This window comes from Metopolophium dirhodum, chromosome 2, assembly GCF_019925205.1.
Source record: "Metopolophium dirhodum isolate CAU chromosome 2, ASM1992520v1, whole genome shotgun sequence".
Taxonomy (NCBI): Eukaryota; Metazoa; Arthropoda; class Insecta; order Hemiptera; family Aphididae; genus Metopolophium; species Metopolophium dirhodum.
In genome coordinates this window covers 7,552,129-7,696,307 of record NC_083561.1, presented here as the reverse complement: position 1 = coordinate 7,696,307, position 144,179 = coordinate 7,552,129, and the positions used below count along the sequence as shown (strand labels likewise).

The window sequence follows — 144,179 nt, the reverse complement described above, 5'->3', positions numbered from 1 at the left end:
CCAAATTTACCCCAAACTACTTTTGGTTTGACCCAGCCACCTGCCCAAAGTCCAATCAACACTAGTCAGTTCCCATCTAACTCACCTATGATGTCAAACATATCTCAAGCTTCGTTCGCTCAACCTCAATTTCCAAATCAATCGATGAATCAAATACCACAACAAATACATTTACAACAACAAGTTCAACAGCAACAACAACAACAACAACAACAACAACAAGTGCAACAGCAACAACAACAAGTACAGCAACAACAAGCACAACAACAACAGCTAGTTCAACAACAACAACAACAACACTTGAACAATCAAATGTTACAACCAAATAGACTTAATCAAATCAATATGGAAAAAATGGTTAATGGACCTAGTTTGATAGCCAATAATACTGTGCCATCAACTACAAGTGTACCATCAATGATGCCCAATAGTATGGGTAAAGGATATCCTAGATCAGAACCATCATCAATTAGTCATTCGAGTCAGATGAATGCTATTGCTTCTGCTTTAGCACAAGATGACTCTCCCAAGGATGTTAAAGGGGAAGTAAAAGATGAGTATGATGATAGTAATGACGGAAAAGGTGCTTATGGAAAAGGTAAAATGAATTCTGAAACACCGTCGGCATCTGTGAAGTCTGAGATTAAACAAGAACGCGACGATAATGGTTCAAGTTCAAAGAAAATGGAAGTTAAAATTAAAGATGAACCTATGAGTCCTAAGCCAAACATCACTACAGATATTAAACCATTTGAACCAACTACATCGGACAGTAAAACAGCCATAAAGAAATGTGTATTTAGGCCTGATGAACTTAGACAAGCCTTAATGCCTACTCTTGAAAAATTATACAAACAAGAACCTGAATCGGATCCTTTTAAACAGCCTGTTGATCCTCAAGCACTTAATATACCCGACTATTTTATAATCATAAAAAAGCCAATGGATTTATCAACAATTCGAGAAAAACTGAATACTGGTCAATTTTCTGACCCTTGGAGTTATGTTGATGATGTTTGGTTAATGTTTGAAAATGCTTGGCATTACAATAAGAAGTCTACAAAAGTATATAAATCTTGTACAAAACTTTCAGAAGTTTTTGAACAAGAAATTTACCCTGTTATGAGAAGTCTTGGTTATTGTTGTGGTCGTAAGTATACATTCAATCCGCAAGTACTTTGTTGTTTTGGAAAACAATTGTGTACTATTCCAAGAGATGCTAAATACTTCAGTTTTGAAAATAGATATATTTATTGTGTTAAATGTTTTAATGATATACCTGGTGATGCTGTAACATTGGGCGAAGACCCTACACAAGCCCAACAAGTAATTAAAAAAGAACAATTTATGGAAATGAAAAATGATCATCTAGAATTAGAACCATTCATATTATGTACTCATTGTGGAAGAAAACTCCATCAAATATGTGTGCTGCACAACGAGAATATTAATCCACTAGGATATGTTTGTGAAAACTGTCTGAAGAAGCGTGGTGAAAAACGAAAAGATCATAAATTCAATGCTAAAAAATTGGCCATAACAAAATTAGGTACCTACATTGAAACAAGAGTGAACAATTTCCTTAAGAAAAAAGAAGCAGGCGCTGGTGAAGTTGCTATACGTGTAGTGTCCAGTTCAGATAAAATAGTAGAAGTGAAACCTGGAATGCGTAATCGCTTTGTTGATAATGGAGAGATGATAGGCGAATTTCCTTACAGGGCAAAAGCACTTTATGCCTTTGAAGAAATTGATGGAACTGATGTTTGTTTCTTTGGTATGCATGTCCAAGAATATGGGTCTGAAGCTCCGTCACCTAATACAAGAAGAGTTTATATTGCATATTTAGATTCTGTTAACTTTTTCAGACCCAAACAGTACAGAACGTATGTTTATCATGAAATATTATTGGGTTACCTTGATTATGTAAAACAATTAGGATATACTATGGCTCACATTTGGGCATGTCCTCCATCTGAAGGTGACGATTACATATTTCATTGTCATCCACCTGAACAAAAAATACCAAAACCAAAACGATTACAAGAATGGTATAAGAAAATGCTAGATAAGGGTATAATAGAACGCATAATTCTGGACTATAAAGATATTTTAAAGCAAGCTATTGAAGATAAATTAAGTTCAGCAGCAGAATTACCTTACTTTGAAGGCGATTTTTGGCCAAATGCTCTAGAAGATAGCATTAAAGAACTTGACCAAGAAGAAGAACAGAAGCGTAAACTAGCCGAGGCTGAAGAATCTGTTGAAATGTGTGTAAGTGATGAAGTTGAAATTGGACCTGACGGAAAGAAAAAAGGTATGCAAAAGTCCAAAAAATCAAACAAATCTAAGTCCAGCCAGAGAAAGAGCAGTTCAAAGAAAACTATGTTACCTCAAACTAGCAGTGATCTTTCTGCTAAAATTTTTGACAACATGGATAAACATAAAGAAGTGTTTTTTGTAATTAGATTGCATAGTGTACAATCGGCTGCAGCATTAGGAGCAATACAAGACCCAGATCCTTTAATCAGCTGTGATTTAATGGACGGTAGAGATGCATTTTTGACCATGGCTCGAGAAAAACACTATGAATTTTCATCACTTAGGAGAGCAAAGTTTTCTTCAATGGCAATGTTGTATGAACTTCATAATCAAGGACAAGATAAATTTGTTTACACGTGTAATAGTTGTAAATCACATGTGGAAACCAGATACCACTGCACTGTTTGCGATGACTTTGATTTATGTATTACCTGTTACGATAAAGAAAAACATCCACATACCATGGAGAAATTGGGTCTTGATTTGGATGACGGATCATCTCCTGGTGACCAAAAACAAGCAGATCCTCAGGAAGCTAGAAAATTATCTATCCGCCGGTGTATATTATCACTTGTACATGCTTGCCAATGTAGGGATGCAAATTGTCGCTTGGCAAGTTGTCAACGTATGAAAAGGGTGGTACAACATGTTAAGCTATGTAAAGTCAAATCTAATGGCAATTGTCCGATTTGTAAACAATATATTGCACTTTGCTTCCATCATGCTAAGTATTGTACTGAAGCTAAGTGTCCAGTGTTGTTCTGTCCAAATATGAAACACAAGATCAAACAGCAACAACTTCAACAAAGACTGCAACAAGCACAACTATTAAGAAGACGTATGGCTATTATGAATACTGGTACTTTAGGGACGGAAAATACCGCTCCTGTTGTAGCAACACAACATATGTCTAATCAAACTAAAATGATACCTCATAAAGGACCAGTTATGGTCCCCGGGAAACAAACACCGCCTGCCAATGTTTTACAAGTAGTTAAGCAAGTACAAGAAGAAGCGGCACGACAACATGATAATGTAGGATATGGAAAAGGTGGTCCTCAACAACAGATGCAACGACCGCATATGCAGATCGCTCCCCCTGTTCCACAACAAGTCAATCAATGGGTTACTGAACCTAATTACAATCAAATGATGATGCAGCAGCAGCAACAGCAACAACAACAACAACAGCAGCAACAGCAACAACAACAACAACAACAACAACAACAGCAACAGCAGCAGCAGCAACAACAACAAGTTCAACAGCAGCAGCAAAGACAAATGAACATTCAACCTCAACAACAAATGATACTCAATAACCAACAAAATCCAATGCTTCAACAGCAACAAGTTATGACCTCCAGACCCCAAGGTTACCAACAAAATCCTAATCAACAAGTACCTAACCAATCGTTACAACAGTTACTAAATGCACTGCGCACCAACACTGACAGTCCACCTGAACAGCAACAACGCCTAAGAGAGATTCTGAGGAGCAACCCACAGCTGTTGGCCCAATTCATTAGGAACCAACGACAAAGGCAAATGTTCCAACAACAGCAACAGCAACAGGGCGGTGCCATCGCTCCTCCAATGTATCCTCAACAGATGCAAGGGCAACCACAGCCAGGACCGCAGGGTCCTAACCAGCCTCAATCAAATATGCAAAACCGAATGCACCTATAAAGTGAACATTTTTGAGCTTATTTAATATATTGGTATTGTTTCTGTTGTGTACATTTATGAATGTAAATATGGCAGCTTAAAGTACAAAATAATAATTTTGTATAGGAATTTGATCGGCCGTGTTGACTTATATGACTTGTGTATATTTGTTTTGCTATTCGTTGTTGTTATTTAGTTAGAGAAATGTAATTAAGGATGCCCTCCTTAACATTTAACCATAAGATCATTTATAATTTCCTACTTTAGTAAAATAATATTTGTTGATTTTTCCTTCTGTACAGGAATAATAATAATATTAATGTGTAATATTTTATTTACAATTTTTTACTCCTAGACATTCTGTTATTATATTATTATAATTATTATTATTATTATTATTATTATTATTATTATATAGAAATATTATTTTTAAGGGATATATTATATAATTTATAAAATGGGGAGTTGACAACTAGATGGTCTTATCCAACTTATTTATTCAATTTTTTTTATACACATAATAATTTAATCCTTAACAGCTTTTATAAGATAGCCGTGTAAGGCTTCTTGTTTGTCCTTAGTCTTTAAATAATGTAACTTAAGTTTTTTTTTTATTATATTATATAATGTAAGTTATACATTTAAAGACATTGAGGGACATTTGTGTCCAAATAAAAATTATAAATATATAGGTATATATTTATTTATGTACGAAATGTGTCTGCTTAGTCGGACTGCATATAATGTTTATTAATTTAGAATCGATACTGTAATAAATAAATGTAAGAAATTGATATAAATATGTTATACATAGTTGCATAAAAATGAAAAGAAAAACATATACATATATTATTGACTTTGTAAATAAATTGAAACCATAAAGTAAGACAATTATTATACAAATTGATTTTAATCCTTATTGTTTTTTCATTTCACCTGCCATACTTTTAACTCAATGTGACACTTAAAATGTTCACATGTAATGAATGAGCGTCAATGGTGTTGTTATTAAAACGATTCGAGTGTCGGTAGGCTGTTTTTGCAAATTCAACCTAATTGACCAGATAAGTTTTTGAAACACCATTGGAAAATTATTTTTTTAAATATGAACATGAAATGTTGGTTTATTGTTTATATATACATTATACAGGTTTTTTAAATACTATAAATATTCAGTATAGTAAAGAATACTTAAGAAAAGTAAATTTCAACTACTTTTCAAATAATTTTTATCGGTTGCATATTAATAAAAAGTTGCATGAATTTAGATTTTAAAAAAATGTGTTATAAGCACAAATAAGTTGTACCTAGCTTAAAGCCATAAAATGAAAATAAATGTTTTAAAATTGTCATTGTGTATATAAAATATAATAATACACGTAAAAGGTTCAAATCCCACAAATATTATTTTTGAATTAAAACAAAATACATATTCACCTCACTCAAAGGCTCACTTGGACCACGACAAGAAAAAACCATAACAAATTTCATCAAGATGGCCGACCTCACAACGAACATATAAGACAATGGATCAACGAAGCCACATTATAATTTATAACTATTAACATCTAAATCATATTTATAAATTATTAATGTAAAAACCAAATTTCCTTAAACTAAATGTTACCACCAGTCATGTAAACCTTTGAATTTGAAGCCTTAAATTAAATAGAAAAAAATATATATATTTATAATGCCCATCATGGCCGTACCTGGAAAAAATATCGGGGGGGGGACAAAATTGCCCCCCCCCAATTACGGCCTTGGTGCCCATTGCTCACCATTTACTATCTGACTTCAGATACAACCTGAGTAGTTTAAGGGAATGTTGCTCGGCTAATAGTCTCTATAAATGTTCTAAAAGCCACCAAATTTCATTTAACTATGTTTCAGTCTCCAATTATTATCTATAAATATACGACGAGAAAATATCGCAAACTAACAAAATCCGTTATTTAAAAATAATTTTTTTCCATTTAACGATAATATAATTTGACCAAATCGGCTTGGTCTCCATAACTAAACGGTCGTAAATACTCTTATGTAAAGTTTGTAAATACTATATAACTTAATAAATGGTTACATAAACTTGCCTGCATCATTAAAATTAATTGAGTTCCATTATGTCCATTAATTTAACTCAAGAACTAACCCAGGCTTCCATGTCCTTTTACTTCTAAAAATTTCGTTCCAGCAGTTCAATATGTCGCTTAACCAAGTCATGTAGGTAATCAATTAGATAATTTTGATTTTAATTATGATCTAATTTCTAAACTGAAATTGTACGTGTTAAAATAATTGTAAACATCTGCAGTGGCGGCTCGCGGCTATCCTATGGTCCAGCTATGTCCTATAGTTTATAGTCCAGGGGCTTCTTTCGAAACACTTATACACTTGTACAATCTGTTGGGTGATTAATAACTATTTGCTATACAATGTAACGTAAAATAATTTTTAAAAAATGTAATGACTAATGATTAATGAATAGGTAATGAATAATTTTATAATAAACAATTAATAATCACCCTACAGAACATAATTCGAAAAAAACACTAAAAAAATTCGAAATATTTTATGTCAGACGTCAATAGGTAGTAATTTCTATTATGAATATTAGATGGAAATATTTTTAAATCTATAATTGGATATTCCTTTTTAAGTTACAACTAAAAAAAAACAGGGTAAGTGGATGTCGCTCTGCTGTACAGTAGGTTACAAGTGGGTCACTGTAATGGATGGTGTTAAATTTGAATTCAATGATATAATATCATTGTATAAGAAAAACGATTCTGAGCGATAACGGTCAGTCAGCCTACGATATTACTAAGTATATTTGATTATATTATTGCGAGTAAAGTAATTTATATAGGACCTATTTACGTGGAACCTTGTTTTAAATTTTCAATCCTTAGCTATAAAATTTGAACATTTTATAAATTTTTAACTACAAAATAATTATTAAATTTTAAATTTGATACATACAATGAAGTTATAAAATGCAACGTTTCAAGCAAAATTTAATCACTTGAATAACTAGAATATAAATTCTTCAAACTCATTAAATTCCTAACTGAAACGCACCACATTAACAAATTGTAAATTGTATATAATAATTAACATCATCTAATTCCTGTTTAATTAAATAATATTATTTTTTATATTTAATTATTCTTTTCTTTTCTCTCTTATGATCTTATTATATTATTTTTTTTTTTTATTGATCTTGAGCCCGGCAGCTGAGGCCATTAGCTATTTTTTAGTCTTTACTGTAGGTTATTAAGACGGTGGGAGGACTGGAGGAGGAACACGTATGTGTTTAGTTTGGCAGAATTTTTTATTGGGCACCCGTAGTGGGGGATGGCGACACTTGTTCTCCGGACACCGTGACTTGTCCGAAGAAAAATACCGTCCATGGCCTAGGAATCGAACTCGGGTCGACTGCGTCACAGCCGACGCCTTAGTCCGCTCGGCCACTCCGTCCCCCTATTATATTAATACCTATAATATGTTCCTTCAATTTTTAGTATTATACGTAATGCATGAGTATTATAAAATGTAAAGTTACGTCCAATGGCCACAGATGCCGCGGATAGTATGTTCAATAAATAAAAAAATAAATAAATACAATTTCATCTAGTTAGCTATTTAAGTACCTATACTATATTATTATATGTATAGGATGATATAAGTATCATGTAAAAATGATATTGGCATTGAAAATAAAGCAATTATTGCAATTATTAATATTTTTTCTTAATTTATTACTATAATACCTACAGTATTAAAAAAAAATATTGTGCTAACCATTAACCAAAACCAAATAATATACATAAATTTACAAAATAAAAATGTATTATTTCCAATAAATTATTACTGAATGGTGATGGTTGATGTAGCTAAAAACTTAAATAACTAAATCAGTGACTGAATATTGTTTTAACATGATAATAACTTGGTTTTCATTTTGAGGAGGCTTTTTCTGAAAATGAACCGAACTGTAATGTTTTAAAATATTAAATGATGCTAAAATGTAAACATAATGCAGTATTTTGTCAAATTCAAACTTTCAACCCTTATAAAAAAAATTGTGACTATGTATTTTGTATATTTTTAACTGCTATTGTAACAATATATCAGGAGCCTTGCATTAAATTTTCACGCTTTTTTACCGTACAAATAAAATGTTATTGATATCCATAGAAAAAAAAAATTAAAAAAATTAAAACTGATAATGTCCGTAAACAGCTCAAAAAGAGTCAAAGTATTTTCAAAATTTTATAGTGTATAGCAAATGAAAATATAAACAACCAGTGAAAATTGCGTATATACGTTCATTTGTTTTAGATTTACACCAAAAACCAAAATCGATTTTGTAGTAAACCATTTTTTTGCGTAAAAATTCCCGTTTTTCCTTAATTTTTGTGTTGTTTTTCCCATTGCTTTTAAAAACTATAGGGAATTTTAAATTTTGGGAAAATGCACCAACAATATTCACTTTCCCATCGTACATCGAACAAGATATGGATGTTGAAAATCGAAGAATGTTTTTGACTACTTATTGTGTACAGACATAAGAAAAAAAAACAACACATCATTGTAAAATCAATACATTCATCGTTCCACTCAGAATCTAAAATAGAATTTGTCAAAAATTGGTTTCGCAAACTGTTTTATTGTTTTCTCTCTTTCTTTTAAAATGTAATGGAACATTCTTTTATTTGAACCCTAGATTTTCAACTTTAGATTCAATTTGCTACAAGTAGGTAACCACCCTCGAAATAGAAGTTCAAACATTTTTTCTACTTCCTAATGTCAAATAATTTTTTTAAAATTATAATTTGACATCAGCCAAAAACTATCCAAAAAATTGAAAATATATGTGACTCTCTGATGAAAATTGGCGATGTATTGATGTATTTTGTGGTTCCTAGGTTAGTTGAGTTCAGAGCCGTGCCAAGGGGGGGGGGGGGTCAAATGGAGTAAGTGCCCTAAGGAGGAAAATTTGTAATTGTGTATGTTTAATATGGGTGCCAATGACAAGGCAATGGTTGGGTTTTTCCTTGTGATGATATATGTTAGTGTGTCTTAGGGTCTTTGGAGTTGAAGGGGTATTTCTCCGACGTAATTTAAAATGCTGGCAATATTTTTTGTCAATTTGGCCCAATATCTTGAGATGTTGAGTTTAGCTGTATTGTATATGTGTGAACCATATTTGATTTTGAATAGAATTTGATTTGTATTTGTAATTATAGTTAATAGTTAATAAATTCAGTGGCGTACCCATCGGCCGTATTCTTTTGTCACTATTTCGTATGCGTATTACAATATAATATTTTTTTACCAACAATATCACGATTATTGATTATGTGATTAAAATTAATATAATAAATAAAAATAAATGAATGTATTGATTTTACAATGATGTGTTTTTTTTTTATTTTTGTGTATTGTGTGTACACGATAAGTAGTCGAAATAATCCTTCGATTTTCAACTTCAGTATCTTGTTCGATGGCAAAGTGAATCTAGTTGGTTCATTAGGTTAAATCCCATACTCCCATTAGTGTAGAAAACCGCCGAGAAAAAAAAAAAAAAAATAAGGAAAACCGGGAATTTTTACGCTAAATAGGTTTTTGACAAAATCGATTTTGGTTTTTGGTGTACCTACCTCTAAAACAAATGACCGTAGATTATTGAAATTTTCACTGGTTGTTTATATTATCATTTTCTATACACGATAAAATTTATTATAAATATTATTTGGATAATAAATATACAAATAAAAAATGTACAGATTAATACAAAATTAATTTTAAAAAGAAAAGGATTTACTCTTGTTGGTAATGCACAATATCCTATAAATTGACCAGTTACAGAAGTCAGAAGTAGTTAGTAGTGTAAAACGGTAAAGAGAATGGATACAGATCATGGACTGAAACTTGAAAGTATTGTGTTTTGAAATGTTTGGTAAATTATTATGGTTTTATAATGATTATTAAAGTATGAATGTTGAAAAGCTTAGTTTTTGGTTGCATTATTTTACTTTTGATATTCATATGATATACCAAATACAGCTCACTAGATACTGTCTACTAAAATGGTAAAATACATAAATACATAATAACACAACATTTGTAAATATTATGACTACGGGGGGTGTGGGGGGCAGAGCTCCCCACTATTGAATTCTACTTTCTAGTAAATTTTCAGAACCCACCCCATAGAAAATTCCTGGGAACGCCACAGTTAGTAATAGTAATACTTATAGTAGTGACTTGATTCACTCCCCATTTGTCATGTGTGGTGGCCGGTGGAATAGAACTTAAATTACTTACATTAATTATATTTCTGCAGGAGATTTTTAATTATTTTAAATTACATTTCTATTTGAGATAGTCATTGAAAATTATTCCTAGTATTTTTATGGTTTTACTATAAGGATTGATGTATTATTTAGGTATAGGTGTTGATTTATTTCGGGTTTGTAATTAAAAACGATACGTGGCTTTTGGTAGGGGAAAATTTAAAGCCAGTTTCATTGGACCAGATTTGAAGAGTACCTACCTGAGTACATATACCGTTTGTTGTTATTAAGAACATTGTGACACTTGTTATTTATTAATTATTAGTTAAGAGCTGACCCGGCAATGCTTTGCTATTGCTAGGTTGCATTATATATCTATATAGCTGAATTACCCAGCGTTGTCTTGAAGGCTTGAAAAAATTGTGATTGTTCAACTCTTTTTGGGTGTATAATACGCTACACGCTCTGGAAACAAATTCTTTTTAAGTGTAAATGATATTATATTTTAATTTATAGCCATCTCCACCGGCATTGTCTGTGAGATTCGCTTGTGATTATGCGAGCAGTATTTTATCAGGTAGGCGATTTACCTGAAAAGATCGCGGACCATGCGTGGTGCATATGTAATTGTAGAATTTAACTTTTTAAGTACATATTAAAAAATACAAACAATTACCTCACTAAAACCGTGGTTCGAACTCGATACATTCTGTACTAAAATACACAGGCTTATCGCATTAATAATAATTATAATAATTTATTATTAAAACCATTAGCAATCATTTATAAACAACAATTTCCATATCGTAAATTTCAAAATCCCTGTTTGAGAACCTCCACGGGTGGACCTCTTATTCACCTTTTTTCGTGACAAAATGTAGCCGATCTTCTTCCCCAACGTCTAATTCTATCTCTGTATCAAATTTAATCGCAATCGGATAACAGTTTAGGAATACAATAATACATAAAGGACATACCTAGGTAGCAGGTAGGTAGAAACAATTTTTGTGTTTTATAGATATAGATAGATTACTGATCCTTGTGGGGGATACCATTTTGAATATCATTTACAATAATATTTATATTAATATTGGTCATAAGTTCTTATATAACTTATAATATATTGTTCACCATTTAACATTTTATTGCAGGTATAACTTTAATAAATAAACATGGTCTATAGAGGTCAATAGGTCATTATTACACTTATACAACATCTCCCCTAGCCATAGGCTAAAGGCACACATAGTGTGGGGGGGGGGGGGGGTGCTAAGGAGTGTGTAGCACCCCCCAGGCTTCAAATAAGTATCCCCAGTTCCCATGTAATAACATTTTATAATATAATTATTTTTAAATATTTTGAATATACAATATATTATGTACAGTATAGTTGCCTAATAATTTATATAAATAAAGAGAATATCGATTATATTAACATTTATACAATTTTGTATTATAAGATAAGTGAGGGGAGGGGACAAAGACCCCACGGATCTGTGTACCATAAATTATTCCAGCACCCCCTACATTCACACCCAAGTGCGCCTATGCCCTTAGCTACGCTCTTGCAGTTGTTTTCAATTTTCAAACAAAACCAACAGAATTTTGAAAAAAAAAAACAATTAAATTTATTAAGAAAACAAATAAAGTACAATAGTACAGCGGGTACGATTATATTATTATAATGTTATTCTCCTACCTATATAAGTTACCTATAGCTATATATAACAAGTAACAACAGGCACCTATCTACAAATTATTTTCATTAATATCGAAAAATGCCATCACTTACGACATTTGCTGACGCATACACATATAATAATATTATATATCTAGAAATAGCTTGCAATATTAACTCTTTAACGTGGACATTAAAGTAATAATAATAATTTGTATTTAAATCGGTGTAGAACAATCGCAAAAAAAAATGTTTTTCGACGTAAATACCACGTGACCTAAAAATGAAACGAATATTAATAATAATAATAATATTATTCGGATGATCACGTGGGCTTATGGGCCCCCCTTCGCTGAGGCCGTGTCTTGTTGAATGTTCCACATCTCGGAATACTCGGACGCGCCGTTCTCCATTAGCCACTGGTGACTGCCTCGTTCAGCGACTTTCCCGTTGCGCAATATCAATATGTCGTCCGCATCTTTGATGGTCGACAGCCGATGGGCGATGCACACGCTCGTCTTATCCTTAGTAGCTCGCCGCAATGCCTTCAGTATGTTCTATTGATAAGAAACATTGTATTAACGATAAGATGTAATATAAATTATGATCGATTGATGTATAATAACTATAAACGAGACGAAACCACAAATAAAAACGAAAAAGCCACAGAAAATCAAAGCCCTGGCCCAATAATAAGTATACCTATCCGATTTTAATCGATATAGTTTATTCTATTTTACATGATTTTTATTAATACTTTTTTGAAAGGTATACTGGTCGCATGACTATTTTAGATTCTGAGCGGAGTGATGAATGTATTGGTTTTACAATGATGATGTGTGTTTTTTCTTAATTTATTAATTTGTGTCTGTCATCACTTTTTAGGACAATAAAAATACTTAGATTTTCTTCAACAGCACCTTTTCTAATAGGAAAGTGAATCTACTTGGTACTTTTGGGGGGGGGGGGGGGGTCAAAAGTATAAGTTTTCTAGTAGTTTCAAAAGCACCGAGAAAAATAAAATAAAAACAGGAATTTTTACGAAAAAATCGATTTTGGATTTTGGTGTAACTCTCAAACAAATAACCGTAGATATATTGACATTTTGACTAAATGTTTATAATATATAATAGCATTTTCTACACACACACCATAACATTTTAAAAATTATTTTGACTTGTTTTGAGCTGTTTACGGACATTTTCAGTTTTCAATTCTTTTAAGTTTTTTTTCCTATAAATATCAATAAAATTTTATTTGTAGGGTCAAAAAGCGTGAAAAGGCGTTAAATAGCGTCAATACAAACAAGCTCCTAACATATTGTTACAATAGCAGTTGAAAAATATTAAAAATACATAAACTCAATTTTTTTATAAGCATTTAAAGTTAAAATTTGACAAAATTTATCAAAATATCGTAATTAATCAACTATTGTAATAAAAAAATTATAAATGTGACTGAATAAAACGTAACTTTCAGATTGACAAAACGTACGGAAATTTACTGATTTCTAAAATATACAAAATCTATTTCAACTGTACGTTAGAATAAATTATAATATATGATTAGGAATACGTATAAAAGTACTGAATATGATTGCTATTTGGATATAGATACTATTGATGGAATCTCGTTTACAATATTAAATTCGGGTATTCACCACATTCCGCTGTGTCCGACATTTGACAGAATAGAACAGTGGACTCAGAGTAAAAAAAAATCTCTATACCCACTTATTACCTATATAATATTGTTAAAGATTTATAATAAGTGCGGCTTAATGATACGATTACCTATATAGATAATAATTGTATTAAAAATCTTTAACCCGGCGGCCAGCTTACATGCTTTGTTGTTTACAGTATACACTAGCAACACTATACACCATACCTGTTCGGTGATCGAGTCTAAAGACGACGTGGCCTCGTCGAATATTAAAATCGGACTGTCCTTAAGTATGGCCCTGGCAATGGACACCCGTTGCTTTTCACCGCCAGATATCATTAGGCCCCGTTCACCCACTTGCGTCGAATATCCGTTTGGTAGCTTTAACACAGAGTTATGAAGTTCCGCAAGTTTGGCCGCCTCGATGACTTCAGATTCGGACTTGCTCATGTCACCATAGTGGAGGTTATACATGATCGTGTCGTGGAATAAAACCGAATCCTATATGCAGATAAAACAAAAGAATATTAATATAATTTCTCACCCTAGAGATAATCTGCATAATTTTCTACTAGGTACATACCCACCCTGATACACAAATTAAGTAAATTTAAGTTGTATATTAAATAAATACCGCAACATAAAAATATGTAAAAATAAGCTTATTTAAAAAGACACTATACTGATCTTTACCTAATCCACGTTATATATGCCCGTATAGGATGTTATATATTGCAATAATTAACTATACCTGAGGAACTACTGCCATGCACTTCCGAAGACTATCCATATCAACGTCCTTGATGTTCTTGCCTCCGATGAGTATCTCCCCCGACGACGGTTCGAAAAATCTGAACAGCAATCTGATTATTGTGGATTTACTAAAAAGTCCATATATTGCACCGTTAAATATTTATTATTATTGTTAAGTTTTAATAACATAATAACATGATAAAATGCTATATTACTATGTATATATTATTATCACACGTATATAAAAAAATTAATATTTGTATCGTTAATCTTAAAGTAATATTGCAAAATGTAATAAATTATAAATATATACGCGGCACAGTATGCAAATTAATCTTAAATTTTTATTAAATGTATTATTAGATATTTAGATGTATTCTTATTTCTGTTAACAGGAAATTTTGCACTTTAAGAATTTAAAATGCACGTGTTCACATATTTTGTTCACTTTTAATTTTTAATACGTATTTAACATTTTTTTTATATATTATATTAAAATTCACAGGACTGATTATAATATATTTATTTATTTACTTAGGTATTATAATAAATTTGTTATTGAAGTAGACTGTTTGCACATTTCTGGGCCGCATAATATTTCATGAACGTTCATAGGCCCTAAGTGGCATTTTTCCAATTGGGAATATTTTAATTTTTAACTGTATGACATTGTTCAAAATATTATTTTTCAAACAACACAATTTTGGTGAAAATAGATTAAATAACAAAAAAGGCGGGCAAGTGGATGTAGTTCTGCTGTACAGTAGGCTACAAATGGGTCTCTGTATAAAATAGATGGTATTAAATTTGAATTCAATATTATAATAATATTATTATTATCACTGTATACAAAAAACGATTCTGAGCGGCGACGGTTTGTCAGTGTGGATATTTTATATTATGTTTATACCTAAAGTTATTACTAATTATTAATACGGTAGCCAGTAAATTAAATTATTATTATTAAAATTATACAACAAAATAACTAAAATCGTTATTCTTGGTTATTTAATATGTAATTTCGTCCAAACTTGAACACAAAATAACTATAATTTATAAATAAATATTTTTTAGATATTTTGGTTACAGAATAACCTACTTACTACTAACCTTGTTTTAAATTTTTGATCCTTAGCAATAAAAGTTGAACATTTTATAAATTAATAACTACAAAATCATTTTAAAATTTAAAAATTAATAAATGTTGTCAAAAATCGAACTTTAAATGCTTATAAAATAAATTTGTGCCTATGAATTTTTATATTTTTTAACTACTATTAGTAATTTTCCAAGCATTTATACCTTACAAAAAACATATTATTGACATTCATAGAAAAAAAACCTAAAAAAATGTAAAAATGTTCGTCAACAGCTCAAAACGAATCAAAAAATTTTCAAAACTTTTTGGTGTATAAAAAATGAAAATATAAACATTCAGTGAAATATTCATGTTTCTACAGTTTTACATTTTTGAATTACAACAAAATAAGAAAATCGCTACATGAAAAATCGAGTGAATATCCAATGTTGTAAAAACCTAACTTCAAACGCTTGGAAAAAATTTATTTTACTTTCTTCTAGACATTTTTTTTTTTTTTGATAAAGGGAGAAAATGTTATGAAGAATTTTGTGTTACATTTAAAATCTTAGATTCAAAAGAAAATTTTTATGAATTTCCAACATAAAATAATTTGCACATTTTCGTAATTTTACGTATTTTGTCAAGATTCAAACTTTAAATACTTAAAGAAAAAATTGTGACTGTATTTGAAATTTTTTTCAACTCCTATTGCAGAAACGTATTAAGAGTTTTGTATTAAATTTTCAAGCTTTTTGACTCAACGAATACAATTTTATAGACATTTATAGAAAATAAAATAAAAAAATTTGAAACTTAAAATGTTTGTAAACACTTTAAAACAAATCAAAATTTTTTGAATATTTTATTTGTTTAGAAAATGCTAATATAAACAACCAGTGAAAATTTCATGAATCTTCGGTCATTTGTTTTAGAGTGACACCAAAAACTAAAATCGATTTTGCGTAAAAAATCTTGTTTTTCCTTAATTTTTATTTTGTGTTTTCTTTCGCTTTTGAAAAATTATTAGGAGTTTTTTTTACTTTTGCCCCCTAAGAACCAATTAGATTCACTATCCTATCAGAAAAGATACTGTTGAAGAAAGTTTAAGCATTTTTACTGTCCTAAAAGATGATGACAGAAAAATTAAAATAAAAAAATTAAAAAAACACATCATTGTACATCAATAATCATCGCTCCGCTCAAAATCTAAAATCAAGTAGAGTACCAACGTCCTTATTTAAGGATGAGTACGAAAAACTAAGTTTTGTTTTTATACTCTAGTACAATTTAGAAACCATGTAATAGTATATTTTATGAAGACGCCCACGTTGTGAAGTACAGACAAGACTTCTGACGGAATTTGTCAGATTTGCTCACCCACTACCGGAACCTCCAACGATTGCGACTTTCTTTCCGGGTGGAACGACAAAGGACAGGTCATTCAAAATAGGTTTGCCATTCTGATATGCAAAGTTGACGTTTCGGAATTCGATGGAAGCGTTTTCTTTACTGATAGACAACGGGACGGCATCCGTTCGGTTCTGGTAGATTGACATAAAAAAAAAAATAAGAAACAAAACTTATATACGTGAATAGTTGAATGCAGTGACGACTGCCAGATAAACTACCGGTCAAATTGTGCATTGCACTGGGGTCATAATATAGTTTTGAAATAGTAGGGGCAATGGCATACTTAATTAGTAATCATAATAGCATAGTACTGCGTGCAGATGACTAGATAATGGAATATAGTAAATATGAATATTACTAAAGTAATATTATATGGATTATTCACATTTTAGACAGCTAACATTTATATAAAATGTTATATATTGCAATTAATAATAAAATAAATGTTTTTTTTAAATAAGTAAATATCTGAATGGTGGTTTTTTTTTAAGAGACCCCAAAATGTTCTTTTGCACTGGAGACCTTAGAGTTCAAGATTTGTCATTACTGAAAATCCAGTAGTAATATGTGATTTCGCACACCAATTAGTTATTCAGAAGTGATAAATATATAAATAATATACTGACTACAATGCTGCACTGATTATTTTACAGTGAAAACTAGATTGTTCAAATATTTTTGTGTTTTTAATAAAAATGTTAATAATTTATTTTAGGTTATTATTTCAAAACAATCTATACATTTATTAATGTAATCTTAAGCAGACCATTTTATTGAAAATGTCTGAAAAAAATATCAAATATTAGTAATTTTTTTTTTTAAATATTTAAATTATGGTATAAGGGACTGAAGTGTCAATAGATCATCCTCTATCTTTGTTCCAACTATTAACTACCAAAATAAAAACTGTCTAATTGTTAAATGCTCATTAATAAAAAAAAAAACTTATCATTCAAAATTCCATATTTGAGTTTAAATAAACATTTTTAAAATAGTATTATGCTTTAGCTTATACAATTACAACATAAGAAATTGTAAAAATGTGATTTATTTATTAAAAATTTAGTGTTAAGTATTTGAAACTATGTAAGTTTTATCTTTTTAAAAGCACAACAATTTTGTATAGATGGCAGATGCATACTTTAACAGACGGGTCACATGCCATTATCGCAAACATGGACTGCATGTCGAGCAACGCCTGTCGTACTTCACGGTAAACAGATCCCAGGAATCCGAGTGGCATGGCTAGCTGGAAAAGGAGACCATTCACCATTGCCAGATCACCAATTGTCATGTTACCTAATGGATTATTTACATTTAAATCTGGTTGCTTGATGTATTATTGTTTGATTATACATAAAATAAAACCAGTCAATAAAAATATAATCCAGTTATATTACCTTCAACTATTTGTTTTGCGGCTAATATCATTGCTGCGCTCATTGTTATGCTAAAAATGGCATTTTGACCAAAATTCAAAAGTGCCAGACTTGAGCTAGTTTTAAGCGAAGCCATCTCAAATTTTTGTAAGACACGGTCGTATCTGTTGGCCTCGTACAATTCGTTATTGAAATACTAAAATCCAAGAAAAAAAAATTATTTAATGTTTTTAGTTACTAAGGCTGAAACAAATTAAAGAGGGTAAAAGGTAGAACATAGGGATAAAATTACAATTTTACTATACTGAACCTTAGTATTAAACAAATTTAAAGTTAGATAAACTTTATGTGGAAATTAAAATGAAATGAATATATTATCTCTAGTAATTATTAGTTGTTAATTATAATATTTATTATAATTACACTACCAAAAAAAAAATAAAAAAAAATACTGGATGCAATATTGGTACATAGTACAAATTATTATCTGAAAGTAATTTATAGTTTGTCCTTAATTAGTTAGAATAATTAATAATTTTATCACATACAAAAATACCTTAACAGTTTCATAATTTATTAACGAGTCCATAGCTTTATTTCCAGCTTCGTTTTCGGCTTGATTCATAAAAATTCGGAATTTTGTCCTCCACTGGGTTATTAATAAAGTATAAGCTGTATAAATAGAGACACAGCCAAAGGATAATGCAGCAAATTGATAACCACAATTTAATCCCTAAACAATACTGAATAACTAAAAATGTGTTCAAGTTTATAGTTACAAAAACTTACCAAAATAGTGCTAACTAGTGTCAATTCAAATACAGTTGGTACAATATTAAATACCATAGCAGTAAGTACAAAGTTTATTCCCCGGCTTCCACGATCTATTACCTAGACAACCATAAATAAATAATTTAAAATAACTTATAATATAATAAGTGTATTATAAAATCTAATTGATATAATCACTATTAATAGATGTTTAGATGTTTAGGTTATTTCAAAATATTTCACATATAATTGAAGCCAAAATAGTAATACACTTTTGGATACATCTCACAGATGTCACACTTTAAAAAATACTACATTAACTTTTTAAAACAAAAATGAACATTAAAAGTGAAAATAAATAATAATACTAAAATATACTATTAAATACTGCATAAAATATTTTAATATTTTAATTTTAACTAATTTTACAATGAAAAAAAGTAACCCTTTAAAAATAGTTATTATTATGCCCACTTGATCAAGTTCTATAAGAAGTATGTAACCAAACCTTAGATAATGCACCAGTTTGTCTAGATAAATGGAAACTTAGATCTAAACTGTGAAGATGTAAAAAAACATTTCTGGCAATTTTTCTAATGGATTGTTGAGCCACACTAGCAAATACAGCATTACGTAGTTCATTCATACCAGCAGCAGCAGTTCTACAAACACCATCTGAAATTGTGACAGATCACTGTAAAGTTGTATTTTAGTGGTTTTACAATGATTTTTGTTATTTTTTTTTTATCCTGTAAACAACATTTCTACTAGAAAGAGTGCTTCGATTTCAACATAAAGTATCTTAACCTTTACCAAATTGGACCAAGATGGTACTTTGAAGAGGTAATTTTTCGATTTTCTCAATAGTTTTTAACGTCACAGAAAAACCACCAAAATTTATTTTTCTTACCTATTTTTTTTCCAACGCTTTTTATATCACCATAGAAACAAATAAAATTTAAAATTACCAAGTTCCACTAGGTATATTATTATAACAGTTACTTGTTAATACATTTTCTTTCGTCCGTTCAGAATTGTTTTTTTATCGAATGTAATCATTGCAATGAAATCAAATACTGTAATAATACACTATCCTGTCTGAAGACCGAAGGGACAATGGACAAACTTCCACCACCGCTGACCTATTCCATCCCGCTGCACTTACCCGCTTTTTTATATTATTAAATTGTAATTTATAATAGATAAGTTATGAAAACTATATATAACTGCTCTAAACTTAAATTATATAACAGAAAATTAACAAATTATTATGATTTATGTATTAATTTTATGATTTAATTGTATATTGGACTTATATATGTTAATTGTATATAAAAAAAAAAACAATCATTACATGTACATTTAAATGAAAATGATAATTATGGCTGCTATTTGAGTACTACTTCTGATCTTATTACTTCAAACTTACTCACACGATATCAACAGTGTCGCCGCAACAGTTAATACAGTTTCAGGTGCTGAATCCATAGTTAACAATGCATCCCCGGTAGAACCAAGTTTTTCGTTGAGATCATCCATGGCATATTTGAGCATGAATGGGACAGATACGTTCAACATTTTGGCGGCAGCCAATAGTCCGAGGGCCAATGTAACTCGTTTTCGAATAGTTACATCATCCTTTATATTCATTTAATTTTGTAACTGATATAGGAACTTTCATAAACTATTAATTAACATGAAAACCAACCTTTGGCCAAATGTACTGCATCATACCCAAGATCATATCTTTCCCTGTAATATTATTGGGTTCTAATACGGACAAGTTCTCTTTAACATGAGCCCCACCAATATGATAACATGTTGGAAGTGTTGCCAGTTTGTTTGGAATTCGCAGCTTCTTATGGCGATTGCAGAGGGCATTGTTTTGATGTATACTATAAGTAGAGATAGCCTGAAAAAATAATATAATATAATACTTTTGAAAAATATAAGAAAAAAATGAACATATTAGACATACAAACCTATATTAAAATTTAAAAAAAATTGAAAAATACTGCTAAAATATATTATATATTATATAGATAAATATAACAGTAATTGTTTATTATTTAGTAAATATTATGAATATATTTTAAATATTACATTTGCTTTTACTCACGTGACACATATTTTATTTATTGATTAATCATTTATACTAATATTATAGTAAAATAAATATTCTATATTTTCATATAATTATAATTTGTATAATGGGCTTTTTATTATATTTTAATTTTAACGCGAGTTATGAGTATTTTAAAATTGTAAATTTTTTATATATCTTAAAATACTCATAACTCGCTTTAAAATTAAAATATACTAAAAACTCAAGAGGTTGCCGAGATAATAATCTTAACTTTATAAGAAGCAATTCACTCTAGTTTTTAAATTAACGGAGCTACACGTGTTTTGCTGAGTGTAAAATTTGCTATGTTACGCACTTGTAAGACGGAGACAAAACATGCGGGTATAACGTCCTCTTAATACAAATGTATTGTATTCAACAAAAAAAAATGTCTCTGATTTTATTAACTATTTAAAATAGTTAGTTAATTATATTTTTATGCTATAAGAACTGAAAATGTATTTAAAAATATCCCCACAGAACTAGTTTATATTTTGACATATGTTATAATATGTTATAGCATTGTAACTTACAATAATATTTATATTAAGATGTGTGTACAAATAATTGTATTTAAGAGGACCTCGTACCCGCATGCATTGTCTCCGTCGTGTAAACGTATAGCATAGCAAATTGTACGTTCTGAATTCATTAAACGTTGTTAGGTATGTTTAATTTTAGAATAAATTGACTAATTATCAAATTTAGAAGTAAGAATATTATCTAGTTAATTATGTAGGTTTTTTTTTATATTTGAATTTTAAAAGAGTAGTGTTTGCACATTTTAAAATGCTCATACCTAGCTTTAAATTGAAATATAAAAAAAAACTAGTTAATATACTTACTTCTAAATTTGATAATAGGTTAATTAACTCTAAAATTAAACATGTCAGAGTTTAATGAACTATTCAGAACGAATAATTTGGTATGTTAAGCGTTTAAAAGATGGAGACAATGCATGTGGGTATGGTGTCCTCTTAACAGAAATATATTTAAAAAAGGAAAAATAATGAACTGTTAGATTTATTAATTACACTCATATAACACATACAAATTCACATTTCATTTGTCTTTAGATATCATATGAACTTCTTAGTAGTTTGTTTGTTTTATACAAATCATTATTAATAATTTGACTAAGATATATAAATTGAAGTTATATATTATAATGTACCTATATTTATTATACCCCTCTTAGTACCAAAATATAGGTATTCTCAAATGAACAATTTGTATTTGTTCAATGCAATAATCATTAATCAGCTATAATAATGACATATATTTTTAATGTAATTATTTGGTTATGACTTATGAGTAATGTTTAGTTATGTAACCTTTGTCTTTTTATAGGTACCTAGATACTGATATATGTTATATTAGGTACGTATTATGTTTATGAGATTTATTTTATTTTATTAAATGAACACTTAAATACTGATATTATTGTATTAAATAGACCAACAAGTTAGGCTATTATTTATTAATTAAAGAAACCAATTGGAAAAAAATCAACAAATTTACCTTAAAATATATTTATTCCCAACAGATTATGTTTTATAGATTATTATTTAACATTTAATGATTGCAAACATTTTTCAAGTAATCTCCGATTCTCCTTTACCAGCTCCGTAGCAACCACAAAACCAGTTGACTTCTCAGCCTGATTACTTTCTAATATGGTCAACATTTTTGATTCCCAGTGTTTTATTTCTTCCAGCTTTGTTTCAACGACCATAGTTCCAATTTTAGATACAGCTTCGACCTCACTTTGGTCAAATAAATTTGCAAACACCCGGTTTTTCAATTCTTCATCATTAAGTCGATCAGAATAAATTAATAGGTATGTTAAAATTTTTGTTGACCACGATAAGCCTTCTGATGTACAATAATGACCTTCTAATAAATCATAAGTTCTAAGTTTTTCCATTCGAATCTTATTTAAACCTTTGCCTGTTTTTGAAATGATTTCATTAGCTGACAAATGAACAGAATCTTGTGGATTTGATGGAACAATGAATCCATATTCTAAAAATAATTTAGTATTGGAATGTGGTCCATAGTTAATGAACACTTCAGAATGTTTTTTAAATAACTTTTCAGTTACAATAGTGTATGCACCATTTAAATTATTGACCGTGGCCCGAACACAAGCCAAAGGAGAGTGGTTAAACATATCTATATATGGTGCAAGTGCTAGATTGTTGACATCTGACAATTTTATTTTATTTTTTAAGCTACAGTCTGGACTCATATAAACAGCTCTAGTATTTACGATTGACCATGCCCATTTATAGACTTCAAATGTAAATATATTTCTGCAAGTGTCTGAACAGTGTGAGCAAACAACGGAAGACATTTCGTACATGATTTGATTAAAAGTTGTTGATATTGTGTTGTGATGGTCTTGTACTTTATTTGAAAGATCATTGGGTAAATGTTCAGCAGGGCAGTATGCTGAATTTGACAGGATTGTGGGCAATGAGACAATATAGTTATGCCAAAATGATTCAGATCCTTTGTGCCGCTCAAACATCAGGTATGTGGCTAATACTTGTTGTGTCTTGTATACAGTGGAAAAGTGTTTGCCAAATGGTGACATTGACACAGAGTCAACAGTGATCACCAAACAACCGGGTACAATGGCAAGTGGTTGTCCCGCGTCAATGTTTTGGGCAGCCATAAGGCCTCGTCCAGTGTCAGCAAAACTGGCTGGCACCAACCGGCAGGTAGGCTTCCATCCATGAGACTTCATCCATGTAGTCAGCGAGACGACTTCAAACTGATAGCCAGTGGAAGGGCGGTCAGAAGTGGGTTTGCTGCGGCGGCGGGCTGTGCGACCCATTGGTAGGTACGGAGAATCGGTAGACTTTAGTCGGGACTCACCTTGTAATGGTTTCTCAGCAAACAGAACGCAACGTGTCGGCTACACAATTTTGGCAGGCCAAAGACAATCGCCATGCCTTCGGATGTCGTGAGGTTCGAAAAACTGTATAAAATAATAAAGCGCACACTCACATTGAAATATTTAAAAACGATGACACTATTGTCATTACATTTGACACTTGATATTTTATCAAAATCGAATAATATTACATGATAGGTCAATAGAATAATCCGTTTAATCAGCGGTGTCGCTGAACTATTATCCTTTATCACATAAGTATTCTGTGATATTAGCATCACAAACTACTATATTATGTAGTATCCCGTGGACCATAGTTATTATCACGGACTAAAATATACACATAGATAATAACATTGAACAAAAATAAAGAATGAATATACAGGACTGGACCAACGATTTAAGATATCTTAAATCGTGACTGGACCACAGAATATAATATGGATGGGACATATTGGTCTTATCAGCGGTCTTCGAGGGGAACAATTGAGGCCAAATAAAGTATACCTATATCGAGTATAATATTAGAGATATTGATAATCACGGCTATGGATAAAGGAGCCTCAATTGCCTTCCCCTCCGGGAACGTATATGATGGGATGATGGGAAAGTGAATTTAGTTGGTAAATTGAGGTAAAAATTTAAAATTCTTAGTAGTTTTCAAAATCAACGGGAAAAACCAAAAAAAAAAAAATTAAAGAAAAATGGAAATTTTTACACAAAATCTGTTTTTGAAAAAATCGATTTTGGTTCTTGGTGTAACTCTAAAACAAATTAACGTGTCTACATGAAATTTTCACTGGTTATTTTTATTTGCATTTTCTATACACGATAAAATTTTTGATTTATTTTAAACTGTTTAGGAATATTTTCTGTTTCTAATTTTATTAGTCTTTTTGTCAATGAATGTCAATAAAACTTTATTTGTTGAGTAAAAAGCTTGAAAATTTAATACAAGACTCCTACTGACCTACTATATTACAATGATATTTGAAAAATATTAAATATCCTTAGTCACAGTATGATTATACGAAAATAGTATACGATGCATATTGCATATTGCATACTGTATATAATTAATCTAAAAATTCGCTAAACTAAACCGCTTTAAATTTCCCCTCAAAATGTAGTGGTTTAGTTTTCAGAAATTCGCTAAACTAAACCGATTTAAAATAAGAAGCACCGGTTTACTTTTTCTTAGACCACCACAACTAGGTGGTTTAAAAACACCGGTCCCGATTCGTCCCCTCCTAATTTTTAATAACTCCCCTTAATTATTCTATTATCACAGCTTTCTGGCTATCACTTAATAATTTATATTTTTATCATATTATATAGTATATAAATAGAATTATTTTTATATAATATATTAATATTTAATATTACCTATATAAGATAAAATAAATAATTTTTAAAAAGGTAACATTTATAAAATTCATTTATAAAATATGGCATCTGTTTGGAATTGGAATACTGAAATAAATATGTAAAACAAACAATAACAATGATAAATAGTATTATCTAAAATTCAAACCGTCCAAAATAAATGATTGTCACTTGTCAGTAACATCTTAAAATAATAAAGTTTGTTCATTTTATAATAAAAAGTTATAGAAAGTTAGAAAATGTAGGACTTCAACCTGAGGCCCCTAATACAACCTCGGTCTTGAGGCCCCGGTGCAATGCACCCCCGCTAAATCCGGCACTATTTCTCGATCTATGGGCATTATTCATGAACCTCATGAATCATGATAATCATGGTTTATAATAAACCCGGTTTAACAGCTCTCAATTTATTCACCCTGAGCGAAAGGAGAATTATGAGTGATATTAAACTTTTAAATGGTATATAGTTTCTGGTGTAGTAGACTCACCTTGCTTGTTATCTAGAATAGGTTTACGCATTCCAGGAATAACCCACTCACAAGACCATTATAATCATTATTACCTATTGCTCCAGTGACAAGAAATTATTTAGATGATGACGATGATGTCCCTCTGAGGAGAGCTAGGTATGTCTTTAGTTAATAGTCAAAATAGTTAAAGTATTTCTAGTTTAGGTTTTTGTTTCTGTTACATATAACTTTCTGAAGCTTACTGTGTTATAATGTATAAATATTAAATTAACACTCAATGTGTTAACATACATATAAATATGTTATTATGTTTATTATGTATTATTTTATGAAAAGCTGTATGGCGTTTGAAATAATAAATAAATAAATATTTATATTTATATTACCTAATTAATATAATATATGTTTTATCTTTAATTATAGATACGAAGTTCTTTGTAAGGTATATCCTATTTTTTTCTAATAATATTTTCTATACTCTGCTAACTTATAATAATAATTATTAACCAAAAACCCATATAACCCATTATAAACAAAATATTTTTCTAAATAATACCATTGAGTATACTATACTCAATGATAATACGAAAATTCAAAATTAAGAGGATGCTACCCATGCATTTGTCGTCTCCGTCTTACACACGTTACGACAGCAAATTTTCGTTCACTATAGTTTCAATAGTGTGCTGTTAGTTTTGATATTAAAGTGATTTGACCTATCATCAATTGTTTAGATAATAACATTATCTGTGCTTAAGCGTTGGCTTTTATGATGACAAATTATAATTATAATTTGTCATGGCTTTTATTCGATATTTTAATTTTTAAGCGAGATATGAGCATTTTTAATTTTTGATATTTCACATACCCATATCTTGTAAATTAAGTGTTTTGCCCTTTGAAGGTCTATCTTTGTATTGGACATCAGATCCCCTTTTCGACATCTGTTCTCTCTAGCGACATCGATGAAGGATATATTATCAATAAGAGTTGACCCCAGATGTGTCTGTTTTATGTTAGTGTTGTACATATTTCATATAGGGGATGACGGTTCCCTACAAACGACAAATGGGCTGTTCTTCACTTAATGATCTGTGACTTGTGAGTATATCGTATGTTATATAACACTATTATACTATTATTTATAATTGTAATTGGTATTTCATATACTAAGGAAACACAAATAAACAATACACATCATACATCCATAGGTAAAATGGAATCAAACCTAGTGTTGTATCAATTGACTAAAATAGAACAATAATAGTTATTTGTAAATATAGACTATATATTTTAATCAATGTTATTGTTTAAGGAGTAAAACAATTAAATAGTGTATTTAACATAAAATAAAACAAACACATTATTTAATTTTAATGTATACCTTAAGTTTATCAGAAATAGAATCAAAGAACAATATGTGTAATTAATTATTACTAATGTAATATCTACATATTCAATCTTTTACATACTTCTACAATAAGCAATAATAACTATATGTTAAGTGGCATTTACATATTTTAATGTTTTCTGTATAACAAATCACATAAATTAGCATCATACACAGTTATTCAATAAAAATAAAATTTAAAACAAAATTATTTTACGTTATAAATTCAAAAAAAAAATCAAAATGACTTGTAAAACAATAATTTTTTTTATGTATTATACCTTAGTGATATTAACAAGGGACATTCATATATATAATATATAATGAGTTGGTTCAAAAATAAAATACATAAAAAAGTTTTGAAATTTATCAACATCACATATTTGTAACTCAGTCTTTGCCGGGTCAAAAATTTACATTATCATCATCATTCGTCATCAAAAAGTATGCATTAATAATAATGTGATTAAAAAATAATATATCCTAATAATAACCACACTTATTAAAAATTGAGCTTCTAAACATAAATAAATCCATAAAAACTTAAATACTAACATAAAATAGGTTTATAAAAAGAAGAAAATATATTATTTTCAGTGTTCATAAAACTATGAATGATTATTTGAAATAAATGCTCAAAAAAAAAAGGTTTTTAAATTAAGTGGGAAGAAAATAAATTCTATGATGTTTTATTTTCTGTTAAATCACAGATTAGCTTATAATAAGTGTATAAAGTTATTATTTATCATCTCTATAGTTAGAGAGTCTTCTAGATGATAATAATGGCGATTGGGAAGGAGACCCGTGGGCTTCTTCCATGTCTTCATAATTCTTGTCTCTTCCATAATCCAATCGTATTTGAACTGGATTTGCAATATCAGGCATGTCATTTTTAGATTTTGATTCTTCAATTTGAATGTTGACGTTTTTGTTGTCAAATTCCTTTTCGTTAGGAACCGTTTCGTTTTGTCCGAATTTGATTACTATTTCTGCTGTTTTAATTTGTAATTTTAAAAAAGATGGGTCTGACTGGTTGCTTTGACATACAGCTGCCTGGTTACATTCACCTTCAGGATTTTCCCCTTGAGTTTTTCCTATCTGTATATGCCACGAGGTTCCAGTGTCACTTGAAATTGGTTTTTCAATATCTTCTTGTTCTCGATTGTCAACCTCTTGAAATCTAATGGGATTATCTTCATTATTAAAAAATATATGAACATTACGTACACCTTTGAGATCAATACTGGTTTCATCATTTTGTTCAATAGGTGGTTTAAAAGGCACAATTGATGTAGCCGCATTAGTTTCAACTGAACTACTCTCAGCAACATCAATGAGTATAGTTTGATTTTTTCGAGGTTTTTCTGGGGCATTTTGTACATATATTACCCTAAAACATAATTAAGAAGTAAATAAATTAGAAAACCTTTTAGTTAGCTTATAAGTTACCTATTGTATGCTTTCCACCTTTGGCAAAGCATAAAATATGACTTGCACTGTATGTACATGAAAACAACACCACCTGTAAAGCCGATACCCACAACAATAAGTTTTGTCCAAAATGGCCAATCCAACTGCCCACGTTCAACTTCTTCCAATGTCCGATCCATAAGTACATAGAGTGACCAACAAACACATGTCATGGCAATTATATGAAACAACATTGCGCACACCAACTTTTTACGCTCCATTCCAGACATTTCTAAATGCTCCCACTAAAAATCCAAGTTTTATAGATACACATTGTCTTAAATTAATTAAACAGTTAATAATAAAATAAATTTACTTGACTAAATGGTTTGGTTTTGGTTTGCATAATGAACTGAAATTTACATAGTTCACAACATCGTATATTTGATGATTTAATCCATTGTTGTAAACACACTTGATGCACAAATCGTAATGAACCAGCACAATAACATGGTGCTATTAAGGGTGTGTCAATATCACCCTCACAGTGACATATTCTAAACAATACATAATCAAAATATGAGCATAGATTGTAATTGTTTTTCTTAATCAATTTATATTTAAAGTTTTTATTTTCATGCAATCTTGGATGTATATTTTATTTTAAATGTTATGATTATTCTATGTTATTATCATTGTGTTTGATATTTATATATTTATACGGTATCAATTATACCACATTAATGTTGAGCTGCATAAACAATTGATTGATTTAATGGTTCACTAAAATGTAATTGGACCAATCATATATTTTATTAGCATATTTATCATATATATTAGTTATTAATTGATATATATGGTTAACACTAATTTAGGATGCACAGAAAAATTAAGCAATCCCTACTTGCTTTTAAATATTATTTTTTTTTTTTTTGAAAAAGGTAGATTGTATAAATTATTAGTATTTTTTTCAAATTCAGTTTACTTTTAAAAATTATACCTGCAAATGTCAAAATTCATAGAAGAAAAACTTGTGTTCCTAGAAAATCCTTCATCATTCTTCATCTTCTGAAAAATAAATAAATTAAAGGATTTAACTATATGGATAAAAACAAAAGGGTATAAATTTAAGTTATTAGAAAATAATTAAATGAGCTATAATTTATGACCATTAAATATTTTAAAATATACATCTGAAACGTACAAAGACAAACCTATATAATATACAGTAGGTATCTGTTTTATTTATAGTAAAATAGATATTATTGTACACATCGGTGGTCAATAGTATAAAAATGTATTAATATGATAGACATCATATTATCACAAATAGGTATCTTTTGAATAATAATAAGCGCCTTTATGCAAATTAAAATTTTAAACACTTTAAAAAACAAAAAAAAAATATCAAATACATTTAAATACATTCATAAAGTAACTTACAAGTGTAATTCGTTGAAAAACAAGTCATAAGTATTTTAAATATAATAATCACATTTTTCCATAAATAGTGGAAAACTTTAAATTTTGTGGAATGGTATTTAAATTTGTTTTAATAACTTGACCTAGGGCTGACGGTATTTTCGGTATACCGGTATTTTAAAATTATTTTGGTAAACGGTATACCTAAAAAACCGAACTGTTTCGACCGAAACTGAAATGATTCGGTATACCTACATATCGATATAGTACGGTATACCGAAATAATAAATTAAATTTAACTAGTATCGATATTTTTTACTTTAATTGTTTCACATTATATACTATAATATATAATATTATAATCTATAATATTGCCATTGATACTAGAAAACAGCACTAAAACCGTTCATTTGGTTTTTTACGGTATACCGAAAATACCGTCAGCCCTAACCGTACCATTTGGGTATTTAGGTCTACCGAATCATTTTGGTTTCGGTATACCGTTGAAATCAATACCGTAATACCGAAAATTATTTTCAATACCGTCAGCCCTAACTTGACCCAATAATGGTATATTACTCATAGGAATTAACTTAAAATCGTAAAATATATTTAAAAACTAATTAATAAAAATCTATGTATACTATTGGTAAAAATAATAAAAAATATTATATCACAGATAACCTTTGTTTCCAATTCATGAAAAAAATGAAGTCATTAGCTACATTATAAAATTTAGAAATATAAGAATAATGTACCCCCCGCAAAAAAATAAACGGCCAGTCACGACAGCCAAATATTTAACCTATCAATCCTAATTGATTCCCACCACAGTACATAAAGAATATATTTGCTGGCTGACCATTTTAGGTATGTAGTACGTGCTCCAGTATTCTTATCTATCTCGATGCATTATAAATATGTAGGTTGGATGAATTATGCAAGTTCCCTTAATTAAATGAAGAATTATTAACAATATTTAATGAAATACTGACCTAACATTTTTTAGAATAATATATTGCTAACCTAATTTATTGGTAATTATTTTTTACATTATATGCAGCTCCAAAGTTATCTTTACAGTTAATATAAAATAATAATCCAATAAAAATGCAATTGGTGTTAAAAAAAACTTTATTGTGAAAAGCAATAGATTATTTAGGATATAAAAGAAATACCATTGCACATTATAGTGCTATTATATATACTATTATATATTATATATACTATTGACTAATATTATACAACAAATAATTATTAAACAAATATGTTATGTTATTGTTGATAAATAAATCATATTAAGTACATCATAAAGATAATCAGTGATCAATAAACACTTAATTAATTAATAAATATTATCAATATCATTATTGTGTATACAAAATTTTATTATGTATTATAAGTTTTTTTAATAAAATTGTATGCATGTAATGATACATTTTATGTATTTAATTTATAATGCTCATAAAGTGCTTAGGTAATTATTATTAAAAATTTAAAAATAAGGTTAAAAATCAACAACAGGAAATTCTGTACAATTATATTTATGCATGAGTATTAAACTTTTTTTTTATACAAATTCAAGTAGTATTCATCTACTTAATTTATTACCTAAATAAATATGTGTCAAATGTTATGAGTTTATGATTATTATAACTAAATTAGTTTAGTTATAACTAAAGACCAGATTTATATGTTTTTACATATCGTTACTGGGTCTATGCAGTCTTATGAGAAGGCCTGGGATTTTGATGCAAAGGCATCTTTTTTTCTGATGTTTTGAAACGTTGATCCGTAAGTATAAAAAGTGTTTTTGATTATCTTTTTTAAGTATTTTTTATTTTGCATTTTTTGACAAAATTAACCTTAAATTCATTTTTAGACGTTTATAGTGCATTTTCTTAGTTTTTAAAGCATTTTTCACAATTTCTTCATAAAATGAATGAAAATTGTTGCAATTCACAAGAAACTTTCAGCAAACTGCCAACGGTACGAATAATAAATTATATATAGCATCATATATTCATATATTTCATCATAGCTAGGGTTATCCCCGAAAATTATCACGGTTATATACCTATTATAATTATAATTTTTATTACACCATACATACATACGTCATAGGTACAAGTTATCGTCAATAACAATTTTATCAAAAATTTTTAGCAAAAATCAGTTATATTAAAATTATTATTTTAGAATGAATGATTAAGAAAACAGAAGCATAAAAAAACTAAACAAGTAACAACGAACAATAAACTATTAAAAAAAAAATCAAAAAAAATACATTACTGTAATATAATTTTAAATTTATTTTCCAATTTTTAAGCTATAATAAATATAATTTAAATACATTTTTAAGTACGATTTGTTCAATTCTGAATGTGTCGAAAAAAGTTTTATTTTTGCATATTTGAGAATTTTTCACTGGTTAGAGAATATTTAACCCATTTAGCATGTTTTGGAATAATTCGGAATTGTGAGAAAAAATTTGTATTTTATTTCTAATTTTAATATCAGGGTACCCAGAAATTTTTTTTTGAACATTACAATTTTATTTTTATAATTTTCTAACTCTTACTAAAGTGTAATAGTATTCCATTAGAATACACAATTTTTAGTACCTAATTAATACCTCACTATTAAAATAATGTTGAAAATAAAAATTTAAAAATGCATATTAAAGCAAATAATATGTTTATTGATTAATTTTGCATATTTTTTAAATTTTTAAGTGAATATAATGAGAATATTTGAAGGTTTTTTAGAGAATATTAGCATCATATTTTAGGTATTTTAAGAGAATATAAATCTGTTTTTTATACTATTTATACCTACTGTATATCAAAACGTCTATTTCATTCTGATATAATTAAACACCAACTTTTTTTTTTTATTGACTATTGTTATTGTTTTATAACATGTTATTTTATTTATATCAATTTGGAAAATTTTGGAAGATAATATTCTTTTTTTTATACTTTTGTGCATAGGTTTCTTATATAAGTTATATAGCTAATTTATATTAATGTAATTTGATTCAGCAAACAAAAATGTTTTTTAAATAGGTACACCTATATTCAAATGCCATGTGAATAGACAGGATGATTTTATAAGCTTATAAACATTTTTTTTTTTATTTAGAAAGAAACAATTTTATATGAATATTCTTATCTTTGTAATTTTTAACTTTTTTTAACTTTTTTAAATAGCAATTCATAAATTGAGATACAATATTTTAATATTTATACATTGGATCAATACATAGTTTATTAGGTAGATATTTAAAATCATCTCAAGTTTAGATAAGAGGAGTGGACTGAAAGAGTAATACTGCAAAGTTTACTACTTCCCACATTAACATATTATTAATAATTAATAACTAGGTAGAGATTCAAATAGTTCAATAATACATTTTTATATAATATCAACTTTTCACTAAAACTGCTTTGTTTCAGAATAAGTACTAATAAAATTCAGAAATAATTTACAATGAAAAAGTATATTATATTAAAAATCACTGATAAAAAAAATTGAAAAATGTATTGTATTATTATATACCTACATAGGTTCTTCATATTATAAAGAACATTTTAAAACAAAAATGCATTAAAAATGTAACTACTTATGTTAAAATATATTTAAATCTAATAGTAAATAATAGCATATATTCTTGTACCTAGATGTGAAAAACTATGGATCTCATTAATAACTAATAATTTCTAGAGATGATTTTTTTTGAAATTCACATTTTTTCATCTTTAATATTCTATTACTGACACTGTTCATCACAGAAATGTGGCTTTCAATTTGTAACTTTAACTAAATAAGCACCAACTTTTTTAATTTATTTATTTATTTTCAGAAATATAATTGTAGATAGATGATAAATTTCCAGAGAAAAAATGTTTATAAATAAGGATAAAAAACTTTTATGTAAATTAAACAAAAACAATTTTGGTTACAAACTTAATATTTTTATATTTAAAATTAAGTTGTTATTATAATGTAGGTAGTAGGTACAGTCAATTTTCTTTTAGGTCACTGAGGTTACAAACGCAAATAAATAATCTAAAGTGTAGGTAATATATTATAAAGAATGATAAGGTTGTTTCATAGATTTGTTATTATTTTTTTGACATTCAGTTAGTACTTATTACAAATCTCAGTTTATTAACCTTCAGTTCTTGATAAAAAAAAACTTATCTGTTATGATAAATAATGCTAGAATTTGTATATTGTCTGGGTTTATATTAAAAAGGGATAAGGAGATTAAAAATGAAAATTATAATACTGTCAAAGTGATTAATTACAAATGTATGTATCAATGTTCTTAAATAATAAATATGCTAATAACTTCTACCTTAATAACCATTGTAAAAAATAAAAACTATGTAAAATACCAACATAATAATTTTATGGCTCTCACACATAGGTACTCAAAAAATAAATATTAATAACTTTTTATTGTATGAACTTCACTAAACTGAAAATGGAATTTAAATGGATAAAAGAAATGTCTATTTGTATGAACCAACAGACAATAAATATAATTTATTAGAAGTTTAAAATAATTTCAATATTTATATGGAGTTCTTTTTATTATGTTTATTTTAGCCTTAATTATAATATTATATTAAAAAAATGATCTTACAAAAACCATATCCCCCCTCCCCATACAAAATTCTTGGCTACGTCATTGATTATGTATACCATAGTATGACTGATTTATATACTGTCGTTATTTAAAACATTACGGCATTCTTATTTTGTTATTCATAAAAAAAAAACATAAAACCCTGACCCTGGCCGCGTTCGCTACCCCCAGCGACCATGGCTAGGCCGACACTATGCACAACATCAGTGTTAACACTATTAAGAGTATTAACCAATAAGTAAATACATAAAGTCACTATAAAATTTAACTAAGATTAAAATCATTGACAGTATTCAGTTATTAATTGTCAGTAGGGCTAAGGATGCGATAACCTTAAAAGGCTTCCCTACATTTTTACATTTTTAAAATGCATAATTTACCATATTTTAATTAAAAATAAAACATAATCAACCTTAATCTTGTCATTACCAATTTCCAGAAATCTTTTTGGAAAAAAATGGTACACTTATAAACTATTGTTAAGCTTGGAATATATTTCAAAGGCGCTTTTGCTACTTAGTGATTTGTATAGAGCAGGGATAGCCAAATGGTCTATCTTGGACGATTTATAAGTCCTCTCCTTGCTAGAATTTATTAATTGTTGTTATACATTTGTCATTTAGTAGACACAGTTATTAAATACATATTTTGTATTAACATGTTAGTGTTAAATGGCATTTTATCACATGAAAGTTATAAAAGCTGAATATTTACCGAGCCATACTTTCTGACGATCATTTAGAGCATCGTCTTTGTTTCGCAGTTATAGCGACTATTACCGAGATTATAATTAACTGGCTATGATATACAATAACACGCTTCTACATTAACAATATAATGTTGATACATTTTTAAATTATTTAGAAATTTAATGCGAAATACTCATGATAACTTTACATTTTTATTTTATTATTTATATAAAATAATTTTTTTACATTAGTTGATCCTAAAAGAAAAAATATACCCTCAGTAGATTTTAATCAAAAAAGTTTGGCCATCCCTGGTATATAGGGAGACGGATAAATTTAAATTCAAATTTTAAATAAACTACTTTTGTGCTTTTAAAATATAAGTCTTAATGTTATCTTTGAACAGTGAAATAGGAAAATTCTTATAAAGTCAACAATTTATAAAAATAATTACCTTATAAATTACCTATGAAGGTACCTATTTTAATATTAATAACAAGTTTACATAAATTAAACGTCCTTACAGTATTCAATAATGTTTAATATTGATTGTCTTAGAATATTATATTATTTTGTTCTTAAATGTTAAATAGAAATGAACTAATTAATAAATTAACTTAACTTGGACACTAGGTGTCCAGAACTCACATATAAACCAACAATGCTGTCTATAGGTACTCCATTCCAAAAGAAAATACTCAAACTTCCAAATGATTTCATCCAGTACTTCACATTTCTCACTGGTGATTAGGCCACAATAATAAATTGAACAAGTTTGTAGGTACTGTTGTCTTTGGGGAAGCATTAACATTTTACATTGAGCAAGGCAGGGACATAGGGTAAATCTTTGAGCATAAGTCTTAGTGTTGTCATAAGTAGTTGTCTGTCATGATGAGAAGAAAGTGGGTAGGTATTTTTTTTTAGAATAGAGTTCACACGTATAATTAGGCTTAAAGGTTGAACGCATAATATTTGTATATGCTTCATAGTTCATAATATACTTGTTATTAAAAGGACCAGACTAAAAATAAAATGCTTACTGGGTACTGTGAAACGACTTGCACATCTGTAGGGTCAGATATGGGTAATTTTTCTTGCATGACTGAGACGTTTATTCATAGGTCTCCAATTGATTATTGACTACTGAAAAAACAACAATTTGTTGAACAGTATAATAATAATGAGAAAGAAGAATGTAAAAGCTACATAACGAATAGTTCCTTCTCGAGTAGAATAAAAATTAACAACAATAATAGTGGTAATAATTGTAAATTATAATGATGAATGATGATGGGCAATACATTAGTACTGATAAATATTAGCAATATTAAATACCACCACTACAACAATGTATATAATAGGTACAAAGACCGATGTCAAAAAGCGTTGCGCACGTCAGTCAGAAAAAAAACATTAAATAACGATCAATGGAGTACATGGGTCATGGGTACATACCCGAGTGCACTGGCCCAGATGCAGCAAGTCGCAGACACGACGTTCTGTCCGGACGACGACCGCAACGTCACGAAGATCGCAATGCTCATGTCGCCGTCTGCCGACAGGTTCGACGTATTCTGTCCGCGCGCTCGAGCGTGTGTCGTGTCTGTGGCTACTGGCCACTGAGGAACAAGGTTCGTGGCGCGCAAAACACACTACACTGTTCACACGCTTCACGCAGTACTGCCGTCTGCCACACAAAGAAATCGTATACCGAACAAAAAAACGAGGAATTAATGTTGGAACAAAAGCAGCGGAAAGACGGCACTACGGCAGCGAGAGCGGCCGAGCAAGCGCGACTGAGCAATGAGCGGCAGTCGCGTCGCAACTCGCAAGGTGTTGCGGGCCGGGGCTGCGGCACCGTACCAACCATAGAAAAGAGATAAACCAACCATCTTGTAATAGTAAGTTTACGTCACTGCGCCGAGTTCTTATCATCAATACTCCAATAAATATTAAATTATAAAAACCCACAGATATATTATAGTATTATATTATAGATCTGTGTAAAAACTAAAAACACAAATATAAGCAATACAATTTATAGTCATAAATAATACATGATGTAATATCTATATTTATAATACATAGTACATACATAGAGTGATATTACTCTATGAATACATATAATGTACTATCCACGGTCTTGTCCGTAGTATTATCCATTTACCCATGAAGCCTAAATTGTACTAGGTATTATCTATATCTATATCTGTGCCACGATTATAGAATAGATAGATTAATAGATTATAGATTCGGAGTAATACCATTGATTATACATACTATGTAGTATGTACCATAGGCGCAATTTGGACAATTGATTTGGGGGGCTAAATTTATAAAATCAATACAGACCCGCATAATTTTTTTATTAGGTGAATTAAAGAATGTATATATTATTTAGAAACTCAGGGAGGCTTAAATAAAATTAGGAGGGGCTAAGCCCCCCAGACCCCCCAAATTGCAAGTTATAGTTATAGTTTATAGGTCTATGGTACTATGTATAATCAAAGGTAATACCCTTAAATCATATGATCTAAGGTAATATCACAGAACAACGTTCTGTGATACTTTATGAGCCCGATAGTCATGGACTACTAAGATATAATGGACTGGAAACGAGCAGCTTATCACGGCTACGAATGTATGTACAAGAGGCAAAGTGCGGGGAGTCACTATGTGTTCCTGGAGTTCACAGCGCCCTCTGCATTCAACACGGACTAAGATACAAATTGTGTAGCCAAGTAAAACCACCGGTAGCGCTGAAAACTTCAAGAACAGTATTCTTATCAGCTAAGTGACACCTTTTCGTGGCCGTCCCCCAATCCCCGCCGACCAGGTTGTTTCCAGTCCATTTTGTCGTAGTCCGTGTCATGGACTGTTCACGCATAGATAACAAAATTATTATCTATGATTGTGCAAGATTTATGATCTAGACATGTATAAAATATCTAAAACAATATTCTTTCATAATATGTCTGTCGTCTATGAATACAGAACGCAGTTAAAATAGAATCTAGTATCTTCCAGAAAGTTTAATATAAAAATAATAAATATGTCTATGCATGTGACGAAATAATTATAAACGCGCAATACGGCAATCAACAATTATTTACTCGCGCCATCTAGTATTCAAAGCTAATAACTATTATCAACTACTATTGTATATTTGTATTAATCTTAGATCATATAAAATGGTGCTATAAGATGGAGCTATGTATGTATTTCTCGTATACCGTCATACCGAGCTGTGTCCAATATAACCCCCCCCCCCCTCCCCCACTACACTTTTAATTTCAAGGTACAACGAGTTATTACGCATGTGTTTCGCCAACAATCACTATAAAATAACAAATAAGTGTGGTGTTATGTTGGACAGTTGGACACAGCAAATGATTAAAGTAGCTCCATCCATTGTATAATATGATCTAAGGTATTAATTGTATTATTATGTAATCGTAATTAGCACGATAAAAGATACACCTTACAACCTACCCTATATCTTTAGTCGTGATAATTAGTTAATAGTTATTATAGATTCGGTGAATTGTAGCATGTCCACGATTTAAGATATATCTTAAATCGTGAGCATGTCTAATGAGTAATGACAATGGTCAATGGCTATAAGTCAAACCGGTTATTGAAGGGATAGTGTAGTTCGGAGAGTACAAAATTACGAATTACACAGACCAATGTTCATTTACTTCCAACTCATTGACATGACCCATATTTACTGCAATATAAAATGCCTAGTTTTTACTCCTTAGAATGGATTACGCTCCAGCCCCCAATATAATCATGAATACCATGTGTCCATGTGCAGTGTGCACTCCACATTTAGGTTACCTATATACAAATATTAAATTATAAAATGTACACTATAATGAAAATGCGTTATGTATTTAGTTAGAAAGGGGCTTTTTTTTCCTATAGGTGGGGCTTTTTTTACCGTATTTTGATATCAGGGCTTTTTTTTCCGAATACCCTCCAATCACAAGTCACAATGTTGACTTGTTTTTGAATGACCATCTTCAATGTTAACATAGTGTGTCTATGCAAAAATATACTAACATTTCTCTTCTATACCAGAAGGGCATAGGCAAGATGCACCACAGCATTCCTATTAGTAGCATTTACCTATTATGAGTATAGAGTTTTAAAATATAATATATTGTCATTGTTTTGCTATTATATTATTTATAAGTTTATTAATAGTTAACTTACTTCTAATATTACCAGATATGGATCTAGTTTAACAGAATTTGTCGTATGACATTACAACTAATTAGACAAATGTTTTCTGAAGCAATTTCTTTAATAGCATAGTAATAATAATAATAGCATTTTGATTCTGAGATTCTGAGCGGAGACGGTTTGTCAGTCTGGGTATTTTATATTATTATTATTTATTATAGCCTGTAAATTGAATTAATATTATAATATTACTAGCTGAACCCGTGCACTTCGTTGCCCGTAAAAATCGCAACTCTTAAAAAAATTATGATTGTTCGACTCCTTTTGGGTGTAACTTGCTGCAGTAAGTGCAACTCAGCCACATTGGTAGGCAATGTTCAATAATTTGATTTGATGCAAGCTTGTACCCGATCTGTCCGAATAACTAATGGCAACCAATAATAAATAAATACTAATTTTTACTGTAGGTTGTAACCAATAGCAACTAATTATTAAGTAAATAAAACTAAAATTTACAATTTCCATCGTGAACCTCAAGGACCAAGGTTCCAGTTTGAGCACCTCTTTAAAATGTGAATTTCGGCAAATCCTTTCTTATTGCTCGTCAATGGCGGAAATCGAGGTGAGGGGGCTTAGCCCCACCAAAGACCGTAGAGCCCCCTAATTTTTTATGTTTGTAGGATCGAATCCCCCCCGCTCAAATTGATGTTAATAATATTAACCACCCCCTGCAATTTTAATGGATTTCCGCCTATGTTGCATGATGAAAGTATTAGAGGAACCATTATTCAAAATTTCAAGTTCGCACGTTGAGTAGTTTTTGATAATTTAAGATACAGCGATCAGTGAGTCAATGGTATTTAGATTTTATATACACACATAGATTATAATATTATTATTTTTATTCGTTTCTATGAAAACATGCTTCAAGCATTTCGAAGATTTTCGACTATTTGTACAAATTTGTATAATTGTTCTTTGTATACCTAATTTGTGCACAAATCACAATTTCAAATTTGTACACCCCCTACCCATCTGTCATGGGTCCACCCCACTTATTAAATCAATGTTTTATGTCACGTACAGAAATAATAGTTAATGTTTTAGTCGAACGTTTAAAGTGTCAACAATTAATATTTTGTTGAAAAACAAAAATATTGCTACAACGGAACAATTTAATTTATGTATGAAATTATGTCAAAAATATATGAAATTCAATGATTCATAGAAAAAATTATTTGGCTTTATACTGAGTAATATTGTATAACATTTCAAACCATGCATATATAAAAATAAAAAAATTGTGAATTTTTAGATACAGTTATTCATTATTTAAATTTATTGAGTTTTGACGTATTTCGGAAGCATTTGTTCTTCAAACGCAAATAAAATATTGTGGATAAGTAAAAAAAATTCAAAAATGTCTGCAAATGTCAATAAATAGCTCAAAATCTGCCGAAATATTTTAGAATTTATATTATGCTGTCTAGTTAATGATAGGTAGTATAGCAATTTGGTGGAAAGTTCAAGTCTCTACAATTTCTTACTTTTGAATTAGGTACGTACCTATCAATAACAAAAACTTAAAATATTTTAATTCTGGATATGCGTAAAAATGTCTATATTCTTGCTTTAGATTCCGACCTTATTTAATGAATGTATTTATTGATTTCAAAATGATGTGATTTTTGTGTATAGTAGTCAAAATAGTTCTTCAATTTTCAATTTTAGTATTTTTTTTTTGGTGGGAAAGTAAATCTAGTTGATACTTTTATATGAGGTCAAAATTGAAAATTCCTATAGTGGTCTTTAAAAGCGTCGTGAAAAACAAAACAAAAAAAGCGGGAAAGAGAGTAACGCTCTGCTGTACATTGATTATAGATCATAGATGTGTTAAATTTGAATTCAATGTTATACCTATACGGCTATATCCTCGGCTGTACATCTATATACAAACAAAGGGCATCCGCAGGAATTTGTCAAGGAGAGGGCAAAATATTTTCCTTTTTACTTATTTGTCTTGCTAACCTATTAGTTATAAAGTATTTTTGTGACATGTTTTCTTTCATATAAAGACAAGGAATGTAAAAATATTTATGAATTACCTATACGTATTAGATAGTTAGTTAAAACACTTACAGCATTATTTTTAATTAATTGTTATGTAATTTTAAATTATCAAATACATTTTTTTTGATAAATAAAATGTTACCGTTGATTTTATAATTTTAGGTACCTAATTTATAAAATGAAATATGTCTTGCTAATTCAGTCATTGAATATCACAAACTTTAAAAAGTTGAACCTATTGTAGGTATGCCATCTATGAAACATTTAATTTTTTTTATCAAAAAAGTAAAAACTTGGTAGACACTTCCCCCACTACATCTCATAATCTATAAAAGCAACGTTCTTAGTTCTGACGTAATCGTTATCAAGCGAAATAAAAGTCACTCTGTAAATAAAAAAAAAATTTTTTTATTTTTAATTTAAAAAAAGTTTATTTTGCGATATTTTATATTACAATGATAATGATTGAGGTTGGGAAAAATATATGCATTTCAGGCGCGGCTTTAGAGACTTACCAAGGAGGGGAAAATTTTTTTTAGCTAACCCTAAATTAGTGAGGGGGCTTAGAAAGTACCCTAACCTGGGATGCAAGTTTATTAATAAATAAACTCATATACAGTTATACTTTTACGGTTAAATACACTGTGGTCTGTTGGCTTAAAAAATATTATTTTTAGTATACTCGGGGTTTTTCGTGTTACGTCGCAATGTCGTTATGCTTATGCCATCGTCATGATACGTCGATAATCTATATACGTTAACCGTCCGTCAACAAAATAATATTTAACATGTTACAAATTACAATTTTATGTTATGACTTATGATTATTGACCAATATGTTCACATATAATAATGTTCACAAGGAGAAATATAAAATATAATATGTATTAAGAAATTTATGATTTTTGAAAGCCTGGGGTGGCCAAGCCCCTAGTGTCCCCCCCCACCCTTGGAGCTGCGCCTGATGCATTTTGCATTGTTTTTCAAATCTAGCTATGCAATGCTCGTCTTATAATCTACCTACATTGAATTTTTTGACAATTTTAAATTTAAGGTCTTTTTGCATTTAAAGATTTTTGGGGAATTTTTAAGTTTTTTCTAAATTTAAATTTTAAATGTCTGTCAGCCTATAATATTATTAAGTGGGTATATTAAATTATACTTTATGGTATTATACTATTATAATTTATAGTGATTAAAGTAATTTATTTTACTACCTATTCAATATTAAAATTTTTTTATTATAACATAATTTTATGACATTTTTTGAATAGTTTTTACATATTGCTGTTATAGCCTATATAGGTGCCTATGTTATCACCTATGTAGTATGTCGGTATGTGTATTCATATACATTTAAGAAAAAATAATATTTTGTTTGTCTCATTTTAACATTGTTAAATGTAACCCTGTATTATTTATATTTGTTTTATTAATGTATTAATTAAATAATTATTAACAAAATGTAATGATTTTTAATTTGACTGTTTTTAAATTAATTATTGGTCCCGTAGGTCGCGCATTAAATAGTCTAAAGACTAAATGAATACCCTATTGTCGATAAAAATGTTCCGCTCAGTCAAAAAATTTGAATATTTAAAACAACATTCCTCGTAAGTTGTTAGTTGTGCAATTTAAAAAATAGTTGAGTGTAAATTCACAATAATTTGTTATGATCATCTGAAATAAGAATTTCGACTAAATTTATCAAAATTAGCAAATTATTTTGATTTAGAAATTTGTAAAATTTTTCTTTTTTGTATATAAGATTTGAAAATGTATCAAGATTCCTCATAAATATGTCTACCTTAAACCAAGAAAAATTCATTGAAAAATATTCAAAGAATTAATTTTTTATGAGTAGATTGAGTGAAGTTTTACGGCATTGGATATTATTCATAGGTCATAAATTAACGATTTCTCATAAAATGGATTTTCTCATTTTGTTGTAATTCAAAAGCAAGTAACCGTAGATCCTTGAAATTTTCACCAATTACTTTTGAAAGCCGATAAAATTACCACAGAGTTCTATACAATACATATGACTATACTAATGACTCGTCTTGGCATGACAGAGCCGGCAACGCCGCGACTAAACCAAAACAAACCGCAAACCGGCAATGTTGCGGGCATGATAATACAGGGTTGTGGCGCGCCGGTGAATCAGTGTCCCGTGATAAATTCAATTTCGATATCTAATGTAAAAATTTGAAATACCAAAATCAAACTATAGTGTTTCAGAAAATCCATTTTGGAAAGAAAGATGACCGTTAATCTGGTCCAGGAGTTCGAATACACGAGCAAGTTCATTTCTTGCGTGTCCGTCAACAATTCGTTCGTCTTCTCGACGGATAATGGTCTGTTGATCGTTGTACGTATATCGCAGCATTCTATTATATAGTATAGTTTCGATACCGACGCATTGGGTTTATCTTACAAATAACGCTATTTTTATAGGACATCCAATCGGACCTGTTCAGGCCGTCTGTGGACTACAAGGTATTCAGGACGTCAATCCCATTCTCAAAAGAGAAACCGTTTGAAGATAAAAATTTTAATGAAATACGTTTCCAAACACCAGTGGTGTGCCAAGAACATAATTTGACAGTATATCCCAACAGTCGGAAGTAAGTAGGTATATGGGTTTGTTTCCAATCTAAGTCGTGTTCAAGTGATCCAGCAAACAAAAATGGTTAGGGTTAATTTCAGAATGATTTATGTGTGAAGTTTTTTAAATTATATAATCTGTTGTAAGCTGTGGATACAAAGAAGTATTAATAAGGTTTAAACAGAGTATAAAAAATGATGCAAGGTTTTAGGATAAATAAACTTTTTGATTTCATTAAAGGTGGCCTTCGAGTAAGCATTTTATATTGAAAAAAAACACACATCATTGTAAATTAACAAGAATATTGTCTGAATATAGTCTATTTTGAGATTTTAATGTACAAACAATTTTTTTTTTATGTTCTATAGAACTTAATTTCTCATAAATTTTAACCCCTATATCAAAATCTTATTTTGTAAATGTATGTTCTTATTTATTTTTAAGGATCAATTTTAGATGTCAATTTAAATATACTAGCGCAAATTTTTTTTAGTAGATCGTTTAATTTCATAGAAATTTCATAGAAATGTGATTTTTATTTTGAGTAATGTTATTTGAAAACTTATGAAGTGTATATGTTTGAAAAATATTAAGCTGTAAACAATGCATCATTATTATTTTTTTAAAAATCCAAATTAAATAAATAGAATATTAAAAAATATTTATTAATATTAAGAGGTAAAATCTTAAATTAATTATAAAGAAACTTTGATAGATTAATTAATTATAATATTTTATTTCAGCTGGCTTGTCATTTATATGGGAAACAACAGCAATATAGTATTTTTAGAAAAAAATAATAATAAATGGATAGAAAAATTAAGTGACATACCACAAAAATGGTTTTTAATAGTATCTAAGAAACCTTGTTTCTCAATAGACAAAAAGTATCTTAGTATTTTTAAAACTGAGAACCGGATACTTTATTATTGCCGTGAAAAAGAAAAGTCGTTACAAATTAAAAGTAAGACTTCATTACAACTACAATTTTAATATTAATACTTAATTTCATTAGGCAATATGTTATAATATACTATAATTATGGTTTGTATTAAATGAATGATATCAATAATTAAATATATAGCATAACATAATATATAATATTATTTTAGATTTGGTGGTATTTGAGTTATACACACATTATAATTAATCTATTGTAACGTAACCAAACGTGCATTTATTAAATCTATTTATTTATTACACTGATTTATTTAAATTTCAGATTTTGTTTTTACTCATACCTTAAAACGTGAAAATGAAACGGAAGTTTATGGAACTATATGTTGTCATTTAAACAATATGTTGACATTTTGGTCAACTTCATCAGAAAAATCATCTTTTTTGAAAGAGTTTGAATTTCATACTGTTTCTATAAAACATATTAAATGGTTTCAGATATCAAGTGAATTATGTATGTATAATATCATGTAAATATAATACATTTTGTATTTTATTGAATTATATGTGAAAAAACAAAAATTATTTAAAAAAAATCTGTTTGATATTCTTTAATCACAATTTTTTTTTAGTTTGGTTAGTAGTTTCCTTGACAAATGGTCAAGTTTATGTTCATGAAATATTGAACTACCCTAATGTGCACTGTACATTTATTTTGTGGCCGGACGAAGACTTTGCCTGTGTGAAAAACATTCGAGTAGAAAGTATTTCAAATGATAAATGTCTCATATTTTTTACAAAAATGTCATTTGTGTTGGTGATATTGTATTCATTATCTGAAAAACTAATTTTATCAACAAAAAAAGAAATGATTCCTAAAACTGCAATTATACCTGGTAATTTAATGTTTTGTTATTATTTAAATAGTGATTATTATGAGTTGTCTGAGTACTGACTATTGTTTAATTGAAAAATGTATTGAGTCAGCCTTAATTTGTCGAATCGAGTTCAAAACTCAAAATTGATTGAGTATTTAAAAATGTTTCGTTCATATTAAAATTGCAAAGTTGCAATCTTCATTACATTGGTATTCTTATAAAAATATCAAGGTTTCAAGATATTCATAGTTTTTACATTTCTTATTCCAATAAAGCAGTCTAGTACATTACGAGCATAAAACAAATGTAATCAAGTCGAGTACTTGAACTCGACTCAAGAATTTTTTTTTTTAAAGTGGAGTTCTTGCTCAACTATATTTATTATAATTATGTTTGTGTTTAGGTTTTACAATTGTATTAGAAAAAAATTTGTTAATACTAGTGACAGATGTTGGCAAATTTGTTTGTGTGTATTTTTCTGCTATAAAATCAGAAGTAACTTATACTTTAAAAATAGTAAATAATAATTTTAGTGAACAAGTACAAAACTATACTTGTACATCAGTAGTATTTTCAAAAAATGAGTGTATATGTGTTCTCACATTTCAGTAAGTCTAAACATTTTTATAATAGAAACGTTTAATTATGTAATAATAAGTAATGTCATATTTTAGGTGCAACATAGCCAAGTATAGTAAAAATGATGGTCATGTTAAAAATAAATTGCTATTTTGTACAATTCCTGAAAACTTAGTGGAACTTGAGAAAAAAATTTTATCAATAAATGATTGTGATTATGATAATGTCATTGATTGTATTGAAACTCTAAGGTACTAAGTTGAAAATATAATTTTTACAATTATAACCTATTAGTATTATTTATCTTAAGTTTATTGTGTGTTTTCAGGATTAATAGAATGGATGACACATTAGATAAAGTGTGTCAGTTAGATAGAAAATCATTAGACAAATTATCCATCCAACATCTTAAGTTTACTTATTGGAATATAGCCTTCAAAATTAAGAAAAATGAACATGATGAAAGTGTTTTACAAGAGTTACAAATGTTACTTCATATGCGTCATATAATTAGTTATTTTTCTAATAAGAAAAAAAAATTTAAAAAGGACGACCAATATTATTGTCGAACAATGCTATCATATTATATGAATAAACTATCAGTAGAATATGTCCAAGTTAAAGTCGATGCTGCTAATTTGATTGGTTCTTTTACTGGTGCTAAACATACTTACTTTTGCAACACATGTAAACGGATTTTGTTATCATTTACAGATTTCAGAATGTTTGTTTGTGAACAAGAACACAAAGAACTTAGATGTCCTGTTACTTTAGGACCACTCGGTATACCAAGTTTAGTGTGTTCTATGTGTTTTAACATGGCTAATGTTAATGCAGGTAAGCATTTAATCTTAAGTTATTTTTAATTTTTTGAAAACAATATAATATTTGTATAAAAAAATAAAATCTATAAAAATTTCATTTGATCAAGATTATGGTTAAAAAATTAAACATATCTAGAGCACCAGGCGCTTGGATAAATATTGGGTAACTGGGTGATAAAGTTGAGTACTCTAGTTTACTTAGAAAAACCTGACAAATTAAAAATTAAAAAGGTGGGTAAGTGGATGTCGCTCTGCTGTACAGTAGGTTACAAGTGGGTCACTGTAATGGATGGTGTTAAATTTGAATTTAATGATAATATCATTGTATAAGAAAAACGATTCTGAGCGAAAACGGTTCAGTCAGCCTATGATATTACCAAGTATATTTGATGATATTATTGTGAATAAAGTAATTTATGTATAACCTATTTACGTGGAACCTTGTTTTACATTTTTAATTCTTATAGCTATAAAATTTGAACATTTTATAAATTTTTAACTACAAAATAATCATTAAATTTTTAATTTGATACATTTTGTCAAAATTCCAACCTTAGCGGCGCTTATTATTAAAAAAATTGTGACTATGTATTTTAAATATTTTCAACTGCCATTTAAGCAATATATCAGGAGCCTTGTATTAAATTTTCGTGCTTTTTTACCCAACAAATAAAATTGTATTGACAATTATAGAAAAAAAAAACCAAAATAATTGAAAACTAATAATGCCCATAAACAGCACAAAAAGAGTCAAAAGTTGATGGTTTATAAAAAATGAGAATATAAATATTCAGTGAAATTTTCATGTATCTACAGTTATTAGTTTTTGATTTACAACAAAATAACAAAACCGATACATGAGTAATCGAGTGAATATCCAATATTGTAAAAATATCAACTTCAAACGCTCATAAAAATTTAATTTGATTTGCTTCTGGACAATTTTTTTTCCGACTTTAAATGTTTATAAAAAAAAATGTGCTTATGTATTTTTAATATTTTTAAAACCGTTATTGTAACTATATATCAGGAGGCTTGCATTAAATTATCACGCTTTTTTACCCAACAAATAACATTTTATTGATATTTACAGAAAAAAAAAAAACTAAAAAAATTGAAAACTAACAATGTCCGTAAACAGCCCAAAAAGAGTCAAAATATTTTCAAAATTTTATGGTGTATAGGAAATGAAAATATAAACATTCAGTGAAATGTTCATATATCTACAGTTATTCGTTTTTGAATAACAATAAAATAACATAACCACTACATGAGAAATCGATTGATGAATATCCAATATTGAAAAAATATGAATTTCAAATACTCATAAAAATTTAATTTGAATTTCTTGTAGACATTTTTTTTGATAAAGGTAGACAAACTTATGAGGAATCTTATATTACATTTTCAAATCTTAGATTTCTAAAGAAAATTTTTTATAAATTTTAAACTCAAAATAATTTGCTAATTTTCGTGATTTTTCCGTATTTTTTCAAGATTTGAGCTTTAAATGCTTATAAAAAACTGACTATGGATTTTTAATTTTTTTTATCTGTCTTTGAAACAATAACCTAGGAGCCTTCTATTAAATTTTCAAGCTTTTTTAACCAACAAATAAATTTTTTTTGATATTTATAAAAAAACTGAAAATGTTTGTAAACAGCTCAAAATATGTCAAAATATTTGGAAAATGTTAAAATGTTATGGTGTATAGAAAATGCTGATATAAACATTCAGTCAACATTTCATGTACCTACGGTCATTTGTTTTAGAGTTGTACCAAAAACCAATTTTCTCAAAAACAGATTTTGCGTAAAAATTCCCGTTCTTCCTTAATTTTTCTTTTGTTTTTCATGTCGCTTTTGAAAACTTCTGAGAAATGTTTACTTTTGACCCCTAAAGTACCAACTAGATTCACTCTCCTATCAGAAAAGTTACTGTTGAAGAAAATCCAAGCATTTTTACTATCCTAAAAGGTGATGACAAAAAAAAAATATTTAAATATTGATTACAACAAAAGTTATTTAATTTGTCAGGTACTCAGGTTTTTCTGTTACAACCTGTACCTATTTTTTTTTTTTTTTGTGTTTTTCCGGCCTTTAAGACCATCCCGCAAAACAAATTTCCCTCCAATTTATTCTATTTTCTGCTATTTCTCTCCAGTTTGCTCCTGGATCAACCTCTTTAACATCTTTAACATCTTTCCTCACACTATCTTCCCATCTTAGGCGTGGTCTACCTAGTGGTCTCTTTCCTTTCGGTTCTTCCCTGATTACTGTGTTAATCATAGCGTCTTTTTTCCTCCAGGCGTGGCCTGCCCACAACAGTCTTCTTTTTTTGATTTCGTTTGAAATACATGGTCTCTGAAACAAGTTCTGTAGTTCTTCATTGGTTCGAATTCTCCACTCTTGCGTTCTTGAGTCGAAACAGGGTCCTTATATACGTCTTAAAATTTTTCTTTCAAATGTGTCTAGTTTTAATTACTCTATTTTTCTTGGTGCCCATGTTTCTGACCCATATAGGACGACAGGACGTATTAATGTCATGTATATTTTTATTTTTAAGTTCAAAGATATTGATCTCGATTTTAGCAGGGTTCCCACACCAAAATAGCAGTTATTGGCCAGTTGCATTCTTTTGGAAATCTCTACTTTTAACTCATTGTCCTGAGTTAAGAGGACACCTAATTATTTAAATGGTGGAACTCTTTGGAATATATGTCCATCTACATTCATACTCTCCCCGTGGCGATACGTCCTGTCTTTTCTGTTTAGTTTCATATGTATAACCTGTACCTATATAATATATATATATATATATCATAATATTATTTAATACAAAAAAAGGATTCATATCAAGATTTCAAAAATTACAAATTCATTTCAACGGGCTCCTGTATAGGTGCAAGGTTCAATTGCTCTCCCTCTCTGTATTCATACTTCAATACTTCATAGTGCATGGCTCTGAATAGTGTAGCCAGGCACCCGGTATTCAACTTTGTCACCGCGCTTTGGGAGCAAATTAATAAGAAAAAATTATTTAGATCTTGTAAATTAAACCTATACCAGTTATTTCAATTAAAGGTATTAATGCAGATCTTACTCAACTTTAGAGGACCATAGTTAATAAACTAGCGAACCAAAATTGATGATTGACTATCAAATTTTTCAGAAAAAAAAGCTTTACCATAATCCAATAAAAAATAGTAGTTGCCATTTGAAAAAATAAAGTTGATTTTGCTATTGGTACACCTGCGTGTTTAAAAATTGTTATAAAAAAATTGCCTGTTAAAAATAAAGTAACGTCTTTTTTCGTTTTAACGAAATTCCATATTATCGATCCATAATCGTTAAAAAACCCCGCGTACAATGACATAAGATACATCTTGTATATTAAACAAAGGATAACATATTTTGTTATTTTGTTATTATTTAAAAATTTAATTGATAGGTAATTGAACTTAAATAAATTATTATGTTTTATAATGTTATACACACACATTTTAAAATGCAATTTTTTCGGCAAAAATTAAAATTTTACCTACCGTACCAATTACCAAAGTTGTTTTTCTCAAAAAAAGTGATTTATTTTTAATTAATTCAGTTTTACATCTTATTATTTCAGAAAATCAAAGTTGCGTTTGGTGTTTTGGAAAATATGTACCTAACAAACTACTATTCTAAGTTCAAGATACCAATGTGAATAACAAAATACACTGCTGATTATTGCATACTTGTACATTTTCATTTTTTTTTTCAAATATTCATTGTAAAATCAATAAATATTACATAGTATTTAGTTTTGTTAGGTATATAATATTATTTTAGATTCTGAGCGGAGCGTGGAAGCTAGTGGTTTTATAATGGTAGGTATTTATTTTTTATTTTTTATTTTTTTTATCTTGTATACAAAATGTTTACAAGGAGTGCTTTAATTTCAACATATTGTATCTTATCTTTTAGCAAATTAGATCAAGATAGTACTTTAGAGAGGACATTTTTCGATTTTCTCAACAATTATTTAATGCCACTGGAAAAACCACCGACAAATAACAAAAAATGTGATTTTAATTTCTAACGCTTTGTTTACCACCATAGAAAGGAATAAAAAGTTAAAATATTATAATATAAATTCAACTTACAGGCTATAATAAATAATAACAATATAAAAGATCCAGACTGACAAACTGTCTCCGCTCAGAATCGTTTTTCTTATACAATGATATTATATCATTGAATTCAAATATAATATAATCCATTAAACATTGACCCACTTGTAACCTACTGTACAGCAGAGCGACATCCACTTACTGGCTTTTTTTTTATAATGTAGTGTAGATAATATAGTTATATTGTAATATAATATTATATACACTATATTATACTTAAAATTATATTAAAACTTATGTTTTCAATCATGATAATTATTTGTTCAGATTTTTAATGAGTACCTATCTAAGTTTTTATGTTTTTAGATTTATATTAGTCACTGTTACAAATTGTTAGTTCTTGGTTAAAAATTGTGGTAGTGTATTATTGCTACATATTTATAGGTATGTTAAATTCAATAATTTAAAAAACATTTTTATACTTCGATCAAGTTACTTTCAAAAACCAACAATCCTCTTGATCACTGGTGAATGATGTTAAATATTTCTGTAAGATGTAGGTGGATAAATTTGAGTGTTACATTGGATATTTGGATATCATCTAGGTATGTTTAGGAATTAGGATGGTTAACTAATATGATAATTTACATCAACTAAGCCGACGCTCAAAATTTGAAGAACTTAGCCAGAACGGTTATAGAATGACAATTCTTTGCTATGCACTACATGAATTATTAGAAACTAGAAGTGAACTGGTTGACATTTGGCAATTTCAGTCTTCAGGTGAAGCTACCCAGCTATGCTAATTTTTTTAGATAATTGTGTTAAGATGCAAGCTTATAATGAATTTTGGCATTCAACCAAAATTAATTTTACTGGGCTATGGTAAAATTGACCAAACTTTTCTTCAAAATTTCCGGAAAACATTTAACGTTAATCCCAATTTTGCGACTTCAGTCCAAGGGTGTGGCGTTTACTTTTAACATTTAATACCGAACACAGATTGAGTTCCGTCATTTATCATGTAAAGAATAAATTCCTCACGCGCGCCTCTATCTTGTTCTTCCTCTTCAGAAATTTGTTTTAGTAGTGCGCTTCACTGTTCTTGTCAATTGCTATTGTCGTATGCCAATAGTAATTATATTGTCTACAACTTCGTGCCAAATCTTCGTCGTTTAGATTAGTTAACATTTCATATTGATTGTTTAGAAGTACAATATTGTCAATATTAGAGTAAAAAACATTATTTGACATGAAATATTAAATTACTTTATATATCTACACTGTTTACGGCTACAAGGTCCTGACACAATATTTTTATATTTTAGACAACTTCGCACAAGAATAAAAAGCTCCTGATGCCTGTTAATAGAATCTTCAGAAGTAGGTATGCACTATACACTTCCTGTTAGGAAGTGTCTTTACTTTGTTACAGTCTATCTATTAGGTACTAATAGGCTATTAGGGATGTGTTCCCAAACGGTATCATACTAATAACAACTTGAAAAGCCATTACAATTTTCTCGAATTTATTAAGAGATTGTATTTCATTAGGAATTTTGTTAAATAAAAGATCATTTAGGATTACAGGTGTTTGAAATCTCATTGGCGTAAAACTTTTGTATACCTACTGGCTACTACAAGTATGGAAAATGAAAGAACTAAGCAAGAGATGATTTGACTCGTAAAATGCTTCGAGTCCATGTCAGGGTCAGTGTTAAACGTGTTATTGACGACACATCCCTCCACTAACAAAGAAGTCGTTGAAAACTTGAAAAGAACATTCAATTTTTGGAGTGTCCAGACTAAACCTCTTCAAGACGCGAAATTATAGCATTTAATAATTGCGTCGCGATCCTTAGTAGAATATGTTAAGTGATTACCTATTCAGAAGTCAGTTGGTCACCCTGGGATAGCTGGAAAATTGGTGTAGATATAAAAAATTAACTATAGTTAAATTAATTTTAAAAAATTGAGAGGAGTACACGGGCGCGGCACACAGAAACATGCATTTTAAGAAGATAAAATAGTAAGTAGATTATACTTTAGTCTACTCTGATATCAAAACCAAAAAAATGGTTAATAATAATGATTCATATTGATGAACGATGATTAAAATTTAAAAGATGTCTCCCTGGATAGTGTGTCAAACTTTAAAATATGTATATAAAATAATAAACTAAAGGTTAATTAATGAAATAGTGCAATAAGAAATAGGGAAGGGAACACGGGCAAATGTATTTAAAGAGCCAAAAAAAATTCAGATGAAATTATACTGTCGGTATACGTTGAAAACTGCTACGGTCTTTAATCCCTAAATCCTAAAACCCAAAAAACTATTCATAATAATAATTAGTTCCCCTTGAGATTTAATCTAATTTTATATACCTACCTAGATATTATGATTCTTGCGCGTCACAAATCACAATGACATAATTATCCTAGAAAAGTTAAAACTATCTTTCGGTGGGTTGGAACGTTATTTAAATGTTCAATGTTACAGCTGATTCTTAATATACGCTCTTAACCATTAATTAAATTTAGATTCTGAGTAGAGCGATGAATGTATTGATTTTACAATGATATGTTTTATTTTATTTTTGTGTCTATGTGTACACGATTAGTTGTCGAAATAATGCTTCGATTTTCAACTTCAGTATCTTGTTCGATGGGAAAGTGAATCTAGTTGGTACTTTTGGGAGGTCAAAATTTTAAATTCCCAATGGTCTTCAAAAGCGCCAGAAAAAACAACATAAAAATTAAGGAAAAACGGGAATTTTTACGCTAAATAGGTTTTCCACAAAGATTTTGGTTTTTGGTGTAACTCTATAACAAATGAACGTATATACATGAATTTTTCACCGAATGTTTATATTAGTCTTTTTTATACATGAAAACATTTTCAATTAGTTTTGAGCTTTTTACTGATATACTCAGTTTCCAACTATTTTAGGTTTTTTTTATATGAATGTCAATATAACTTTATTAGGTAGGTTAAAAATCTTGAAAACTGAATACAAAGCTCCTTCTATATTGTTACAATGATGTTTGAAAAATATGAAAAATCCTTAGTCACAGTTTTTTTTATAAGCATTTAAAGTTCAAATTCTGACAAAATACTGAAAAATCACGAAAATTTAGTAATATTTTTTATTTTTAGTTAGAAATTCATAAAAAATTTTCTTTTTAAATCTAATATTTGAAAATGTAATACATGATTTCTTGTAAAATTATCTACCTTTATTAAAAAATAAATTCTATAAGTCAAATTAAATCTTTATGAGCGTTTGAAATTCAAATGTTTACAACATTGGATATTTACTCGATTTTCTCATGTAGTGATTTTCTTATTTTGTTGTGATTCAAAAACGAATAACTAGATACATGAAAATTTCACTGAATGTTTATTTTATCAATTTTTCTACTTAATAAAAATTTTAAAATATTTTGACTTGTTTTGAGCTGTTTATGGACAATTTCATATTTTAATTTTTTAATTTTTTTATCTTTGAATATCAATAAAGTCTTATTTGTTGGGCCAAAAAGTGTAAAAATGTAATACGAGGTTTCTGATATATTGTTACAATAGCAGTTGAAAAATATTTAAGATACATAGGCACTATTTTTTTTATAAGCATTTAAAGATCGAATTTTGACAAAATTTTTCAAATTTATAATTGAATAATTATTTTGTAGTTAAAAATGTATAAAATGTTCAACTTTTACATCTTAAGATTGAGAATTCAAAACAAGATTCCACGGAAGTAGTTAATTAAGTTACTAAAAAATCTAAAAAATACTTAAACACAGTTTTTTTTTATAGTCATTTTAAGTTAAAATTTGGACGAAATTACATATTAAAAAACCTAGAATATTTTTTTTAGTTATTTGTTGTGATTGTATAATATTATTCGTGGGTACTTGAAACTTCTTAAGTAGGTATACTATTATATATCTATGATAATATCATGGTTTGTTGTTGATGTATAACGCGTCATAAGTACCTAATGGATATTGTGATATGATTAATTTGGAATTTATTATAGGTACCTATTATTGGTCAATTATTTTTTTAATACAATAGATAATAGTTTATAATATGTCTTAAACCTAGACTGACACACCGTCTCCGCTCGGAATCGTTTTTCTTATACAATGATATTAATATATTATTATATTATATCATTATCATTGAATTCAAATTTAATATACCATCCATTATTCAGTGATCCACTTATTGTAACCTACTGTACAGCAGAGCGACACCCACTCGCCCACCTTTTTTTTATTATGTTTGTTTTTTTATAAAACAAATGTTTATATTATATTAGCACTATATTATTGGCGTTTTATAAAACCGGACTAGACAAGAAGAATAATATGAGTTCTAATATTTACTACAATAACCATAGATGGTCTTAAGATATGAATTTTGAAAGGAATTTAGTCTCGTATACATTTTAAACATAATATAACGAGCCCATGGCTGATTGTCCTTTCGCTGATAAATTATTTAACTAAAAGCTGTTTTTGAATAAATCTGGCTTATCAAATCTATCCCAAGTGCACTTATAATTGTATGATTAATTTTAATTAATGCAATCTAAACTACGACCTGCAGACACATCTATTCTTATTTCTTAATTGGTTGACGGAATATCACTTCACGTGTGAAACTTAGCACGCAAAGTACTGTATTGGCAGCTATTTTAAGCCGAGGAAAAATAATTCAATTAATTTAAAACATTACTTTGCTTTACTTCAATTTAAACACTATATATAAATACCAAACTTAAAAAAAGTTAAATTCTTATTGGAAACAATTTACTGTCGAAATATTACAATATAAATAAACTAATTCTATTCGATTAAACAGTGTATAAGCACAAACGCACAATAATCGTCGTCAACAATAAACAATACTAGCCAACACAGTATAATATCAATGTTATATGCGACATATAGTGTTTACTGTTTATACGTCATAATAATATAATAATAATAATAATGGGGGACGGAGTAGCCGAGCGGATTAAGTCGTCGGTTGGCGAGTTGCAAGGCACACCGGCGCCGGTTCGATGCCGCCCGCGGGCGGTATTTTTCTTCGGGCAAGTCACGGTGTGCGGAGAAAAGTGCCACCATCCCCCACCTGGGCATGGCAAATACCTACAGGGGTGCCCACTAAAAAATCTGCCAAAACCAAAAAACACACGTGTTTAAAACTTACAATACCCTCCCCCACAGTAAAAACCACTCAATGGCCTAAGTTGCCGCGGGTTGATTAAGGAAAAAAAAATAATATTAATAGGTATATAACGTCATTGAAGGTATTTCAGGTATAACTTGTAGGTATGTACAACAGTATATTGTGTGGCTAGGGCTGGAAGTGAGCTATTTCAGTCGCGGGCCGCAGTCGTGGGCCGTATTTCACTAAAGACTGAATTGCCTTCCTCCACGAGCCACACATACTATTTTTTGTCACGCCTCTGCGTTCAACGATCACGACCGACAGTCGGCAAAGGTAATGCACTATGCAGGGATATTCTATGCAACAACCAGACTAATAGACCATTCTACGAAAACAATTTCATGAAAGAAAATTGTTTGCTCGTCGTGCAGGGGGGTTATAATATGAATATAAGATGTAGCCCACGATATAGACAACCTAAAGTTTACGTTTTCCAAGGACCGTGGTATAGTTTTCAGTGTTGCCCTAATAACTTTGAATATCTTGTAGGAAATATCTTGTAAGGGAAATGCTCTCATATATTATGTAAACACATGTAACACATCATGTAACGTTTTTACGGTTATTCATTTTTGGATTACAACAGAAATACATAATCGAATTTGTCGATAACTGGTTTTGTATAAAAATTACTTTTATATTTGTTAATTTTTTTTTTGTTTTTCACGACGCTTTTGAAATTTACTGGGAACTTTTTTACTTTTGAGTTTTGACCCAAGAAAGTACTAACTAGATTCACTTTCCTATCAGAAAAGATGCTAAAAAATGATAAAAGATGCTAACCATTTTTACTGTCATAATAGGTGATTGCAGACACAAAATAAAAATAAAATATAAAAGCACAGATCGTTGTAAAATAAAATTCATTCATGTGTGCCGGGGAGTCATTACCCCCGCTATTTCAGTTGATAGGTAGGTACTAATTGTTTTATCATTTGTAAAATAAAAATAGTAAATGTACTGTATTATCAGAGATTTTTGACTTTTTTGTTTTTACACAATATTATTGATTATAAATACTAGAATTTATTATTTTATTGATGGTAAAACTATTAATTAAATTATTAATTAGTTATTGGCTATTTTTAACGTTTTCACACAGTACACACTGCACGCTACGACTAGGAAGTCATCTTTCTTATATTTGTACAATATATTGTTATACTTAGGATTACGATTACCCACCAATTTTGGGGGGTACACCCACCCCTTATATTTACATATTACAATATTACAAGATAGTTAGATAAAATTTTTTATGAATTTCTAACTCAAAATAATTTGCACATTTTCGTGATTTTTACGTAATTTGTCAAAATTCGAACTAAATGCTTATAAAAAAGATTGTGACTGTATTTTTAATATTATACAACTGCCATTGTAAGAATATATTAGGCGCCTCGTATTAAATTTCAAGCTTGTTGACTCAACGATTAAAATTAATAATTTAGAAAAATTAATGACTCTTAACAGCTGTAATAACTAATAAGTGGTTTTCTGTAGGTAGGTAAAAAAGACAACGGGGGGAGGATATAACCCTTATCCCCCCCCCCCCCCCCAACGAGCACGACACTGTGACAATTCCTGATTTTTATACTTATTAATTAAGAGGGTATCAGCACACTGTTTGTTTTCTCAGTCTGGCTTATGCCCAACATATAGACAAAACACATTTACGCAGAATCGTTTTTTTTTTCGAATAATTTTCGAGTAAAATAACTTATTACAAAAACGATACAGAATAATATTTTTGAGTGTATGATACGTTGATTTGTCTAAATATTTTCTCAAAATATTTTTAACATCTTTAAATAATTAAATAATACATTTTTATTTTTATTTGATAGTCGAATACAAAGTCAAATGATAAAAAATATTATCTATAATAATATTAAACTAATATTATGTCATACCTTCAAAAATATTATTCTCTATAGTTTTTGTATAGGTAATTTTACTCTAAGATTACTCAAAATCATAAAAAACGATTTTAGGTAAAAGCGTTTTAGCTATGTTGCTCGTGGGTCTGAAAGAAAATAAATATTGCGCTGACGTCCTCTTAATATATTATACAAATACGTAAAGACGACAATTCCACTTACATTTGTTGTCTCTGTATTATTGAGGGATATCGAAGGAGAAGACAATTTATTAAATTTATTATAAGACAGTGTATAAATAATAGGAAAATTAAATTTTAGAAACTGTGGTGAAATTATAATATTATAGTTTAATTTATGTATTTTATTTCGGGGAACTAATTATCATTGCTTTGTAGATGAATTAAATTATTAAAATAAAGGTACTGACATTTTCTAATTGAGTAATTTAATGTATTTTGTTTGTATTTTGAACTTCAATCTTTATTTAGCCACTAAAGAAAAAAAAATAAAATCAATTAATAGTAAAATAAATAGGTACTATAATATTGTAATTTGTAATATTCTTTATACCTCACCACCACCGTTATAAATAACTGCATAAAACAAAATTTCTAGTGGGCGATTGTCCCACTAATTCTTCCACAATTTTATTCCGCCATAACCTTGTTTACAATTAATATTTAAATTTTTACATGACGAAAAAGTTTTACATTTTGTAAATTCCCGTTCCAAACAATATAATATAATTATTATTATATGGTCCCGTGACTACTGTCTAGTGCTTAGTTCATCAAAACACCGTTTTGGGGCCACAATTCTTATCTCGTCTTCCAACCTGAGTAGATAACCGTGGTACTTACTACTTACCAGTTACCATAGGCGCAAATTGACTAAATTTATTGGGGGACTCAAGCCAATAGGCTTAGGCCATATTGCTTAGTACCCAGAATATACAAATTAGTACTAATTACTAATTCCCCCCAAGCCCCCCCCCCCTATTTTCGCCAATGGTACCTATCTATATAACAAAAAAAAAAATTAATTTCCTAAATTTAATTATTAGTTTATAGGTCTATGGTTAAATCTCATGAACCACGCGTGAGCACGCCCATGCGCTAACTGATATCGTACATTAGCCATTAGGTATTAAAACGATATGGATAATATCTACATTGTGGGTTCTAACCACGACACGATTAAAGTTATATCACAGAATATATGAAATTTCGTATATTCTGTGGTTATATCTTGTATTAGTTACTAGTTCGTGAGTCTAGTAAAAGGGTCTACGTCCTTTTTTATAGCGGGCCAAATTCGTAAATTAAATAATACATTTTCAAATAATCAATAAGCTTGACGGGCCATTCAGCCATTGGTTACTGGACTCCAGTAGTCCAGTATAAATAGTATAATATCCAGTTACATATACTGTATATGTATATCACGGACTACTACACTGTAGTAGTAGTCCGTGATGTATATCAAATTAGCCCGCGATACGGCTGATCATGATGTATAGAGAAGATAATATTATCGTGCGGCTGATGAACCAACGAACTTCCATGTGTCATGGAATAAAAGACAAATGAGTTTGTTCTTCCAACCTTTGTGGCGGGCGACGTTATCAGGGTCGCGACTGACGATAGTTAGTAAATTGTAAATTGTAAACAATTATACACAGCGATAGCTCAGGCAGTCAGGCTCATCTCATGACGTTCGAAAGGGAACTCATTGTAATAACTTTACCTAACCTACCCATTCCGATTGTTTTTTATTTACTAACATTATTATTATTATGTCGGCCCGGACTACACGAACGATAATAAAGTTGAGTCCACCAAGTGCGCCGACGGTACGACAACGGCTCCAATCTGTCGTTCCTACCGACCGTTCGTCGTCGTCTCTCTCTATCTAACCTCCGTCAACAAGAAGTGTGATCGGAACCGGTTGCCACTTGTCTTTGTTTTGTAACTTCGCGATCGCGACTACTTGACCATCCGTGGCCCGCCGACAGAATCAAATAAAATCGAATCACCACCACAGTTCAATTCGTTGTTCTCCTACTTGGACTTCAGGCTAATCGGACCCGGTGAACATAACATCTAGACGTATGTGTTTACCTACACTATAAATTGCTTACTACATTACGCCTATTACTTAGTGCGTAGACTTCACTACAATGTGTCATGCCTGCACTGGATATACTGTGGTTTGGAATGTTTTTGAAATACCATTTGCCCGATGACAGTTTTATCAATCACAAGTCCACTAGATTTACTTAGATAAATTAGAAATAGGTAAAAACTTAAAAAAAAATATAAAATATACATACCTATTCAGTATTAATTCAAGGTTAACCCACCCCTATGATTTAAATTTACCTAGTCCAGCCTAATTCTTTACGAGTTTATTTAGTATATAAAAATGTTTTTATTCACAAATCAACAAACAATAGGTATTTTTGTTAGGTACATAAAACTATTATTATTTGTTGGTATAGTATAGACATAATCACCTACAAATATACTGATGTCTTTAGGAAGCACTATGGATATTATTTTAGTTAATAATTAATTATGGCTGTACAATTATGAATTTTATATTATTCGTACCTAATTCTATTGTATCTGTGTCTCTACACAGTTTTATATATATTGTTTTGTAAATGAAGTTTTTTCCATCAATAAAGATAATAATAATAATATGTCTAACATCAGATTTGGTTTAATTTTACTTTCAAATATTACCTCTTATAATATTATAATATTTTATTATTACCTAATATAAAAATTTATTTCTAGAATAATTGGAAACTTACCAATTTTACTTGGTTTTTACATTTTAATTATTTTATATTGTACTAAAATTCTATAAAAACTAAAACAATATATTTTTTTTAAAAATAAGTTTGAATTAACCACTTTCACTTTAATTGAAGGCAGTTTAGACATATAAATAAAAATTTATCAGGTTTTTTGTGCTTATATAGTTGGATAAGTATCTAGTATCTATATTTTATTTTATTATCATGTTTGTTTTAGTATCATTTGTGGTTTGAAATCACACCATGTCGAGTTATAATGACTATCAACATTGGCCCCAAGAATCCACATCAAATTCAGAAGAAGAAGAATTGTCATCTCCTGAAATTGAACAAGATGATAGTGATGATGAAACAGAGTCGTCTACATCTAGTACTAGCACTTCAGCTACAAGTAGTAGTGGTAGCAGTCAGTCAGGTTCAGATTCTGAAAGTACTAGCACTGCTGATGAAGATGAAACTATATCACTGAAAACAGAAACAGTGTTAGCCAATAAAACTGAGCTTAGTTTGCCAACTGGAATGTGTGAAGATGAAGGAGTTTTTAAACAATTATTTTCTGTTAATTCTTGGGTATGCCTTAGTGATCAACAAAAGCAACATTTAAAGGTAAATTGTATTCACAAGCTTTTTTTTACTTTTTATGAAATGAAAAATAATCACATCATTTAACTTAGGTACATAGTAAATTTTAAAAAATTAATACAATTTGGTTCTCTAGAATTTTCTCCCTACATTTCCTGAAAATGATTTAATGGAAAAAGAAATTACTTTAAGAATGCTATTTGGTGGACAGAGTTTTCGTTTTGGTGTTAATCCAATTGATGATTTTCATGATAAATTAAAAGATGGACATTTTCGACCTGATATTGTCAAAATGAAATCACTTTTACGACGATCACTCAAGAGAGAGTATAGGTAAGAATTATTTTTACAATTTTTTTTCACTTATTTTTAATTATAATAATGGTTTCTTATCAATATTTCAGAAAAAATCAACGCATATATAATTTTAGTATGTTAAAAAAATTACTTTCTGGGCGTAAAAAGGTTATTGATGTTTTAAATGGTTCTTCTACTACATCCGTGACAAATAATGGAGGTAGTAATAGTTTTACTGTGCATCAACAAGTTAAAAGAAGATATTTCCGAGAGCTTTCTGATATTAAACATTTAGTAGGGGATGTCTCTGAAGAAAGTTCAGATAGCAACTATCAAGGTTAAAAGCTTTTATACATTTTGATTATTAGTTTTTAATTATTTTACATTTTTTTAAACATTTAGAAGGACCACCTGCTCGTTTGGGTAAAAAACAACGGCGTAATTTAAGTATTATACAAAGTTCTCTTTCACCTGAGCTAGAAACTATTACTTCTACATTAGCAGCTTTTCCTGATAGAATAGATTTATCTAAAGTTGCTTTGCCGACGAGTAATCCATTTGAGCCTTCTGATGATATGTATAAAGAAATGTTGATATCTCATAAGAGAAAAAAAAAGAAAATGGAAGAGGTATGTTATTCTAGTAAAATGTATGTAGTAACAAAAATAATAATATATGTAATTATTTAAGGAACATAAACGTATGAGATTTGATCAAATTAAAGAACAAATTAAACCAGTAGTGTCATCAGGTACTGAGAAAAAGAGATCAGCAAATAGTGATCGACCTCGGTTGAAGCGTACAAAACCAGTCAAACAGCAAACCCAGTCAATCAAACCACCTCTTCAGTTAGATATACAATCTTCTTTGCAGTTAGATGTACAGTTTGATGTAAAAACTCCTGTTAAGCTAGATGTACAACTCCCTGTCCATTTAGATGGAAAAACTCCTGTGCATTTAAGTGTACAACCTCAAGTGCATTTAGATGTACAATCTCCAGTGCAGTTAGATGTACAATCTCAAGTGCAGTTAGATGTACGGCCTCAAGTGCAGTTAGATGTACGGCCTCAAGTTCAGTCAGATGTACAACCTCATGAACATTTAGATGTACAACCTCAAGTGCAGTTAGATGTAGAACCTCATGTGCAATTAGATATAAAACCTACTATGCAGCTAGATGAATTGCATGATATTTCATCGAAGCAAGAAGACAGGGCTCTATCAGAACCATGTAGTATTTCATACACCAAAGAAGAGATACTACAAAATGTAGTTTCACCTACACTCCTTTCACCATCTCTGCATTCACCATCTTCACCATCAATTTCTATATCTAATATGGCTGAAGAAGAATCAATTAAGACTAATTTGAATGCCATCAAATTAGATCCTTGTACTCCTATTCTAACAGATTTTTTAAAAATCGAAGAAGAATTAACATTAAATGTTCCTATTAAAATGGAACCTATCAGCTTAACAGCTGATGAAATACGTAAAGCAGAAGAAGGTCAAGCTGCAGCAGCTATGTTATTAGAGCAAATGAGTGATGTTGAAGAAAAGTATAATTCACCATTAATTCCTTCACCACCACTTCCATCACCACCACTTCCATCACCACCACCATCACCACCTCCATCACCGCCTCCCTCACCACCACCATCACCAAGACTCTCTTCCCCTCAACTATCTGATAATATTTCGGATTCTAAGTTCAGTCCCCCTAATTATATTCAGAGAGAGTTTCATCCAGAAGACATGTTAACTAGTACAGTGCAAACCATAAATACAGAGTAAGTATTATTTATATTATGTTATTATTTTTTGATAGCTAATTATTAAAATGTCATCACAAGTTAACATTATACCTAATATATTATATGAATTATTTAGATCTCCACCTAGGACAATTCATTCTTGTTTACGCTCTCTAACTCCAAGTGACTACGGTTCTAAACAGCTATCATTATCACCAGTGTCTACTCCTAGTAAAGTTGTAACAGATTCTAATTATGTTGGATCATTATCAGAGTTAGAGGGTTTTCATGTTTTGGATATTAAAACTATGTGTAATGAGAATTTAGATCTGAAGACGTATGTTAAAATATATCGTGTATTATGTTTAAATTGTATAGAAAATATTTTATTTATTTTTATGTATATATTTTTAGACCTCAACTAAAGAAGATAGTTTCTAGTTTCTTTGCACTTATAAGGGATATAATCTGTGCTAACTGGGATTACCGTATGGATATGACTGCACTAAATGAGCGTGTTCATGACTGGGTGAATTCAACATTTAATAACAGAAAAAATCCAGATTGGTACCACAGTTTAACTTTAAAGACTTGGCCTAAATCACTACAATCTGCTATAGGTTTCTTAGCAGGACATTTCCCTGGTAAATTTGTTATTATTTCCTTAAAAAACAAATTTTATAATTAATTATTTAATATACCATTTTCTTTAGAGTGGCAACCCGAAGATTTTGTTCCTTATATTGAATATAAGCCTAATTTAGATATTTATCAATGGATTGGTGCTGGTAGAGATTCAGACACTCGGCTTGGAGATTTATGCAAATGCTGGTTACATAATTTGAATAACATTAGTTCAAAATTGAAAAGTATCAAAGACGATGTAGTTGGTATTAACAATGTACCAATACCATCTACCACAGATATTATTTCAACAATTGAAATGTCTGAAACTGATACAACAATTCCTTTACCTTTACCATTATTAGACACATGGATAGTGACTCCTTCCAGTATGGAAGAACGTATAATTTTTCAGGCTCAAGTAAGTTAAAATATATAATTAATTTAAAACAAAAATGTTTTGATTAATATTTCATTCTTATTACAAACAAGGAAATGCAACGATTTTTGAAACCACATCGTTCTTTTATTTATCAAATGCATGGTTATGAGTCGGTTGTGGGTCCTGTACGTGGTATTTATAATTCATCTAATATTCACAAAGCAGCTCGTGGTCATTCCTTATTGATCGAAAATAGACCTCATTTCATATCAATATTGGTATTAGGTAAACTATTATTGTTATTATTTATGCTCATGTAAAAAATAAAAATAAGAATTAATACATAATGTTATGGCATTTCAGTACGTGATGCGACAGCTAGATTACCGAATGGAATGGGAACTCGAAGTGACATTTGTACCTTACTTAGAGATTCACAATACTTGATGGAAGCAAATCTTACTGAATTACATAATGCTGTAAGCGGGGCTTTAGATAGATTGCATTATGAACATGATCCTTGTGTTAAATATGATCCAAAACGTAAAATATGGATTTACTTACATAGAGGGCGAAAATTAGAAGAATTTGGTATGTACACTATAAACTATGGCTTAAATATACAAGGTTATTGCACATGGGTGTATGTTATCAAACAAAATAAAATAGCAGTGAAAGGTACATGGCTTAAATATAGGTTGCTTCCTTACCCTGCCATTTTAATTCCATAATGTGATAAAATTATATAGCGAGGGTACTATTGCAATAACCTAGTATATTTGAGCCATGCAATATGCATTATTTTCTTTTAATTAAGATCATTAACATTTTGTTTCTTTGCATCTTCAAACCAAAAATTAAATTAAATGATAAAAGCAATTTATATATGCCTTTTTATTTTTTATTATATTAAAACAATGGCACTAATATATATAATTTTAGTGCTTATTATTTTCATAAAATAAAGTTACAAAATGAAAATAAAAGTAATAAATAAAAAAATATTTCTGATTAGAATTTATCAAGATTTTGATGTGTTCTATTATATTTGAAGTAGAAGATATGGTTACAAAATCAAAATTATTATGCTTAATTTGTTTCTACTATAATATGTTTGTATTATGTTTCAGAACGTTTACATTTAGAACAACAAGGTGCAGTGAAGATGAAATGTTGGCGAAGAAATAAAGCACAAAAAAAGACACTAGAACCTAAACGTACACCAAATAAAAAATTAACATCCAATGTTCTTTTAGAATCTTTATCAATGTTAGATTTACCTACAAGTTCAACTTCAGATTCTATGCCAAGTTCAAGCACATCACCTGTGTTGTCTGATATGCGTGTCACTCAAGAAATGAATAGTATAGAGCATTCAAAACAAACAATAAAAACACCTCGGGTTACTAAAAATCGAAAAGTACCTGCACAGACCATGCAAATGACTGATAATGCAGTTGAGCTAAACATAGAACGTCCAACACTAATTGATCAAAATAGTATTGTCTCTTCCCAAATATTTTCTATGCCTGTTTCAAGCCATATTTCAACAGTTACAGCTAGTAATAGCTCAATTATTACTTCTAGTAATATTCCTAATCAATCATTTTCTAGCAATATTACTAGCCAATCAATAATTAGTAGTAATAGTCAGTCAATTGCTAATAGTTTCAACTGCCAATCAATAGCCAGTAATATAAATAGTCAATCAATTGCTGGTAACATTTTAAGTCAGTCAAAGGCTGGTAACAGCCTAAAAGTAGTTAACAGTCAAACTGTATCCAATAGTGGACAAATGATTAACATTTCCCAAACTATGAACAGCAACAATCAAGCATTTATCAATAACAATACAATGGTTGTTAACAATATTTCCTCAAATGTATGTAATGTTTATTTTTATTTATCATTATTTTTAAGTTGAAATGTGTTTTTAGAAACAAGTGATATCATCTGGAGATCTTATAACAATTGGCCCTAGGAAGAAAACAAAACATGTTCAAATTGCTCAACCAGTTTCTATTGGACAATCTTCTGGTACATTATATTTGTCATTTGTCATTTAAATACACGTAATATATTCTATATAATTTTTTTCATCTTAGGCCTTACAAATTATCAACATGATCATCATCTTAATATTACCAAACCAGCTCAAATCAAAGAACATCAACGCCAGATATTAGTTTTAAAACAAAAACGATCTGATCATTCAATTTCTAGTTCTGAACAAAATTCAACTGTTGTTAACCAAACTGATACTGTAAAACCACAAACTGTTCAACATTTTATTCAACTTCAGCACCAACAAAAATTGCAGAAACAACAACAAATGCAACTGCAACTCTTGCAGCATAAACAAATTCAGCAACAAAACAAACAGCAAGTCATTATCAGAAAGACTGATGGGGATGACAAGACAGAAGGAGGAGATGCTGAACAGCCTCAAGTTATATTCTTAAAACAGGGTCCAAGAAATGTCCAACAACAAGAGACACAACAGATAACACAGCAGCAATTACAACAGTTATTGATGTTGAGGCCACAACAACAGACAGGGCAACAGGCTCAGGTTGTCATGGTTAAGCAACAAGGAAATGATCAGAAATCTATTGCACTTAAGGTTTGTTGTATTTTTATTTGTCTTTATATTTTTCATTTATATCTTAAAACATGCAATTCATAATATTTTCTTATACAATTTTTTGTAAAATTATGATTTAGTTTTTGATCCTGTGTCCAAACTCTAATGATGGTGGGTTTTTTTTAGTTACCTCTATCGATTGGTTGAAAATTTCCATATTATTTCTATGGAGTCTTATCTTAATTCCCTCATTAGTATAAAATAAAAACATGGTAAAAATAATAAGCAAGCACATATTTTGTTTTGTCATCAAAAATATCTCGACTTCTTCCTGCATAACATAATTTTTGTACGTAATAATTTATTAATGATTTAAATTTATTATTTCTATACAATACATAATATCATTGATTATAAATACCATAGATTGCTCACTGGCTGGTTTTTCGGTGTCACAAAATATTTACTCCCGGTAGAAGGTGAGGTGACGTGACTACTAGCGATTACAACGTTACCCTACATTACTAACCACAAGTCCGCACCCAATATCACGGCCACCTGGTTTATTAATGTCTGGCAACGTTGTAATCGCTAGTAGTCACATCGCCTTGCCATCTACCAGGAGTAAATATTTTGTGCCACCGAAAAACCGGCTAGTGAGCAATCTACAGTATTTATAATCAATAGTAATATGAATGTGAACAATCATCACATGAAGACCCAGTTTTACTATTTTTTTTATTCTTTAAGTAGGTATAGTTTCAATTTTTTTCTGAACAATGTATGTGATAAGTTGAAATCAACTAACTTAAGTTTAGGTTAATTTTTTGTCTACGTTGATTTTATAAAATTATGAATAAAATTGATTGATTATTTAATGTTTTTCATCAGAGAATTAGACCAAGTATATAAAATGTATTTTTAAATATGTGGTAGGTACCTACTAAATTTTTAATAATTGTTTTAATTTCTTTTAATCTAGCCAATATTGACATCAATTCGTGGAACAAAAATTCAACAAAATCCAGCAAAAACTGCTAATTTGTTAGTACAAGCAAAACAAGCCGCTCAAAATGTACAACGAAAAATTACTAAGCCCCTTGTTGGCCAGTTTATGTCCAATCAAAGAGCACAATTACCTGTTGATTCAGTTCTTGCAAATAGAAAATTATCTGGCGTTCCTGGTTAGTTAATCCAAAATGTATACTAATTTATCATGTTATTTATTTTATATTCTATTTGATATTTAGGTACTCCATTACGAATTTCTGGAGTACAAACTTCTAAAAGTGGTCAACCACACTATACAGTGGTAACTGTTGCTCAACCGAAACTTATGCCATCAAATCAACCAAATATTGGACAGGTAATTAATTAGAAATTTCTTTAAACTGTAATATTTATGTATTCTAATGTATATGTATATTTTCATAGAAAACACCTACTCGGATTTCAACTATAAATGATCGTTTAAAATCTGGTGATACCAATCAACCACAAACTGTACGTGTGGTTCAGTCTCAAATTGGCGGAAAACCTTTATTAGTCACTAATAAAGTAAGTTTATTTTTTGAAAAGTATTTAGTTTTATGATAAAAACTATTTCTCAGTGAAGTCCATTAATGGTGGATATGTTTTTTATTTAAAAATTTGAGTTACATAGGTGAATTTTTTAGTTTTTCTAGCACTAGGGTCGTTAAGTTGATAGTTTTAGTTTTAGTATTATCATTATGACACATGATCTATTGGAATTATATTAGGAGCCATTGAAACCTTAACATCATATAAATATTATTAAATTTAAATAATTTTCATAGGCACAAATTTCATCGGCTCTAACGGGTATATCAACATCATCAGCAGTAGTTAGTTCTACCGCCAACACTTACACTGTGGTGCAGCAAGGTTCTCAACAAATACTTGTGCCTGCTAGTTCTTTGAAATCTTTTCAAGGATTAAAAGTTATACCATTATCACAACACAATATTAAAGGTTTATAGTTTTGCATTATGCCTGTTTTACTAGGATACGTATTATATGCGTCCATATGAAACAGACCTTAGTTACCTATCTCTGCATAAATTTGACTTGAATAAAAAATATGTTACAGGACGATCACAAATGTTTGCTCGAATATTAAATTCTGACAGTGTGAGACCTGTGTTCATTCATCAACAGTCTAATCAAGACACTTGCAGCCAAGGGCCTACTGAATCAAATACTTAACCTTTGTGGGATAACAGTTCCTTATTAATTATTTTTTTATTTATATACATTTGTTATACAATATATTATAATGACATGATTTATTATAAGCCATAATAAGGTTTAAATATGATTTAAATGTTTACTTTGTGTATGTAGTCTGATTGTTACCTACTTTTTGTTTTATATTTGTTTGCTTCAATAAACTTAAATTAAAGGATTTGTTGTCAAATTACATAAATAGAACTTGTTAATAGAATTATTTTCATCTAAAAATTGAGTAGCTGGATAAGTTTTAAACGTTTATTAATTGTTGGTTCCTGGAAGTAATTTCTAATGATACTCCATACAAAATCGAAAAAAAACAGGTATAAAATGCCTCATGGCACGTTCTTAAATAGACAAACTTCCCTTCCAACCAAATTTGAAATTGTCTCAGTTGGGTAACTGGGTCAAAAACTATGGCCGGCAAAGACTAGAAATTTTTTACGATAATTCAGTTTCTAAGTAAGTTATAGTCTATAGAGCATTTTTAATTTACGCTATATTATAAATTAAATATGCAAAACTTGTTAAAAAATTGAACAGTTGTAAAAACCCACATACAACTATAAATAATGTTCTATTCACCTAATTTTTAAACTAACAATGCTGGACGTGATCTGCAGAGTGTACCTTGTTTCTATGTTACGCACTTGTAAGATGGAGAACACAAATGCTTGTGTTACAACCTCTTAATATATTGATTTTAAACTTATAGTACCTAGTACCTACTGCCTTACCGTAACAGACTTGATGCCGACCCTAATATGATAATACAACTTTCATCAATAAAGCCCAATTTTAAGAATATTTGTAATAATAAAAAGCAATTTCACTCATCCCATTAAGAGGACGCCATACCCACATATTGTGTTTTCTCCGTCTTACAAAAGTGTAACATACGATAATTCAGATTTTAAGTAAGTTATAGCATGTATAATAAATGTAAATTAAAAAAGCTCATAACTCATTTAAAAACTGATCTACTATCGTAAAAAATCTTCCAACAAAACACAGATAATATTCTTACCGTCAAGTTTTGTAATAGGTCGATTTTTAAGATAACGGCATAAAACTTGAATTTCTAAGCGTAAATTTAGTATGTTTCGGGTTTGTAAGACGGAGAAAACACAATATGCGGGTGTGGCGTCATCTTAAAATTAAAATTTAGTAGTCCCTTTATTGTCTGTTATTTAAAATATTTTTTGAATTTAATACGGAATAGTGTACCTATACTATACACATTATTATAATTTTTTATTTGCAAATAATCCCTACATAAAATGTCCCATTAAAACTATTGAATCAAAGTAGGGGTTCTAATTGTTGAGCTGTAATAACTTATTGTTGAAAGCTAAATATAAAAAGCTAAAAATCCAAAAAAAAGTAGGGGTTCTACGATAAAAAGTTTGAAAAACGCTGCTCTAAATAATATTTCTAACTTTAAGTTTGAATATAGGTAATTTCACTCTATATTAAAGATTTAAAGCTAATAACACATAATTAGTTATAATTATGGGTCTATTGACTTTTGAAACTCCTGCCGATGTTAAGATACGTTTTGTACGTAGAATTTGAATTCTATACTTGAGTGCCTTTAAATTGCCTATTTAATGCACCGTCTTAATCAATATTTTATAAATACAATATAATAACAAAGTATAGAAATTAGAAAGTGTATCCCTAGTCCCTACCTTACAGTGTTTGGCAAGTTCCTTATAAAAAGGAATTCGTTCCGTTTCTTGTTCCTTAAAAAAAAAAGAATTCGTTCCTTTGGAACATGAACGAGTTCATTTTTTAGTTCCAAATAAAATAAAAATTCTTATTTAATCTCTTATGTTTTTTTTTTCGTATACATACTTCTTTAATTTTTAACTATAATAATATATAACTACAAGTAGGTACATATTTTATAATTCTATTTTGATATTTACTTCAAAATTAAATTGTTGGCCAACGTATGTCGATTATCTTAACGTCGATACTCGATAACGATCACTAATTAGCACTATATATAATACACATTAAAAAAAATATCTGAATTTCAATTATTTACATAATTATCTGTGCAAATTATTGGAACTATAAAGGAACGAACAATTTTCTTATTTTTCCTTGAAAAAAAGAACTAGTTCATTTTTTTTTTATAAAAAGAAATTCGTTCCATTTGGAACTCGTTCCTTCCAAACACTGCTACTTTATACAGTTTTATTAACTCAAGTGAGATTCTTCGAAGACGAGAAAAAAATAGTTCTAAAACATTATAATATTACTCATTAACATACCAAAATATCGCAATATTTGTATAATATAATATACAGAATGATTTTTAAGCATACTTACCCCCGTTTTGGATTCTAAGCGGAGCGATTAATGTATTGGTTTACAATGATGTATGTTTTTTATTTTTTTATTTTTGTGACTGTGTACACGATTAGTAGTCTAAATAATGCTACAATTTTCAACTTCAGTATCTTGTTCAATGGGAAAGTGAATCTAGTTGGTACTTTTGGGAGGTCAAAATTTAAAATTATTTTTATGCAAAATCGATTTTGGCTTTTGGTGCTCCTTTAAAACAAATGATCGTAAATATTCGTATAATCGTAAAATTTTGAGTTGAGAATTCATAAAAGTTTTTCTTTTTAAATCTAAGATTTGAAAATGTAATACAAGATTGTTCATAAGTTTGTCCACCTTTATCAAATAAAAAAAAACTTTTATGATATTTTTTGACATGAAAACAAAATAGACTGAAATAGTGAAATATAATAAAATTAAAAACAAAATAAATTAACTCAACTTACTTCTTAAAATGAAAAATTAACTCGTTAATTTCACGTGAATTAAAAACAAAATTTAGTAAGTTATTAGTTAAGTTAATGAAAAGCCAAAAGTAACTAGTTAAGTTAAAAAGTTAATTTAATTTTAACTTTTTAACTCATTGATGAATATTAACCCAGCCTTCAATATTAGTTGCAGTGTTTTTATACTTGGATAATTTTTACAAATTATTTATATTGTTAGACCAATGGTAATAACTAACATTTTTAAATAATCTAAGCCCCTGTATCTACTTAACCCATTACCATAGACATATATATGACCCTTAGTACACAGTGACATAACTCAAAGACTACTCGTTCGAATTTTGATTTAGGTAAGTACATAGAAATTCTTAAAAAAATATCTTGAATAATTAAAAGTGAAAGAGGGGGGAGGGTCTATTTAAAAAACAGAAGCTTGTATTATCATAGGATGATCCTCAAGTGGTACAAAAATCTCAAGTATTCGAAAATATGGTCTTCAATTGTATTTTAAAATTCCAAAAATGAGAATTAAATTGTGAGGATAAAATAGGGTGATCATACTTAAAAATTAAAATATCATCTTTTATATATATATAACCTAGGTAATACATTAAATAATTATCTTCACCTTTTCACCTTGCCAAACACTTACAACTATTTTAGGGTGTGGCCATCCTCGTTCTACACTTTCATAAGGCTTGATCTCCTACCTCTCATGCATGCAGTTTGACATACGGTTATGTATATCTTTTTAATCTACCCATCTCTTCTTCGGCCTTCCATTTCTTTTCATTTATTCTAGGTACATGCATTTCCACAACATGTCCTAATCATATTATTATTTATATACAAAATAAAATGAAAAATTGGAATATTCCAAACATTTCAATGATTTTACACAGTAATTTTCATGAGTCTTAAATATCATCAAATAAGTAATGACAATCAGTCTAGTGGCAATAGTATGTCTTAGCATTTGGTCGGAATCCTGCAGCCACAACTGACATAAAGTACATAACATTACAACAATGCATTCTTCTCCAATACAACGTAAATAAAAATAAAAATACATTTTTGTAACAACTTTTGCAATATATTTATTAGAATTTTAGTCACATAGAGCAATTACAAGTTCAAATTCGTATTCTACATATCAATATGAATGGCGCCATACATTCGAATATTTAATACTTCAGTCAACGTCTTTTGTTTCTCGTTTTTGAAGTTTTAAATATATATATAATATGAATATATACAATAAATAAAACAAAAACAGAATATTAAAAATGAATCAAACATTCTAAAACAATTTAATATCGTATTTTTCTAAGCATAAAGTAACAAATTTGTAAAATAACAATGGTCGTTTATTACAATAAAAACAATATGACGAAATGCGTGCCAACTATCATATTTACTAAATATAATATTTAGACTGTACTGCGTTAAAATAGATTTCTACATATAATACATATAAAAATTGATACACTGTAACATAATACTTTAATATTATATATAGATATCTATTTCGCCACAATACAAAACAAAAAAAGAAAGAAAAATGATTAGGTCTAAAAGGTAACAATGAACGAGTAGGTACTGAATATTATTATTTTGGTCCCACTAAAGTATCATAACAACAAATATATCAAATAATAATAATAATAATAATAATAATAATAATAAATACAATAGACATATTTTATAAACTATAGGTTCATTTACGTGCTATATAGTCCTATATTAGGCAGGTTTCTGTATAGGTAAGATAAAATAATGGTTAATTGTAGGCATTCTATTTAATATAATAAAAATACTATAATGATAGTTAATATTATAATACAACTGGGCGGATTGGAAAAGTGGGAAGTAAAAATTAAAAGAAAAACACGTTATAATGTATCTAATGTGTATTTTTATACATCTATATAGGTATGAGATACGGTATAAATTATAATAATAATAATTTTGATATAATTAAGAAAAAAAAATTGTCTGTTATGTGGGCTACGTGGCTGAAATTTTTCATACACGAAAACCACTTGACATTCAAAAGTCATAAAGGTATTACACGTAGAAAATACATTTAATACGTTTTTGTGATATTATTGCTCAATCACTATTCAGTATTCAAGTATGATTTCTATGTTTCAAATTTTACAAACCACGAAAAAAAAATAAGCTTTACAAGATAATATTATATTATAATGTATTGTTGTTATAAACGATTCGTATAAGGTACATTCTATATGTTATTACAATATGTTTATGTTTACCGAATAATCATAATATTATATTGTATTTTTATATACACGAAAATGAACTAAATCTAATATTTTCTTGTCGTTAAAATATATCTAAATTCGAATTTATCTAAAATTAAATTCCGATTATTGAGCATTAGGTATATTATATGGTATAGACGGTAAATGTCTGTATAGCTATGTTTTAAATAACAATATATACGTTAAAATAACTTTATTACCTAATTCTAAACTATACTATTATCATTATGTAAGATAAGATCATCCTACTCAACTAAATAAATGTTTTATAATATAATAATATATATATAATATCTGTAATCGATATACAATTAACATATAATTTGTATAAAAAAAACAAGATAAAATCTATATTTAGAATATGTATTATTAATTAATAATTAATTTTATTGCTAGAAAAACAATTGAGCAACAGTGGACAGCTACATATAGATGGGATGTTTATACAAATTAGAAAAGGACACAGAGTAGTGTAAGCACTATAAAGTTCCGAATCATATGCTTCATACCACCATGAACCACAATTCATTATTTTTGAAATTAAAGAATACAGTGAAACAATTTTTTCAACATTTGCATGTATAATTCCTTTTTTTTTTTTCGGTTTTCTATTAAGTCCATCGTTGCAATTGTTATAAAATATAGATATTTTTATACTTATATATGTACCTGTATAATATATATGAACAATAATAATAATTTTAAAACGTATTGCTTCGTATGCATGTTTAAAATAAGATAAATTAAAAAATATATGTACGATATATTATGTTATGAAAATGCATGATTATGTTCGAAGTTTTAAAAGTGGATTGTCAGACACAAATATATAATTTACTTTCCTATGAAACTAATTATTAGATACACATGGCCGATATAAAAGCACCTAATAGTACGTCCTATTAATTCGATTGTCAAAAATAAATTAAAATATTTTAATTAAATCTAAAAATGTTATGTTCAGTATAGTAATTACCTATGAAGTAATTGGCAAAATTTATCTTAATCTTAATTTAGAATACTAATCGAATGTAATGAATTAATAAAAATTAACGATATACATTATAAATGTAATACCTATATACACAAGGGTGGCTAACTAAACATGCTCACTATAATATATAATAATAGTGATGGGGTAATAGAAATGCCATTATCTAATCACAAAAGTATTGAGCATGTTTAGTGAATCACTCGCTGTATACATGGGTATAATTATATATACAATTTAAATATTTGAAGCAATATATTAAGGCACTGAATATTATTTCAAAAATGTAAAATGTTAGAATATCAGGGTTTGGGTAGATATACACAATAAAATTGTGATCATGATTGTCAAGTAGATTTTAAATTGTTCACAAGTGTATTATAAAGTGTATTATTGTTATGAATTATACACAAACTATGTTACACTAATGAATCAATAATTATAGTATGCACCATGCAAGAACATTTTCTTCCATACATAAAAAAGATGTGTTGGTATGATAGCAAAAATAACATGAAGGGTAAATTATATAAAGTCACCTACCTATCATGTTGTTATCGTATAAAGATGTATCATAAGTCAGGACCCTGTACAACAATAAAAACTAAAGAGAAAAATAACTGCAATATACAAGTGTCCACCTGTATCGAGTACTTAAACACGAAGGGCAGCAGTTTTAAATATAATTATTTATATATATAAATAAGCTACCTTGAATTTTTGACATGAATATTAAAAATGTGATATTATGATATGCGCGATAAGAAATGTTAAAATCGTTATAGCAATATGATGGCCACAGTATATAAGCAAATTAAGGCGTTTTGTCAGTAAGTTAGTGGCAGTGCAAAATAAAAATACAATATTTGTATATAAATATAGAGAGAAGGCCTACCCTTAATAAATTTGATACAACGTAGTATTCAACAATGATAAACATATTATTATGTATAACAATAACGAATCAAAAAAATTATTTTTATACATTTAAAAATCTAACTGGTATAAAATAAAAAAGAAGTTCAAGTATTGGGGTGAAACAAATAAATAGGTATATGAAAAGCAAACTTCAGTCCTCGACAGCTTCTTCATTTTCGAGCACATGTTTGAACCAAAATGGCTGGAATGCGTGTCCGTTGCCAACGTAGAACTTGCTCATGAATTCCACCCTAATAATTATAATATACAAATAATGACTTATCATAATATTTATAGGATAATAAATATTATTTATAACTTTATAAGTTAGGAAGTAATGAAGAAAACTTGCAGAAAACAAGAATCACAACAATAGTTTAGAAGAAGAAGAACATAATATAGGTAATATATATGCAATGATAAGATAGATATTAGCAAATTATATATCTGTATGGACTGCATAGAGTATAAACCTATAACTGTAGTAATCGAATCTTTGAGATGGGAATGATGGTAATTATGATAACTTATAATAAAAATAATGACAGAAAAGATTTTAAGGAAAGTGGTCAAAAAGTTTAAGTTGGTATATAAATTAAAAATACGTACCAATGCAATCGGAGCGTGTGTAGGAATGCCGATAAGCCTTCCATCATGACTAATATCGCCAGCGTGAACAAAGACCACACGCCAAACATTATATATAATTTGATAGCACCCCAATGCGTCTCGCTGGTCAGTCCCAATCTCAAAACCATATTCCATAATACTTCGGATAGTTCTGTGGTGAAAATTGGATTTAAATGATGGGTACAATAATATAATATCTGTATTAGGTATTAGGTAAGTACCGTAATGATTATTATAACGATAATATTCATGGTAAGCAGTATATATACAATACACTGCAGTGGACTAATTAGCTTGTTAAATTTATCTTCTCAGTCAATTTTCATGATTTAAAAAAATCTTATTTTATAATTTCTTTTTTTTTGTCATGATTACTTTTTATCTATACATTTTACTATGCTAGTAATTAGTAAAGTACAGTGTTTGGGAAGAATGTTTGGAAAAATATCTTGCATAATAAAACGAGTTGATATTTAAAAATTAAGAAAATCTATAAAAGCAAAAGCACTATGCTGATTTTTTTTTAGTACTGTTATTACCACTTAAAATTATACAAAATTATTTTTTAAAAATCAACTCAGAAAACTAGTGTTAAATGGATCACCATAAATCTATATAACTCTGTCTCAAAGACCACAATCAGATCACTTGTCATTACCACTAACAAAATCTCGACATATCATAATCTTCCCCCTTTTTTCCCCACAACCGTCTATAGATAATTATGAACTAATAAACGTGAACTCACGTGCGTGTGCTAGAGATAATGCCCAGAGCCTAAGATATGAAGCTGTATGGGAAACTGTGCTCAACACATACTCGATGGTTTCAATTGACTGATGAATGAATATTTCCGAAGCCGGTTCTTCCTCTTCGTGACCAGCAGTATCGTTAAGCATGCCACTCAATTCAGTTTCTTTTAGTTCGATGCTCCCGTTCAACTCTCCGCAACTATCCGACTACATATTATAAAAATACATACATAACATATACTATTATTATTTTCACATACTGCAGTCTGTTGTAACATTTTAAAATATTGTATTAGTTGATGTAGTAGTTTATTTTATTTTATTTGAAATTAAATTAATTTATGTCCGGTATGTATAACCGTATAGGGGGTGTGGGGGACGAAGCATAAATTAAGAAGAAATGTATAGGCTAGTCTGACCGCTCCAAGTTAACAGTAAAAAAAAAAAAAAAAACGCCTAAAATATGTAGCTACCATAAAACAATTTAGATTTATGGCATTCAACTGTGGCGTTGTACCAGTAAGTCTAATATCGATGTAATACAACACTGTCAAAACATCGCACTTCGGATCATCACAGCAGCCTACCAGTTAGAAAGAAACAACAAAATTAATTGTGATAATATGATGGTATATACAATAGCAGTTAAAACCCAAAGGTTCTCTTGCAAACACAAGACGAGGCTAGATCACCATGTCGGTTCATTAATCATCCAATTATTAGACAACAGGCTCAAATCTAGAACTAAAATTAGGGAGGTGGTCATTTTTTCGAAAGGACAAATAGATAATACATTATTAAAAAATAATGAAAGTAAATTATTAACTAAAATAAAAAACTTAATTAATTATTGTTAAGAGGACGCTACACTTGCATGTGTTGTCTCCATCCTAAAAATGAAAACATAGCAAAAACTGTTTTGCACGGGAAAGGACTGAGAAGGATACAGTTATAACTAAGAAACGACATTTTCACCACATAAAAAGAAGAACTTTGGCAGTGAAATATCGTTCTTATTTTTCGATATCAGAACTATAAAAAAAGTTATTTAAATTTTAAAAACAAAAATAATTTATTTTGAAACATTAAGAACTTTTTTCGTAAAAGTGATATCAAAAAAAGTTAAAACGATATTTCCCAGATAATGTTCTGAATTATATTGTATATCAAATATCAATTTGGTTTCTCAACTATCACTAAAACCCGAGTGGTTCTATCCCGCACAAAACAGTTTTGGTGATGTTGTACATTTGTAACACGGAGACAACACATGCGGGTGTAGCGGTCCTATTAATTTTTAAAATTAAATGATAAAATTCAATCTCTTTTGTTTTGTTTTTCCAAATCTTGACATAATACCATTAACAATTACTTGACGACCGACACACGTGTCCAGACGTCCACAGCAAAATTAAAAGAAATATAATATAATACACGTGATCAAATATTAATTAACATTGTGAATGATATTTTGAACATGTATTATTACATGTTTTATAGAACCCAAATTAGCGAATAGCGATTAGCTGATCAGCAGTGACCACGTGTCCATGCAAAATATACAATAAGGACGTATATTAATATTAATTTTTTATTTATATTATTAATAATATATTATACATTTATATGGGTTGATAATAATCTTATCTGTCCGTCGAACAGTCCAACATTTCCGCCAATTTATTATTATTTTTACATTTACTCGTATCGTTTATGAGCAAGTGGTGATGTAGTTTTAATGTAACGTTATAATATATTAATATAATAATACATAATATAACATTTTTAATGTGAACAAATTATAAAACGCAATTTATACATATTATAAATATTACATTAACTTTTAAATAAACACAAGGACCTAATCATGTTTATGGATGGGGGGTCATGACCCCCACCCCTCTGGATCCATGTTGTTTGACAATTTCAACGACATCAGATATCTACAGTGTCTGAACCATACGACTTAGTTTAAGAAGAATTTAGATTAAGGTAGGAGCTACTTCATTGGAAGTGTGACCTTATAAACGTGTAAAGTAATATGTATTATTAATTATCAATATCTATTATGTAAAATATATATACAATTATCATTAAACATATTTATAAATCCTTAAAGTCGTTTAAATAATAAAGCCACAGGACACTTAAAAAAAAAAAAAAAATTATAACACATTAACACAAATCACAAACCGTATGTTTCTTGTGGCGTCTCTCGTACAGAATTATGTACAATGGTTTGCCAAACAACATTACTGGGATACATAGCATAGCGATCATAACAAAGATCTTTTGCAAACGATCCTAAAATACAAAAAGTGTCAAGTATGAATAAAATATGAATAACATTCTTTGAGATTGAAATTACTTACTTGTCCTTCAAACATATACTCGTCACATCCGTCGAATGGTTTCGTGTGTTTGAAAAGCATCATATTAATAAACATAATGAGTACGGATGGAGCACATCTAGGGCTGGTCTTTAAGGCTATAATAATTAACACTTACATAATCAACATTTATGTTAACAATGATATTTAAATACACGTACGATTTTTAGGTCCATACCAGATCCACTTCATGAACATTAAAGACACCATATACAAAAACAACAATACCAAAAATAACATTTGAGGTATGAACTGTAAAATTATGTTGATTTTTTTGTTGAAATGTCTGAAAAATAAATGATTTTGGATAAAGTACTTATAATATTGAACTATTAGAAATAGTTTGTAATATACATACACGTGATTGACAACACTGAGTACAACGCCAAACATCATATGAACGACTCCAAAAATTATTGATAATTTCATTTTGTACGAGTTAAGAAATATTATTTTATTAACAGCGATCTGAAGAACACAATATTATTGTAAATCTTTATTGATATAGTTGATATGATATTGTAAAGTATAGTTTTAAGATTAAATTACCTGCCAAACTGGATCAAGTCCGAGTGGATAAGGTTTCTGTGAATAATCTTCGGTAGCAGGATCTAATGTGATACTTTTGTTTCCAATGATATAACTTGGACTTTCATTGATTGACCAACTGGAGCCGAACAAATTTATGGACTTTGAAAATACATCATTATATATAATTCCAGTGTATATTGAAAAAAATCCCATGAGCAAGATTATGTAGCGACCGCCAAAAAATATGTTCCAAATCTAATAAATACAAAGAATAAATAGTTCTAAATTGTATGATTAATACAATAAATTAAACCATATCAAACAATAATACAAATAACTAGTGCATGTGTACACATTATATTACTTTTATTATGATTAATATTATAAATATATTTATTTTTGAATATTATATTATTTTAAACACTATTTAAGGTAAAAAAAAACTGTCACTATTTAAAGGGTAATTAAAATAAGTAGGAACCTAGGTAATAACCTCTAAAACTAGGTTAAGTTAGGTTAAAACCGCAGAAAAAACGTGTTTTGATCGGCCAAGTGGTTCAATCTTATTCTGAATAGTATTAATTATTATTTTCTTCTAATATATTTATCATGTTTCTGAATTGACATTTGTTAGTTATTGTATCACACCTTTCATAGTTATTGGCGGAAATTTGTAGTTTAGGCGCTTGGTGCCGATGCCATTTTGTCCTAAAAAATACACTCTGCGGAAATAACGATACCGCCTTGTAGAATCAAGTTTTATAATTTTCTTTTTAATTGCTAGAGGAAATTATTCTACAATCCCCATCGATTTCTGTTTTTCAATATTTTACTCTCAAACTTTATGATATGTCTAAAAAAATACAAGATAAAAAGCATTTTTTTACAAATTTTTTAATACAACTATTTGAAATAAAATACAAAATCAGAGGCCGATACGGGCTGTAGGAAGTCTTCTTCTTTTAGATAGTTATCAAAATCCGACAATTCTACAAAGCTTGAGAATTATTCTCGTAAAGTCATTTTTTCGATATAATACACCCTATCAACCCCCATAAATAGGTATCGGGTAGTATATTAGTGGAAAAGTTTTATAATTGAGGCAACTAAAATATAAAATGTAATTTTCAAATTTTATAGAGTTGTGGAAAATTTGAAAGACTGGCACCGAGACCCTTAACATTTGCCGAATTTTTGTTATTATTTTGTGTACTTTTGGTAAATAGCCATTCCTTGATACTGATGGGTAATCAATGGTAGTCATATCTAATGTTTTCTTTATTGTGGTACTTAATTGTTACCTACCTTCAGAGGCTAAAATATAATTTTTTTCGTACTACACATTTTATATTAAACTAGAAGTTAGATTATGTTAGGTTAAGTTACCACCAACATATGGCCTATTTAACTAACAATATTGACCTTTACCAATTTCTTGTATGCGTGGTAGGTAAAAATTACTGTTGATAATAAATAATAATTACTGAAAATAACACTACATGACTGTACATTACTTCGAAAGTGGGAATACAAGTTACTCATTACTCTGTAGTGTAATTTGTACTAAGCTATGTGGTAGAGGGGGAGGGGGATTAACATGCAGTAGGTAGGACTTATTTTTGTGGGCAAAGTTAGCGTAAAGGTCATCATAATATGTATAATGTTATGTTATGTTTAACCAGGCAGACAAATAATAATTCATAGATTTGTTGTAAAAAAATGTCTTCCACTTCCATGGTTCAATGCCTCATCATCCCCACACTTAATTCTTAAACTCTAAAATTTAGTTTGACATTGTTTCCATCAGGGGGTTAATTCTAACTTTTATGCTTGCAAGTTCACTCACTTATACTGACATTATATCAAACTAATAAAATGCGGCAATTCTCTATTAGCGTTTTTTAAAACCCTGGGGTTCCGCGGAGATCACTACAAGGTTTCGCGAAACAAGTGTTTTTCTCAAAATTTTTGATCAATGTCCTTAATAAAATGTTGGTACAGTTCAAAAGATAAATAATAAGAAGATAATTTTTTTTTTTTTACTTACAACTACTAGGGTTCAAGGGCGCACACAAAGGGAGGATAACAGGCTTAAACTCTCTCAAATGGTTGGCCCCTAACATTTTGATAATTTTATTAGGTATCAACTTATAAATTCAGGGCTTGAAACCAAAAATTTTTTTTCTTATTTCGATTTTGGTCTTGGATATTGGAATTAATTTTTACCGATTTTAATTTTGGTCTTGGGTATTGGTATTTATTTTTTGTTTTTTATTTCGGTTTTGGATATCAGTATTTATTTTTTCCGATTTTAATTTTGGTTTTGATTACCGGCATTGATTTTTCTTTTTCGTTTTCAGTTTCGATATAGATTTTGGTTTTAATGATTTTAACCGGTATTCAAAATTGGTATCCAATATCCGTTGCAAGCCCTGTATTATTATTATTACCATATTTACGCCACTGCAGTTCCTTGTTTAACAAACCAATCGCATCTAACTGCTTAATAAATAAACATTAATACATGTGTATGAATTTTAAATGTTATATGCAAGATTAAAAGAAAATGTATAAAATAATACTTAAATGGTACTTATAAAAATTTAATTAGATAAGCTGTAACAGTGGCTATTTTTTCTGATTTTCTGTAGTGCACACTGGTATTTGAATTTGATTACTAATAACTGTGTAGGTAGGGGTGAATGCAAATGCCAAATTGTATACATTTTTATAAGTTACATTAAAGATAAAGGGTGTTAAAGCAATAAATAAAAGATGAAGTAGATCTTATTAAAAATCCTTGGGTTTTTAGAGCTTTTTAACAAATTTGATCAATGTGAGTGGAAAATAATAAACCAGATTGGAATGTAAAACCAAGATCACGAATAGTAATAACATTAGGTAATATAATATAATTGAATAATTAAAGTTGATTTTATTTTTCGTACGACAAAATGCAATTTTTGAACATTTAGAGACCAATTGAGCTTTAATTTATTTACAATACACCAATCAAGAAGTCTATTTAGGTCTTCTTAAAGAGTAGAACAATCATTTACACAGGCTATATTATGATACAGTTTCAGGTCATCAACAAAGAGTTTAAATTGACAAGATTTGAAACATGAACCGTTATCGAATAAGAATATTAAAAACAACCAAAGGGGTAAATGCCCACCTTGTGGGACACTAGTAGTACATTGCATTTAAATGATATGTAACCATTAACTATTTGAGCTATTATTATGAAAGTGTTGGATTTTTTAGTTTTTTTTCACTCATTTACTCAAAAATGTTTTGCTTGGTCAAAATACTTGACAATTTAATACAAGGTTCTTCATAAGTTGTTGTTAATGGAAATTCAAAATAAAAAAGTTATCCTCAGTAATTTTTTACGATCATTTGAAGTATTAAAATTAAATCATCAAAATTTGAAAACTATTTTGAGTTAGAAATTCGTAAAAATGTTTCTGTTTATATCTAAGATTAGTAAATTTAACACAAGATTATTCACAAGTTTTCCTGTCTTTAACAAAAAAAAAAGCTTACTGGCAAGTCAAACAAATGTTTTTATTAGAGTTTAGTAGTGCATAAAGCGCGAATTAGTGCACATAAAAATAGCCATTGAGCTATAATATGTCAAATAATTACACATTAAAAGTTTATTTGGTTATAAAAAACGATTAAGTACTAATGAATTTAATATGAAAGATTATTTATTTTACTAAGGCTAAAACAAAAAGGGTTATGCCCTTGATAAAAAAAGGTTTTATCTATAATTCAAAAATTAAACTTGGTAAAGCTTATTATATATAGCCTAAAATATTAGTATTGTATGTAGGAAATGATGGGTATTAATAACTTTTGTAATTTAGAATATTATTTACTATAGGTACTCATAGCTTTATTTTTATTAGTGAAAAATACCTTTATATGAATTTAATAATTTAATTATAAAACTTATATACAGTATGTTAAAATAAAAATAATTAAGAAAATATTGTAGCGTATTGGTATGAAAATAATTTAAATTTTAGAAAATAACAAATTCAAAGTTAAATTATTCACAAGATTTTGTCAACAATCTACACAAATAATAAGTATATTTAGTATTTACTATTATTATAGTATTATTTATAACTATACAATATCTTATTGCAGTGAAAATAATAACTTTCACATTTTACTTGAAACTTAAAGAAGCCCAAGTAGGTAGATCTTTGTATTTATATATTATATACAAGCTACAATGGTGTAACAAAAAGCATAAATAATACAAAACATTTTTATATTTACTTCATTAGAAGACTTTGTTTTAGACAATTGTTGTTCATATATGACCATATATGCGCTAAATACTGTTAAAATTATTCCATGGCCAGCATCACCAAACATTACACCGAAAAGAAACGGAAATGTGATTATAGTATATAAGGCTAAACAAAAAATAATAAATTAATAACATATACATATAAATTAACCAATTTTAATTCACCAGGATTAACTTCTCGATAACCAGAGACGCTGTATGAATCCACCAAATTTTGGAAGCCCTGTGTGAACCTATTAGTTCGATTGAACGTTGGAGGATTTTCATTAGTGTCGATTATGTTTAAAAATGAAGGTATTGAGCTGCCTACAGCTTTCTAGATAACAAACATTGCAACCAATATACATCAAGTTGATAAATAAACTTATAATAAATTAATAGATCTTACACTGCCTTCAGCCAATGTATGCCTGATAAATGCCAAGTCTTTTATTGGTATCCAACATTCACCAATCAGACATTTTTTGGTAACGTCCATGTTGAATAAATTAAGTGTATGGTAGATTGCTTTCATTTTGCGAACCATAACACCCCAATTATGCAAATCTTTTGTTACAGTTGTTAACACACGTTGCCTATGGTCTCTTGTTTGATTAAGCACCTGAAAGAAAATAATTGATAAATTAACTTAAGCAAGTCAATAAGCAGTATTTAAGGGGCTATTTGATATTTTATATTACCATATTCAAATCTTCTAGTCTTGTTTTAACGCCCTTTAACATCTCTTGTCTTTCGGAATGTGCACTTGGGCAATTATAAAATGATGCATGAAACCCAGAGCAAACTTTTTTCACCCGTGACTTGAGCTGCTCTCCTTGGAAGAACGCAACAAACACAGTTTTGAAAATCTCGTTTCCCTAAATTAATTATATAATATAAATATTTGGCGTCAAAAATACACAGTGTACACTGATTTAGGGATAAACTTATTTCTAGGCTGGATTGCGTTGGATTGAATCAGGAAATTTTTGACAAATACATATTTATAGGAACAATTTAAATTTTTAACACCGTACCATCCATATTTTTTTTAAATAACAACACCTATGATTGGATAGTATTTATAGATCTATATTTTTCACTTTTTAACAAAACTCAAAATTGATTGAATAAGAGTCATTTAAAATGTAATCAACCATATATGTATATATACGTATTTTGATTTATTGTAATGTTGAAATCAGAATGAAATATTGCATAGATTTTAAAAAAACCTTTGTTTTTTCTTTGTAAAATTTAATAAAATGTATTTTACTCATAATTACTAATTAGTATAAAATACTTTATTAAGATATGACAATGAAAACAGTTATTAAAAAAAAAAATTATACATAACTCAACCAATCACTCAAAGTTAATACAATTAATTCAAGTGCACATCGTATATATTCCCATTGGTTTCTGCATTTAATTCTTCTCGGTTAAATTATTACATGCAACCACAATTTATTTATTTAGATGTTTAACTAGAGTATGTGCATAGACTACTGTTTATATTATATGTTTTCATGAAAAATTTAGTGGAGTAATATCATCTAGAGATTAACCAGCCGGGAGCAGGCCACTAAACGAGTCCATAAAAAATTGATTATTAAATTTGAAATGGCTTAAAACAAAATCTTACCCAATTATTGTACTACATATAGGTGTGAGACTATAAAATAAAATAAAAGTTATAATGTGAATGCACGTACTAGGAGGGTTATGTAACTTATGTATTAAAAGGTACCGTTATTAAACTCCATTTTATTTATGCTAACTTGTAGTTTCTATATAACAAGGGTGGCCAAACAGTCGGTCTTAAACAATTTCAAAGAAGATACCCATTTGATAGAACTTATTATTTTAGAAGATATAGTTACAAACATATCTCGGATTGACCAGTTTGTGTGAAATGGCATTTTCTCACTAGACAATTATAAAAGCTGAATATTAAGCTACACTTTCCAATGATAGTTTCTTCAATTAGAAGTAAGCGACTATTCCCCAGATTATAATCAACTGATCATTGATACACTTCTACGCCAACAGTGTTATTATAATGTTAATTTATTTGGAAATTTGAAGTGAAATACTCATTTTTAGATTAACTTTATACTTTAATTTCATCATTTAAGTATCTTTATTATTAATATTAGTAATGAAATCTTAAAAATATATAATTAGTAGATCTTAATAAAAGAAATGATGGCCACCCCTGTTATGGAAAATGTAAAATTGTATAAGATTGAAATAAAGTATTAAGCTATTTACGAATACCAACATTTTTCTCAAATAATTATTTTTATAGGTACAGTCAAATTGTTGTTATAATAATAATAATATTGTATATACAATAGATACAATACAAATGATAATATAAATTATACAATAACTATACCTTTTGAGGTACAAAGTAAAATAATTCATATTTTAAAAATAGTATTGATTAACTAACATATTAATTGATTTAATATTAAGAGAACGCCATGTCCGCATGTATTGTGTTCGTCTTATAAACGCATAACATAAGAAATAGAATAGTACGTTCTGAATAATTTATTTAAATCTGTTATGTTTAATTTTAGAGTGAATCGACCTATTACCAAATTTAGAAATAAGAATATTATCTAGTTAAAGACAGGTTTTTTATGTATTTTAATTTTAAAGTAAGTTATGAGCATTTTAAAATGTAAAAACTAATTATTCAGAACGTACAATTTGCTATTATGTGTTTTTAAGAAAGAGCCAATGCACGCAGGTATGGTGTCTTCTTAATAATAGAAATAATTATTAAATTAAACTTGTGATTAATTGGAGTGTTTTATGATATAAGATGATTTACACATTTATTAACTGAAAATGTTCAGATTAGGTCAAATCCTTACAGTAGAAGGGTCTTCAAGCGAGTCTTCAAGTTCTGCCCTCCGTAAAAACACATTTCCTCGGCTAATACGCCATAACATACGCTCAAAACCAGGTACTCGTTCTCGGGGCACGACTCCGGCAACAAACCTAATGTAAAAATAATAATAACAATAAATGTACCTATTTAAATAATTTTAGAATAGATGTTTATTGTTTAATATTTCAGTCCATAAAAGATTTCTTTATTGAAAAAAAAGTTAGTAATTTTTGGGAAATGTAGGTATATTAATAACTGTTAATAACATATAAAAGAACATTAGCTTATGTATAAATAAGATGTAGTGGTTAATGTTTTAGAATACAAAAAAATATATATCTATTTGGACTCAATTTAATATTAAATTATAAAAATGAACAAGAAATACAACCAAATATAATCATTTATAATTGGTAATAAAATCCTACTGTGTTATTGGATTCTTGTAAACTTTGCTACTAAGAAATTTGGTATGTTAGTAAGACATATACAACATAACATGCAAGACTCAAGAATGACATTATCTTAACTTAAAATGTATTATATAATTTATTTAATACTTAATATTTTAAATTGTCTTTATTTCAATAAATATTATTATATTACAAAATATACCAATAATTAAAGAGGTATAATTATAAATATTGTATTACTATTTAAAATAGTGAATAATTTCTAAGTGTGATGATAATTTTATTCTATTATTTCATCAAATTTTACTGATATTTATATTATTTATTTGTCATTCATCATATTTACTTATTGTGTTGTTAAATAAAATAGATTTAACCATGCTATATTCTCAGCTTGATTATTCAATTTTTAATTTATTTATTCACTCATTTCATTAACTCTTTTACTAACAGTTTGATGAGAAAGTGATACGGTTTCAAATTTACTTGCCATTTCTTTGTTTCCAAAAGTATTTGCCATTTTTATTGCACAACGTTTAATTAATTTGCCGTCTCTAAACCTTTTTTTTGTTTGACCAATTTTAAACACACTTCATAAGAAGCTATTAAATTGCCACGATGGTTAATTTGTTTTTTTTTAAATTATTTTTTTTGTTTTGTTAGTTTTGAAGTAAGGTCTTTTAATAATGCAAGCCGAGTATCTCCAGTATATTTATCATATGATTTGTGCTTGCTTGTGTAATGTCTACTTATATTATATTCTTTTAGAACGCTAATAACTTGTAAACAAATTAGGCACATAGGTTTATTGTTATGTTCAATACTTAAGTACATTAGTTCCCATTTTGAATTAAATATTTTTTTTTTCATCGTCAAATTTACATTTTTTTCTTTCAGACATGGTAACATAAAACGTATGTACGGTAATAACACGGGCACTGTCACACGAGCACACGGGGTCGACTGGTTAATGATTACTAATTAGATTTAGTTTAGAGAAATATTTAATGCTCACAATTGTGCGATTGTGAATAGTATTCACGCCATTCATCGCGTCTTATCGCGATATGACCGACTCCTGGGAACTCCCGCCGTATAACAATAAAATGTAAAATTTAAAGTATGAATTCGTAATAAGATTGTATACATTTTATACCTTCTTATTGTGATTTTGTTATAATATTATTGTGATTTAAAATTTAAATTTTAAATTGTTGGAGGGCCAAAAAAAAAGCTTTGCGGGCCGCGGGTTGGACTACCCTGAACTAAATGATAATAATTATTGAATACTTGAACATAGCATTTATTTGGATTACACAAATAGAAATTTCCAGGTAGGCACAAACCTAATATACATATTGTAACATTGATTGTTAACAACACAAGGCATCCAAAAAAAAAATTCAACCTAAAAGCTTCAATCTGTTTTTTAACTTATAATAATTTAGTATTTCTTTGTATTTATTAAGCTTACTGGCAGTTCTTAACCTAATCTAACAAATTAAATGTTCAATTTGGATATGATACTTTTGATAAAATAATGACAATGATGAATATAGCTCTGACCTTATTGACATTTTATTTGTGAAAATGTATAAAGTATTTGTTTGTTAAACCTTAAATATTAAACTTACTTTTAGCCCATAAATAATTAGACATTAGTAAAATTGTGCTTTTGATTATGAACAAATAAAGATGAAATTTACTACATACCCAAGACGGCCCCGAGTGACTTGGGACTGACTATTTAAAGCTTCGTCGCTGATTAGAGCCTTTGTCAGAGAATCCGTGCCTGATGCACTAGCACCGTCTTGCTGTTGAAAAGAGAAACTCTAAAGGAAAAATAAGAAAAGTCTATGTCTACTTCAAACACTAATGTATCAAATCTATATGCTAATAAACATTTAATTAAAACTAAATAAAGCCGTTTAAATGCCTTCTATTTCACTGAAATAAAATAAGTAAAACAATTATTATATAATATGACAATAGATTATATGTACGAACTAAAATACAATAAATTAAACTGTGTTCAATTCAAATTTGGTACACAAAATATTTTTGATGTTTAATAGCAAAATATAAGCATTTTTTAATTGTTTAAACTATATGTTTTCTAACAGCATATATCAAGACCTAATAACATGCAATAAAGCTAAACCCAAAATTACTTACGTCTAAGAAATCCATATCAAGCTCAATGGATGAACAAGAAAAAAAACAATATTTCTAGTTAGAGACATTTGAGAAAAAGTGTTTACCTTATTTGGTATGATTTAACCATTATTGTATGGCAGGAATTCAATTTTAAAGCTATCAAATATTATTTATATTTATTTTTTACTTAGGTTATATAGAACATAATAATATATACTTTTTCAAAAACAATAAAATTATATTAAATGTTTCGATAATTTATGAAAATTCGCTTTTACTTTTGTATAATGTTTTTAAGTTGTAACCAAACATTTGTAATGCGTTTGAATATTATAAGGATTTCAATTATATAGGTAAGAATTTTAAGCCTTATGTCATATTTTGTTTTAAAAGTAGCTACCTATATAATAAAGCTTGATGAAATCGTTCTATTTATTCACTTTAAATATTTATCAATTATTATATTACGTTCTCGTTGTTTTAGGTATAGTTAATTGTTTATTTTTATAAATAGAAGTTCAGTAGTAATTTGGTATACAATTGAATAATGATAGATCTACTGAACAAATTTCTTATAATGAATTTAATGCATATAGACTTGTATAGTGTAGTTCATTATTGACTAACTAAGTGGTATAAATTGATTGTTAGTAAGATATATGGTAATGTTTGTGTACCAAATTTGACTAAATAACATACATAGTAAATACACAATGAATTTTTTTTTTTTACAAATCAATCTTGAAACAATATAATTGTATATGCATATCTATACTCTATAGAATGAATATAGTTATAATTAATATATAATATATACTAGTATTCAAATATTTAATCATATTAGATGTTAAGTAAACATTTAGATTAATGAAATTACACTATATAATTAGTTCAGTAGTAGGTGTTTAATAGTCACAATATTAATGTAGTTAACATTTTAACTTACTAAGTGTAACCATATTTAATAAATAATAATAATAATTAATTGGTACCTACCTATTTAGTTTATAAAAGTAATTGCTTTAGACCAAACAATATAGTATATTAATATGAAATTAAAAATAAAACTAAAAATTACATTTTAATGTGATATAATAATTATATAATATTTATTATTAAAAAAAAGGTGGATAAGTGGATGTCGCTCTGCTGTACAGTAGGTTACAAGTGGGTCACTGTAATGGATGGTGTTAAATTTGAATTCAATGATATAATATCATTGTATAAGAAAAACGATTCTGAGCGAAAACGGTCAGTCAGCCTATGATATTTGATGATATTATTGTGAATAAAGTAATTTATATATAACCTATTTACGTGGAGACTTGTTTTAAATGTTCAATCCTTAGCGTTAAACATTTTATACATTTTTAACTACAAAATAATTAATAAATTATAAATTTGATCAATTTTGTCAAATTTTGAACTTTAAATGCTTATAAAAAAAAATTGAACCTATGTATTTTCAATATTTTTCAACTGCTATTGTAACAATATATCAGGAGCCTTAATTTTCACGCTTTTTTACCCAACAAATAAAATTTTATTGATATTTATAGAAAAAAAAACTAAAAAAATTGACAATGTCCGTTAACAGCTCAAAAAAAGTCAAAATTTTCAAAATTTTATGGTGTATGCAAAATGCTAATATAAACATTCAGTGAAAATTTCAAGTATCTACAGTCATTTGTTTTTTAATTACAATAAAATAAGAAAATTGTTACATGAGAAATCGAGTGAATATCAAATGTTGTAAAAATATAAATTTCAGACGCTCATAAAAATTTAATTTAAGTTTCTTGTAGACATTTTTTTTTTGATAAAGGTAGACAAAATTATGAGTAATCTTATATTACATTTTCAAATTTTAGATTTAAGAAGAAAATTTTTTAGGAATTCTCAACTCAAAATAATTTGCTAATTTTCGTGATTGTTCAGTATTTTGTCAAAATTTGAACTTTAAATGCTTATAAATAAAAACTGTGACTAAGGATTTTTAATTTTTTTCATCTGCCTTTGAAACAATAACCTAGGAGCCTTCTATTAAATTTTCAAGCTTTTTTACTCAACAGATAAAATTGTATTGATATTTATAAAAAAAAAACTAAAAAAATTGAAAACTGACAATGTCCGTAAACAGCTCAAAAAGAGTCAAAATATTTTCAAAATTTTATGGTGTATAGAAAATGCTAATATAAACATTCAGAGAAATTTTCAAGTATCTACGATTATTTGTTTTAGAGTTACACCAAAAACCAAAATTGATTTTCTCGAAAACAGATTTTGCGTAAAAATTCACGTTTTTCCTTAATTTTCTTTTGTTTTTCACGTCGCTTTTGAAAACTACTGGGAAATTTTTACTTTTGACCCCCCAAAGTACCAACTAAATTCACTTTCCTATACGAAAAATTACTGTTGAAGAAAATCCAAGCACTTTTACTGTCCTAAAAGGTGATGACAGACCCAAAAAAAAAAAAAAACACATATCATTGTAAAATCAATACATTCATCGCTTCGCTCAGAATCTAAAATGAGTGTCTTTTTTATTTTAAGTGATAATTTTTAGGTATATAAGGAAAAACGTTAAATGAACATTTATTTTAAATGTATCTTATTATACACTCGTTGGAAACAAAATAAATAATTATAAGATCAACAATAATAAAAAGTAAAAATAATAATTACTCCAACGGCTTAATATTTATGACCGCTAGGTTGAATTAATTGACTTTTACTTTTTAGTTTCTATAAGCCAATTTATAATATCCATAAATAAATATATACATTTTTTTTTAAATTTAACATTATTATAGTTACCTCTTCAAAAAATGCATGTGTTTTTTCAAGAACATGCCTAAGTTCTGTGAGCTCGAGGTAGTTAGACTTTAGATTAACGGCATTATGGCTAAGCTCTAATATTTCGCTCTCTGTGCGTTCTAATTGTGACTAAAATAAAAAAAATGTATTTGTGTTATATAAATGTAAGTACAACAAATAAAAATATGTTCACCTCTAGGTTAATAATTTCCCTCGGATTAGGAGCGAATGGGAAAACGCTGCTTTCGGGTACAGGAACATGCACGTGGTCTTTGTGCACTTCAGCTTGAATATAGCGCAATTTACGTTCTAGTTCATCACAACGTCGTACTTCACTGACAAATTTTCGCTGGAAGACGTTCATTTCGCTATTTAGCTGTAGAATAAAATTATAATTATCATTAATTACTGATATTATTTATTAATAAGAATACAAATATAATACAATAAAAGGACCTATAGTAATATTATATAGGAAGGTGTTTGTAGTTTAATATTAAGTACAAAGTTCAAACATATTTTTACATACAATAAAGATAAATGTCAAAAACAGATTTTAAAGGAATATCTGAAATTTAAACTAATTATTGTTTACATCATATAGTGCATAGCTACACTGTGTGCATTGCTTATATAGGATAATTAGCAGGGTTTAAATTTAAAAACAAAATATATTATTTACATTTTCAGGTATTAAAATTATAAAATTTTGATGTTTAATTTTATTGTATGTCCAAACATTATTGATAAATTATAAATCTTAAATTATATTTTATTTTAAATTCTATTGTCATTTTTAAAATAATTAACAATACTGATGTAAAAACAATAACATTTTTAGAACTCATAGGTCAGGTTTTGTTATTTTTAATTATCCTCGAGTCAACTGGTAAATTAATGCAAGCTTAGATTTAGATGTTAAGTTACCAATTTCAATTAGCTATAAAGTAATACATACAGTAATATTTACTAACTAAACCAGACTTAAATATTAATTCATATAAATATTTGTCTGATACAGTGATACAATGATCACAAAAAACAAAAATAAAATGTATTTAATAAATTTCAATTTAAAAGACATTTTAAAAATCATACTACTCCTTAGCTATAAAAGTTGAACATTTTATACATTTTTAACTACAAAATCATTTATAAATGTTGTCAAAATTTGAACTTTAAATGCTTATACAAAAATTTGTTCCTATGTATTATAATATTGTTCAACTTCTATTGTAACAATATATCAGGAGCCTTTAATAAATTTTCAAGCTTTTTCACCCAACAAATAAAATGTTATTGACATTTATAGAAAAAAAAACTAAAAAAAATTAAAGTTGGAAACTGTGCATAACCAGCTCAAACAAGTCAAAATATTTTGAACATTTTATCAAATATAGGAATTGGTAAAATAAACATATGGTATCAATTTCAAGTATCTATATACAGTTATTCATTTTTAAAATACATCAAAATAATAAAATCCGGTATATGAGAAAACGAGTGAATATCCAATGTTGTAATAATTTGACCTTCAAACGCTCATAAAAATTTAATTTGACTTTCCGGTAGACATTTTTGATAAACGTAGACATACTTATGTAGAAGTTTGTATAACATTTTAAATTCTTAGATTTAAAAAGAAAATTTTTCTATAATTTTCGTGAATTTTACATATTTTGTCAAAATGTCAACTTAAAATGCTAACAAAAAAAAAAACTGTGCTAAGGTAATTTTTAATATTTTTCAACTGTCATTGTAACAATAAATAAGGAGCCTTGCATTAAGTTTTCAATCTTTTTGACCCAACGAATGAAATTGTACTGACATTTATAGAAAAAAAAACCAAAACAATTAGAAATAGAAAATGTCCTTAGAAGACGTAATACCCGCATGTGTTGTCTCCGTCTTACAAGTGCAACATAACACATTTTACACTCAGCAGAACACGTGGAGCTCCATTAATATAAAAATTAGAGCGAATTGACCTCTTATAAAATCTAAAGGTAAGATTATTATCTAGGCAACCTCTTGGGCTTTTTATTGTATTTTAATTTTAACGCGAGTTATGAGTATTATAAGATGTATAAAAAATTTACAATTTTAAAATACTCATAACTCGCGTTAAAATTAAAATACAATAAAAAGCCCAAGAGGTTGCCTAGATAATAATCTTACCTTTATATTTTATAAGAGGTCAATTCACTCTAATTTTTAAATTAACGGAGCTACACGTGTTTTGCTGAGCGTAAAATTTGCTATGTTACGCACTTGTAAGACGGAGACAACACATGCGGGTATCACGTCCTCTTAAACTAAACAGCTTAAAACAAGTCATACAATTTTTAAAAACGTATAGAAAATGCTAAAATAAACATTTAGTCAAAATGTTATGTATCCACGGTCATTTGTTATAGAGGTTACACCAACATTTTGAAAAAACCAATTTTACGTATAAATTCTTGTTTTGCTTATTTTTTTTTGTTTTTCCCGGCGCTTTGGAAAACTACTAGGAATTTTAAACTTTGATCTTCCAATACACCAACTAGATTCACTTTCCCATCAGACAAAATACTGAAATTGAAAATTAAAGCATTATTTCGACTACTTACTTATCGTGAACACACAAAAAAACACACATCATTGTAAAATCAATACATTCATCGCTCCGCTCAGAATCTAAAATGTACGTACGAGATCTGAGAAATGCCTCATAATTGTAATTCATAAGTAATATTTTATAGATTGTATTTTTTTTTTAAAGTTTTAATTTCCAACCATAAAATTAATAATAGTTTATATCTGTTTATAATTAATAATAAAAATATTTATAAGCTATTCATTATTAAAATATTATCCAACATTTAACTTAACAATAAATCTTATGTCTGATAAAATTAGCGAACTTTAAATAGTTCACGCTTATATTATACAGTTTAAAAAAAAATAATAATAATAATAATACCTAATAATGTTAGGTTAGATCTTAGATCATATACTATAGATGTATAGCTACAGCGTATGATTTTGTTTCCGATGTAGCGACGAGTCTCTGAATTAGGAGATCGATGTGCGCAAGCGCGATGCAACATCTCGCATAATTATCCATAGGTACACGTACAATAGGTATCTGTGGATAAATATACGAGAAGTCGCGTTGCGCATGAGCAATCGAGCACCTAACACGGTGACTCGTAGCTGATATCGGTAATGATTTTTTGTATTGATTTAATACGCTGTGGCTCCATCCATAGTATATATGATCTAAGGGTTAGACGCAAAAAAAAACGTAATTCTGATTTCTGAATACCTAATTTGATATAATTTTTTTAGATTGTACATGTATGCAGTGGCGAATCCCAGGCTTAATTTTTTTTTTTGGGGGGTGGTGGTAAAAGTACAAAAAGTACAACAATTATTGGTTAGAAAATTGGCTAAATACAGTGTAAAATAAGGGACAACTACGGTGATTGGTGGGGGGAGGGGGAAAATCCCCCCTTTGCCCCCTACCCCTGGATCCGCCACTGTATGTTCCTTTATGGTTTATTGATAATCTTTAATTATGATTAATGATACATTATGTAATATGTTTAATGGAATTCGATTTTTTTCCCATTATAACGTTGCTCTGAATTAATTTGTACGAAGGCGTAAAAATAAACAACCGGGAGTCCACGAACTAATTGCAATATTTAATCACCTATCGTATAGGTTATCACAAGGTACTCAAGTAAATGTATGAAAATATGTGTTATTTATGTAAAGAATATACAATAGGTATTAATTATTTCGCGTTTATATTAAAAATAAATTACATCATGGGTTGTTAACCAGTGGAACAGGCAAGGATTTTTTCGGGGAGGGGAGGGCAAAATATTTTATTATTAGGATACTATTGACCTATTATAATAAAATATGATGGTCCATATTTTATTACCTTTTGTATTCCTTGTTATCAATTTAAACTTGTGTTTAAAATATATATAAATATTTGTTGTTTCTTTATAGTTGTATGTTTTATTTCTTATGTCATATGTATCATAATGTTAATGTAATTTTTTCAAGTATACATTCATGTCCATTTTCAACTTAATATTCCGGGAGGGGGAGAGTCTTAAGCCCTTAAATAGGCCCTTCCGTGGCCGTCGTCCCATATCTTATAACGTCATGGACCGGTAACCGCTAACTACCCGTCCTCATTGCCACACTGGTTTTTAGTAACTCTAATATTTGGAATATTGAATTTGGAATACCTTGGAATATGCATGAATTGGCTACTCCATTCATCATCCTTTGCACATATAAGCTTAAAGTTTGATTCGATTTAGACCATAGGTTTCCTCATATTTCGAAATTGTTGCACAAATTCACTATAGAACGGAAGCATAGCCAAATGATTTAGTTGGATTACTTTCGGAAAATAAATATTGGGTACCTAATTCAAAATTTTAGATTTTGTAAACGGAAAATGTTGGAATATGAATGACTTAACGTTTCTGGGTTTAAAGTTGATGATACAATTTTTAAAATATAATATTGGCATTTCTTTAGATATTTATAGACATTCAAAATGTTTGAATTTTTTTTAGATTTATGACAATTTTTTTACAAAATGTAAACAGGGTTTCTCAATCATCATAAGCTGCTTGTTTATCGATTGTGAACAATGGTCAATGATCGTGACATGTAAAAAGATAATTACTTCGACCACTAAAATCGAGCATTGTGCATAATATTTTAAATTGTAGCGCTCAATCTATTTATTCTGTTTATTTCTTAATAAATAAATAATGCTTATTTCTTATTTACCCACATAAGAGTAAAAAAAAAAAAAACACACATTTAACACATTTGCTTTGTGCAGAATCTAAAACTAATAAATTAAAAGCACATTTTTAAATTTAGTAGGTAAGTATAGTATTATACGCAATACTACAATAATACAATACCTAAAAATATATTATAATGTATTATATTATTTATATAAGTAGGGACCTACCTATATTAATTATTGAACCTATGCGAATAATATCTATAGTGTATGTCAAATATATGCTTAGAAGTTATAAATAAATGTCATAATACTCATAATATACTTAAATATAATTTTTTTTCCTAATCGATTTAAACAATAATCAACTTTAGCAGGTATATTCATTAACATAAACACATTTACACATGAATATAGTAAGTACACTTATATAAGATATTTTTTTTTTCAAGTGATGACATAAAAAAATAAACTATAATAATATATGCAAATAAGTCCTTGAAAATGAACTAACGTGTACAAACTAGTAAACATCACACCATTAGATAGTCGTTTTAAGAACAAAAAAATTAATTGTGACTATCTAGTTCGAAGCAAACTTAAAAAAGAGATAAACATTAAAAAACACGTAAATATTTGTTGGGTGGTGTCAAATTGATTACAACCGCCAAATGGAAGATAAATATTTATTAATACTAAAAAGTAACTGAAAAACTTTAAGGTTATCTGTCAAGAAAATAATAAAGGAATTTTAAAAAAAAAATTTGCATTTAAGCGTGTAGGTACTTAATCAACTGAACATTTAATACAAATATAGAGAAGCGTTAATATAGTAGAATCATTTAGTTAAGTTTCTTATTTCTTTTTTAAATATCGACTATAAGGTGAAATGTATAATGTATTATTTTCACGAATAAATATGACGATTATGAATGAAATTGAGAATTTAAATTGTTTAAATGTTAGTATTGAATATAAGATTAATTATTCTTTGTTTTAGTGTTTTAAATGTTAAGATTTTTAGCTCTAGACATAAGACCTTTTTTTTAAAAAATATATTTAAAATGTAAAAAAAAAATAGTTAAATTTTAATCCGAAGTTACTCTTATCATATTCATATTTAATACTTTATTAAGTTACCTATATGGCTATATACTACCGATCTGAATTGTTTGAATCCAGATAAAACAATGAAAACATGTACAAAATTAAAAATAATATAATTTATACTTTGTTAGTATCAACTATCAAATAAGTATCTTCATCAATTCAGTACACATTTTGAATTTATTGGTATAATTTTCAATCCTCACTATTCAGCATTGGCAAGATCGAATATTTGAAATTTTCCGTTTTTTTTGAACAGTTTGTATCATCACTTATTTTACTTTACACAGGGATAAATTACAATATGTATTCAATAGGAAAAATAAATTAGTAATTACTATAATAGCAATATAAATATTAAATATAATATAATAACATATCCTTATAGAAATATATAGGCCCCACATTATTTCTTACATTTTACGAGATTACCGTTACATTTGGATTAAGTATGACTCAAATTACAGTTATACAGCCATACAGTATAGAGTACATTGTATAAGACTATACGAGTATAAGACAATTGACAACATTTAAGAACTTCAAATATGTACTTATTAAGTTATTCCTAAAATATGTGTGATAATATTATACATTATTATTATTGATTATAGGTACCTACAAGATTATATTTATCCCGCGGAGCTGTATAGCCCGGGGAGCAGTAATGTCGGGAGAGCTGTAATCGCGGTTCTCTCCCCGGTCGATGATACGTAAAAAAAGAAAAAAAAGGTACTAGGTATCTAGATTTAAGATTATAAGTACCAGGTACTAGACAACATAAATAATAACAAGTAATTACTAATAATAAATAATAGTCCACATTAATAATATATATTTTAATATTTTAATATTAAAAAATATTTCATTTGTAGTCTAAAATTGTTTATCTAAACACTGTTTAAATATACAATTTCTTGAAAACATTTACGTACGTTATAAATTTACATACGTTTTATATAGTTTCATAATATCCCACAAATATATTGAATCACTTTAGATAAAGTATAAATCCTTTACAACTATACTAAGTACAATGAGATAAAGATTAGTACCTAGGTATATTATGTCCGAGTTAGTGAATTTAACTAGGTACCTATTTAATAATATATGTGACACACCACGAATTAACCATTATTATGAATAACAAATAGGTTGAATACATAATATTGGCAGAAGTTGTAAATTATATCAAGATGTTAATGATGTATGGTACTTGAATATGAAGAGTATTAAAATATTCATTATTTAAATGTATTAGCGTAAGTGTTTAGTATACATAAGTTCACTCGCTGCAAGTAAGGTAATAGAATCCTTGTTATCTATCAGCATGAATAGAAATCCGCGATTAAACTGGCAAATGTTTATATTTATCAGAACTTATAAAATTAACAACGTACGTAACAGTATACTATAAACTATTGTAAGGTTTTCTTTTGTATAAAAAAATCGTTGAGCAGAATATTTAGTATAGGACGCATACTTATATTCTAGGCTAAGATGACTGGGACTGGGTCAGTCCCTCTAGATTTAACCATTGAAAATTTGATGAAGTAGGTACCAGGTACCTGATTTCGTAATAAGAACGTTTTAATTTTTTGGGAATACGATTGCTAAGTTTTTAACAAACAATGATGGTCTTTCAAATTAAAATAAAATAAAAATCAACACGATTGCCTACGATTTTCTGAGCAATGATGCCATTAGTTAATATTATATAATAATAATTGATAAAAATGGACAAGTTAATGAATAAAATAGTTAAGTTAACTTTATATTTTTCTAAATAATAATACTTATAACATATTTTTAAAAATGAACCATATTCTATTATTTCTTATTATAAACACTAACTAGTGTGGTTTGATTAGATTTGACCAACCTAAATGAAAGAGTATTTATTTATATTTAAAAGTTATTTTAGAGGTATTTCACCTCTAGACTAAGTTTAAACAAAATTACGTTATTCTTAATAATATGACAAAAACATACATGAAACACGATACATTTTAATAATTTAATAGACTTTATGTTTGGTCAAAACATCGTATACAATTTTCATTATCTTACAGATATTTAATTATGTACTTAAACAATTTAAATTTTAAAACGCTATAACTAAGTCAAATACGTAAAGTTATGAAAATCCGGCAACATTGCACAAAATCTTTGGCCAAAAACGTACGCAATCATTTACCTCAAAATGAGCACGATTTCGTATATACTTGATAAAAATCGTACACAAACGTGTTGTACTCCAAAAAATAATAACATGTTTGATGCATTACCGATTACTGATTACCCTGCTTTGTATAACTATTTATTATATTATACATTTTTTAGTTGGAGTGTGAAGTAAAAAAATATGCTATTATATCTATAAGTGGGAAAAAAGTTTAATCATTATTCACAACTTCTGTAGTCGTTATTTATCAAACTTGTGCTACTTACGTCTCGAAATTGTACAACTCCTGCTTCACCCATTGTGGCCACAGATGCGTAAGCGGCTTCTGGCTGTATGAAAAGCTGACATAAGGCCATTTCCTCACTCCTGAACATGGACCCCATTTTCTGTCAATGCAAATAGTTTGTATATCATTAATAAAAAATGGCGTATTAAAATTGTATGGATTCATTTTTCCCACAATTTATATTTATTTTACTAAAAACATTTTAAAAATTTAATACACCTAACCATTTATTTGTATCTGTTATATTATGCATTCCTATAGTTTGGGTTGAATTAATAAAAATACCAACACTGTTAAACATTAAACTAATACATTAACTGAACGTAACCAAAATAAATGATATCATGACTAAAGCAAACGAAATAAAAAAATGTAGCTTTTACAAACAAAATATACATCAAAGTTTGAATATATAAAAAGGGTATCACTAAAGTTTTACTGGTATAAGACATAAAATGTATTTCATTAATAATTTAAACAACTTATAATAGTACAATATATCATATACATTTATAAAATATTTCCAAATTAAAATAAAACAACATATAAATCGTGCCATAAAATATTTTCATGATAATATAGTCCTAAGATATTGTGAAAATGGGAAAGAAAATGGTAATAGAAAATAGTATTAAAACATGGACTTAATTAATATAGTATTTTATATGTTATAGGACTCAATTTTTAGTATGTAGTATGTACCTACCTACCTAAAACAACTGGCACTCAATATTCAATTCGTTCTAAAAGGAACTCAGTTCGTATACAGCCCTTAAAACATTGAATACAATAATTAATAATTAAGCACTATTATAAACCGTGTATATTCACCAAATTAAAGAACATTTAATTTCTAGGCCAGATTACATTGGATTGAATCTAGACATTTTTGACGGGCCATTACGAAAATTAAAAATTCATACGCAGTAAAATTTATATTCGAGAATTTTGATTTTATAATGTGTGTAATTGTTTTGTGTTTGGCGTCAATTGGCGACAAGAGTAGTCAAAATACTCTGGTTTTATACTTTGAGCGGATTTTCTGGTGGAATATTGGATTTAAATTTTACTTTTGGTAGTCAAAAGTAAAAATATTTAGTGCTTTTCAAAATAATCGAAAAAACAATAAAAAAAAATTAGGGAAAACTGGGAATGTTTACGCAAAACCAAACCGCAGTTTCGACAAAAATTTTGAGGATTGTTTCTGGTTAGGTTAGGTTCTAGTTAGCAAAAGTTATTTCAACTTACCGTATAGGCAACATAAATATATATACAATAATATTGTTAGAATTTTAGAAGTATTTAAATGTATCATATTATTATTGAATTCAAATATAACACATTCATTACAGTGATCTACTCAATAACAAGTACCCTCGATGCCTCGACACTTACTATACAGCAGAGTGACTTGAAAGAATTCCCCAAATTTTAGATTTTGAGCAGAGCTAATTGGTTTTTCAATGATGTGTGTTGGTTTTGTATCTAAACTCTAAAGACACTATTTAGTAGAAAAATGCTCTAATCTTAAAGGAAGGTATCTGGTAGTAAATTGTATCCAACCTTATACTTTAAGACTGTTGATGGCGGGTTGTTTTTTTGTCGGTTTGTCGTGCATTTAGACAAAAAGCGGAAGAAAAATTCACCTAGTACCAAAAGTCCAATTTTCATTTTGAAAACATATTTGAATTCCTTATTTCTTTTTCTAGGTTATGTAGGAAATGGATTTTTCATTTCTTTTTAACACTAAAGTAAAGGTGAATTAACATTTATTGTTAGTTAAAGCTATTGTTAATAACAATAATAACTAATAAGTAATAAAATAGGTGATTAATCAATTACATATATTGTTTATGTGGCTTTGTGTGGCACATTGCGTACACTCAACTGCGGAAACGCACTGAGTGTACTTAACAACCGGCGTTGCTAGTTCCCGGATGGGTGACCACCCGAGATTTTTAGCAACAAATCCTTGCCACACATACAAAACGTGTTTTCAACCGTTCCTCCCCCTACTAACAACCTACAAACAAAAAAAAAAACGAACAGCTAATGGCCTAAGCAGCCAGCCGCAAGCTCAATAAAAAAATAATATATTTTTTTTTATGTATATTACAGTAACAAGTATAAGGACTAACAAACATTTTATTACTTATCCTAAATATAAGATTATTTTTAGTTTACTTATAAAATATTATAATGTAGCTATTTCGACAATGTATTGTTTTATGAAAGAATTAAGTATGCAGTTTAGGCACTAGGCACACTAGTTACTTCTAATAGTAGGTAATTATATCATTATCAACAATACCACAATTCATAAACAACACATTGTCTCATCATAATATTACAGTAACACTATCATAACAATTAATAGTTAATAATATTAATTAAAGTATTTCCAAAATCTTTAAAATATTAAAAAAAATGTTATTGACAATAATTAAAAAAAAACTAATAAAAATCAAAATTTTTATTTATGTCCATAAATACTTCAAAAATAGTCAAAATATATTGAAATTTTTTTAATGCATAGAATATGTAATTATAAACATTCGATGAACATTTCACGAATCTATGGTTGTTTTTTAAGCTATGCAAAAAAACAATATAAACAATATCAATTTATTTCAAAAACTAGATTTTCATAAAATTGTTTTAGAATTTTCCGTCGCTATGAAAAGTACCGGTCATTTTTTACTTCGACCCCCAAAGTACCAACTATAAATTCACTTTCCTACCAGGAAATATTCAGAAGTAGAAAATTAAAGCATTTTAACAGGCTGTAAAAAAGGGACAACAGACACAAAAAAAAATCACACATCATTATAAAATAAATACATTCATCGTTTTGCTAAAAATCTAAAATTAAGAAAATCGTGAAGTTTTACGTAAAATTAATTCTACACAAAAAACCGTAGAAATGTTGAGCAAATGTTTGTATGACTATTTTGCATACATGACTTTAAAAATATTTTGACTTTTTGAGCTATTTATAGAAATTTAAAATTTTTTAAATTTTTTTTTCAATAAAAGTCAATACAACTTTTTTTGGTAGGTCAGAAAGCTTAAAGATGTAAGACAAGCTAGGTGTCAAGATTCCTTATAAGTTTTTATAAGCAATTTAAGTTCTTATCTTAACAAAATTTAAATTTTTAACTAGTTAAAAATATATAATTTTTTTTTTTATTTTTATAGCTTAGGATTGAACATTTAAAACAAGGTTTCTCATAAGTAATTTATACGTTATTTGTGTCCACAAAATCTAGAAAATCTATAATTACAGTTTTTTTAAAGTTTTTTAAATTAAAATTTTGGACAAAATTAGATAGAAATTTTAACGAAATATAAGTTATTTTGTTGTAATTTAAAAATATTATTCCGTGAATCGTTGGTACTTGAAACTTTTAGAGTATATTATTATACTTATTTATATACATTTTCAAATGCAATGTTTTTGGTAATAAAATATTTTAATAGCAATAATATTATAAAATATACTTAGTAATATATATGCTGTCAGACCGTTTTTGCTCAGAATCGTTTTTGGTAGGTATGGTTTTATATCATAAAGCACACTAACTACCAGTCCAGTTACCCCCTGGTAATTAGTAATTACTAATTACTATCTTAATTTGTTATATAATCCGGAATGTTATTTTTACAGTGAAAACTGATAAATATACAAAGGTACACGTGATTGACAGACCATTCAACTATTATGAAGAGTTACGTAATACTATGTAACATTAAGAGATTATCAGCTGATCATTAACGCTCTCATTATAATAAAATAGTTTACATTAACGGAAATAAAAATTAACTAGTCTAGTCCTAAATGTTTTAAATATGTTTATAATAATCAAATATTCATTACTTACTACTAAATTTTGAATTATTATATTTCAATATTTGTCATATATTATATATTATGATATATCTCTATATATATAAAATGACTTGTCCTGAGTGATTCATCATCGCCTAGTCGAAACCACTGGACGGATCCGATTGAAATTTGGTATATAGATAGCTATTATGACGTAGACGTCCACTAAGAAACGATCTTTGGAAATTCAATCCTCAAAGAGGAAAATAAGGTGTTGTAAGAATATAACAGTGGCGCCATCTATCAAGCGATATCTTAATTAAATATACAATATTGGTTTTAAAATACAAAACGTACGAACTTGATATTTGGAATACTATGGTTCCCCTAATGATCTAGATATGCAATAAGAAAGAATTTTCTGATATTCACTTTCTAAAGAGGTGGAAAAACAGAGATCTTAAGATTCACGGTGGAAATCGAAACTTTTTTTTGTTTATTAATGGTTGCCTTTGGTTGCAGGTTATATATGCGAATTATTTCACACCTAACCTAGCTGGTACAATTACGCCGGTTTGTCCGTAAAAATAAAATAGAATAACTCCCCATAATATACTAAATTATGAATATTAAATAAATCCGGGATGATCAACTATGACTCCAATACTATTTTAGGTACACTGTTACACATTTTTTTTCAACTACAAAGCATTAGTTTAGCTTTAGGCTAAATTTTATCACCCACCTCGCTGTGTCCGCAATCTACCGCAAGGAGATAATTAATCAGTAATCACAATTATTTTCCCGGGCAACGCCGGGTTATTCAGCTAGTTGATTTATATAAGTAGGCTAGGTTAGGTTAAGTTAAATACCTATATTTAATAAGTACATAATATTATTATAGTTTTTGCATCTAAATTCTAAAGTTTAGTATCCGCTCTATCCATTAATTGTTTTTAATTGTATTATTACACTATTTTCTAAAAACAAAACATGTACAATTGCAATATTTTAAATACCTAACAAATAGTTTTTCTCAATTATACCAATATAAAGTATAAAGTATTTCAATATATTTCTCCACTAATTATTGCAATATATTATTTAAAAAAAACATATTCATCATCATTTAGTTTAATAATCCGTAGTTAGTGTAAGAAGTGAAACGGTTTTCAATTTATAAAATCGATAACCATTCTCCAATTCTATCAGTTTATAAGTTATTTTCAAACGTTGAGTAAGTACTGATTTAATTGATAATAATAAATTAATATTATATTAGATTCATTAAAATTATAAGAAAGGATACAAACCTAGTATTGAATACTGACAGATTTTGAAATTCTTAAATACCAATTTTTATGTATTTATTATTATTTTATTGTTCTTATAATTAACAACAATTCCATACAACGAAATTAATATTTGTTTTCGAAAAATACGATTATTCGATGTGATGTTTATGAATTCTTCTCAATTCAAACATAATATATTATAAATAAATAAAAATAATAACTAATAGATATTATGTATCTACGATGCACCATGTACGCGAAAATTATAATTGTCAGATAAATTATATAGTATTAAGACTTTATATTTTAAATCACAAACAAAATATTTAATCAAAATATTACATTATATTACAAATTATTACTTATTTAGTTTTACAATATTTATTTTTATTAAATTTTAATGACTGTGTGAATATGTTAAATTAGTTTACAATGGACTGTAATATGTTAAAAATTCCGAATAGAAGTTGTAGAATAAATTAATAATAAGTTTTAGAATCAATACATTCAACATACTTTACGATCCACGATAAGGCAGAATGCACTTTTATTTCGTTAAAATATTAATGAATTCGAAAGGGTTTTGCATGTCTAACCGCATTAACCACGAAGAGAAAATTATTTTTTCGAATAATAATTTATTATTTCTATATTATAATAAATATGTATATTGCATAAATATTTATATTATAATAGTAATAATATAATATATTTGTATAAATTATAAGTTATCAATTTAGGCTTAAAAGATGAAAAGTAACTACTATTTTACCATCTACCTATACATTTTACTAAAACAAAGTAATAGTACCTATGTACTATGTATGATAATTAAACCAGCATCTCCTAATCAATGAAGTTTGTTACATTTATTAAATATTATTATATAATTTATTAATAGCTTTAGAATCAGATTGGCTGAATGAAAGCCGATTCAAATTTAATTATAAATACATAGTTTTTGATATATCAAAATGTTTGAAATTTAAATCCATTTATATTACTTTTGTTTGTAAAATGTACTACAAATACGTATATCATTAAATATTTTATTGAGATACTACAGTTATAACAATAAATTAATAATAATGGTAATAATAATTCAAACTAAATATATTACACAACGTTCGATTTTTAATATTTTAATAAGTTATACTCTCATTCAGTCAATTTTGAGTTTACAGCCAGTAGTTTATAGTAGTTAAGAAATTAAAATAAGTATAAAAAATGGTCTTCTCAAGTATGGAATCAAAAATAGGCATTGCCATTTTGAAAAATAATTTAAGTTTAACTTATGTATGTTTGTACCGAGAGGTTTGAACATTTTAGATGTTCCTATAAATATAATACAATTATTATACTCCAAAAATAGATGTTCAAAAAAGTCCTGATTCAATTGAAAGACATCCGACCAAGAATTTTAATGTTTCCTAAATCGGTGAACACACTATATTGTGGTTTAGGCATTTAGTGAAAAAAAAATTATTAGAATATAATATAACATAATTCATTGAAACGTATGATTATATTTTCAAGTAAACAAATTACATAAAGTTATACATTTAATTATTTGTATTTATTTTTTATACTTATAAATGGACAATAATGTACACAGTTGATTTGTCGTCTATACATAATATATTATGTACTTCCATTGGCTAGTAGGTAAGGCACGTTGGGCCGTACAAGCAAAAATGCCAACGGGACAAGTGGGGTAGCCTGTTGACGTCACAGGACGCTTCCTCAGTCTAGGTCAAAGGGAGAGAGTCCACCCAGGCCAATTCAATAACACGGCATTCACTACGATTGCATTTACGTGACACTAGTTGTTATTTGTTTTTAGATTCATTTTGAGGTAAATGTATGTTTTTTTAGATTCTGAGCGGAGTGATAAATGTATTGATTTTACAATGCGTGTTTTTTTATTTTTATTTTTTTTTGGTCTGTGTATACGATAAGTAGTTGAAATATTGCTTCGATTTTCAACTTCGGTATCTTGTTTGATGTGAAAGTTAATCAAGTTGGTGCATTGGGAGGTAAAAATTCCCAATAGTTTTCAAAAGCGCCGGGAAAAATAAAAAAGTTAAGCAAAAACATGAATTTTTAAGCAAAATTAGTTTTTAACAAAATCGATTTTGGTTTTTGGTGTAACTCAAAAACAAATGACCGAAAATACATGACATTTTGACTTGTTTTGAACTGTTTATAAACATGTAAATAAAATTGTATTGGTTGGGTCAAAAAGCTTTAAAATGTAATACAAGGCTCCTAATATATTGTTACAATGGCAGTTGAAAAATATTAAAATACACTATAATTTTTTGTGTCAAAAAGCGTGAAAATTTAATACAAGACTCCCTATATTTTTTTTCATAAGTATTCAAAGTTCAAATTTTGACAAAATTTATCAAATTGAAAAATGATTTTGTATAGTTAATAATTTATAAGATGTTCATCTTTTATGGCTAAGGATGGAAATTTTCAACAAGGTTCCACGTAAGTAGTTAATTCTGTAACCAAAAAATCTAAAAATATACATAAACACAGTTTTTTTATAGTTATTTTAAGTTCAAATTTGGACGAAAATAGATATATAAACGAAGAAGAACGATTTTAGTTTCGTGTTATTTTTAAAATATATTATTCGTAGGTATTTAAATTTCTCAAGACGAATATATTATTATATACCTACAAATAATATTAATTCAACTTACCGACTACTGTATTAATAATAATAATATCAATTTAATATAAAATATCTTTGGCTGACAATCCGTCTCCGCTCAGAAGTCAGAATCGTTTTTCGTATACAATGATATTATATCATTGAATTTAATTTTAAAATATGACTCACTTTTAATTTACTTTACAGCAGAGCGACATCCACTTACCCACTTTTTTTTATTAATTACCATATAAAATTAAAATAATAAGGCAACTATATTAATAACAAATAACTATAGTATCTGTGGAAGGTTGAAATGTTTGAAAATTATACTAATAGGTATTAGGGATTTGTTAGAAGGTTGCTTAACGGCAAATATACGTAGGCAACTATAAACTATCTACAGGTACCAGATTTATATATTTAATATTTAAAAATTACTGAAAATCAGTCATCAGGTCAACCTATACCTATGCAGATACGTACTCAGAATTTTCGAGTACCGGTGATAATTTTATTTTTTCCACTTCATCATTATAAATGTCAGTTATTCAGAATAAAAATGAAATGTAAATGTTTTATAGTTAAATACAAATACATTAAAGAAAAAAAACGGTGAAAACGCCCTGCTGTATAAAGGTTGTCAAATATCTCATCAATGAGTAGGTTACTTTAATCGTTGTGTTAATTTTTAATTTTATGATAAATCATTGCATGCAATAAACGATTCTGATTGGAGACGGTTCTATATTTCTAAGGATATTTCATTATAATATAGCTGTTATTAACGGATTATTCAAAAAGACTTATCGGTTCGTCATATAAATGGTTTAAAATTAATCTCAATATTTTGAAAATTTCATTGCGTATAATTAATAAATAGTAATACATGTTGTATGATGTTTTTCATTTATTTATCCAATTTTGCCAAAATGTTAACTTTAGACTCAAATGCTTATAAAAAAACTGTATATTTTCGATATTTGTAAATTGCTGTAAGAATAAAGGATAACTTGAAGGAGATTTTTATTACATTTTAAAGTGTTTCCACTTTCCACAGAGGATATATTTTTTTATCATTATTAGTAGAAAAAGAAATTCGATCATTTAAAATGCCTATAATTAGCTTAAAATTAGGCTAAATATTTTCGAGATTCTATTGTGTATAGAAAATTATAGTTTAAGTACCTAACAGTAGAATTTTTTAAGTTTCAACGATTAATATTTTATGTATTACAATAAAATAACAAATTTGGTTTCAGGAGAAATTGTTATTTAACATATGAATATCCAATGCCGTTAAAATTTGAACTTCAATCATTCATAAAAAATGTATGTGGCTTTACGTAAGACTATACTATAACGTATCTTAAACATATACGCGTTCCAGCGTACTGACATGAGTTTTACTTCGATAATAATTTTAGTTTATTATGAAGTCTATTCGAATATTTTTAGTCAGCATTATGAAAAAAAAATGTAAAACTGTTTTTTTTCATTGAAATTTATAAGACACAACTGTTTTTTCCCGCGTTTTTCTAAATTTCACGTGCGATTTATTCTTTTTTAAAAATAACAAATTAAAATTGTGGGTTCAAGCATCCAAAGTTTACCAAACAATAAAATGAAATTTGTTTTCAAAATTATTACCGGTGTAAAACTCAAAAAAGTACGCTGGAGTGTATTTTTGTCCAAAAAATAATAAAGTGGAATCCCCTTAATTTTCAGTAAAAATACTTATGAGGAATATTTTATTAAGGTTTTAAACCTTATAGATATAGAAATGCTACAAAATAATTGACATATTTTCGTAATTTTGACGAATTCCTTTAAACGTTTATAAAAAAAAAATTATCAACAAAATTATAAAATGTCCAAATATATAACCCTAATATAAAAAAGTGACTACAAATACGCCCGCACTATCATATTAATACATCCTCGTATATGATACGTTTACAGGGTGGCTTTTTAAGCATGCACAATTCATTTTTATACTTATATTATACATTTATTCAAATTCTCATTTTTGGAATATTTAGTTAATTGCTTACTTAACTTTTAGAATTTTCTTGCACCAATGCATTTATTATTAGCATGCTATTATTTTCAAATCAACCTCACACACTTTCTTATAATGCCAACATTAAACAATATAAATTAACTGTATACAGTATACGCTATGTACTTATGTTACATAGTTAAATTAAAAACCAAAACCAACAAAATAATTAATAAACAAAATTTGTATTAAAAAAATTTCATTCAAGCAATAGAAAGTATGTAGAAATAATTAAATATGTATAAATCGAATGCTAGTATAAAATAAGCTCGGTTCATAATAAGGGTAAATATAATTGTCATACTACATTCCGTTGTTTCAGCCAGTTATATAATATGTGGATTGTGCAGGGAGGAATGAGTCATAATTAATAACTTATTAGGTAAATTGTTTATTAATAACTTTATCAGCTATTTTGCTTATTTATTTTTAATTATATAATACGGTCAACTTAGTATATTACAATTCAATATTCCTATTAATTTATAAAAATATATTTCTACAAAAAATGTTCGTCGATTTACTAAGAAAAAACAAGAACATTTTTTATAACGAACTGATAAGGTAGAAACTAGTACAGTAGATATTAACGATATATTATATACAATTTTAAAAAAAGGTCCCATAATAATCTGAGTACGCCAAAAAGTAAAATAATAATAAATTCAAATCAGTTTTACAATCAAAATCAAATTAGTGAATAGCATACATTTATTCATGTATATTTTAGTTTGTTAAAATTCAACGTGCCTAATAATATTATTATACGTCATAGGTATGACATAAACAGGTATGACAACAAACGAGTGATAAAGACACTTTTTGAAAGCAAAAAAAAACTCGTACCTATATTTATTTATTCATTGTTAAAAGTGTACTATTTCTTAGTATATATTTAATACCTATAATACAGGGACAGAATAATAAATAAATTATAAAATATACAGCAAAATATTAGCTTACATAAAATTATAACTGTTTTTATAATATTTGTAATTATTGCATAGGTACTTAATAGTTACTCCAATATAGATCGGTACTTTACATATGATAAATTCAAATATTTACAAATATAATTAATATATACCTACTAACCTAAAAGTAGAACGAATCAAGGATAAAATTAAATAACTTAAATAACATAATAAGACTAGTTTATGGTGATTAAAAAGCAGTGTTTGAACAGTTGAACTGTTAAATATTTCAGGTGTCTAACGATTATCATTGACGTAATAGGTAGATTTGGGCGGGCCTTAGTTAATAGTTCTAAAACCATGTCAAGACCTCTAGAAAATGTCGTGATTACATTTCTATCTTTATTTAAAAAGAAATTGCTCACTACTGTTCAAAATAAAATAAAAAACTAATTAATATTTCTTTACTTTTTTTAATTATGTTGATTTGCAAATCAAGCGTCCTCTAATTATAGAATATCTAGAAGGTATCCCCAATAATTATAACCACGTCATAGTGATTTCATCGTATAGGTATCAACTGTTTGCATAGAATATTGTTGCTATTGTAGAAGTTATAATATGCATTATTTTATAGGAGATGCTTTGTATTACCGTAAACAATACAAATACGTACTAATTTTCAATTTTAATTTATATTTTATAGTAGGTAATGTTTATTTTGAATGACATTAAAGAATTATTAATTTATATTATAAAGTTAAACTAAATTAACAAAGAAAAATATGTACCTACCTTTTATATATAAACGTGTTTATATTTTACATTGTTAGAAAAATCGTATTATACTAGTTTCATTTTTATCACTTAAAAAAAGCTCATTCTAAATGTATATTAAATTGTCGGTCATAATAATAATTAATATAAATGATAAAATCTGTCATAGGTTATAAACTTTTAGTTTACTTACACATTTGATATTACTATTTACTACGAAACCACATTTAAAACAATACCTATAATTTCTACATTTCTTTCATTAACCAGATACTTGTGACTTGTGAGTTAAATACGAAATGTAATACGTTATTTCTTAAATACCTATATTTATTTAATAGTAATAGGTAATACATTACAAAAGAATTACCACAACATTACCCCGTCTGATTACTTAAGGTCTGAACATTAGTATTGACCAATTGCGGATGGTTATGACTTATGAGTTATTAACCAAAGTGGATTACCATACTGCACATGCGAATATCGTTAGTTGCTCATTAAACTTAGCGACCTGCTATAGACTCGTAAAAGTGTAGGGTTTTTTTTTTTCAAATGGGTCATTGACATTAAAAATAAAAATAAAAGATAACAAACAAAAAACTTAAGTTCTATTATCAATGGTTGCTTCAATTATCCAAACCCACATGATGCATTACACTGGCAAGCCTACATCGTTGATTAACGCAAGGTCACCATTATTAAACTCAATGAGTACCTATACAAATTAATGTATCATGGCATCAATGTCGATTTTAAAATAAAATTGTGACTGCTAAAATTAATATGAGAAACTAATTAATCAGTTAAATTACAAAAATAAACACACTAAAATGTTGACAATAGAACTAACCGTTGGAATTTAATTGAATAAGGAAATTTGTTGTTCTATTTTTAAATTTTATTGCATCGTCAGTTTTGTCACTAATAAAAACTAATAACCATACAATTATACTTTACAAAAAGAAAACTTGCTAATATGAACCAGAATTAATAGATAAATAGGTATTAATGTAATATATCTTTCAACTATTGCTATATTTTTTAAAAAAAGCAAATTTAAATAAGTAGTAATGCAATTAATGATATTTAATTACTTAGTTAAATTTTTACACTAAAAAAGTTTACGACAAAATAGATTTTTTGTTGTAATTTAAAAACTAATAACTGCAGAGACTTAAAAATGTCATCAAATATTCATACTAGCATTAACTAGATAAACATAACTTTCAAAATATTTTGCCACTTTTTGTGTTAGTTATAGGAATTTGACACTTAGGACTATTTCTAGGTTGTATTCGCATAATGTATACGTTTGAAAATATTTTTGTTAAGCATAAAAGTCATGAAAATGAAATGGTATGACGTTCATCATACATTCTTCATCAATTCAAAATTATCTAAAATACATTATCGATTCTTTTAATTTTTTCTGATATGCATTTAATTTTAAATTTTTATATTTTTAACTCTGAGCGGAGCAATGAACATTTAATTTAATTTTTTTATTTTTGTGTTCAAAATTGTCTTTTCTGGCACTAAAAATGATTCAATTTACTAAACTGAGGGTAGTAGGTATCTAGTGAAAAATTATATCTAGCTGATACTTAAAAAGGATTAAAAGTAATAAATTCCAAGTACTTTTCTGAATAAGTAAGCAAAAAAAAATAAAAACAATATTCACGAAAAACGGGAATTTCTACGTAAAACCAGTTTATGAAAAATTCGTTTTTTGTGGTAACTGTTAATACTTAATTAACTCAAAAAGAATATCCATCATCCGAAAAATACTTGACATTTTTACGTAATATTTATTTTATCATTTTCTGTACAAGATACAATTTTAAAAATATTTTGACTCTTTTTGAACATTCATGACATTTAAAATTATTTTAGATTCTGAGTGGAACGATGAATGTATTGATTTTACAATAATGTGGGTTTTTATTTTTATTTATTTTTTTGTGTCTCACCTTTTAGGACAAATAGTATTTTTTTTTCTTGTACAGGTGTGGGACTTAATTAGTATGCACAGACTTTTGTATCTCCAATCATTCCTACATTTGATATAAGTTTTATTATGTTTCTCATCAGTGGTTTGCTTGGTTTTTTTTTACATGGTGGGGGGATATTAATTGTTGGTGGTTCACATATTCCAATACAACAAAAACAAACACAGGCCTCAGATAATTATAATAATATCTTTCAATAATGAAATATTTTAATTAAATTGTATTTATTTATTATTTGATATGTATTTTATGGATTTAAAAAAAAAACATCTCTTTTATGTGTGTATATTAATAATTTACAAAAATGTCTTTCACAAGACGATTCCTTTAGAAAAATTAAAATGTTTAAAATGTTACCATTATATGTTTACATACATTCATTATTATTTATATTAATCTTATATATTATATGTATATAAATCTCTTTTATACATTTTACTAACCATTAACACACATTTCATGGTGAAAATGTAAATTTTTTAATTCCGCCTTTTAAGGTAAAATATTTTTAAATTACAACAAAATAACTAAAATTGTTATTATTTAATTAAATAAATAATTTCATCAAAATCTTAATAAAAAATATCTATAAAAAACTGTATTTATATATATTTTAGATTTTTTGGTTACTGTAGGAAAGTATGAAATACTTATAAGAAACCTTATTTTTTTTTACATTATTTTAGGTCTATACACAAAACAAGATTTTTTGAAAAAAATTTTATTTTTACTATTTTTAATTGTTGTAATTAAAAAGTTTAAGTTTTTTGCTCTTTTTGAACGTCTCTGTACATTTTAAATTTCATATTAGATAAAAATCAAATTGTACACGAGTTGTTTATTAGTTTTAAGTATTAAAGGATAGATGAGCAGAGTAGAGGATAGACATTCTTCAGTATAGGTACTCCTGTGACCTGTCCCCCATGTTTCACACCAATCCTCTCATCAAAACTTTAAATACTTATAATAATTATAAACTACACTATTCGACCACTATGAATCAAAATACTCCATTACATCAAAAAAAAAGAAATTAAAAATGAATTTTGTCATTAAAAAAGTAAAAATTTAAAAGCGATAAAGACAATAATAGTAAAATGCATATTTTATTTAGAATTGTTGTTCTTAAAGACTTAAAAGTTAAAATTATAAAAATATTTTCAAAAACGTTTATAGTCTTTTTTTTTTAATAATGAGTGTTTTATGTTTTATTGATCACTTGATATAATAATGTGTAGTAAAATGTATCAGGGGTGTGTACATAATCTATATATAATGTATAATGTATCAGAGGTGCATATACCAATTAATTTAATTTAATATAAATATATAATACATATTTCAAATTTAATATTTTATCAATATCTGTGAAAATTTATAATAACAATGTGTAAAAAGTGGTCTCAAGGGTTTGAATACATACATATTTTAAATAAATTAAATTATTAAAAAAAAAAACAGTACCTATGACAACTGTACACCCCCAGTAAAAATGTGGCAATTATAAAAGCCTTAGGGAATAAGGGAGAAAGGCTTTAGAGTACAGTACAATGAATAACATTTAAAATACAAATTATAAAGTAAAATATGAGGAAAAATATCTATCAGTAAAATCATATTTAATAACCTACCTAAATATATATTAGATTCTATACATGCAGACATTCTTTGAACAATGAACATCATTACATTTTACCAGAAGTAAATCGACTATAAAAATAATTATAAAATTGCCTATTCAATTAGATCATTTACAATAAATATGTTTAAAATGCAATTTTCATAATCTAAAATATGTAGAATATTGTATGTTTGCAAAATATATATACAAATATTGTTCGTAACAATAAATTATTTAGATAATATCATTATACAGAGTACATTATGTAACTATACTTTTTACTATCAAAATCAATGTTGATAAACAAACGTATATTAACAAAAAATCTTATATTACCAAGAAAATATGAAGAAGTATAAGTTATAACTTATAATTATGAATATTTTAATAATAATAAAATGGACAACATTTTGTTAAAAAAATTCTTTATTTTGTTGTGATTCAAAAGCTTGAAAATGTAATATGAGGTTTCTCATTAATTGTTTTAATAGCAGTTGAAAATTATTAAAGATATATGAATAAACACAATTTTTTTTATATGCATTTGAAGTTCAAATTTTATAAAAAAATCTTGAAAATGTGTAAGTTACTTTGTATTCAATATTTGTCTAAAAATTTAAAATTTAAAACAAGGTTTTTCATAAGTAGTTTATACTGTAACCAAAAAATCCAAAAATAGTCTATAAATATTCAACAATATACAATAAAACATTAATTTAAAAACATTAAAAGAAGGATTTTTTTTCAAATAAAAATAGGATAATATATATTATGTATATTGTGATGTACCCTAAAATTATGTACTTAATAAAATTAAAATTAATATTAAATCAATATATATATATATCAACAATTATTTTATTATGTGTACAATGTATCTATCACTGATGAAATTTCTTTACAATACAATTAGAAAGTTATACTGCTTACTGTTTATGATTCTGAACAATAAACTTTATTACCTACCTACTTAATTGAAAGTTGAAACTATCTATACTGGAATCCACATAATTTTCTTACATCTTACATAGGTTATTCTTCATAACATAACTAATATCTTTATTTTAAAACCTCTTAATCAGGTAATATTCTGAACACAGTTTATATTCCAACTAGGTACCTATTGAATGTAGTTGCTATATAATATAAATAGTAAATTTAGCTAACTGTATGTTCTATATTTTAAGAGTTATACAACTAGGATACATAACTTGGATACTTATGGACTTAAAAATAGACAGTAAAATTCTTAAAATATGCTACATATTTTGTTTTCACCCTAAGGATTTATTGTAGTCCATTAATATCTATAACAAATAGTCAACAAATAATTAAATATTAATATATTAATTTAATAAAATTTTAAAAAAAAAACCATAAATATAATTGTTTAACTTCAGTGTTAGATAAATTTACTGTTTTACAATTTAGCGTGTACTTGAGTTTTGTATGGATTTTAATTGATGATAAGAACAATAAATAACTTAAATTAGGAAAAATATCTAGGTAATATGGTAGAAAAATTATCGAATTTTCCTTATACACAAATTATCATTATCTAAATACCTATTAAATGTGATAATTTTAGTATTCTATGTCACTCAGTATAAAAGACAATATACATATTATGATACATTATGCAAAGAACTACCTATAAATTGGGTTAATATTTAAATTATAATAAAACCTAAGAAGAATAGCTTTTAGCATAAACTATGATTTTAAATAGAAGTCTATACCAATGTCTGTATTATTTAATGTCTATCCTTGTAAATTGATATAAATTGATATAAATTGTATATATACATTGGAGTAGTTATAAATATATTTATATATTCATAGCAACAATTTTGATTTCTAGACTTCAATAAAAGCTATAAAATATATTTAAAAGTAACGACAAACTACTCAAGTCACTACATAGAAAAATAAAAAAGTTTATTTTGATGAACAAATGAAGGTTTGCATATTATGCCTAATATTATAGGGTTATTTTTCAGTTGCTATGATCAGAAATAATTTTTAATTTTTATAATATACATTATACCTAGGTACATATTATATAAGTATATTAATTAAATCGGTTGAATTTCAGAAAAATTGAAATTTTACATAATATTGAAATATTGTCATCAGGAAATAGAGTTATTTGGCAATCATCCAATTTGGACTTTAACCAGAAAAATCTGAACTAATGTGCATTATATAATTCTATAATATTATTTACATATCACCATTAAATATTTATCTTTTCCTGTTAATTTTTTTTTAACGTTAATACTACTTGAAGAGTACTGTTTATTAAAATCAGGTTGATGTTAAACGTTCATTTTACTGTAAATTAATGAAATTACAAGCAATATATATATATTATAAATACTATAAAACAAATAGATTATCTTAATAAATATTACAGGATTTATTTCAACTATGATAAGATACAAAAAAAAAAAAAGCATATCTAACTAAGTATGGTTATAGAATATGTACCCACTATTCTAGGTTATGTAATTATATAGATATATTTATATCAATATATAAATTATCATTATGCCTAATAGCATTGTTGTAAAGTAGGTATTATTTAAGTATTTATACAAAAATATTTGATACAGCACCTTGCATACAATATATAAATTATATTTGTACAATATATATTAACATCATACTTAAAAAGTTGACAAAACATAATATTCAATTTTTTTTTTTAACTTTAAAAGTTATAATAATGATCTGGTGCTATTTTAAAAATAATGCAATTGCATAAACTGTATATAATTTATTAACAATTATAGGACTATTGTAGAACACAATGACTGATTTGGTGACATTTGCGCACATTTACCTTTTTTACAACCCATTTGCGCACAATTTACAAACAATAGAAACCTTTTTTTCAAAGAAATTTAACCACGTATGAGCTGTACATAAACTGCGTTTCTCAAAATGTTCGAATTGGTCATTACTCGTTGTGAAAAATTATTTATACTCATACATTTTCTTTCACCCTTTATAAGGCTTAGGACTTTCTGTTAAATCATATTCTGGTGTCATAGACTGGCGGGTTTAAAAATGTTCCTGAGCTTAATTTCGCACAACTTACTTAGCAGGCCACTATTCACAATTTTAAAGATAAAAAAAAAAATAATGTAAGTTACAATTACAATCACTTTTACAACATTAAGTCATTATAATAATTGTAAGTTAAATATTTATTATTTATTGGTACACGTTTGATTGACATTAAAGTTTGTCTAACACAACTCAGGTAGGTACTTTGAGAGCACTGAGGACAGAAATAACAATTATAACGTTAATGATAAATGACAACTGAAGGGAAACCACAATTGAAAATAATTGTTATGCTTTAAAGTTTAAGAGTATACTGTCCTGTCTCGTTTAGTTGTGTGGGACCAGCCTAAGATACCCAAACTGGACCTACAAGCTGGTTTTCATTGTTCACAGTTTAGTGCACAAATGAGTTGTCGTAAATTAAAAAAAAAAAATGTGCGCTAACGAGTCTCCACCTGCTGAGGTTAAGGTCTTGTATTCTGTTCACTCCATCCTGATGGAAAGACTCTTTTTCAGTCCTTAAAATTAAAGGGCTTAATATTCAAAAAGTGGGAACTCAATTTTTCTTTTTTGGTAGCAATTTTGTTTAGAAATATCCCTAGCCTACTGAAAATTACATGTGGTGTAGAGTATTTGTTTTCCAGGAAGCAACATACCAAGGAGGGGGGGGTACTATAGCACCCCCCACAGGATCTGCGCCTGCCTATATGGTTATAATGATTAGTTATATATGGCTATACAGTAGCGTGTTTACAGGATAGGCCGATTAGACACGGGCCTGCTCAATTTTTATCAGACATTTAGGTTATCACAAATAAAAATGTCTTTTTTAAAATGTATTATAGAATATAACTATCATATAAATTATATAAATTATACACATAGATAATATTATCTATAGAACTTGATCTGTTATGGATCAGATTGGAAGGTTTGTCCATTGTCAAAATTTTGTCTCGCAACCATTTAAGATCTTTAATATCTACACTTTCGAAAAGGTAAAATGTACAATGCCACTGTCACTGATAACGTTTTAAAAATGTTGTTCAATAATATTAAATACATACCGTAATATATATATAAATATAATAATAAATATAGCGTCATCATAATACTGCAATATTATCAATTGAAAGAGAATTAAGTAGTCCCTATTGATAAATGATCCTAGTACTGTGATTTATGAGCTTTCAAAAACAAAAAATAGACAAATGTCCTTTACACTGTAAATTGATATTATTTTGTATTTTTATTTTATAATTTTATTAATTTTTAAGTTGTTTTTTCTTAAAAGTCCATAAAAAATAAAAACGGAATTTATATTTTCTAGTATATTACCCCTTTTATTTAATCAATAATGTTAAAAATGATTTGATTTTTAAATATTCTTAAAATAAAAGAACAAACCATGTTACAGCAAGGATAACAGCCAAAATTGGAAACCAAAAAATTCACTCCCCATTTGCTAGGACAAATCTTCCCTATGTAGTTTATCACTGACTATAGAACAAAACCGCCATACCCAATTATTGTGTGCTGGACACACCACTATAGCATTAATGAATATTCCAATCCAATAGGTAAAAAATCCAACTATATTCTTAAAAATTCAACTATTTTCTCTTTATTGCGAAGATAGGTAGAAGTATAAATTCTGGCTAAAATAAATACCAAACTGAAGCTTATTATACTAGATATGCAGGTAGGTGAAAATGTAAAAGTCAGATACGATAAACTTAAATAATAAGTTAAAATTATAGGTTCAATTTAGCTTTAAAATGTAAATTAAAATGAAAAAAGATAGGTACCTATAATTATTTAATACCCGCAAGGATATGATTAGGTAAAATATTATTGTAAGTAACCTAATGTGTATATTTTTTTTTATAAGTAGGTACTAATTAAACTATAAGATTAGTTAGTACAACAGTCAATTGTCTACCAATGTTTACTGTTGCTTAACTAGGATAGCATAAGTTTCAATAGGTTTCTGTAGCATTCTACACTATACTACTATAGATTAGCTGGCACTGAGTTTTGAACTAACGACGGTTCTAGATAACATTGCCACCTTATACCAATCTACCACATAGAATACATGTACATGTATATTGATTAATGAATTATCTTTTAATTAATCTAAGTGTGCAATATGATTTACATCATTTCCAAGAATAGATAAAATAAAAAATATTTATTACATAGGAAGGTATGGTACTTAATTAGTTTTTAATTAACAAAATATTTAAATTATGTTGAACCGTTTGAAAATAAAATTACATTTTGGAAAATAAGAAACCATACACAGAATAATAATTGTGAAAATATAATATAGGTATTGTAGTATGTTCTTACCGTAATATTTGTGATGGCTACCTTCTTGAAAACTGACTAAAACGTTTATTTTTTCCACGTAATTTCACGTTGTTACACGTTGTACGTTGTACATATAATGTGTTTAAAGTACGATAACTTTTCAAAGATTTGATTTATTTTAAACTGCCAAGTACCAATTAGGTTGAGTGTTTCATAGCATCGATCACTTGAAAAATATTCAAACATAGGAGATTTTAGGATGTAACAATAGATGCACGTCAGTCGCTAGGACAGAAGTCCGATTGATTGTCGGGCACACCGAGCATAGACATCAAAGGTATCAGTCATATTCAGATATTCTTTCCATTGGACTTTAGGATACCAGATAACAATACTAGATATATAATATAAATTATACACCAAAACGCACAAACACTATTTCGGTTACTCACTATTTAAATAAAAATGTAGGTAATAATAATGAAAAATTAAAACATGATCCAATCATTCTATAGACGTACAGCACGGCACGGCACACGGACTACCTACGAAACGAACACACTAACTTGAAATGAAACGTGAAAAAATATTATGTACACAGGTAACGTACATAATAATAATAATGATAATAATAATTTTCCGTATATAATATACAACACACACATACATACATACATATATATATATATATATATATATGTTTGTGTGTGTGTATTTAATATGTGAGGGGAACCCACACTACGACCTGTAGATAGTGAGCTGTTGTAGTAATAGTAGTAGTAATAGTATAGTAGTAATAGTAGTAGTAGTAGTAGTAGTAGTAGTAGTAGTAGTAGTAGTAGTAGTAGTAGTAGTAGTAGTAGTAGTAGTAGTTGTGGTGGTCGTAGTAGTAGTAGTAGTAGTTGTATATAATACAATGTTATATTATATACTATCATGACGTACCTACGAACGATTGTATAGACTTTTATCACTAGGTAATTAATGCGGACAGGTTGTGCACATCAGACAATAAAAAAGTTTGATCAACCCTTTCGTGAATCGTGATAAAACAATACCGGCGAACTGAGCCGGCGCCGGCACGGCGGCACTCATGGGCATTAGGCAATAGGCATTAGGCATACATTTATCGCAGTTCACAGAGACAGCCAGACAGGGGACTTTTCAAGCCCTTAACCATTACTCCCCAGTCCCAATAATCCACTACCCGACTACCCAAAATCCAAACATTATAAAAATTGAACTATTACTTTATTTTCATCTTATAATTTAAATAAGTACAATTACTATCGTAAACATGAATATTATATATAGAATATTCTTTTTTATAGTTTTAGTAAAATGTTTTTAACATTATCACTTATTATATTGTATTCTTATATGAAACCATCTCAATAAAATTATTTTATTTTCCATTGTTTTAACATCAATATATATATATAATAGGTCTACAAGTATTAGGCACGGACTGACTACTGAAGGACTGAGAACGAAAGCCTAATAACCATTCACCGGGCCACTTAAGGTTTTGAATTGTCCTGGTCGGGGGGGAAATGGGGCAAGTGCGAATCTAGCGCTATCTATATTCGTCCATCTAGTTTATACTTTATACAATGAATATAGGTAGGTCTAGATTCGCACTTGCAACTTGCCCCACTCTCCCCCTGCCCCAGGCCTACTCATAAGTTCATAACCATAAGTGGCCCGGCTTCCCGTCATCCGCCCACCAGTTCGTTTCTAGTACATTACTTCATTCTATTGTTCTATGATTCTATCTTAGTGTCCGTGCTATTATTATTATAGATAGGTATATAAAAATAATAATAATTGATAGTTGATACACGAGTTTTGTCGATTTTCGTATAGGCAAAATTATACAGAATACTGCGCACACAGAATATTCTTTGAAGATTAACTTTCCACAGCCCATTCGATATTAAGTTAAAAGGACGTCACACCCGCAAGTGTTGTCGTGTTGTCACCGTCCTACACACGTACGATATAGACAAAACGCGTTTCGCAGTCTTATGTATAAATCGCTCAATTTTGGTTCTAGAGTAAAAATACCTATTATAAAATTGAATTGTGACAATATTTCTAAGGCCAAGTCGTTGCGTTTTTTCTATTATACCCAATAAAACGTTCATTATATTGTTTAAAAATAGCAAGAATTTCAACATATTTAAAATACGTTTAGCTTTTCAAAATTTAAATTTTTTAAAAACAACTCACCGTCTTGCCCTCCAAAATATTGTCATATTTTAATTTTGTAATAAGTATTTTTATTCTAACACTATTGAGCAAATTATCCTCAGACTGCGCTAACGCGTTTTGTCCATGTACATGTGTAAGACAGATAAAACACGTGACGTCCTCTTAAACGATTTTGTTTTCCATATATACATATTGATATTTATATATCTGTATAAATCAATTTGAATTGTTATAAGAGTTGCACATTGTTACGGTTTTTATCGTTGGTTTTGCAACCTTTTACTAATGGATAACATTCCTGAATAAAATAAATAATAATAATTAATAACTAATAGCTATAATATATTTATCAATATTAATTTATAAATGATTATTGTATTAATATTGTTATTATTAATAAAGCGTAGTATAATTATAGTACATAATTAGTACCTACGGTACTACGTGGTACTAAATGGTCTAAATGTACTATGATGGAATATTTGTATCTTTGTGGACAGGCAGCCACCTGCTATAATAAGTGTAGGTAACTTGGACGTTGGTGAGGTACATTTATAATTTAAAAATTATAATTTATATTATTATCTATGGGTACTGATAGACAGGTACAGATCCAGAGCGGGGGTGGGTGCTAGTTTGGCATGTTGCTTCCTGGAAAATAAATATTCTACACAACATGTATTTTTCAGTAAGTTGGGAACATTTTTAAACAAAATTAGTACCAAAAGAGAAAAATTGAGTTGCCACCTTTTTAAATATTAAGCACATTCACTAAAAACAAGTCTTGCCATTAGGATGGAGTATACATACGAGACCTTAACTTTAGCATTAGCAGATGGAGACTCGTTTGCGCACATATTAATATTATGTACAGCGTGGTAATATACGTGGTTAAATTTCTTTGAAAAAAGGTTTCTATTGTTCGTAAATTGTGCGTAAACAAAAAGTGGGTTTGTACAAAAAGCAAATGTGCGGAAATGAGTTGTAGCCCCTTAGGCCGGGCCTTAGCACCCCCCATAAAAAAATCCTAGATCCACCACTGCTGATAGATAATATATAATTATATACTATAGTTTAATGTTTATGATAAGTACGCGTACGCCGTACGCAATACGGACAATTATTATAGTCGATAAATCTTTATTATATTAGGTCGTATATGTAATTATGTGGATACGTTGGATAGTTGGATAATACCATACATAGACCTATAAACTAATGGACAGCGCCAAGTGCGCCAGCAGGATAAAATCCCACTCGGGGCAAGATAAAAATTATTTATAATCTAATATTAGTTATAGTGATATTGATATTAAAGTACATGCAGTTAAAAATTCCCAGGAGGGGGGGGGGCAATGGCCCCCTTGGCACCCTCTGCGGGCGCCCATGGACAGCGCATGGAGAGAGAAATCGCCAGACGGGATTGTTGAGAGAGAAAAGAGAGGTTTTGGGCTGTTACAGTGTAGTAAGACATATAGCCCAAAACATGTTTTTTCTTCTTTCATATTATTATGGTTATGTGTCTATGTTATGTACTTTTGTTTTCTCGCTCAGTTAGGTCTATAGATAATACTTGTTTTCCCGCCATTATTGACATAATAATATTATGTTGATTGTGATTAAATGATAACATTAGTTGTTACTAATTATTATAGTAATTATTATATTTTTTTTGTAGTAATTGTTATTTCTATTTTCTTATATTATTATTCTATATTTTTGATAAACCCATTCCGGCATAAATCTATAGAAACATACCGTCTATGATGCTTTCCGTTTCGATAGGTTAAATATATTTAAAAAAAGATTCCGACATCGTTGTTTTGATTTGGTATTTTTACTTTGTACTGCAGTTGAAAATTGCTTTAAAATATTATACTAAACAGTACCCAAACAGTAATAATAAATTAACATTATGCGACTTATCAATATATCGTACATCAGCAATTGTACTTATTTTGCAATTTCAAACAGTGATTGAGTCTTAGCATTCATAAAATAAAAAATGAATAATTTTGAACACGAAAATCCCGGTCAGAGCATATTTCAGGGCTCTGATTTGGCCAGTATTCAGGTGAACAATAACTTCCAAGATGACAATGAAGATCATTTGGATGTGCAGAGACTTGATCAAGAGGTACAGTTATTTTAAATTATAGGTTCCCATCATTTTTCCAGTTTCCTTAAGCTTTTGTACCTACTGCTTATATATTTTGTAATATTATTATACCTAGGTTGTTATTTAAAACTTTAAATGATTGCTTACATTATTTTTAGTTTTAATTGTGTAAAATACTATCAAAGATCAAACACTTTGTGTTCCACAAATTAGTAATTCCTTATCAAATAGCAAAAGTAATAGTATGTTAAATGTTATGACAGGTTTGTCAAATTCCAAATGTACCTATATGCCTTGGAAATCCACTGAATATGGGAATATCACTACCAGTAAAAAGTCTTAAATATGTACTGCCTACAAATTGTTTTATAAAGATATTAGTATAAAATATAGCATTAAAACACTCTTTAAATAGGTACTATCTATACTTAATTTTTATATTGAAAAATTACTGGAATATAAAAATCTAAAACTGAGTCTAAAATATTAATATTTATATATATTTGGTGTCTCTACCATTTATGCCACATGGTAGTAACTAAAATATGTTGCCTATCTATGAACATTATAGCAGTGTCAGATTAATACAAAACGGCGGAATAGGAGAAGATTTTGATGTTAAATTAGATAAAACACTTAGTTATACTAAGTATAATTTAATGTGTATTAACAAAACAATTTTAATATAATATATTTTACTTTACCAATGGCTTGGTGTCTGGTAGCATTACACGGAACAAGTGGTAAAACTATTTTGGCACGTGTAGCAGGCTGAAGAATTAGTATTATACATTTTGTAAAGTAATACAAATATAGTTTTAATAAAGGATGGCAGGACTCTGTGATCATACAGAACAAATGTACCTAAGATGACACATGTTTCTGGGATATACTTATGTATATTAGGTATAATACTAAGTAATAACATATTGATGGTGTGAATCACCATAAAAATATATTTTTATTATAAAATTAATTTTTAAGGCAATGAATCTTAAAATACAACAATGATAAAATAATAGAATGTAGTATTTTTTTATGTAATATAGCTACCTCTAAAACAGTTAAAATGTTTAATTTTGTTTCAGCTCAAAATAGAATTGGATGAAGTTTTTAATGAAAGTGGAGCTAATATGAGTGTTATTAGTTCAAGCCATTGTAGTGATGCTTCTGGAGAGGGTAATTTAAAATTTTATTTGGGCATTATAATTAATGCCTATGTCAATAATTTATTTAGGTACTAATTAAGTACCTACCTATTGAAATTAATTATTTGAGGTCTTAGTCACAGGTAAATAAGACACAATTTGATGCTTTGTATTAAAATTATCTAAATTTGTGAAAAACATTAGGTATGTTGAAACAATTGATCAATCAAATAAATAAATAAAATTATCTATAATTCATAATTTTTGAATAGTTGTTGTTAATGTGCTGTATGCCTATATTGAATATTCTGTTACTTGGCAACCATGTGTAATACATTATTCTTCACTTTAATTGAAATATATATTTATGGCATTGTGATTTGTGAATCATATTTTTCAGAGCTGGAAAGTAATGAAAGTCACCCTGAATCTATTCACAAAACAAAGAGAAAAAAAGCATCAATACTTTCTAACCCAGCCTTTCAACACTTACAACATTATATGAATACAAATTTTCAACCTGATTTCCATAGAGATGGTAATATAATAAATAACAATCACTTATTGATTTAATAATATACTGATAATTCATTTATTTGTAATTTTAGGTTCATATCCATCACCCATACCACAATACAATCCACAAGTTAAAAGTGATAAACATATCACATCCAATGATGCTGCACACAATGTTAGCAAACAGTATGTTTATGAAGGTAACACAATTTAAATATTTCTCAAACATATAAGAAAAATATACTACAAATTTCAATCCTCTTTTGTCCAATGTTCAATACCATAAACACAAAACTGCATGTACATAAAATAATAACATCAATAAATTATTGTCTCACAAAGTACAATAATAATGTGTTATTAATGAGTTGCAATGAAGTTATCATAATGTTAATAGAATGTGATAATTATTGAATTCTTATAATATGTAGACTTTAATATTATAAGTTAAGTATTACTGAAATTAAATGGTTAAAAACATTTTATATTTATAATTAAAAGGTTGGGTGTCGTTACTGATACGTTTTTGAGTGGAGCTTTGTTAAGACTCTATAGGCAGAAAGTAGGAGGTTGTTTTAATAATATTTTAGTTGGAAATATAAATTACCTGAGTCTGTGTTGCTGATAAAATTCTACCTAATACTCATTAGTCATTATGGACAGATTTTGTAATTAATTTTTAAAAAAGTTATTTTATTTGTAGCGCCCTACTTTTTGAATATAAAAGTAACTTATCATGATAATGTCGGGTAATGAGAATGTAATTTAAATAAAAATATTTAATGCAACGAGTAACGCAATTTTATTACTTTTTAAAAGTAATTTATCCAACACTGCTATTAGATTTAAATAAAATATCCAACAAATGATATTTAATTTTAATGTTTATAATTTTCTTATTTTTTAGGAATGTCAAATGAAGCTAATTATGAAACGTTGCAAGCTCTGTATGAAATGAGGCGTAGTGAAGTAAATAGATTAGAAAAAGAATTGTCTGAATTTAAAATGCAAGCAGAAGCAGAAATTGATAATCTTCGTAAAAATTTGTTAATCAATGAATCTGAAGGTCAAAGGACAGTCGTGGAGTATCAGCGTCAGTGTGGTAATTTATAAATAAAGACTATAAAAAACAATTATTATATGTTAATTACGGATAAGATCTTATCTAGTAAATAATCATGATGTTTAATATGAGTGTAAAAACTATTATTTATTACACTATTAAAATAATTGATTGCAATTTACGAATATACACAAAAAAAATTATATTTTATGTTATTAATAGTTCTTGCATACAATTTTTAAATTGTATTTATATAATCAATATGTATTTTTGTACATTATAATATAAAAACTCGCTCTGCTGAATAGGTATTGAGGTTTGTTAATGTTGAGTATACCTGATCATTGAGTAGGTAGCTATAATGAATATGTTAAATTTGACTACAATGATTAATCATTGCATACAAAAATTAATTCTGAGCGGAGACAGTCTATCAACCAATATCACTAAGTATATTTTATGATATATTTAAATTTCTATAAATTAACTAATTTTACTATTGTTAATACGATAGGCTGAACTAATTTTTGCCAAAAACTGCATTTATTATACCTATTAGTAATTGTATTTATTTATTATAGTAAGAATACATATAATGATACCATTTCTGTTTAATACGTATGGGCGGGTTTCCAGGATTTTTTTGCATTTCCCCATATATCTGGATACCATATATGCCCATGCTGGTTTTAGAGGACTCTACACAGCAATTTGTTGTCTTCGTCTTACAAGTGTTTAACATAGCAAATTTACACTCAGGAGAACACGTTTAGCTCCGTTAGTTTAAAAATTAGAGTGAATCGACCTATTATGAAACTTGATGGTAACTACATTATCTGTGTTTGTATATGGGTTTTTAACGATAATTCATTTTTTAAGTGAGTTATGAGCATTTTAATTTACACAATAATATTATGTACGCATAACTTACTAAAAATATTAACTATCGTAAAAAACTCACATAAAAACACAGATAATGTTCTTACCATCAAGTTTCATAATAGGTCAATTCACTCTAATTGTTAAACTAACTGAGTTAAGAGAACGCTATACCCGCTATAGACGTTGTCTCAGTCTTACAAATGCTCAACCTAGCAAAAACTGTTTTGTGCGGGAAAGAACCTCAAAGGCTACAATCATAACTAAGAAACGAGATTTTCACCACACAAAAAGGAGAACTTTGGCTGTGCAACGTTGTTTTTATTTTTTTGATATAATTTATATGAAAAAAGTTTTTCAAGTTTGTAAAACATAAACAATAATGGTTTTTGAAACAGTAAGAACATGTTCATATAAGTGATATCAAAAAAATTAAAACAATGTTGCACAGCCAAAGTTCTCTTTTTTATATGGTGAAAATCTCGTTTCTTAGTTATAACTAAAGACCGGATTTAGCATATTATGCATATTCATATTTTTATAAGCTATTACATGCAGTAAATGGATTTTCATCAATCATAGTTAAATAAATAATGTTACAAATTTTTATTTTGCATATTTTTGCATATTTCGGGTACAAGTGCATATTTTCCATAAAAATGCATTTTTTTGCATATTACGTATATATTTAAATATTTTTATTTAATTTTATAACTGTATGTACCATTATTATACACAAATTTGTTCAAAACACAAAAATTGAAAATATTTTTAAAAATATAATAGGCAGATTGTATACTGATTTTCCCGTCGTATAGTTTTATCTTATCTAACATTATCAAGTTATCGACTATCGTTTATTTATACTACAGAACACAGACTGACAGACTAACGACTGTAGTTCGAAGTGTACATTCGGCAATAGTCAACGACGTCAACGTAGTTCTAAATAAACACATATTAATTTTATATAACATTGTTTGTGTTTTTAAATTACAATGCCAAAGTTTCCAAGTTCAAAATTATCATCACTTAGAAAATGGATTGAACCGTATAATAAATCAGGTGAGGTTTTCAAAACCTTAAATAATAATTCAGTTTTTTGTCAGTATTGTAATAAAGTAGTCGTAGTAGAAAAAAAGTTTCAAATTGATCAGCATGTTAAGTCATTTTCACACGAAAAATATTCAAAAACTCCAACTTCTAAACAAACATTCGTTAACCAACAATACTATAGCAAAATTTGTAAATGATTGTCTTAGAATATTATGGCCAGAGGGAGGTAATGACGAAAAAGTTTTGTTAATGTTATCCGATGCAGCCCCATATATGGTTAAGGCTGCCAAAAATTTAAAACCATTTTATTCCAATCTTATTCATGTGACTTGTGCTGCTCACGGGATTCATCGGATTGCAGAAAATATTATGGATATTTTTCATGAAATAAACGATTTAATTAACAACGGAAAAAAGATTTTTTTGAAAGCTCCTTATAGAATTCAATTATATCATGAAATGCTACCTAATAAACCATTACCGCCCCAACCTATAATAACACGATGGGGTGCTTGGTTAGAATCAGCAATATTTTATGCAGATAATTTCGAAAATTTTAAAAATGTTATACAAAGCCTACCAGAAGACGATGTAAAAAGCATTAAAAACTGTAAGCAAATTCTAACTAAATCAAATATAATTAACGATTTAACTTATATTAAAACAAATTTTTCGGTTATTGTTGAAAGTATTAAAAAGCTTGAGACTTCAGGTTTGCTACTCATAAATGCTTTAGAAATATTTGAACAAGTTACAAATGCTATCAATAATCTTTCAGAAAATGAAAATAGCGTATTAATTAAAAAAAAATGTTCCGACATTATTAAAAAAAACAAAGGCCTGTTAATTTTAAAAGAAATTTCTAAAATACACCAAGGTGAGAATGTTGACTTAAGTTCTTCTATCAAACACTTTTCCCCGGAAATGTTGTCAAGTTTTAAATATGCACCCATAACAAGTGTTGATGTGGAACAAAGTTTTTCTGCATACAAACATATTGTCACAAATCGCCGTCATAATTTAACTGAGATCAATATGGAACATATTATTGTTACTTATTGTTTTTCCAATAACAAATAAATTATATATTTTTTATCACAATCATAAATTCATAAAATATATTGTATATAATATTGTAGTTTATTATTTTTTTTTCATCATAAATGTTTTGATTTTATAAATTTTCCATAAATAAAAAGCTGTAATAGGTAATAAAAATTTATTTTGCATGTTTTGTGATATTTAAGTGCATATTTTCGTCATAAATGTTTTGATTTTATAATTTTACCATAAATAAAAAGCTGTAATAATCAAAAATTATTTTGCATGTTTTATGATTTTTAAGTGCATATTCAGAACTTTTTAAGTGCATATTTGCATGCATATTTTAACATTTTAAATGCATATAAATCCGGTCTTTGGTTATAACTGTAGCCTTTTCGGTTCTTTCCCGCGCAAAACCGTTTTTGCTATGTTGTACATTTGTAAGACGGAGACAAAGCATGCGGGTGCAGTGTCCTCTTAAATGTGATCTGCCGAGCGTAAATTTGCTATGTTATGCACTTGTAAGATGGAGACAACAAATATCTGTGTACCGTCCTCTTAATTAGGGATTATTGATGAGCAATTGAGCGTTAATGTTGGTGTGTTTATTAAATATTTGTATTATGAATGTATTTAGTTGGCGTAATCGAGAATTTATATTGAGTCATTTAGGTTTAATTTCCTGGGCCCAGATTAGTTTACGGTCTTGATTTAATCCAAGATAACTGTTTGTGAGATTAGAATTTGAGTGCCATATATGAGTATTTGTAAATAAATATTAATTAGACCCTTTAAAAAGTGATTTTTGTGTCAGATTAGTTTTATTATTAGGTTTAATTATTCCAATAAGTTTCAAACAGGAAATCTTTTTTTAAAAGGATTTATGATAATATTATTGAAGTGACCATTATTTTGAATAGTTATGATTTTTTTTTTATATATTTGATGTCATTGCAGAACAAAAGTTTTGAGAAAAAATGTATTATTACAATTTTTATTGTTGATCATTTTTAAGTTTTTACTTTTTTGATTGACCCGTTCAATTTTTAACTTCATATTTTTTTTTTAAAGTTTAAAACCATAATTATAATACTTGAATTTCAAAGCAAAATGTCACCAATTTAAAAATAGTAAAAAAATTATTTTGAAAATGTGTGTTAGTCTAGCTATTTTATCTTATATTGTCTCATAATAAATAATACAATATTTTTATTTTGCTTAGAAAATCTTAAAGAAAATATTGAACATTTGGAAAATCAAAACTTAACTTTGAAACTTAATGTAGAAACAAAAGATACAATAAATTCTAAGGTTGGTTATTTAAAAATTTATAATTGATTAAATGTTTATAGTCCTGCTTATAGTTATTTAATATTGATTATAGCTAACTAAAGAGCTGGAAACAATTCAAATTAATATGAAAACTCTTGAAGAACAACTTACTAACCTCTCACGTAATAATGGTTCAAGGCAATATGATACAAATGTGGACTGTATTGTAAACGATTTGAAAAAAAAGCATAAACAAGAAGTAGTTAATTTACAGAACCAATACAAAAGTGTTATAGAACAAATACGTTTTAAAGTATAGTTAGTTGTATGGTTAAAAATGTATTACTTTATTTAGTATTGTATTTTTTGTAGGACCGTCATTGTACATTGTTAACAAACGAGCTAAAAAAACTGCAACAAGAACACCATCGCATTATATCAGAAAATAATGATTTGATTTGTAATCTTAAAAAAGAATTAAATGCAGCACAACAAAATAAACTATCAATTTCCAATAACTATGATCACATTTTAAATTTAAACAGTCAACTTATTGAATGTTCCAAACAAAATCAACAGCTAAATAATACATTGCAAAGGTTAACAGTAAGTAAAAATAAGTTGTTAAATAATAATTAATAATATAAATTGTATTCTTAAGTTTTTGTGTTTAGGTTGAAAATGAGAAACTTCATACTAATTTGAATGGTTCACATGTTAGCAATGACTTACATAATATTAATGATGGAAGTCTATTAGAAGAAGATTATCAGAAGAGTTTAGAATTGTTACAAAAACAAAGAGACGATGTAAAAAATTTAACAGAAATGTTAAGTGTTAAAAATAGAAGTATTGCTGAATTGGAAAAGAAAGAAATAACATACCAACATTGCATACGTAAAATACAGGTACAAGCACAGTTAATATTATGGTTTACCCAAATAATTTACCTCAATTAAAATTAAAATATATGTATATTATTTATATATTATTATAATTATTTATAATAATATAAATTAATATGTTTCAGTTAGAATTAGAGAAATATTCTCGTGATAAAAGCCAAATTGGTGAACATTCTAATTATTGTGAAACACTTCGAAATGCTTTAGAATTGCAACTAGAAGATACCATGTGTAAGTTAATTCGAACAGAAGAAATGGCTACACTTTCAAAACAAATGATTGATGATAAGCTTATAAACAATAATTCAATTGAAGAATACATGCATTACCATCAATTATCATTGGAAAATATTTCAAAACAAAAGGATGAAGAAATAGAGAAACTTAAGTATGTTTCAGAGTTATATAAAGGATATATTTTTTAAACTTAAAGCAGTTAAACTATATAAAAAACAAAAATAATAGAACTCTTGATCTTATATTTACTGATATCCAAAATTCAACTGTTTTTAAAGGATGCTCCTTAGTTCCTTTGACTGATGATCACCATCCTCCATCAGACTTTACTTGTAACCTTGATCACACTTATTCATTGATAAAAGTAGTAATGACTTACTTTTTTATAATTTTATTAAATGCGATTTTTCAAGCTTATCAGTTTTTTAACTCATTCAATTAAAATCTCAAATTTATTTTTTGTCCCATTTAAAAAAAAAAACTTGTACCGATTCATTTTTCTCGAGAGCTCTTACACTATGTAATCTAATTTTGTAATAATTTTGTTTTTTTTATGTCTCGTGAATGTATTAGAACGAAAGCTTTGTCTTTATTTTGAAATTGAAACCATTTATTATACCTTTCACAATATTTTGTTCAGTACCTACTTAAATTAAACCAAAATTATTTACTGTAAAAAAATTATTTTTTTTTTATTTTTGGCTGTATAGATTACTATTATATCTTTCTCATGTAAGTGGCTTGTCTTGTAAAAAAATTTAAAAATACATAAATAAATAGTTAAAAATACTCATTGTAATGTTAATAACTGGAATTTATAGAAATCGTATGGAAGAATATGTAAAAGAAATTGATGAACTAAAACAACTCTATGTTAAAGTATGTTCAGAGAAGGAACATAGTTTAAATGAAAAAGAAAGATTAGAAAAACGTTTTGATGAATTATCTTCTCAATTTGAAACACTAGATAAACAATATGGTACCATAGTGAAAGGTATGTATTAATTGTTATTTGAATAACATTGGAATTCAAAATCTTAAATTTTTGTAGAAAAAGAAGAATTGGCTATCACTTTAACTGGTATTAAAAAAGAAATGAGTGCTGATCAAGATTCTTTTCAAAAACAATCAGTAAGCTTTTAAATTATTAGTTTTATCAAATAGAAAATATTAAATTCGATCACCATTTAGGTATCAATATGCATTTAACATTTAACAAAATGGTTTTGTTTTTTTAAGTTGATAAAAGAAATTGAAGATTTAAAAAATGAGTTATTGGTGCATAAACGTCAAAAAGAGATGATTGCTAAATTAAAAATTGATTTGATTCAATCTAAAGAAAGAGTATTGTCCTTGGAACAACGATTACAATCAGAGTGTGATTCGAAAGTGGCTACTTATTTTGAACAGTTAGAAAATTTAAAAAAACAGTATGAAGAAAAGGTAACAAAATATAGTAATAATCAAAGTTGTATATTATATGTTTTAAAACATTTAGGTTGATGAATTAAAACAAGCAAAAGATATAATTTGTAAGTTGACCAATTCTGATTTACAAACGTCTTCTAAAGTAAACAATGATGAAAAAACTTTAAGGTCAAAATTATCAGATTATGAAAATTCATTGTCTAATATAGAAAGGAAACACAAACTTGCAATGAATGAAATGACATTCAAATACAAAAATGAATTAGACGAGTTGGAGATGATTTACAATAAAAAATTTAGTATGTACAAAATTCAAAATTATTAAAAAAGTTAAATTAAAAGTTTCCAAATTGTATTATCACTGTTTAGATGAGGAAAAAGTTGCATGTGGTAAAATTATTGAAGAGCTTAAGAGTAAACATAAAATTGAAATAGAAACATTAAACACTGTAGCAAAACAGAATGCAGACGACTATGTAAACCAGGAAATGATACAAATTGTTGCTCATCATAAACAGCAGTTTGAAAAAGCTAGGGAGATTGTAACATTAAAAAACAACCTCGTGAGAATACATTTGCCTAATGTTAATTTTTTACCTCCATGCTTGTAAATAATTCATTATGCTTTATAAAATAGATAAAAGAACTCGAAATTAAATTGGAAAACGCCAAAACAGAAATTTCAAATCAGGCTCTTCAGTATGAACAGTTTAAAGAAATGCACTCTAGTTCAACAAATATGAATAAGCTCAAACAACAAATTGAAGAGGAAAGATCAAAATTTGCACAAATAATGACCAATTGGTCCCAAGAGGTGACTTAGACTATATATAATAGTGAATTTATATACTTTATAGTATTGTGTTTATTTTTTCTATTATAAAAAAACTTTTAAATATATTTGAATTATATTTTGGAGAATACTGTTAATTATTATATTCTATGTTTTAATTAGATGCGCCAAATGAAAGATAAATTATCTACAACAGTATCCGAATGGGAAAAGTTACAGGCAAAGTATGCCAAAGTAAAACATGCTGCATTGGGTTATAAACATGCCAACCAAAAACAACATCAGGTTTACAATGAATTATTGGTAAATTGTGTTCGTTTCCTAGATGAACTCAAAACTAAAACTGATGAGCTTTTGACACACAGAGAAAATGAAATCCAACAAGCCCTTGAGGAATTTGAAAATGATTGCAAACAAAGACGCTTAGCATTCAGTAATGTTAATAAATTATCAAGTTTTAACACTAGTTGATCTTTTGTGAAAACAGTCATTCTGTATAAATAATTTTATATGTTTTTTTATTTACTAACCTTTATGTTAATATTTTTTTTAATATAACATTTTTATAGTTATTTTTATTTAACATTCTTTTTTTTACTTTTATAAATAAAATAAAATTATTTTCATTGTTGTTTAAACGCAACCTGCAAACCTCAGCAATGTCTAATAATAATAAAAAAATAAAAGTAGGTTTCGATTGTACTTAGTCATTGGTAGGTCATTGTAATGGATGTGTTAAATTTAAATTGAACAATCAATGTAAAATGTTTACATTCAAAAAAACATTTCAGAGTAGAGACGTGTTAAGTACTATTTGTTAGGATATTTTAAAATGAACTTACAAATATAAAATAAGTATTATTAGCAATTTATTTTCTTATTAATGGTACGATGTGTGTGGCTAATTTTTTCCAATTTATTATTTTATAATATATCATTTATCTTATAAGTCGATTGCACGTATAGGTACCATCAGTGTTGAGTAGTAACGTAATGCAAGTTACTAATTACTGTAACCAAATTACTTTTGCAGTATCGTTGTAGTAATTTTATTATGTTTTATTTAAATTAACGCAATTGTAACAAAATTACTTTTGAAAAGTAATTTCTATGGAGTAACGTGTTATTTTCCATGTTATTAATAAGTTATGAATGTAGAATGTATGACAAAAACTAGAGAGACTAGGAAATTTGAGAAAAATTAAAAATCAATAAAATGTATTTACAATCCTGAATGTATAACATTAAGTCATTAACAATGTACCTACTACTTATTATTTGTTATGCACTGATTTTGTAATTATTTTTTTAAAAAAGGAACATTATTTGTAACTCCCTACTGGCCTTATTTTTTGAATGAAAAAATAAAGTAACATGTTAAAAATAATGTCGGGTAATGGGAATGTAATTTAAATAAAAATATATAATGTAATGAGTAACATAATTTTATGACTTTTTAAAAGTAATTTACCCAACACTAGGTACATGTGGTGAATAGGTTCATGGTATAAATAAAATTTATAAATAGCAGTATATATTTTAAAAATTTCAATGTGTTTAGATAATAATGCAGTGGAGAAAAGTTTCAAGTCTCTAGTTCCCGACAAATAATCTTAGTTGAATTCATGGACTTATCTTTATATCTTAGTCTGTGGTTGAATTGCACATATTATGATGACCACCAAAAAAAGGTTCAATAACATTTCATAATTACAGCCACCTGGCCACTTACCAACAATCTAATAAGATCTGAATATTAATAATGTTTAATTTAAATTAACCAAGAATTTATAATTTATAATAATAATTACCTACCCTAACAATACTAAACCACAAATAAATACTCAGTATAGGTACCTGCACTCACCCATTCACCTAAAAACCCACAAAAAAAAAAAAAGTAATGTGTAGGGATTTAACTGTATCTCACATTGTATCTGTAGGTAGATTAGTAGTTACCACGATTTATGATAGTAGTACTTATAATATTAATTATTTTGTCATGTTAGTTACCTAATTAAAATTATTAAATAAAAATCAAATTACTTTACCCTGAAAAGTTTTAGTTTTATATTCCTTCTTTTCTTGCAGGGTAGGTATGCCAAAATATAGGATCCAACGCTTAACATTTTATTAAAACACAATAGGTATTTAAAAGCAATTAATTTTTTTTTTTTTTTTTTTAGGTAATTTACAATCTATACAACATTATGTACAATGGGCAAATTTGATAATTAATATAATACGAATAACAGAATTTAACATTAAGGGGCAGGCACTCAGCAGCACCACCCGACCGAGAACATTTTAGATGTCGTGGTTTTTTTTATTTTTTTATTTTTATTTTTTTTATTTTAGTAAGTCTAGGCCACTGCCTTTTGAGTCTTCTACGTACATTGCCAGGAAGTGAGGTGGAAGAAAGTTGCTTTATTAATGGATTACTGTGAGAGTTTATTAAGTGAAATTTAGAGTAATGTGCTTTTGCTAATTGATTAAGTGTAGGAATTTTAAGGTCTTTGTGAAGATTTTTGTTTGTGAAATACCAAGGAGAAGATGTTATTAATCGTAGACAGATAGATTGAAAAGCTTGAAGAGTGTTGGTGTTAGAGGGCTTTGCAGAGCCCCATAACTGGATACCGTATGTCCAAGATGATCGAATTATTGATTTGTATATTGTTAGTTTATTGGAAAGGGAAAGTTTGGATTTTAGGAGTGGTCTAAGGATATGGAGTCTAGAGTTAACAGTTTTGCGTTTCAGTTTAATGTGTGGGCTCCAGGTTAAGCGTTTGTCGAGAGTTAGTCCAAGGTATTTGACTTCGTTTGCCTTAGGAATTGTTATATTGTTTAACGTGACAGGTGGAGAATCGAGATTACGTAGTGAAAAAGTTACTTGAACAGATTTAGTTTCATTTATTTTAATTTTCCATCTGTTTGCCCTCAAGCTGATCATATTTAAATGGTTTTGAATCATTTCGCTGGCTGTGACGTGGCTTTCGTGGGAGGCGGTTATTAGCGTATCATCAGCGTATGTGCCTAAAGATGTATAAAATGTCTTGGGTATGTCATGAGTGAAAATCGAGTAAAGGAATGGAGCGATGTCGCTTCCTTGTGGGACTCCAGCTCTAATAGTGTAACGGCTTGAGTAGGTGTTATTTAGGCGAACTGTAAAGAAACGATTTGATAGATATGATTTTATCAAGAGGAAAAGAGGGGCGGGTAAGAACTTTTTAAGTTTGTACATTAGTCCGTCATGCCAAACCCGATCAAAGGCTTGGGAGATGTCAATGAATACTGCTGTACAGAAATGTTTTTTTTCCAGGGAGCTGGATAATATGATATCGACTGTTCTGTGTAATTGGTGCAAAGTAGAATGTTTTGATCTGAATCTGAATTGTGTATGTGGAATTATGTCTTTTGAAGAAGCAAAATGAATGAGTCTTTTTAAAAGAATTTTCTCAAAAATTTTTGAAAAGGTTGGGAGAAGACTTATGGGTCTGTAAGAGGCAGGATCTTGTGGTGGTTTATTGGGCTTAGGTATTAGAATAACGACCGAGTATTTCCAAGTGTTTGGAAAGTACGATAGTCTGAAAATGGCGTTGAATATGTGTGATAAAAAAATAATAATTTTTTTGGTGAGGTTCTTTGTAATAACATTACTAATTAGATCATGACCTGGTGATTTTTTAATAGGGAGTTGCTTGATAATGTGTTCAATTTCACCCGGAGAGGTGTTTTTAGCGGGAAGTGACATGGGAAGGGGTGAATTGAGAGAGCTATCCACTATTTCTAGTTGAGATGCACTAGGCTGTATATCATGAGGAGTAAAGCATTTCGATAGGTGCTCAGCGAATATATTAACTTTTTCGAGGTCAGTGATAGCCCAAGAGTGATTGAGAGCATTGCGAAGAGGAGGAGAAGGTTGTTTTAACCGTAGTAGTGATTTGGTTGCCTTCCATAAGGAGCAGTTGGTTGTTGTGAGGGCTTCAACATATGAATTGTAAGAGTCATTTTTGTGCTTCCTAATTACCTTTTTAAGTTTGTTACTTAATTGATTAAGTTTAATCTTGTCATTGGGGTATTTTGATTTTTGCCACTTAGCTCTAGCCTTACGTTTCTCTGCTAGTAAGATTTGGATGTGATGTGGTGTTGTATTATGCGAGGATTTGTTAGTTTTCGTAATGGAGGCGCACAAAGCAGCGGACTGAATTGTTGAAGTTAAAAAATCCAATGTATCATTTACTTCGTCTGTTGTTTTTAATGAAATGTTAAGTGTTATGTTATTATTTAAAGTTTTTTAAAGATTGACCAATCCATTCGACCGGGAGTAAGTGTTTCTCTTTTTGGTGTACTTGGGCTTAACCCAACTTTGAGTAGGGTTGGTGTGTGATCGGAGGATAGGTCGTAAAGGTTATTTATAGTGGAGTGAATGTTACTAGGCAATTTGTAAACAAAAAAGTCCAGTATGTCGGGTAGTCTGTTATTATGGGAGGGCCAGTAAGTAGGATCAGGAGGAGCCAATGTTGATAAGTTGTTATAGGTTATGCAGTTGAATAACGCTCTACCTCTAGTGTTGGGAGAACGATTCCCCCACTTTGGATTTTTAGCATTATAATCTCCACCTGAAATAAATCGGTGACCTAGGGTTGAGAAATAATCTGAGAACTGGCTTGCGTTTATGCTAATTCCAGGGGGGCTATAAATAGAAGATATATTTATAGGTATATTGTTTTGTGTAATAATTGAAACATCAGAAGCTTGAATATGCGGGAATATATAAGGGGGTAGAGGGTAATGGGATAGATTGGATTTGATATATAATGCTGCGCCAGCGTGAGATGAGCCATCTGGGTGACAGGCAAAGTAGCCCTTGTAACCATAAATGTTGATGCATGAGTTCGGGGTAAAATGAGTCTCAGATATTAGCGCTATGTCGATATTTTTGTCTTGGAGTAGGAAAAGGAGTTCGTCTTTGTGCTGTTTTAGCCCATTGGCATTCCAGGTTAGTATAAGTAGCGTGGAGTTTGTTGTATTATTAGTAGTCATTTTGTTGAGATTATTTTGTTAATAAGAGTGGTAAGGAGACTTATAAGTGGTGTAATAAGAGTTTGGAAATTTTCCAAAAAGGATGATAATTGAGTGGAGAGTGGAGTTTCAGGGGTGGTAGGGTGGACATTTTGAGTTATTGGGGATTTGCTAACGTCAGAATATGTACGAGTGGTGGTGCTGAGTGACTTACCCGTTAAGTTTTGAGATGATGATGATGAGTCTTGAACGAAGTTGTTTGGTTGATGGAATTTGTTGCATCCGTGGTTGAAGGCTTCGTGAGGCGTTGATCTGCGATTTTTGTGGTTCTTGATTTTTGAAGTTGTTTATGGACCGTGCATCCTTTATAGTTTGATGGGTGACCTTCACCGCATAGAGCACAAGTAGCTGGTAGGTCTTTGCTTTTTTCACACATGTCAGAGACATGTCTTGACCACAGCGGACGCATCTTGGTTTACGGTTGCAGTATGAACGAGTATGTCCATAGTTTTGGCATCGATGACATTGGGGGAGATCACGTCTGATGTGGGGTTCTTCAATCTTGATTTTTGAGTAACACAGAGTTTCAAGTTTGAATATTTCCGGATTATTAATTTCAGGATTTAGGTCTATGAAAAAAAGTGGTAGTGGATCATTTGACTGTCTCTTTTTTATGTTTGTGACATTTTTTACAGAGAATCCGAGCTCAGTTAATTCTTGTGAGATGTAGTCTGTAGGTATTGAGTGGTGGAGGTTTTTTAAGACAACACGATAAGGCTTGTCTTCTTTAGCTTGATATGTGTAATATTCGATGGAACTGTCATTTAGCAGTTTGATTGTTTGGCGAAAAGAGTTGGACGAATATAAAGATAGTTTGAGATTTTTTGATGTAGATTTGCATAAGAATCCTTCATCGCCAGAAATATATTTTAATTGCTTACATAAGTCAGTGTAATCTATTGTTGATGTGATAAAGATTGGTGGTGGTGGAGGTAGTTGGGGAGCGGATTCGGTGGCCATTTCGTTGGATTCACTGGAAAAAGCAATTAATTATAATAATATTTATGATATTGTATTGCCATAAATATTGGTGTAAACTACATAAATAACTTTATCTATAATACCTAGTAGGTACTTACTAGTGAGTTCCTTCTCAAAACTATAATATTGTTGTGTCTATGGCAAGAGACAAATTTTAATACCTATATCTATGTACAGGTAGGTATCTGGCATGAACTAGAGAGCCTTTATACTAGCATGAACTAGTTTGACATGGTATCTGGTCATCTGGTATTCTGAGTGAATGCAAGGTGCAGCAGCATGCTTTGCATGCGATATCTACCAATATAGGAACCTAAATTATCATTTTGTCCTAAAATTTCAAATTTATCCCACTACGAGAAGAGCCCTACAAAACATTGCACCTTTTTCACTACACAATTTTTTTGACCCCCATACATAGCTAAAACATTAAAGTCAACTATCGAATACTACCATTTACCAATTTACCATTATTACGTTAGCCACCTAATAGAGAATCCAAATTTATGATTTTCTAAGGAAAGTAACTGTGAAGTAATCAATTACGATTAGGTACCTATAATAATAAATT

General features: G+C 28.1%; 7 protein-coding genes across 18 annotated transcripts in view; 4 read left to right on the top strand and 3 right to left on the bottom strand.

Annotated features, from left to right (window-relative positions):
- LOC132937963 (histone acetyltransferase p300) overlaps nucleotides 1-4,058 on the top strand; it is a 10,799-nt gene extending 6,741 nt beyond the window's left edge. Inside the window, exon 3 of the mRNA XM_061004604.1 lies at nucleotides 1-4,058. This exon is cut by the window's left edge and continues 2,509 nt beyond it. Coding sequence (XP_060860587.1) covers nucleotides 1-4,005 — 4,005 coding nt within the window. The 3' untranslated portion in view covers nucleotides 4,006-4,058.
- A 7,542-nt stretch (nucleotides 4,059-11,600) lies between these two features.
- Nucleotides 11,601-24,423, bottom strand: LOC132938481 (iron-sulfur clusters transporter ABCB7, mitochondrial). Of its 3 annotated transcripts, none has more exons than XM_061005341.1 (12): nucleotides 21,143-21,293; nucleotides 20,732-20,935; nucleotides 20,457-20,661; nucleotides 19,532-19,698; nucleotides 19,042-19,143; nucleotides 18,809-18,985; nucleotides 18,274-18,448; nucleotides 18,015-18,172; nucleotides 16,841-17,004; nucleotides 14,381-14,510; nucleotides 13,855-14,130; nucleotides 11,601-12,521 (listed from the first exon to the last, which is right to left on the bottom strand). In XM_061005341.1, exons 1-12 carry the CDS (start codon nucleotides 21,149-21,151, stop codon nucleotides 12,300-12,302), a joined length of 1,989 nt encoding a protein of 662 aa, XP_060861324.1. In that variant the 5' UTR covers nucleotides 21,152-21,293; the 3' UTR covers nucleotides 11,601-12,299. The 3 variants fall into 3 exon arrangements, with proteins under 3 accessions (XP_060861324.1, XP_060861323.1, XP_060861325.1); XM_061005340.1 differs by lacking the exon at nucleotides 21,143-21,293 and adding an exon at nucleotides 24,032-24,423 and having other exon boundaries at nucleotides 11,603-12,521; XM_061005342.1 differs by lacking the exon at nucleotides 21,143-21,293 and adding an exon at nucleotides 22,670-22,809 and having other exon boundaries at nucleotides 11,603-12,521.
- Nucleotides 24,424-27,183: 2,760 nt separating this feature from the next.
- LOC132939042 (uncharacterized) lies at nucleotides 27,184-37,070 on the bottom strand. 2 transcript variants are annotated; one of them, XM_061006039.1, is made up of 6 exons: nucleotides 36,930-37,070; nucleotides 36,515-36,614; nucleotides 29,707-29,774; nucleotides 29,083-29,263; nucleotides 28,746-29,011; nucleotides 27,184-28,686 (listed from the first exon to the last, which is right to left on the bottom strand). In XM_061006039.1, exons 2-6 carry the CDS (start codon nucleotides 36,572-36,574, stop codon nucleotides 28,035-28,037), a joined length of 1,227 nt encoding a protein of 408 aa, XP_060862022.1. In that variant the 5' UTR covers nucleotides 36,575-36,614; nucleotides 36,930-37,070; the 3' UTR covers nucleotides 27,184-28,034. The 2 variants fall into 2 exon arrangements, with proteins under 2 accessions (XP_060862022.1, XP_060862021.1); XM_061006038.1 differs by having other exon boundaries at nucleotides 27,185-28,686; nucleotides 36,515-36,617.
- A 6,828-nt stretch (nucleotides 37,071-43,898) lies between these two features.
- On the top strand, nucleotides 43,899-51,935 carry LOC132939640 (uncharacterized). 5 transcript variants are annotated; one of them, XM_061006920.1, is made up of 9 exons: nucleotides 43,899-44,106; nucleotides 44,193-44,362; nucleotides 45,087-45,307; nucleotides 45,566-45,754; nucleotides 45,873-46,136; nucleotides 46,522-46,726; nucleotides 46,793-46,948; nucleotides 47,026-47,534; nucleotides 51,146-51,935. In XM_061006920.1, exons 1-9 carry the CDS (start codon nucleotides 43,999-44,001, stop codon nucleotides 51,202-51,204), a joined length of 1,881 nt encoding a protein of 626 aa, XP_060862903.1. In that variant the 5' UTR covers nucleotides 43,899-43,998; the 3' UTR covers nucleotides 51,205-51,935. The 5 variants fall into 5 exon arrangements, with proteins under 5 accessions (XP_060862903.1, XP_060862902.1, XP_060862904.1 ...); XM_061006919.1 differs by having other exon boundaries at nucleotides 47,008-47,534; XM_061006921.1 differs by having other exon boundaries at nucleotides 43,957-44,092; nucleotides 47,008-47,534.
- An 8,510-nt stretch (nucleotides 51,936-60,445) lies between these two features.
- Nucleotides 60,446-70,232, top strand: LOC132939037 (uncharacterized). Of its 2 annotated transcripts, none has more exons than XM_061006033.1 (19): nucleotides 60,446-60,868; nucleotides 61,802-62,190; nucleotides 62,303-62,499; nucleotides 62,571-62,800; nucleotides 62,866-63,092; nucleotides 63,154-64,253; nucleotides 64,354-64,554; nucleotides 64,632-64,861; nucleotides 64,931-65,262; nucleotides 65,334-65,508; nucleotides 65,587-65,814; nucleotides 66,354-67,105; nucleotides 67,161-67,260; nucleotides 67,329-67,846; nucleotides 68,790-68,991; nucleotides 69,058-69,173; nucleotides 69,242-69,364; nucleotides 69,625-69,799; nucleotides 69,918-70,232. In XM_061006033.1, exons 2-19 carry the CDS (start codon nucleotides 61,828-61,830, stop codon nucleotides 70,031-70,033), a joined length of 5,385 nt encoding a protein of 1,794 aa, XP_060862016.1. In that variant the 5' UTR covers nucleotides 60,446-60,868; nucleotides 61,802-61,827; the 3' UTR covers nucleotides 70,034-70,232. The 2 variants fall into 2 exon arrangements, with proteins under 2 accessions (XP_060862016.1, XP_060862017.1); XM_061006034.1 differs by lacking the exon at nucleotides 60,446-60,868 and adding an exon at nucleotides 60,905-61,057.
- A 6,274-nt stretch (nucleotides 70,233-76,506) lies between these two features.
- On the bottom strand, nucleotides 76,507-123,520 carry LOC132937921 (V-type proton ATPase 116 kDa subunit a 1). Of its 3 annotated transcripts, XM_061004531.1 has the most exons (19): nucleotides 122,911-123,520; nucleotides 102,289-102,408; nucleotides 94,153-94,335; nucleotides 93,960-94,088; nucleotides 91,161-91,181; nucleotides 90,699-90,799; nucleotides 88,556-88,682; nucleotides 86,369-86,545; nucleotides 86,077-86,289; nucleotides 85,854-86,004; nucleotides 85,655-85,794; nucleotides 81,377-81,613; nucleotides 81,186-81,295; nucleotides 80,989-81,113; nucleotides 80,810-80,925; nucleotides 80,631-80,741; nucleotides 78,434-78,644; nucleotides 77,665-77,836; nucleotides 76,507-77,306 (listed from the first exon to the last, which is right to left on the bottom strand). In XM_061004531.1, exons 2-19 carry the CDS (start codon nucleotides 102,403-102,405, stop codon nucleotides 77,207-77,209), a joined length of 2,541 nt encoding a protein of 846 aa, XP_060860514.1. In that variant the 5' UTR covers nucleotides 102,406-102,408; nucleotides 122,911-123,520; the 3' UTR covers nucleotides 76,507-77,206. The 3 variants fall into 3 exon arrangements, with proteins under 3 accessions (XP_060860514.1, XP_060860516.1, XP_060860515.1); XM_061004533.1 differs by lacking the exon at nucleotides 91,161-91,181 and having other exon boundaries at nucleotides 122,911-123,519; XM_061004532.1 differs by lacking the exon at nucleotides 91,161-91,181 and having other exon boundaries at nucleotides 90,699-90,817; nucleotides 122,911-123,518.
- Nucleotides 123,521-126,698: 3,178 nt separating this feature from the next.
- LOC132939163 (putative leucine-rich repeat-containing protein DDB_G0290503) lies at nucleotides 126,699-138,171 on the top strand. Of its 2 annotated transcripts, XM_061006193.1 has the most exons (17): nucleotides 126,699-127,222; nucleotides 128,293-128,383; nucleotides 128,753-128,890; nucleotides 128,961-129,068; nucleotides 129,776-129,970; nucleotides 134,133-134,221; nucleotides 134,295-134,495; nucleotides 134,555-134,788; nucleotides 134,857-135,090; nucleotides 135,213-135,475; nucleotides 136,146-136,318; nucleotides 136,376-136,455; nucleotides 136,564-136,767; nucleotides 136,823-137,051; nucleotides 137,122-137,315; nucleotides 137,390-137,566; nucleotides 137,708-138,171. In XM_061006193.1, the coding sequence occupies exons 1-17, from the start codon at nucleotides 127,091-127,093 to the stop codon at nucleotides 138,014-138,016; spliced, it is 3,051 nt and encodes a 1,016-aa protein (XP_060862176.1). In that variant the 5' UTR covers nucleotides 126,699-127,090; the 3' UTR covers nucleotides 138,017-138,171. The 2 variants fall into 2 exon arrangements, with proteins under 2 accessions (XP_060862176.1, XP_060862177.1); XM_061006194.1 differs by lacking the exons at nucleotides 126,699-127,222; nucleotides 128,293-128,383; nucleotides 128,753-128,890; nucleotides 128,961-129,068; nucleotides 129,776-129,970 and adding an exon at nucleotides 131,757-131,875.
- Nucleotides 138,172-144,179: the final 6,008 nt, after the last annotated feature.

What these genes read in the sequence shown, in the direction of transcription:
- LOC132938481 (XM_061005340.1), bottom strand. Translation starts at nt 24,328, where the DNA reads ATGCTAATATCACAGAATACTTATGTGATAAAGGATAATAGTTCAGCG. An exon ending in AAACTGGTGCATTATCTAAG is followed by an intron (nt 19,144 to 19,531) that starts GTTTGGTTACAT and finishes ATGGTTGTCTAG; the next exon opens with GTAATAGATCGTGGAAGCCG. An exon ending in CGCAAAACAAATAGTTGAAG is followed by an intron (nt 18,173 to 18,273) that starts GTAATATAACTG and finishes ATAATCCATTAG; the next exon opens with GTAACATGACAATTGGTGAT.
- LOC132939042 (XM_061006039.1), bottom strand. Translation starts at nt 36,574, where the DNA reads ATGCAAGAAAAATTACCCATATCTGACCCTACAGATGTGCAAGTCGTT. An exon ending in AAGTCGTTTCACAGTACCCA is followed by an intron (nt 29,775 to 36,514) that starts GTAAGCATTTTA and finishes TTTATTTTTCAG; the next exon opens with AAGATGAAGAATGATGAAGG. An exon ending in ATGAATTTTGACATTTGCAG is followed by an intron (nt 29,264 to 29,706) that starts GTATAATTTTTA and finishes TGTATTGTTTAG; the next exon opens with AATATGTCACTGTGAGGGTG.
- LOC132939640 (XM_061006919.1), top strand. Translation starts at nt 43,999, where the DNA reads ATGACCGTTAATCTGGTCCAGGAGTTCGAATACACGAGCAAGTTCATT. An exon ending in ATAATGGTCTGTTGATCGTT is followed by an intron (nt 44,107 to 44,192) that starts GTACGTATATCG and finishes CTATTTTTATAG; the next exon opens with GACATCCAATCGGACCTGTT. An exon ending in AAAGTCGTTACAAATTAAAA is followed by an intron (nt 45,308 to 45,565) that starts GTAAGACTTCAT and finishes TTTAAATTTCAG; the next exon opens with ATTTTGTTTTTACTCATACC.
- LOC132939037 (XM_061006033.1), top strand. Translation starts at nt 61,828, where the DNA reads ATGTCGAGTTATAATGACTATCAACATTGGCCCCAAGAATCCACATCA. An exon ending in AGAAATCTATTGCACTTAAG is followed by an intron (nt 67,847 to 68,789) that starts GTTTGTTGTATT and finishes CTTTTAATCTAG; the next exon opens with CCAATATTGACATCAATTCG. An exon ending in ATCACAACACAATATTAAAG is followed by an intron (nt 69,800 to 69,917) that starts GTTTATAGTTTT and finishes AATATGTTACAG; the next exon opens with GACGATCACAAATGTTTGCT.
- LOC132937921 (XM_061004531.1), bottom strand. Translation starts at nt 102,405, where the DNA reads ATGGGGTCCATGTTCAGGAGTGAGGAAATGGCCTTATGTCAGCTTTTC. An exon ending in GACTTGATCCAGTTTGGCAG is followed by an intron (nt 81,296 to 81,376) that starts GTAATTTAATCT and finishes TGTGTTCTTCAG; the next exon opens with ATCGCTGTTAATAAAATAAT. An exon ending in CTCAGTGTTGTCAATCACGT is followed by an intron (nt 81,114 to 81,185) that starts GTATGTATATTA and finishes TTTATTTTTCAG; the next exon opens with ACATTTCAACAAAAAAATCA.
- LOC132939163 (XM_061006193.1), top strand. Translation starts at nt 127,091, where the DNA reads ATGAATAATTTTGAACACGAAAATCCCGGTCAGAGCATATTTCAGGGC. An exon ending in ATATGGTACCATAGTGAAAG is followed by an intron (nt 136,319 to 136,375) that starts GTATGTATTAAT and finishes AAATTTTTGTAG; the next exon opens with AAAAAGAAGAATTGGCTATC. An exon ending in AAAAACAGTATGAAGAAAAG is followed by an intron (nt 136,768 to 136,822) that starts GTAACAAAATAT and finishes TAAAACATTTAG; the next exon opens with GTTGATGAATTAAAACAAGC.